The 118,078-nt window shown below is 53.0% G+C and overlaps 5 protein-coding genes and 1 non-coding gene across 18 annotated transcripts; 2 read left to right on the top strand and 4 right to left on the bottom strand.

Moving 5' to 3' along the window:
- Positions 1 to 7,429: 7,429 nt before the first annotated feature.
- DACT3 (dishevelled binding antagonist of beta catenin 3) lies at positions 7,430 to 16,996 on the bottom strand. The gene is made up of 4 exons (XM_060000636.1): positions 16,694 to 16,996; positions 11,215 to 11,311; positions 10,895 to 11,047; positions 7,430 to 9,906 (listed from the first exon to the last, which is right to left on the bottom strand). The coding sequence occupies exons 1-4, from the start codon at positions 16,940 to 16,942 to the stop codon at positions 8,519 to 8,521; spliced, it is 1,887 nt and encodes a 628-aa protein (XP_059856619.1). The 5' UTR covers positions 16,943 to 16,996; the 3' UTR covers positions 7,430 to 8,518.
- A 7,001-nt stretch (positions 16,997 to 23,997) lies between these two features.
- Positions 23,998 to 54,827, bottom strand: PRKD2 (protein kinase D2). Its single transcript, XM_060000375.1, has 18 exons — positions 53,760 to 54,827; positions 51,423 to 51,561; positions 47,965 to 48,096; positions 44,788 to 44,942; positions 44,451 to 44,673; positions 42,776 to 42,853; positions 42,547 to 42,700; positions 39,833 to 39,950; positions 39,473 to 39,550; positions 37,810 to 38,068; positions 36,286 to 36,338; positions 36,068 to 36,140; positions 35,486 to 35,592; positions 34,439 to 34,600; positions 30,288 to 30,386; positions 26,237 to 26,504; positions 24,740 to 24,825; positions 23,998 to 24,407 (listed from the first exon to the last, which is right to left on the bottom strand). Exons 1-18 carry the CDS (start codon positions 53,997 to 53,999, stop codon positions 24,195 to 24,197), a joined length of 2,637 nt encoding a protein of 878 aa, XP_059856358.1. The 5' UTR covers positions 54,000 to 54,827; the 3' UTR covers positions 23,998 to 24,194.
- A 2,434-nt stretch (positions 54,828 to 57,261) lies between these two features.
- On the bottom strand, positions 57,262 to 82,953 carry STRN4 (striatin 4). 2 transcript variants are annotated; one of them, XM_059999573.1, is made up of 18 exons: positions 82,639 to 82,953; positions 75,752 to 75,855; positions 75,182 to 75,255; positions 74,157 to 74,235; positions 72,135 to 72,332; positions 69,999 to 70,140; positions 66,300 to 66,459; positions 65,600 to 65,713; positions 65,144 to 65,259; positions 63,129 to 63,304; positions 62,976 to 63,023; positions 62,493 to 62,614; positions 61,134 to 61,304; positions 60,840 to 60,980; positions 60,288 to 60,386; positions 60,022 to 60,108; positions 58,480 to 58,715; positions 57,262 to 58,225 (listed from the first exon to the last, which is right to left on the bottom strand). In XM_059999573.1, the coding sequence occupies exons 1-17, from the start codon at positions 82,918 to 82,920 to the stop codon at positions 58,546 to 58,548; spliced, it is 2,283 nt and encodes a 760-aa protein (XP_059855556.1). In that variant the 5' UTR covers positions 82,921 to 82,953; the 3' UTR covers positions 57,262 to 58,225; positions 58,480 to 58,545. The 2 variants fall into 2 exon arrangements, with proteins under 2 accessions (XP_059855556.1, XP_059855557.1); XM_059999574.1 differs by having other exon boundaries at positions 65,144 to 65,238.
- On the top strand, positions 82,561 to 97,988 carry FKRP (fukutin related protein). 12 transcript variants are annotated; one of them, XM_059999578.1, is made up of 5 exons: positions 82,565 to 82,580; positions 83,292 to 83,350; positions 83,702 to 83,762; positions 84,164 to 84,225; positions 88,366 to 92,580. In XM_059999578.1, exon 5 carries the CDS (start codon positions 88,406 to 88,408, stop codon positions 89,891 to 89,893), a length of 1,488 nt encoding a protein of 495 aa, XP_059855561.1. In that variant the 5' UTR covers positions 82,565 to 82,580; positions 83,292 to 83,350; positions 83,702 to 83,762; positions 84,164 to 84,225; positions 88,366 to 88,405; the 3' UTR covers positions 89,894 to 92,580. The 12 variants fall into 12 exon arrangements, 6 of the variants coding, with proteins under 6 accessions (XP_059855563.1, XP_059855564.1, XP_059855561.1 ...); XM_059999580.1 differs by lacking the exon at positions 83,702 to 83,762 and having other exon boundaries at positions 82,561 to 82,580; positions 84,167 to 84,225; XR_009517515.1 differs by lacking the exons at positions 82,565 to 82,580; positions 88,366 to 92,580 and adding an exon at positions 97,877 to 97,988 and having other exon boundaries at positions 83,201 to 83,350.
- Positions 94,686 to 94,788, top strand: LOC132417398 (U6 spliceosomal RNA). Its single transcript, XR_009517834.1, has one exon. It is a non-coding gene; the product is annotated as a U6 spliceosomal RNA (small nuclear RNA).
- Positions 97,127 to 108,561, bottom strand: SLC1A5 (solute carrier family 1 member 5). Its single transcript, XM_059999575.1, has 8 exons — positions 107,382 to 108,561; positions 105,044 to 105,086; positions 104,571 to 104,618; positions 103,205 to 103,371; positions 101,115 to 101,348; positions 100,143 to 100,337; positions 99,862 to 99,996; positions 97,127 to 98,086 (listed from the first exon to the last, which is right to left on the bottom strand). Exons 1-8 carry the CDS (start codon positions 107,948 to 107,950, stop codon positions 97,852 to 97,854), a joined length of 1,626 nt encoding a protein of 541 aa, XP_059855558.1. The 5' UTR covers positions 107,951 to 108,561; the 3' UTR covers positions 97,127 to 97,851.
- Positions 108,562 to 118,078: the final 9,517 nt, after the last annotated feature.

Genomic DNA, 118,078 nt, shown 5'->3' with positions numbered 1-118,078 from the left:
ATTTCACACAGTCACACTCTGTTTCTGGTTGTCACAGAAAATCTCACAAGGTCACACAGCCACACACAACCTCTGGCGTCACGCGCGATCTCAAGTAGTACACACTCACACAGTGAGTCTCTTGGCGTCACACACTACCTCCCGGTGTCACCCACGGGCGGCCACAGTGTTCTGCACCAGGCACACCCATGCGGGCGCGCGCACTCTGCCTGCTGTCCTCTCCTTACAGCCCCCTGCGGGCCACACGGGGGCGCCCGCGGCCCGCCGAGCTGCCCACCCTGCCGGCGCCAAAGCCGTAGGCGGCTGTGGAAACCCTGAGGGCAAGGCGCCCCCGCTGTCCGGCTAGGCATGCAGACGTGGGAAAGAGACACAGAAAGGTGGAGGGAGCTAGAGGGAGATCATTGAAGATGGACTGGGACACAGAAATTCAGAGAGGGAGAGAGAGACGCAGGGAGAGACAGAGGCAGAGAGAGATAGGGACACAGAGACGGAAATTTGGAGAGATAGAGACCTAGGGACTAAGACAGAGACAGGCAGAGGGTTGCAGAGAGAGACAGACATAGAGACGTACAGGGTACAGGAGACACACACAGAAAAGTACAGAGACAGAAATAGTGACCGAGAAACACAGACACCCAGAGACACAAAACAGAGCGGGGTAGAGAGACAGAAAACTCAGACCGCGCCCTCCGCAGGGGACCTGAAGGCGGAGGCGCGTCCGAGGGACCTGACCTCGGGGCCTGACCTCCGGGCAGCCAAGGGGGCGTGGTGGTTCGGGGCGGGGTTTATAAGGGGAGTGTTCGGAGGGCGGGTCGGTAGGGGCGTGGCCTGGGTGCGGCGTGTCGGCCAAGTGGGCTGCGGGAGGGGCTGAGGCAGAGACCGGGGAAGAGGTGGAGGTGGGGGAGAGCCTCGTCTCTACTGCACTCACCCCATCCCAATTCGGTTTTTACCGCTTGAACAGGGAAACGAGACCTGCCGGGAGCGGATACGGGCCGGGGTCCCTGGTAGCGATTTGATAGGGGGGTATCGGACTCTAGCTCCCCTCCCTCCTACCCCGCGGGAGCAACGGGGCCAGATGGGGGAGGGAACCAGGCTCACATCTGGAAAGCATCAGGCGCGCCGGACGTGCCAGGGCCCCGGGCCCAGCTGCGGAAGAGCGGAGGGGAGTTAGGGCGCCCCCGTCCCCCTCCCTTAGCGGGGTCGGCCGGCGCCGGGGAGGGGCCTGGGCGTACGCCGAACCTCGGCGCCTTCCGCAGCTGGTTTCCATCAGCAGTTCTGGCCCGGGCAGCCCCCGAGGAGGAAACGCAGCTTAGAGCGGGGAAAGACAGGGTGACAACCCAGTCTCCCCTCCCTCCCTCCGACAGCAGCCAGAGGCTGGGGGCGGGGGAGACGGACAGGGGGACACTAACTGAACGGAGCGTAACCTCCATTTCTCTTCCCAGTTGCGGACCTTTCCACCCTACGCATAACCTTAGTTTCCAGATGTGCAATCCTGCCCTGTGTTGCCCAGGAATTTCCCAGCCTCATGACAATGGTATTACTGGCCCCATTTTCTGGAGGGAGAAACTGAGACCCTGGATTCGGATTCAGTTCTGACTTTAATTATTCAAGAAACATGCAATGGGACTTCCCTGGCCGTCCAGTGGTTAAGACCCAGCGCTTCCAGCGCAGGGGGCACGAGTTCGATCCCTGGTCGGGGAACTAGGATCCCCCACGCTGCCTGGCACTGCCAAAACAATATATTAAAAAAGAAGAAAAGAAAAGAAAGAAACGTGCAGTGAATGCCAACACTAATTCTAGTGTCAAATACCCAATCCCTATTGAACACTGTCACCCAGATGTCTAGAGTATCTCAAATTCAGTGGTCCAAAACTGAGCTCCTAATTCCACCCGCCAAACTCCTGCCACAGTCTTACCCATCTCAGTTGATAGTAAATCTTTGGGGTCAATCTGGACTCCCCTCCTCTTCTCACACCCCACAACTGATCTAGCAACAGATCCAATTAACTCCATCTTCAAAGTCTGTCCACAATCCAGTCACTTCTCACCTCCTCTGCTGCCCCCACTCTGGTCCAGGCATCATGCCCTCCAGCTTGGACTATTATAGTCGCTGCTCACTGGGTTTCCAGCTTCTAACTCTGTTTCCCTCAGCCTGTTCCTCACAGAGCAGGCAGAGGGACTCTAACAAAGTCCTCAGGTAATAATAGCAAGGGTTAGTGAGAATGGCGAAACTGGAACCCTCATACGTTGCTGGTGGGAATGTAAGATGAAGCTGCTATTTTAGAAAACAGTCTGGCAGTTCCTCAAAAGATTACAGAGTTACCAGATGACCCAGCAATTCCATTCTTAGGTATCTACCTAAGAGAAATGAAAGCATATGTTCACACACAAACTTGTACATGAATGTTCATAGCAGCATTATTCACAATAGCCCCAAAGTGGAAACAACCCAAATATGCATCAACTGATGAATGGATAAACTAAATGTGGTACATCCAAACAGTGGACTATCATTTGACAATAAAAAGAAATGAAGTACTGACACATGCTACAACATGCATGAACTTTGAAAACATTATGCTAAGTGAAAGACGCAGTTACAAAAGACTGCATATTGCAGGATTCCATTTCTATGTCCAGAACAGGCAACTCTACAGAGACAAAAGTAGATTAGTGGTTGCCAGGGGCTGGGGAGACTGGAGGTTGACAAGTAAGGGAGACAGAGTTTCTACTTGGGATGATGGAAATTTTCTGAAATTTACTGTGGTGATAGTATAGTCACAGCACAACTCTGTGACTAGAATAAAAGCCATTGATAAGACATTGATAAAAGACATTGAAGAAGACATAAATAAATGGAAAGACATCCCGTGTTCATGGATTGGAAAAATTAATATTGTTAAAATGTCCATACTACCCAAAGCAATCTACAGATTCGATGCAATCTCTATCAAATTTCCAATGGCATTTTTCACAGAAATAGAACAAACAATTCTAAAATGTGTATGAAATCACAAAAGACCCTGAATAGCCAAAGCAATCTTGAGAAAGAAATACAAAGCTGGAGGCATCATGTACCCTAGTTTCAAACTATATTACAAAGGTATAGTAATTAAAACAATATGGACCCAGCAAGCCCACTACTGGGCATATACCCAGAGAAAACCATAATTCAAAAAGACTCATGCGCCCCAATGTTCCTTGCAGCACTATTTACAATAGCCAGGACACGGAAACAACCTAAGTGTTCATCAACAGAGGCATGGATAAAGAAGACATGGTACATATATACAATGGAATATTACTCAGCCATAAAAAGGAACGAAATTGGGTCATTTGTAGAGACATGGATGGACCTAGAGACTGTCATATAGAGTGAAGTAAGTCAGAAAGAGAAAAACAAATACCGTATATTAACGCATATATGTGGAATCTGTAAAAATATTGGTATAGACGATCTTATTTACAAAGCAGAAACAGAGACACAGATGTAGAGAACAAATGTATGGATGCCAAGGGGGAAAAGGGGGGATGGGATGAATTGGGAGATTGGAATTGACATATATACACTATGGATACCATGTATAAAATAGATAATTAATGAGAACCTACTGTATAGCACAGGGAACTCTACTCGATACTCTGTGGTGACCTAAATGGGAAGGAAATCCAAAAAAGAGGGGATATATGTATATGTATAGCTGATTCACTTTGTTGTACAGTAGAAACTAACACAACATTGTAAAGCAACTATACGCCAATAAAATTTTTTTTTAAAAACCCCAATATGGTACTGGTATAAAAACAGAAACATAGATCAATAGACCAGAATAGAGAGCCCAGAAATAAACCCATGCATACATGGGCAATTAATTTACAACAAAGGAGCCAAGAATATACAATAGAGAAAAGATAGTCTCTTCAGTAAATGGTGTTCTGAAAACTGAACAGCGACATGCAGAAGAATCACAAAAAGTAACTCAAATGGATTAAATACTTGAAACTAAGACCTGAAACCACAAAAGTCCTAGAAGAAAACATAGGCGGTAAGCTCCTTGACATCAGTCTTGGAGAGGATTTTTTGGATTTGACACGAAAAGCAAAGGCAACAAAAGCAAAAATAAACAAGTGGGACTACATCAAATTAAAAGCTTCTGCACAGCAAAGGAAGTCATCAACAAAATGAAAGGGCAACCTACAGAAAGGGAGAAAATATTTGCAAACCATGCACAGGATAACGGATTAATATCCAAAATATATAAAGAACTCATACAACTCAATAGCAAAAAAAAAAAAAAAAATCTGATTTAAAAATGGGCAGAGGATCTGAATAGACATTTTTCCAAAGAAGACATACAGGTGGCCAACAGGTCCATGAAAAGGTGCTCAACATCTCTAATCACCAGGGAAATGCAAATCAAAGCCACAATGAGATATCACCTCACCCCTATCAGAATGCCATCATCAAAAAGACAAGCCATAACCAATGTTTTCGAGGATGCGGAGAAAAAGGAACCCTCGTGCATTATTGTTAGGAATGTAAATTGGTGCAGCCACTATGGAAATCAGTATGGAGTTTCCTCAAAAAATTAAAAATAGAACTACTGTATGATCCAGCAATTCCACTCTTGAGTATTTATCTGAAGAAAATGAAAACACTAATTTGAAAGGATATATGCACCCCTGTGTTCATTGCAGCGTTTCTTACAATAGCCAAGATTATAGAAGCGACCTAAGCGTTCATCGATAGGTGCCTGAATAGAGAAAATTTGAATATAATGCAATATTATTCAGCCATAAAAAAGAAGGAAATCATGCCACTTGCGACAACATGGATGGACAAGTGACATAAGTCAGACAGAGAAAGACAAATATCACATGGTCTCCTTATATATGGAATCTAAAAAAAACAGGCACAACATTGTAAATCAACTCTACTTCAATAAAAACTAAAATTAAAAATAATTAAATAAAATACAGTCCTTCAGCAAAATAAATAAATAAATAAAAACAAAACCAAGTTCATAGGTACAGAGAACAGACTGAGAGTTGTCAGAGGGGTGGGGGGGATGGGCAAAATGGGCGAAGGGGATCAAAAGCAAATTTCCAGTTATAAAATAAATGTCATGGGATGTAATGTACAACATGGTGACTATAGTTGATAATCCTGTACTGAACATTTGAAAGTTGCTAAGAGTCAATCTTAAAGGCTCTCATCACAAGGAAAGGAAAATAAAGAAACAAAAGCCATTGAGCTCTATATTTTATATGGGTGAATTTTATGGTAGTGAATTATGTTTCCATAGAACTGTTAACCCCTCTTCCCCTCTAAACACCTAAGTCCCTCTTCTGCTCTGAGTTCTCCCATGGCTCCCATCTCCGGAGGAGTAAAAACCAAGTTCCTCACCATGGCCCACGAGGCCCCACGGGATGCAGTGGTCCCAATCATTCTTTGCCCTCGCCTCCCCTTCTTCTCCCCCTCACTCACCGCTCCAGACACGCTGGATTCCTGGTTATTTTGCCAACATACTAGGCACTGTTTTGGCTTCAGCAGTGGCTGACCCCTCTGCCTGGGAGGCTCTTCCCCAAGAGATCCACAAGCCTAACCCCCCCACTTCCTTCAGGTCTCTGTTCAAATGCCACCCTCACAATTAGACACCTCTGATCACTCTACTTAAAATTACTAACTCCTCTCTTCCCCCATCCCTCCCAATTCCATCATATCTCTGCTCAGTTTCCCCCCACAGTCCTTAATACCTTTAAAAATTATAGAAGTTATATATTTATTATGTCAACATCCCCTCCTGCCCCCCCCAGCCCCTATCCCTGTGAGCAGTTCCTTGTGTATCCGTCTAGAGATGATCCATATAGAAATAGGCTTATAGGGCAATGGCTAACAGCATGGACTCTTAGGCAGTCTGAACTTAAATTCTGGCTTTGCTACTTATTGGTTTCGGGTAAGTTACTCAAGAGATCTGTGCCTCGGTTTCTCCATCTGTAAAACGGGCATAATAATCATATCTACCTCCATGAAATTGTGAGGATTAAATGAGTCAGAGAATGGAGTCTGGCATATAAAATAAGTGCTCATTGAGTGTCAGCTGTTACTTTTTATGATTAAGCACTAAAATTTTAAAAAGGAAGAAAGGTCAGCCATCTGTACTTCAACCATGTTGACCACTGTGTGGCCTGTGTATCCTTAGACAAGTCCCTTCCTCTTTTGGCTTTAGTTGCCCCTTTTATGAAACAGAGATGGGGCAAATACTCCCAAGGGCTTGAGAAGCAATGACTTTTCCCGCAAACTTTAAAAAATAGCTTTGGGAGTTCCTTGGCAGTCCAGTGGTTAGGACACAGCACTTTCACTGCAGTGGCCCCGGTTCAATCCCTGGTTGGGGAACTAAGATTCTGCAAACCGCGACTAAGAGGCCGTATGTTGCAACTAAGAAGCCCCCATGTCGCAGCTAAGAAGCCTGCATGCCTCAACTAAGAAGCCCGCGGGCCACAACTAAGTCCACATTCTACAACTGAGACACAGCACAGCCCAAATAAATGAATAAATAAATATAAAAAAAAGAAAGTAGGGAGACATGCTAATTAAAACAGAACACCATTCCGCTCCCCCCACCCCCAGATTGGCAAAATGAAAATGATTAATAGCATCTCTTGTTTGGTGAAGGAGTGGGAAAATGGGCATCTCAGGGGTTGCTGTTGGAAATGTCAACTGAGGGCAGTCTCAGTGGAAGGAAGTGTGACCAAGTCAATTAAAAATTTTTAAATGATGGTACTGTAATGACCAAGCCAGTCTATTTCTAGGAGTGGATCCTACAGAAATATATATATGTAAAAAAGAGGTATGTACAAGGACATAACTGCAGTAAGGTCCAAAATAGCAAAGGAACTGAGGAGCTGACAACAGGGTTAGATTAGGGGTACCCCCGACCCCATGGAATCGTATGCAGCTACTACAGTGATAGGAAAATACGTCATCTAAATTTAGATGAAATGAACAAATCCCTAGAATACAACTTAGTAAAACTGACATAAGAAGAAATAGAAAAGCATAAACAAATAAAATAAAATAGAAAAGCTAAATAGTACTAAACCCTCAGAGATTCAATTAATTAAAATCCTTCCCATATAGAAATCTCCAGGCACAGATAACAAAAAAAATTGATAAACAATGCATACATATGGCTCAATTTATGTAAGTATATAGTTTTGCCTATATAGAGTATAACTATATGTATATGCATATATATAGTTACATATATTTATATAGCTACAAGATTCATATATGTATGCAAACACATAAAGGAAAACATACAAGGATGCACATCAAACTGATTATGATGACTTCTGAGAGAAGGCGTTTGGGGCTGTCCCTTTACCTACATTATTTCCATTTAAAAAATTTTTGTTTTTTATTTCTTTATTATTTCCATTTTTATGAAACCATATTTATGACCAAACAAAACTCAACCAAAGGTCAGAGTCATTGAAGTAAAATATTCAATGGTAAGAAAATGCTATTGAGACCTACCCTGGGATCTGCCATCTGGTTCTGGACACTACATACCCAGAGCAAACCGTAGTTGCTCAATAAATATTAGTCCAAAGGAAATGCCCATTTAGCCACAGAAGGAGAGTCCACCACCACGTATGTAACACTGTGCATTTATTTACAAAGAGGTTAGAGAAACACACAGATTCTGGCCCCCCTGTGCACTGGGGAGTCACCATCGTCATAATAAATACAGTAAGTTTAAAAAAAGAAAAAAAATACTGGATCGGAACAACGGAGGGTCATCCTGGACTCCCCCCACTCCCTCTCACAGAGGGTGCCACGAGATAGAAGCCATCTTCCTTCCCCTCTTCTACCCTCCAATCCTCCATATCTGTCCGGGGAGGGAGGTGAAAGAGTCTTTCTTTCTAGGTGTTACCAACTCCTACTTGACCCTCAAAACCCCAAAGTCAGTGCTCCTTCCCTTCCCAGGGCACTCTGCAGGCACCGTCTGGGTCAGACACAGAGTCTCTGACCAGGGTGCTAAGGGGGTATCCTAAGGGTCCAGGGACATGGAGGGGGGCACTTTGTGAATGAGGGGGGCCATATCTGGGCATGGAAAGGAGGAATAAGAAGGCTCAGTGAGAGAAATGAAGGGGAACAAACGGACTAAGTGTCTAAACTAAAATGGGTAAATTCAAACTGAATTACCCCTGCTGCATACCATAGTACACCCATAGTACAGATGAAGAAAGTGAGGCCCACAGAAAGGGAACTTTCTTGCCCAAGGGCTGCAGAGCCAGCAGCTGAACTGGGTCAAACAGGGCTCCTCCCCCATTCCTCCCTGTGGTGGAGGGGGAGCCTTTTCAACCAAGACTGCAGTGGATGGGGCAGTGAGGAAGGGTCTTTGGAAGCAGAGAAAATGGTGGTCTTTGGAAGGGAGGTGTAGAAGGGTCAGTGATTGGGGGTGTGATGGTGCAGAGGCCATGAAGGGGGAGCCCAAGCAAACCTCTAAACTCACACTGTAGTCATGACCTTGAGAGAACCCGAACGGAAACGCAGTATCTTCTTCTTGAGCGCGTGGGAAGCCTTGATCTTCACAAAGACTTTGGCGGGGCCCGCGGGCGCCCCTACACCTGCACCAGCCCCTGGCCCGGAGGCCGCGGTGGCTGCCACCAACTGCTGCGGCCACACGAGGCCACCGCTGCCATCGGAGTCGCTGGATGCGGAGCTGAAGGCAGGCGACTCTCCCTCGCTGGCGCTAGATTCACTCTCCCCGTAGCCGACGCCGACGCCGCCTGTCGGGCCCCGGCGTCCGAGGGGCCCCAGGCGCCCGGCCGAGCACTCCGAGTCGCTGCCCGCGCAGCCATAGAGCAAACGGCGCTGAGGAGCTGACGGGGATGGGCCAGGACCCGGGCCTCGGGCGGCGGGACCGCGGGGCCGGCCTCGGCGCCCATCGGCAGCGTCGATCTCGGCCGTGGAGCGCCAGCGGCGGCAGGACCCCGCGGCCTGAGCCGCGAGAGTGGGCGCTGGACCACGGCGGGGCCGTGGCGGCCGAGGCTCTTCTCTTTCGGCTGTAGGGTACTTGGGGGGGCCCGGAGGAACCGCGGCGGCGCGGCCCAAAAGGCTGGTCTCGGACTGGGAGCGAGCGGCCTTGCGAGCCCTGGGCGAGCCCCGGCGGCCCGAAGCCTCGGTCATGCGTCCGCGGCGGCCCGCGGCCCGGGGACGCTCCCGGGGTGGGGACTGCTCCACGCTGCGGCCGCGGGTTAGTGGGGGCGCTTTGCGGCGCGCCGCGCGGCCGGGGAGGCCGCGGGTGGCGGCCTGCGCGCCTGGGATGTACTGTGCCTTCACCAGGCGGCCCTCGGCCGGGCTGTCGGGGGGCGAGGGGGCAGCGGGCGGTGCGGCGGGCTCGGGGGCCGCCTCCGACTCCCATGGCGAAGCCCAGCCGCGGCCCAAGGGGGCCGGGCTGGCGGGACGGCCCACCGCGCGCTCCACCGGGGGCTCCGGCGCGGACCGCGCGCCTCCGGGGGGCGGGGACGCGTCGGGCGGCCGCTGGCGCACGCTGTTCTGGCGCCGCGGGCCCCCGTCCGCGCCCCCGGGACTGGTCCGGGGCTGGCCCGCCCCCCGGCGGCGGCGCCTGCGCAAGAGCGCCGAGATGTAGCCGTCCAGGGGCCGCCCGGAGCCCGCGGCGTCTGGCGAGTCCGGGGGAGGACGGCTGCACGGCCGCGGGCTGCGCAGCGCCACGGCGTGCAGGGGGCTGGGCGTCAGGAAGGGCCCCGCGCGGGCTCGTCGCTCCGCGGAGGAGCAGGCCTCCGGGACCGCAGCCGTCGGGTAGGGCGCCGAGAAGGACCGGGGCACGGCTGCCCGGGCGCCCACCGCCTCGTGTGCACTGGGACTGGCGTCTCCTAGGGGAGGGAGGCAAAAAGGGAAGAGAGGCTCTCAAAGCCCTTTCCCAATGAGCCTAGGAGGGGCAAATTGCCCACCGCCTCTCCTACTCTCCCACTCCCATTAAAAACAAAACACACACACACACACACACACACACACAACCTGCTCTCACCCCTTCTCGCACACTAGGTTGATAACAAAATCTTCACAGTGGCCTATAAGACCTTGAATGGTCTGTCCTGCATCCGTGTCTCTGACCTCCAACTCCTCTACATTTATAGGTTTTCAGCTACACTGGCCTGGATGAAGGGGCCAGTCACGCTCCAGCCTCAGGGCCTTTGTACTTGCTGTTCCTGCTGCCTGAACTACTCCTCCCTCAGGGTATCTGCTTGGCCCACTCCCTCACTTACTTTAGGGCCCCACTCAAATGCCACAGTCTCAGTGACCTCCTCTCCGGCCATATTTTCTAAAATTGGAGTTCCCTCCCCAACTCCAAGCGACACGCTGTCGTCCCCTTCCCTAATTTTCTTTTCATGGTACATGTCAATATCTAATATCCCAGATATTTTACTTATTTAGCTTGTATATTACCTATTTCTCCCACTAGAATGTCAGCTTCATGAAGACAGTGATTTTACTGCTGTATCCCTCACCCCTAGGATATGTGCTAGGAATGCACATAGTAGGGACTCAGAAACTTACTTGAATAAATGAACAGCAATTTTTGTTTACCTAATGGCTACCATGTGCCAAGTTCAATGTCTTAGGGCAGAGGCTCACTGAATAGTCAAAACTTCCCTATGAAGTAGGTGCTGTCATTAATCCCATTTTAACAGATGGAGAAACAGAGGGCCAGAAAGAAGCAACATGCTCAAAATCACACAAAAAGGGACTGTCACGGCCAGAATTCGAATCCAGGTTGGTCTGACTCAGACGCTTGTGTTTAAAAGCATCCTCTTATTGTCCATTCCCTGGCTCTCGGGGGCCCAACCCCACCCACCTTACCTAGGGACTTGGGCCTCTCGCTGGCATAGATGCCCCGGGGTTCAGAGGGACCCAGGCGTCCATAGGAGCCAGATCCAGAGAAGCCACTGTCCCCACAAAAGGTCGAGGGTGGTGAGTCCGGACCTCCTGTGGAGCTGGGGTCTTCATAGAAGCCTGGATTCCAAAAAGAAGGGGAGAGACAATCAGGGGGGCCTGAAAGGGGAAACCAGGGGTGGGGAGGAAAGGAGGAGATCAAGAGGCATAGAGTGGGGAGCCTGAGAAACAGGAGACAGTGGGGTGGGGTGTCCCAGGCAGACCCCACTACCTCTAGCCATGCTTACCCGAGCTGCGCCCACTCTCCTGTTCCAGGCCCCCAGACTCCAGGCTCAGGTCTCCCAGCTGCTGGCCCAGGTCCCAGATGAGCCCGGGCAAGGCTTCCTGAGGAGGTGGGAAAAGCAAGATGGTCAGAAGTACCCCCGAGCCCTCTGCCAACTGGTCCCCTATTCTAGGAGCTCATGGGCAGGGTTTCACTTTGACAGGGAGGCTGTGATTTCAAAAAGGTAAAAGAGTACCCAAGTTCCAGGATCCCCCTCAAGATCTCTGTCCCTTCATCCCATTAGAAAGTCCTCTGGCTGTCTAACTCTAGTCCCTCATGCTGCAGCCACCTCGTTCCCTCTTAAGTGTGAGTGATAAGTCTTCAGAAGTCCCCATCCCTTGTCCCCTCCCTATCAGCTCTTCCCTCTATCTGGTGCTCATGGCCCCTTAACTTTATTAGAATGTCCCTCTTTGAGTGTAACTTCAGGTCTTCTTGCTGTAAGGGCGGTTCGCCGCTAAAAGTTGGTGTTGAGGACCTAGCAGATCTCTTAGCCATCCATTCGTCTGCCTTCTCCCAGACTTTGACTCTCCTTTCTCAGATGCTCCTATCTTCCCCCACTGCTTCTTATAACCAATGGAAGGTCCTTCTGCAAGTCTTCCTTAAGTCCTTCCTGCTGCAGATTTTTTTAAAAATAAATTTATTTATTTTTGGCTGAGTTGGGTCTTTGTTGCTGTGCGCGGGCTTTCTCTAGTTGTGGCGAGTGGGGTCTTCTCATTGCAGAGCATGGGGTCTAGGCGCACGGGCTTCAGCAGTTGTGGCACGTAAGCTCTAGAGCATAGGCTCAGTAGTTGTGGCTCAAGGGCTTAGTTGCTCCGCAGCTTGTGGGATCTTCCTGGACCAGGGCTCAAACACCGTGTCCCCTGCATTGGCAGGCGGATTCTTAACCACTGCACCACCAGGGAAGTCCCCTGCTGCAGACTGAGTCTTTCCCTCATTTGGATGACACAGGCTGACCATGACTCATAAATCTTTGCTTCTCCTCTCAGAAAGAATCCCCCCCATGCCTACTGGAAAGTCCTTCTGTGAATCTAGCCTTAGTGGTATTGTACTACAGCGGTGAACCCCAGCGGGTTCCTTTGTCCCCAGCAGGGACCACATCCTCCTCCTGCCCTTGCTCCATTCCCACCCAGAAGCCCCCATTGTCTGCTGCAGCTCCACATCCCCATGGGAAATTTCGATGGAGTCTACCCTGGATCCTTGCTGCAGGAAAAGACCATTTCCTATCAGATGTGGATAAATGAAGGTGAAAACCCTTTAAAAGGGGAGTGACTATGACGCGGTGGGGGTAGGGGCTGAAGCAACACAGATGGGGTCTCCAAGACACTAGGACTTAACCCTATTTTGGAAAACAGGGCCAGAGCCAGGAAGAGTCTCACGCGGATCTGGGTGAGGCCAGAGGTGGTGGCAGCCTCAGGCAGACGGTTGACCCTCAGACAAAAGCGGCTTGTCTGGACGGCAGGCGGCAGGAGGGAGGGAAGGAGGGAGGAGGGGCTGAGAGGGCAGACGCCCAGCCTTGCCTATTTAGGGCAGAAAGACTGGCCGGCTCCCCCGCAGACAACGCCCCCCCCCCACCCCCGCCCCGCAGCTTCCTACTCCTTCGGCTGCTCTCCTGGGCCCCAGTCCCCACCCCTCCCCCCTAGAACAGAAGCCCCCATCTGGGCTTGTTTATGGGAGGAAAGTCAACAAATCGTTCCACTTTGGGCTCCTGCCCTGCGTGTAAAGAGATGCTCGGGGTGGTGTCATCTTTGAGCAGAAGCCAGGAATGCAGCCGAATTGTGCAGCCTCAGGGGTGGCTAAAAAACATCAAGGACCTCCCCTATACCCCATAACCTGTCCCCCACTAACCATGCCCTTGCTCACGCTGCTGGGGCCACACTGGCCTCCTCGCTGTTCCCTGAACATATCACACATGCTCCTACCTCGGTGGGATGTGTTTCCCCAGCATACCCTCCTGGCTCTCTCCCTTGCTTCATTGAGATTGTTACATCTCCCTTCTCTGACCACTCTTTCCAAAATAGCTCCTGATCATTCTGCACCTGGGTTGCCCTGCCTTTTTTCCACCATAGCAGTAATGACCTCCTGACTTAAAGTGACATATCAGGCTATTTGTTTATTGTCCTTCTCCCTAGATTGTCAGCCCCAGCCCCAGGAGGGCAGAGATTTTTGTCTGTTTTGTATACTGCTGTGCCTTCCCCCACCTCCACACGCACCCCCCCAACCCGCCCCAGTGTCTAGAACAGCTCTTGGCACAAAGTAGGTGCTCAGGAAATATTTGGGGAAGGAATGAATGAATACCACAGAATACTATACAGCTGTTAAAATGGAATGAGGCAATTTCTATATAGAACCATCTCCAAGACCTATCATGGAGTGGAAAAAGAAAAATGCAGAATGTATAGTATAAGGGTGAGTCAGAACTACCGGGGGGTCGTGTTAAAACCTAAATTACTGGGTCTGACCTACAGAGCTTCTGATTCCAGGCAGAAGCCTGAGAATTTGCATTTTGAACAAGTTCCCCAGTGACGCTGCTAGTGGTCCAGCGGGTCACACTTTGAGAACCACTGTCCATAGTGTCTGACACCTCACCCAAGAAACTGGAATTTGAAAAAAAGCAAAGCGAACTCTACGTATCGTGGTATGTAAGCTGTTTCTGCGCATAGATGCAGAACTCACACCAGGGTGACACTGGTGGTGATCACAGGGGAGAGGGTGCATTTACGGGGTCAAGGGAGGGATGAGGGGACTGGATGGTAGGATGAAGTGTTTATGGAGGCATGGCTGGGAGCCAGATTGCCAGGGTTCAAATTCAGCTCTGCCACTTCCCAGCTGTGTGACCTTAAGCAGGTTACTTCACCTCTCTGGGCCTTAGTTTCCTCATCTGTAACATGGGCATCATTCGACTCCCTCTCCTATGAGGTTGTTGTGAGGATTAAATGAGTTTAAACAGCAGTTCCTTTTAGGCACTTAATAAATGCTGGATTTTATTATTACATGAAAGCTATGAATTTCTAACAAGGAAAATATAAAATCACGTTTTACTTGTGTAGTTAGAAATAAGAGAAAAAATATATATTTTTTTTCCGGTAAGTTCTGCAGGTCTAATTTCAGTTCTTCCACTGCAGGGAAGAGTAGGAGTTTGGAAGATAAACAGCAGAGGCCTCCTCTTCCCCTGTGCCTGGACCCCCCAGCACCCCCGTAGTCTACACACCCCACCCCATTTGTAAGTCTGACCTCATTTCTTCCAGCTGCAAAGGGACAAATCTTTAAAAGACCAGAAGGTCCTTGGCCTGAATCTGGCTCCCTGCCTACCCACAATGCCCCTCACCCTTTTTTTGCAAGCCCTTCAGCAAGTGGGCCTGAGGCTCTCCAGCTCAGGCAGGTTTAACATGAATGTGGTTCGGACCCCTGGAGACCCCTTTGCCCAAACTTTCCCAGACCTTGGCTGCCCCCACTCACATGCCCCCAATCTGTGTCCAATTCCCTTTATCTCTGTTAGGAAGTCCTTCTGCAAGTCTAACTTTAATCCTTCTTGCTGGAAGGGGACCATTTTCCTTGGTGGGAGAGAACAGAACTCCTGCCCCCATTCAGGATTCTTGCCTCTTTTCTCTGAGATACCCCTAATCTTTCCCTTCATCCCCATCATTCCTATTAGAAACGAACCAACTCTGGCTTCCATCTTTCTTGCTTCAAAGGGAGTGTATTCCTGGGAGGGGGGTGGAGGAGTGGGAGGGGTGAGCTTCATAAAACAGAGACTCAGGGACCAGAGGAGGCTCCCACCCCCTCTTTGGAAGGACCCAGGAACCCCCAACACCAGAGGAGTTTATATTTAGCGCTTCTCTGCTCCTCCCTCAGTGGCGCTGTCTCCTTCCCGTTGCCTGCCACCGCCTCCTCCCTGACGCTGGGACGGAGCTTTGCCTGGAGATTGTGGGGGGAAGAGGCCCCTCCACTACCACTTCGTGGGGGAGATACTGAGGGCTGGGGGGTAGACAGAGGGGCAGAGAAGGGGGAGACTGAGGCAGAGAGAGGCAGAGGATGAGGGACAGGGAGGCAGGACACAGCTGGCCCATCCGCATGCCTTCTCCCTTTCCTTGGAGGGGTGGGAGGTGCCTTCCCAAGCCCAGCCAGCTCAGGGTGGGGTGAGCTGCTGAAGGCCCCTACAACGCGTCTCTAACTTTGGGAGGGGGTGAGGCCTCCCACAGCTGTTTCTGTTTCCAGAGAAGAATGTGCAGGGTCCCTCTCCCCACCGGGGGTGGGGGGGGGCTGGGGAGGGAGGGACTGGGCTTGCAGCCCCAGAGTCTGGCTTCAGTATTCCTCCCCATTCTCCATCTGGGGAGGGGGCAGTCGAGGTCAGTAGCAGGGAGAGCCCCCTCCCCCCACTACCTCGGCTCAGGTTTCCCCAAACGGGAAGCTCTGACCACACACAGGCTTGGGGATGGGATCAGCAAGTGAAGCCCGGGTCTGGGGCCTGGCGGGCTGGGGGGAGGGGAAGAGAGAGAGGGACAAGGATGTGGGGCAGGAAGAGAGAGAGGTGCAGAAATGCGAGAAGGGAAGGCCAGGGAGACAGAGATAGAGAGACAGAGGATTGAGAAAGACGGAGAAAGAGACACAAAGTCACAGAGATGGGGCAGTTGGGAAAAGAGTGCAAGAAACACAGGAAGAGGTCAGGAGAATTAAGAAATGGCATAGAGACGGAAAGAGGGGTGATGCTCCTTAAGTAATTCTGGAGAACTCTGGCTCATCTTCCACTATCAGAGCACCCAGGGAATCTAGAAGTCAGACACCCATGCTGCCTCAATCTACCGCCTCTTGGCTTAACCAGGGCTGTGGCCAGGTAGGAAAGGAGGGAAAGTGTCACAGAGGGTCAAGATCACCGTGGGATCCTAAGGGACTGTGAACTTCCTCTCAGCAGCAATCCCTCCCTCAGGAGGCCCGAGGATCCCCTCCCCCCCTCCCCGCCCCCTCCGGAGATCTCCAAGCACACCAGGACTTAGGGAAGTCGGGGCCCGGTATGGAGGCCGGGAGAGAGGCATGTTTGGATCCTGCCGTGTGACCTTGGGTGAGTCGTTTGCCTTCTCTGAGACTCAGGGTTTTTTTCTCTGTGAAGTGGGAACTATCACCCCCTGCCCCCCAAGCTGCAAGAAGACAACGCTCGCCAAATACTCAGCCTGGGCTTGACACATACTTGGTGCCCAGATGGATTTTCTTTGGGGAAGGGGTGTAGGGAATGGGCCTGAGGGTCCGGCGGAGGCAATGCAGCCCCCTTCCCCAGTTTGGGGGCGGGGAGGCCTGATCCCGCCCGCCGCCCCGACCCCCCAGCCCCACCCCCCTCTCCTTTCCCCCTCCTCCCTCCCCCACCCGGACGGGTGTCTGAGCATCCAGCCGAGACAGGCGGACAGACAGACACAGACGGGGGCAGAGGGACGGACGGACAGGCGGCCCCTCACCAGCTGCTCTTCCAGGGCCGCTGCGGCCCGGCGCGCCGCCGCCGCATCTTCGTCCTCGTCGGCGTCCTCCTCGTCCTCGGCCTCGGCGCCCCCCATTCCGGGCTGGGCCAGCCGCAGCGCCTGCTGCACGCGGTACTCCTGCCTCTCCCGGAGCCAGTGTAACTCGCAGAGCCCGGCCAGGCTGCCCTCCAGCCAGCCCCGCAGCCGACCCCTCTCGGGGCTCACCGGGAAGGAGAAGGCCCGGATCATGGCTGCGGCCCCCCGCCCCAGCCCGGCCGGGCCCCGCGGCCACCCCTCTCCCGGTCCCACCTCCCCGCCCCAAGAGCCCGCCTGCCCGCCCGCCCGCTGGCCCGGCTGTCACCGTCTCATCTGCATAGGCGCCCGCCCATTGGGCCGCCCACCCGCGCCTTATCTGCATGGCCACGCCCCCGGCGACAGAGCAACCATCGCTTATTGGCTGGTACCCTTCCTTACGAAGATGCTCTGCTGTGCACCCGCGCCCCCCAACGCGACGCATGCTCGCAGCTGCCTACTCGCTCTGCTTACTGGCCTCTTCGCCACGCCCCCCTTCTCACCTCCCTTTGGGCCGTGGCCATGCCCCCACGCGTCACAATGAAACAAGTCTGCCCCTTGCCCCGATGTCATTGGTCCTTGTCTCCCCTGCAGCTGGTTCCGCCCCCTTGCAGGAGAGGTCTGGCTACCATTGGACTGTCCCGCGAGAGGGGCAGGGGTGATCTATAAATAGAGAATCTGTCCCCGTGACATTTTGGCAGCTGCTTCTCTCCCCCCACCCCTCGTAACCTTCAGCTTCTGAGGCTAAGCGGGGGGTCGGAAAGGGTTTGAGAGTCGAGTGCTGATTTTGCCTGCTCTTCCAGGAAGCCTTCCCAGACATTCAGCTGTAAAAGTAGAGGGCCAAACCACTAAAAATTGGTAATCCTCCCATAAAATTGTGCTTCTGAGCGAGACCGGCTTCACGAGCATACGACCGGCTTAGAAGGGCCCCGAGCTTGGTTTAATATTCTGCTGTTACTGTCTTGAAATTCTTATTTTTTTGAAAACGGGCCTCGCATTTTCCTTTTGCACTGAGCCTTTCAAATTCGGTAGCCAGTCTTACGTCTAAGAGTTTAAGATCGGTCATGTCCCAAATTCTGGAATTATAAGACCCTGGCTGTAAGATTCTATGATTCCACCCTAACAGAATCTAAGCGTCTTTTGTCTCCCAGATGCTGTGAGGCTTTGCGCTCACCATTCTACGATTCCAGGGGCCTTTGTTCTACGTTCTAAGAGGCTTTGTTCTCAGCCTTCTAAGATGCTCTGTTCTCAACGTTCTGTGGTTCATAAGTCTGAGCCTGACGTTCGTTTCCAAGGTTCCCTCCTCCCTCCCCTGGCTCCGCGAGCGGGGCTGGCGCCCCCTCAGGCGGCCAGCCAGTGTCACTACACCGAGTGTGCGTCCCTACAACCTTCAAGATTTAGCTTCAAAATTCATACCCATTTCTCAGACAGACCTTCACTCCCTAAAAGCCAGGGCCCAGAAGATCATGTAAGACCCTCCCTCTTTTATGATCCCAGGTTACCTTCCGGTCCTGAACTGGAGAGACAATGTTGGTGACTGAGAGCAAAGACTCCAGAACCAGACTGCCTAGGGTGAGCCCTAGCTCTGCCACTTTCTAGCTGTGTGACCTTGGGAAACATGCTTAACCTCTCTGTGCCTCAATTTCCTTAGCTGTATAATCGGAGTTGTAACACTGTCTACCTCACAGAGTTGTTATGAGGATTAAGGGAGATGTTTGTCAAGTGCTTGGAGTAGTGCCTTCCATGTATAAAGAGCCACAGAAGGGCCTGATAAATAAGTTAAAAATAATCTAGTGAGTCCCAAGGAGAAAAAATGAGTCTGGGTTTTAGTAGAGATAAACTTTATTTAATCCCCCTCTTGTTTTATTATTATTATTATTTACTTACTTATTTTGGCTGCGCTGGGTCTTAGTTGCCGCACGCGGGATCTTAGTCGTGGCATGCATGCGGGATCTAGTTCCTTGGCCAGGGATCGAACCCGGGCCCCCTGCATCGGGAGCATGGAGTCTTACCCACTGGACCACCAGGGAAGTCCCCCCTGCCTCTTGTTTAAGACAGATGTAGACTGTCCTTACATTACCTAAATTTACCAACAATGGGGAGATGATCAGGCTGATGAAAGGGGATATGGAAAACTCTCTCTCAAACAAGATTTTCTTAGTAGTAAGGATCTGGGGTGATGTCAGGATTGGTCTTCATCTCTGCTGTTTGTGCAAGACCAGTTGAACCATTTGCTGTGTAAAATGTTGGATCTGGAGCTGACTTAGGGGTTCTGGCCATTTGAAGATGGGTATTCCTAGGAAGACAAATAAAAAGAGAATTATTCATGGTTGAATAAGGGAGTAAAACCAAGATTTGAGACCAGAGGGCAGCCATTTAAGAGGGTTCCAAGAAGGAGGTGAAGAGAGATCCTTGGTTGGTGGAGTCAGAACAGCGGTAGCAATTTTGTGGATTTCCTTGTTGGCCTTTTCATGTTGATGACGATGATGTCTGCAGAGTTCCTGGGGATGAACCTGGAACTTCCTGGTTCCAGGAAGTTCCTGGGGTTACTTCCAACCGCAGCACACAAGTCCCTGCCCTGGAAACCCCTGAAGAGTTGTTCAAACATGGTCAGAGGCCAGATGAAATCCTTGGAGTTTACTCCCAAGCATTTGGTTTCTTATCCCAAGGTTTCTTTGGGTCCTGATGAAAAAGGAGATTACAGACATCCTGGATCTGCATGATTTCAGCCTCCACAGGATTTGGCGGATCTCTCACGTTTGTGAGGAGTTGGGTGTTTGACAGGAGAAAGAATGAATTCTGAGGTATTGACAGAATGAAGGGAAATTGAAACGCTGATAAGGGCTGCGAAGTCGCCACGAGTAAATTATGAATCACTGGGGGGCAATCCAAGACTCGTGGAAATAATTGCCTTATTTATTTGAGTGGTCAGAAAACAAATGTCGATTAAAGGTGGAAAACCAAGGAGAAGGTGCAGGGACAGGACTGGGACCATGAGATGAGTCACAAGAGGCGCGATGCCACTGACACCAAGAGACATTGTCAGTGACATCAGTTGACTCGGGATTAGTAATATTGTGATAGCTGGAAAACCCAGGTGAGTTCAATGAGGAGGTGGTTCCTGCCATTATGGTTTTATGGCATCATTTAAAGTTCAGTGATTACAGAAACTGAGTCCCGTGAAGGGGCCATTAGGGAAGTTGTATTGAATAAAAAGGAGGACATGAATCCTGATTCATAGATGGTGCAGGCAGGGAGAACTTCCTGTAACAATCGAGCACTGAGTTGGGAGGGGTCTTGGAAGGGAGTATGTGGGACAATGCTCAATCCATCTGTAACGATCCTATTTTCCAAATCAGGTCACATTCTCAGATACTGGGGGATAAGGCTTTCACATATATTTGGGGGGACACAATTCAACCCGTAACAGACCCAGAAACCACTGGAGTTGCATTTTCAGTCTTGGGTGAAGATGAAATTAATGATGGGATAAATGCGTTCTGTGGATAAGGTCTTACCTTCAGGTGCAAGGACATGTACTAAATAGTATACTTGTGGCTTACATAGTTGTAATTTGTCCCCAGATATCTTGCGTCCCTATGGGCAAGGGCACGGGGTAGATATTGAGTGGCAGTGAGTGAGCTGTTGAAATGAACAGAACAGACGAGAAGATGATCCACGTTTTGGATTAGAGAGGAACTGCAAGGGAAAACCAAATCCTTCAAATTTATACTCGGCGTCTGAGAAAAGTAAGTAGGAACTTCAGTGAGTCCTTGAGACCTACCTGTCCGTGTATATTGTTGATGTTCCCAGGTGAAAACAAAGAGAGACTGTGAATTGGGGGGTGTTGGAAGGAATAGAGGCTGGCCAGGAAGGTGTATGGATCGGGAGCTCTCGGGAACCAAGCTTTGACTATTTTATTTATAGCCTAGAGGTCTTGGACTAGCCAGTATCCCAGTGGAAACACTGGGGTTCTTCTTGGTTCCCTGACCAGGGATTGAAACCAGGCCCTCGGCAGTAAAAACGCAGAGTCCTAACCACTGGACCGCGAGGGAATTTCCAACATTGGGGTTCTTGACAGTCAAGATGGGAGTGTTGCAGGGGCTGGAGGTGGGTATGAGGAGGCCTTGAATGATGGATTGAGTGTGTCAGAGCATGTGAAGGTGGTTTCAGGAGGGACATGAAAAAGATCTATTTCCACTTTAACAGGCTCAGCCTCTGAGATGCATCCTATGTTTGCTGAGTTGGAGGCCCAAAGAGAATCACGGGTTGGGGTCAGCATATCTTGACTCTGTGGGCCTCAGGGAGAGGTTGATGGGTTTTTTTCTGGGGGGTGAGGGAGATTAGTGATCTAAGATGGACAGTGGCAGTCAGGGACTGGGAAAAATAGGCTCTCTTGTGAACATGAAATGTTAATGTTCCCAAATGATAAAATATCCCTTCCTGAAAGACTTATTGGAATAATCTGAGTAAGAAACTGTGCTGGGTAGTAAGGGGCCTAACAAGACGGACGGAGAGTGGCTTAGACACGGTGTGGCAAATTGTGGCATCTCATGGCAATCATTGCTGGGCAGGGGGCTTCTCTGGTGGGGCAGGGGGCTTCTCTGGTGGCGCAGTGGTTAAGCATCTGCCTGCCAATGCAGGGAACACGGGTTCGAGCCCTGGTCTGGGAAGATCCCACATGCCGCGAAGCAGTTAAGCCCATGCGCCACAACTACTGAAGCCCACGCACCTAGAGCCCGTGCTCCGCGACAAGAGAAGCCACTGCAGTGAGAAGCCCACGCACTGCAACGGAGAGTAGCCCGCAAGAAGCAAGCCACTAAGAAGCAAAGAAGACCCAACGCAGCCATGAATAAATAAATCAAATAAATCAATTTAAAAATCATTGCTGGGCACCAAGGGAGGGTAAGGGGTGGGGGGGACTATGAGATACTTAAGGGGGTGGGGTGGCCCCTGTATCCACAAAGCCGGGGCTAGCGCGTCCATTAATGAGAATGGTCATTGCCCTCTGTGGGTTGAAGGGTGTTTATGGACACAGAGGAAAAAATCTGCTGGGAGTCCCTGAGGAGACTGAATCCAATTCCGTTTTGTATTTTAAAGCTGGACAGTCTCAAATCCAACGTCCCTTTTCTTTACAGTACCTATAGCTGTCTCTGTCAAGATTTGCTTTAGTGTTTTGTGATGGCCTTGATAGGATGGACCTTTTTTTTCTTTTCCTCTCCCGTTGTTTAAGTAGCAGGGTCTTAAACTGGATTGTGTGACTTTTTTTTTTTCCTGCATTCTCATGTTGGGCTCTCTTGGAGTTCTGGAATCAAGGCATTTCTCCAGCTAACATGGTGTTTTTCATCATGTCTCTAATTTTTGGTCTCAGAATGTTGACAAAACCCGTGGCCACGATAGAAGCGGTGTGACTGTCAAGGACCAGGCCTTTCCATACATTTCCTGGACTGGCTGTATCATGGCAGATGGATTTGGGTCTCTGTTGTCTCCACTCCTGGATTTTAGACCAGTCAGTTTGAGGAGAAGCATTCAGGATGGAGTCTAAGAGACATTTATTCCCCCATAGTATTGGCTTGGATTCTGCCTCGGAGGTGTTCTGGCTCGTTTGGAGATCCTCATTGACTGAAGTTCATTTAGCTTTTTCAAACTAAAGAGGTGCAACTCCGGAACCGACCAGCAGATGGACTAATGGATATAAATTGGAAAGACTTGGAGCGTAAGCTCTGGGTACTAGCCTAAATTGGCTGCTAAATACCACCCTGTTTTTATGGGGCTCGGGAAAAGCTCTAACTATGGCGTGTAACTCCAAGCGTGACCAAGGTGTAAAGAGAACTTGTCTAAGCGCATGCTCTGATTGCTTGCCTTCAGCTGTAGGGCCAAAAATCTGAGTGAACAACGGGGAGCTAGGGAGCTGAAGGGCAGGGGTCAAAGGAAGAGAGAGGTTCCCTCTGTCTACAACCTCAGGGCCAAGGTGAACCTTAAGAAGTCAGCTCAGGGACTTCGCTGGTGGCCCAGTGGTTAAGACTCCACGCTCCCAATGCAGGGGGCACAGGTTCGATCCTTGGTCAGGGAACTAGATCCCGCATACCGCAATGAAGATCGCGCATAACGCAACTAACACCTGGTGCAGCCAAATATTAAAAAAAAAAAAAAAGTCAGCTCAGAAGAGCTGCCCCCAGACCCCCAGGCTCCCTCTAGGCTGCCCCGCCCTCTTGGGCTCTCCCATTCCAGCCCTCCCCACTCTGGGTCATCACTCACAGGGAACGGGTCTGTCTCCCCCACGGGATGGTGAACCCCCCTGAAGGCAGGACCTGGGCTCAGTTACCACCGTGTCCCCAGCATCATCCAGCACGGTGTGAGAAATGGAGGAACCGACGAGTGGGCACATTCAGTGTGTAGACAAGTCATCGCATCAATTTAAGAGAAAACACCAGCTGTTGTGCATCAGCTTTCTACCGTGGGCCAGACTTGTGCTAACTGCATTGTTATTAATAGTTGTGATTAGTAGCAATAAGACCAAATAAAAAATTAAACCGTTAAGCCATGAGATTACTTGCTTTTCTATAAATCCTTCCCCCCTCCGATCACATTCCTTCCATCTCTCCTCCATTACTCTTCCCTCTCCTATGCTCCTCCACACTGTTCCCCTCTAGTCCTCCCTCCTGGCAGTGCTCCCTCTGTATATATATATATATATTTTTAATTAATTAATTTATTTTTGCCTGCGTTGGGTCTTTGTTGCTGTGTGCGGGCTTTCTCTAGTTGCGGCGAGCCGGGACTACTCTTCGTTGAGGCACGCGGGCTTCTCATTGCTGTGGCTTCTCTTGTTGCAGATCATGGGCTCTAGGCGCGCGGGCTTCAGTAGTTGTAGCACGTGGGCTCAGTAGTTGTGGCTCGCGCGGGCTCTAGAGCGCAGGCTCAGTAGTTGTGGTGCACGGGCTTAGTTGCTCCGCAGCCTGTGGGATCTTCCCGGACCAGGGCTGGAACCCCTGACCCCTGCATTGGCAGGCGGAGTCTCAACCACTGCGCCACCAGGGAAGCCCCCTCTGTATATTTTTTACCCCAGTTAGTTCTCCTTCCAAAACTCCTCTCCCTTCAGTGCTCCTCCCCCATCCCTCCTCCATCCCATCTTCTTTCCAGGTGAACTCCATCTGGGTGAACAACAAACTAATGATAGGAGAGTGCGGTGTGGCCAAAAGATCAAGGCCATTGGGCCAGGGATGAGTCCGTTTTAATTGCTGGGGAATTAGCTTTGTAAATAACCCCGGCCCCTGCCCCCAGCCCCGCCTTGCCCCTCCCCCGGGGCGTGTCCAGTTTGGGCAGGAAGCTGCTTCCCCTAGAACAGTTCATCGCTGGGAGGGCGTGGAGGGCCCCTCTCCGAAGACAGGAGGAGCGCATCACGAGGCAGCCAGGGCGTGAGCACGAGGCCTCAGAGGACACTGATGCGCTCGGCCAGCCCCTGCATCTCGTGGTCCCGGGGTGGGAGGCTCCCGCCGAGCTCTCCGTCGGCTGGCAGCCCCGACCCGGGCAGCGGGTGCTCTGCCACGAACTGCTCCCAGCGCGCATCATCACTCTCGTGCGTAATGTACCGTTCGCCCATCTTCCCCTCCAGCTCTCGGAGGTCCAGCCACGTCTGGTACTCCTGGGCGGAGGAGAACAGGGGTTAGTTTGGGCGCTGCACCAAGGGCAGGCAATAGCGGCCTGAGCTTCGCCCCCATATGATCTGCCCTGCCAGTGAGAAGCCGGGTACGAGGGAAGGTGAAGGCACACCCTTCACAACCTGCCCAGCCAATTAGCTCCACCCCCTTCTACAGCCCAGCCAATGGGAGGCTCAGCCACGTTCCACGTCCATGAAAAATGTACCTACCTCCTTCACTACCTTAGCAGCCAGTAAGATATGGCTCCACCCCTTCCTCTAACCCGGCCAATGGGCCAGCCCCTCCCACTTCGCTCTCAGCCCCGCCCCTGCATCACCTGTAACCAGGGGTGGCTGAGAGACTTGTCCACGCTGTAGCGCTTGCGCATCTTCACCTGCAGTAGGTTGTTGATGAGGTCGATGGCTGCACCGGAAGGAGAGAGACGGCTCAAGCCCTGCGGGGTGTGGGGCCGTCCCTCCTCCAACAGGAATCCCAGCCTACTAGCCTGCCATCCAGGCCTTCCTTCTTCACTGGCATGAAAGCGTCACCTGCACTAATCACTCACCCACCCATTTCCTCATTAAATTACACATTTACCCCCACCCCTCACGAGGCACACACACTAGATCCTCCATCTCTTCTCCAAGTCTCTACCTCAGTTTCCCCATTCCTATGTCACCTTCATAAGTTTTGTCATACACAAGTACATACAGGATCTTGGCTTGCAGGATCTCAGTTCCCCGACCAGGGATAGAGCCTGGGCCACAGCAGTGAAAGCGTGGAGTCCTAACCTCTAGACCAGCAGGGAGCTCCCAAATGATTGTCTTAACTAACCTCCCTCCCACACTTCCTGTCCTCCTGAGCTTCTGGCTTCAGGACCTGCCCCTTGTTCTAACTTATCTAAGGCTTCTTGATGCACCCCAGTATCTTAGCCCTGCCCTTAGCTCACCCTCATACTTGGCTTTGCCCCAGAGCCACGGCCTCAGGACTTAATTTTCCCAGGCCCATCTTGAAGTCGCCAAGGCGCATCACACTACCAGGTCACAACGCCACAGCCCCTATATGCAGAGATCCCAAGATCTGCCTCCATCCTGGCCCCCAACCCCTGCCACCATATGCTTCTCTGACCTCCACCTGCTCCCAGGTTCCAGGTGTGACTTTGGTCTCAGGGCCGGTCAGTCCTTCTCCTGGACAGCTTCAGAAATCCTCCATGGCCCTGCCCCTCCTCTAGCCATGCCCCTAAACCAGCTCCCTCCATCACTGGATCCAACACCATGGCCCCAGGCCCATCTCCATCCCAGTCACAGACCCAATAGCCGGCAAATTAGCCAAGCCCGTGTTTCTTAACCTTGCCCCATGGTCCCACCGCTTCTGCAGGACTAACCCTTTTGGGGTCATAACCCCAAAGACTCCAGGCCCCAGCCAGTGCCTTGGGAGGATCTGTTCCCTCTCTTGGCCACCCCAGCCCATTGGCTTTCTCAGGTCTAGTCCCTCTCCTGGTCCCACCCTAGACAAGCCAAGTCTTAGCCCCCAAGGCAGCAAGGGTCTGTCTTAGCGCTGCTAGGACACTTCCTTTCCAGATCACATGACCTAGTCTAGGCCTGAGTCTAGGGACCCTGGTTCCATACACCCTCTTGAGTCCCTACCCCAACGTCCCAGGTCCTGGTGCCTCCCTGTTTAAAAGACGGCCCTCCCCATGCCCTTGCCCCATCACTAGGCTCCACCCTCATGACACCAGGCTGTTTTTTAGGGCCCAACCCTCCTGCGGCCCCGCCCATTCTTCCCACCATGCCCCCACCAGGGGGCCGAGGCGAGGGTCAGGTGAGTCCCACACCTCCCGCGGAGATGCAGCTCCAAGGGCAGGCTGGGTACATGAAGGCAGCGTTCTGAATCTGGTCTTTGATGTCCTCGTCCTCGTTGAAGGGAAACGTGCCACTGAGGCTGACGTACATGATCACGCCCACTGACCACATGTCCAGCGAGCGGTTGTAGCCCTGGTTGAGCAGCACCTCGGGCGCCAGGTAGGCCGGCGTGCCCACCACCGAGCGCCGGAACGACTTCTCGCCGATGATACGCGCGAAGCCGAAGTCACACAGCTTCACCTGCGGAGGCGAAGGGTAGAGGGTCTGAGGGTGTGTGGAGGTCGTGCTTCCCGCCCCTCCGCAAGTGTACCCCACCGCGGTATTCCAGACAAACTCGAACGCTGGTTCGAATCCAGCTTCCTCTGTTCGCTAGCTGGGTGACCCTGGGCAAGTGACTTCCTCTCTCTGTGCCTCAGTTTCCTCATCTGTACGAGGAGGAGGAGGACGAGGGGGAGCGTACCAACGCCTGTATCAGACGGCGGCCGTGAGGATTCCCTGAGTTGATCCATCTAAAACTCACAGGACAATAAATGCCCGGCGTGCAGTGAGGGGTCCGTAAGGGCTCCCTGCCACTTGGCCTCTGTCACATCGAGCAGGTCTCAACCTCCTCGTGCCTCTGCTTCCTCTTTTGCACAGTGGAGATGCTAACAGTTCCTACTTAAAGGGTAGCGTGTCTGAACTGAAATATATGGAAGATGTTAGGAGCAGCGGCAGGCATAGAGCGAGCCTCGGTGACCTCAGCGGAGGGACCTAACTTCTCCCAGCACGGGTTTTGTCTTCTGGGTTGGGAATGTTAACAGCAGCTGCCGCTCAGGCTTCCCTGGGGATTAAATGGGACCGAACATGTAAATCGCTGACGATGGTATCCAGACGGTAACAGGTGAGAACTTACCTTGCCCTTGTTGGGGGCAGTCTAGGGTCATGGACAGGCTTTAGAGCCAGCAATATCTGGGTTCAAGGTCCTGTCTGCTGCTTACCAGTCCACGGGCAGCTGCTACCTCTATTCACATACTGTCCCTCCCCTACACAAAACCCTTCTCTGGCTGACTATTGCCCTGAGCCTCTGTTGCCTTCAAAAACAGCCACACCCCAACCCCTGACCCAAATCTCAGTGTGACAACCAAACCACCCTTTCCTAAGATCCTTTGCCCTTTTGACAGGCCTTATAATCTTTTCCTTTTCTAAGATCCACGCTTTTCTACCTATCTTACAATGGAATATTATATGGCCATAAAAAGAAGTGAAGTGCTGACACATGCTACAACCTAAATGAACCCTGAAAACATTAACTAAGTGAAAGAAGCCAGTCACAAAGACCACATATTATATTATTGTATATTCCATATATTTAATTCCATTTATATGCAATGCTCAGAACAGACAAATCCATGGAAAGCAGATCGGTGGTTGTGGGTTGGGGGGATGATGGGACTGGAGGATGTTGGCTAAGAGGTATGAGGTTTCTTTTGTGGTGGTGAAAATATTCCAAAATTGATCGTGGTGATGGTTGCACAACTCTGAATACATTAAAAGCCACTGAATTGTATACTTTAAATCGGTGAATTGTATAGTATATGCATTATATCTCAATAAAGCTGTTAAAAAAACAAAAGTACAGATCTTTCCACCACAGGGCCTTTGCACAGGCTGTTCCAGCTGCCTAGAACACTTGTCCCCCCAGAAAACTACTCCTTCTTCAGATAGGTTTTCTCTGACTCTCCACTGGGCTATACAGTTACGTGAGCTCATAGAACTGTGTCACGGAACTCATCACAGATATAATTACATTTCTGGGACAAATTGATCAACATTTGCTCTTCCCTCTATGATCTTTGCTGTCCAGTATGGTGGCCACTGGCCACATGTGGCTGCTGAGCACATGAATGTGGCAAGTGCAACTGAGGAACTACTTTCTATTTAATTTTAATTAATTTATATTTAAAAAGGGATCCTAGGGACTTCCCTGGCAGTCCAGTGGTTAAGAATCCGCACTTCCACTGCAGGGGGCATGGGTCTGATCCCTGGCTGGGGAACTAGGATCCCACGTGCCGTGCGGTACGGTCAAAAATAAAAAATAAAATAAAAATAAAAAGGGATTCTAGATTTTGTTATTGGAAAACTTTTAAATACGCTTGGAACAACTTGAGTGTGTCAATCTACTTTCCCAACGGTTAATTTTATGAAATCTAAGTACAAAACCGAGTATTTCTGATAGAAATTTAATATCTGAATTGAGATGCGCTGTAAGTGTAAAATACACACCGGATTTGGAACACAGTATGAAAAGAGAGAATATTTCATTAATAATGTTTATGCTGGGACCTCCCTGGTGGTCCAGTGGCTAAGACTCCATGCACCCAGTGCAGGGGGCATAGGTTCGATCCCTGGTCAGGGAACTAGATCCCACATGCTGCAGCTGAGAGTTCACATGCCGCAACTAAAGATACTGCATGTTGCAACTAAGATCCGGCGCAGCCAAACAAACCAATAAATAAATATACTTTTTTTAATTAAAAAAAACTCAATAATGTTTATGCTGATTGCATGTTGAAATTGTCATATTTAGATATACTAAATAATTATTAAAGTTAATTTCACCAGTTTCTTTTCACTGTTTAAAATGTGCCTACTAGAAAATGTAAAATTACACATATGGTTCACATTATATTTCTAGTAGATATTACTGCTCGAAGTTAGAGTTTCTCATTCACTGCACTATTGACATTAGGGAAAGATAATCCTTTGTTATGGGGCTGTCCTGTGCACTGTAGGGTGTTTAGATGCCCGTAGCAACTGCCCCCCCCCAAACAGTTGTGACAACCAAAAATGTCTCCAACATTGTCAAATGTCCCCCGGGGGGCAAAATCACCCCCCCACACCCGCTGTAAACCAGTGGGCATAGAGATGGGGATGTCTCTACTTACCACAGTTCCTAATGCCCCAGCATGGAGCCTGGCACAAAGCAGGCACACAGTAATTTTTAGTTGGTGACCAAAATGAACTTTTAAAATGAAACGAAATAATCACAAAACATACATAATAAAGCAAAAAATTCACAGGGATGTGGAAGGGCTAAATGAGAACCTGTAACTAAAGGCCCGTGAACACAGTAGGCACACAATCAACTGTAGCTGTTATAATCATCACTCTTGCTTAATCTGGTTCTGCCCCAAGGGGGTTCTCATCGACTAGTCAGAGGCTCATCAGAACTGTTTTCCTAAGAGACCCACAGAAGAAATTACCAGTGGCCCCCCTCTGATATCTGTTCTCTGCTTCTCCCCTTCCTAAAAATCCTGAATTTTTAATGAGCCACATGGTCACCCAGAATGAAAACTACATTTCCCAGTTCCCTTTGCAGCCAGCCATGACCACGTGATAAAGTTCCAGTCAATGGGATGTGAGAAGTGCCCCATGCAACTTCAAAGTATTGCCTTAGGGAAGGTAAGGCATGTATCCATTTCTTCTACCCCGTTTCTTTCCTCCCTTCCTCCCACCCCCATTATCTTTTCACAATTGGGGGCGCGGCAGCAGCATATCATGGACCATGAAGACCAGGCAACACCATAGAGAGGCCAGCACAAGACAGCAGGAGCTGTGGTCCCAACACCATGGAGCTGCTTTTTCACCCTCAAAATGCTTATGCTCGGGCTTCCCTGGTGGCGCAGTGGTTGAGAGTCCGCCTGCCGATGCAGGGGACACGGGTTCGTGCCCCGGTCCGGGAAGATCCCGCATGCTGCAGAGCGGCTGGGCCCGTGAGCCATGGCCGCTGAGCCTGCGCGTCCGGAGCCTGTGCTCCACAACGGGAGAGGCCACAACAGTGAGAGGCCCGCGTACCGCAAAAAAAAAAAAAAAAAAAAAAAAAAATGCTTATGCTGGACCCTACACGAGTGAGAGACAAGCCTCTATCTCATTTAGGCCATTATCTTGGGTCTCTGTGTCTGATTAATTATCTTGATTAATACAATCCCCACCCACCACCAGTACTGGATGGACTTCCCCAAATCAGGAGGAGACATGTCTGACCTGAGGAAATGGGTCGGCTGACGCCAGCAACACATTTTCCGGTTTCAAGTCACAGTGGACGATATTCTTGAAGTGAAGGTGTCTCAAAGCCACCAGGATCTGAGGGGAGGCAATGGAGCCAGTAAGAAAGTTAGAAAGGTCCCTGCCCCAAGATTCTGCCCTCAGCAGCCAGCCCTCCACACCCCATCCATGCCCCACTCTGTACCCCTAAAGATGCCCCCCAGCACTAGGGGAGGCACTGGAGCACCAACGAAGAATTTCAAAACCCCAGAACCATTTCCATCAGAGATAGGAGTTGGACATACAATTCTAGGAAGGCTGAACTGGAGCAGAGATTTGGGAAGCTCCTGAGACACCTTGGCATGTGGATCATGATGAAAAAGTGCTATGAGTAAAGCAGTGGCTTTCAAGGAGGTACTATTGTGTGATTCCATTTTTTAAAAAATATTTTTCAGCCATTAAAAAAATGGAAACAATACCAACATGACATGTCATAAATTAAACGTAACACCTTTAAGAGATGGGGGGATTGTAGAGCCAGCCTACTAAGGTAGCAAACCTGGCTCCACACTTACTAGCCTGTTGCCTAGGGCAAGTCTCTTAACCTCTCCGGGTCTCAGTTTTCTCACCTGTAAAATGGGGGTAATAGCAGTACCCATCCTCATGGGTTGCTGTGAGCTTTAAGTGAGTTGACGCATATAGAGTGCTTAGGGCAGTGTCTGGCACAGAGCAAGCACTCCATGTGAGCTATTATTATTGTTGCTGTTTTTAGTTATTATTCTTGTGGTGGTCTGTTAGCAGACATATTCTTGTGAGTGTTTCAAATAAAACTTTTCCTGCTGTATCTATTAATTTAAGAGTATTCTATGATGGCAAGGTGAGCTGACTTAAAAAAAAACAAAAACAAAAAACTGTTACCATCTGTTACCACTAATCTACGGGAGCCATGATTTTCCTTGATTCTAGGTAACCCAAACAAAATACACAGGAAGTACAGAGTGATATAAGCATGAAGTTGTAATCTATATCTTAGAACTGAAGTATTTGTACTTTCTCATTGTTTTTGCTGGATGATTTTCGAGTACGGAAATGCTATTTGAAAGCTACTGCTGAGGTCCAAGCTCCTCATTCTACAGACAGGGAGACTGAGATCCAAAGACGTATATGGACATCCTCTTCTACAGATCTTCAGTTTTTTTATTTTTCCAACCCCTAGTAAATGTGGTGAACAGAAAGGGCAGATTGGAAGCTAGACAGACCCAGGTTCAAACCTTGGCCAGACAGCTACCTAGCGATGTGACCTTGTAGCTGTGTGACCCTGGGCAAGACCTAGGAACCTCCCTCCACCTCAGTTTCCTCATCTGTAAGATGTGGATTATAGTAATACCTACCTCAAAGGTGGTTGTGAAGCCTATAAGTTCATGAGGTATAGGGCTTAGCACAGGACTTGGGGTGGGGCAGGCAAGAGGCAAAAAGCAGAAATCTGCAAAGGGAAAGAGAAAGAGAGAGAAGAGCACAGGCAAAAAGAGAGGAAGAGATGAAAGACCAGAAAGAGAAACTGCCTCAGTTGCTGAAGGCAGGCAGTTTCCTCTCCCCACCTGAAGTCTGGATGAGCCTGCCTCAGTGGGTTTCTAACCGCACCCTGCAAGTCAGCCTGACAAAGGCACACAGCTTGGGAGAGCAAGGGTGCTGGGCCTGGAGAAAGGAAGCCAGCACAGGGGACTTTGCAACCAACAGAGAACATGTCCCAGAATCAGGTGTGGAACCAACCAGGTGGGAAGATCTTTCTAGGAAGGCTGTGAAACCCAGAAAATGAAAGTAAACCATGAACAAAATAAAGAGGAAAAGAAATACTGGGATTAGAGATGGGTACAACACAAGCAGCAAAGATCCAGGGTCCTTCATATACAAAGAGCTCTTACAATTCAATAAGAATAATCCAATTGAAAAATGGGCAAAGAGTGCATAAAGCACAGGCCAATAAACATGTGAAAATATGCTCAACTTCACCCATAATTTTTAAACCAGCAAATGAAGGCACATGTAGTATTATTTTCCCACCTTTAAAACTGGTGATTGGGCTTCCCTGGTGGCACAGTGGTTATGAGTCTGCCTGCCAATGCAGGGGACATGGGTTCGAGCCCTGATCCAGGAAGATCCCACATGCCGCAGAGCAACTAAGCCAGTGCACCACAACTACTGGGCCTGCACTCTAGAGCCCACGAGCCACAACTACTGAGCTCACGTGCCACAACAACTGACGCCTGCATACCTAGAGCCCGTGCTCAGCAACAAGAGAAGCTACTGCAATGATAAGCCCACGTACCACCAGGAAGAGTAGCCCCCACTCGCCACAACTAGAGAAAGCCCACCCGCGGCAATGAAGACCCAATGCAGCCAAAAATAAATAAATAACATTAAAAAAAAAAAAAGACTGGTGATTATATTGGGAATTCCCTGGCTGTCCAGTGGTTAGGACTAGGTGTTTTTACTGCTGTGGCCTGGGTTCAATTCCTGGTTGGGTAACTAAGATCCTGCAAGCCATGCAGCATGGCAAACAAACAAACAAACAAAAAGCCTGGTGATTATATTATCCAGAGTTAGTCAGGAGTGAGAAAATAGACACCCTCAAACTTTGTTGGTGAGAACAAAGATTGAAGGAGGTTTTAGAGGACTTCCCTGGTGGCATAGTTGTTAAGAATCTGCCTGCCAATGCCGGGGACGTGGGTTCGATCCCTGGTGCAGTAAGATCCTACATGCCACGGTGCAACTAAGCCCATTCGCCACAACTACTGAAGCCCATTCGCCACAACTACTGAAGCCCGTGCGCCTAGAGCCAGAGCTCCGCAGCAAGAGAAGCCACCGCAATAAGAAGCCTGCGGGCAGCAATGAAGACCCAACGCAGCCAAAAATAAATAAATTTATTAAAAAAAAAAAGAAAGAGGTTTTAGAGAATAACCGGGCAACATCTTTTTTAAAAATTTAAAGCACATTTCCCTGGGTTCAGGAGTCTACTCTTCGAAATGTATTCTATTGAATTCTGCCACCAGAACCTGTCGACGTTTGTAGACAAATGTTCACAGGATGTTGTTTGCAGTAGTGGAATAGTGAAACCAACTACATGCTCAGCAACTGGGGAATTTGGTGATACCCGTCATGGGGCGCAATTAAGAAAAAGAGACAGTCCTGCTAACTACACACTGAACTAGAACAGTCTTCCAGAAGCACTGTTAAAGTGGAAGTAAGAAGCAGAACAACATAGCGTTATATACGTGAAATCAATTAAAATGCATGCACTTGTGCACGTGCACACACACACAAATAGCACAAATTAGTTTGACTTTACTCAGTAAAAGCACAGCTCCCAGGTTTAAATCCCACCAGCTGTGTGACCCTGGGCAAGTTACTTATAAGGTCCCTGAGCCTCAGTAAAATGGGAGTAATAATAACCACTACCACATAGGTTGCTATGAAGATTAAATGAACTAAAACAGTGCCTGGCATAGAGTAAGTGCTCAATAAAGTTTAGTGACCACATTATTTATCATCCTCATTATCAGCATCCCCCGTCCCAGCCCGCCCACTCTGGGGGATCACTGTCCAGGGCTGGGGCTATTTTGGTCACCGCTGTGTCCTCACCCTGCCCAGTATGGCCAGGCACAGTGGTTCAGGCAGTGTTTGTTGAACCATTTAATAAATGAATGAATGAATGATCTCCTCAGAGAAAGGCCTCTCTCCCCTTCCTTGTTTCTTCATGAATAAAGTCAGGCCCAGTGAACCTGACTCATTATATAAAGTAATAAAAAATATAAAATGATAATCATTTATTATTTTTCTATAATAAGTTATTATTACTACTCTATTATTTTCTACTTATTATCCTATTGTGTTTCTATTGTTATTACTCTATTATTATTCTATTAACTGTTCTATTATAATCTATTATAATTTAAAAAGTATCACTCTATTACTTTTTCTATGATTGTTATTATTACTCTATTATTACGTTTTCTATTACTCGCTATTATGACTCCCACCCAAGGTCTGCCTGCCCTTCGGGGGCACACGGCACATGCGCGTCTTGCAGGGCAGGTGGGGAGCCTGGGCGGGGAGGCTGGCGTTGGGTGGGGCAGTGGGCGGGGCAGGCGCACCTGGGTGATGAGGAACTTGGTGAGGCGCTCAGGCAGCCGGCCCTTCTCGCTGGAGAGGATCATCTCCAGCATGTCCCCGTGCAGCTTCTCCATCACCACAAATACCTTCTCCGGGGTCTCGAACATACACTCCAGGTTGACAATCCCCGGGTGCCGCAGACTCTGGGGTGGGTGGGGTGGGTGGGGTGGGAGGGGGGGCGGGGGTCAGAACCCAGGTCACCCGCAAACTTGAGACCCTAGAGGGCAAGCCATAGGAGCAGGCAGACGACAAACAAGACAGATATCCCCGGAGGGTCGGCTGTTCCTTCCCTGGGGGTGCCATTGGGGGAGGGGAAAGGGCTTCCACAGCCCCAGACAGAACCACCCCTCCAGCGCCACCAAGTGTTCGGAAGGATCTTTACATCATGAAATTCTGGTGAAGGTCCAGGGTTGTGGGAACAAGAGAAGGGGAGCGTGGAGAAATGGGAAGGAGCTTTGTACATCTGTATCTTTTAAATCCCTGCCCTCCTTCCCTTCCCCAGCCCTTGCCTAGCTGAACCCCATCTCTCCCACCCAGGTCCCCACCCAGCCTCCTCCCTGGGGTACAGGTTCCAGCCCCACACCTTTTCCCCCTACCCTCCAATAGCAGCCTGAGGGATCTTTCGAAAGTTCACATCTGACCCTGTCCCTTCCTTGCTCAAAATCCTTCCATGGCTCCCCAGCACCCTCAGGAGAAAGCCCATAGGGTGTGACCCCCAGCCTCCCCCCTAGCCTCACCACCCACCACCTTTCTTCACATAAACCATCTAGTAACCTTGAACTCCTTCTAGTTCCTAGAAGACTTCGTGTTCCCTCTCACCTCTGGACCTTTGCACGGGTTGGTCCCTCTGCTCAGAATACCTTCTCTACCCCTTCAGTCTCAACATGCATGGTGCCTCCGCTAGGAAGCCTTCCCTGACTATCCCCAGACTGGAGGAAGTGGCAAGGGGGCAAAGGAGCAAGTGGGAAGGGAAGGCCCTTCCTGGGTGGGGAGGGGGGCAGAGTTGGACCACAGATCTCAGGGGTCACCTGCAGAATGGCTACTTCGTTCCGGAGTTGGCTCTCCTGCTTGGTGGGGAAACGCAGTTTGTCGATGACCTTTACTGCCACGTCCCGGCCTGTCTTCCGGTGCTTTCCTGGGCAGGGGGTAGGGGAGATGGGGGATGAGGGGAGCAGGACCTTCCAGTCCTGGCAAGAGGAAGGCCCCACCAGAGGGACACAGCCGGAATTGGGCAGAGGTGGATGAAAGGCCATCATGGGGGCTCTGAGGGGTCCGCAGGAGAGATGCGAGGGGTGGGGGGCCCTGGGAATAAAGGTGGAAAGTAAAGACAGAGCTCCGAGGAGGGGAATCTATAACATGGGAAACTAGATATATAACCAATCAGAATCTAGCATCTAGCTCTGTGGCCAATCAGCATAGAATTTACCTTCCCTATTAATAACGGGAGAAAAGTCATTGGCCTTTCCCGGTGAGAAAAGGCGAGCCTGCAACCATCTGCCCCCAGGATCTAGCTTTCTAATCAGCTAGAAAAAGTGGTGAGCATGCAGGCAATCACAGGGAAGGTCTGGGCTCAAGACCCCTTTCTGGGTCAGCTCTTGAAGCATCCTTACCGCCATAGACCACTCCAAACTGGCCCGAGCCCAGCACCTCATCTGGGAAGATCTGGTAGACAGTGGCAATGTCCTGCAGGGTGGGGACAGGGAGGGCCAGGGGTGCAAATGGAGATGGGGAGGTCAAGGAGACTAGGAGGGTGGGAGAGCTTGGAGGCTGTTTGGGAGCGGGAGGGGGAACACATCCTCGGGGCTGTGGGATGCGGGCAGGGTCTCACCACATTCTCTTGGATCTGGCTGTTAGACACAGAGATGCTCAGAGAAGCTTGTCCTGGGGAGAGGGGGAGGCGGAGGTGAGGGGACTCCAGGCTCAAGGTCACGTTCACCCATAACTCCACCCTCTGGAGCCAGTAGTCAGGCTACTGACTGACTTGTCCACTAAGAACCTCAGTTTCCTCCTCTGGAAGAATGGAAACCATAAAAAGACCTCTCTCCTAGGGCCAGTGAGAGGAGGAAGTGAGACAGGAGCTCCAAAAGTGAGGCCATGAATGAGTTCACAGAGCACTTCACTCTGTGATCTCAGCACCAAGTGAGGATCCCATTTTACAGAGGAGGAAACTGAGGCTCAGCGGGAAACTCCAAACTGACTCCAGCCTCTTCCCCTGCATTTGCCCCACTACTAATCCAACCAAGGTCCGACATTTCCAAAGTCTTGATCCTTCTGCCATTTGAACATCTGTCCCCTCCCTGAGGAACATCCGGCCCTCGCCCCTCAGCCTCCTCCCTGGTCTCCCTGCCCCGTTCCGCCCTCTCCTATTTGCCCTCCATAAGGAAGCCAGAGGGATCTTGCTGAAGCACAAACCTGACTCCATCCTTCCCCTGCTCAAAACCCTGCCATGGCCGCCCAGTGCCCTGAGGAGGAAGGCCGAGGCCCTTAAACAAGCAGAGTTTGTGTGTATTCCCGACATGCTGGCCTCCTTGCTGGGCCTCCGATACAGCAAGTTCTCTCCTACCTCTGGGCTTTTGCATTTGCAGTTTCCTCTGCCAGGAATGCTCTTTCCCTCATTGTGGACTTAGTTAAACCCTCCTCATCTCTCAGTCTCAGCTCAAATGTTACTCCTGGGGCCATGTCAGATTCCTTTAGCACATGTTCTACGTCCCACTTGTCTTTCATCCAGGATGACCTGATGAATGTCTGTTACTCACCCTCGACTATGAGCTCCATAAGGCGGGAACCTGGGACCCCCTGATCATCCTCTGCCTCTGCGTGAAAGGATTTCCCACTTCCTTTCCCTTCATTTCACCCCTCTTCAACTTCCAGGTCTTAGCTCAGATGTTGCCTCCTTCAGGAAGCCCTCCGGGACACCCAGGCTGGGTTAGTCACCCGCTCTGAGCTCCCACAGCCCTCTGGCTCCCCTATCCCAGCCCTGCCCACTCTGAGTCATCACTGTCTGGGAACAGGTCTGTCTTCCCTACTGGACCAGGAAGGCAGGTCCTGAGCTGTCTTGGTCATAGCGGTGGCCCCAGCATTACCCAGCACAGGTCAGGCACAAAGGAGCACGAATCAAAAAGTCTGAACTCACAGTTTGGCGGAGTTGGCACCCCTGGTAAAAGACTCAGAAAGGGAAAGTAACATGCCCAAGACTGTACGTTAGGTCTAGGGCTTAATGATTTAGACCCAGGCCTGCTGAGTCCAGAAGCCACATTCTCCACTCTGACATTCCCTGGCTCTTCCCTTCTCCAGGATCCCACCCAAGCCCTCCAAGACCCATCCTCCCAGGGACCCAGGGTGGGGGACTTACTGTGGGGCGCATGGCCTGGGGCACTGGGTGCATCCTGGAGGATGACAGGCATCAGGGCCTGGCGGATGGCTGTTTCCCAGCCCCGGGCAGTCTCGGCCCCCTGCCCGCTGGGCCCCCCTGGGGCCCCGCCAGGGGTTTCGCCCACAAAGTAGGTGGTGTTGGCAGTGACAATCTCGAAGCAGTGTGGGTTGGTGCCTGGTGGCACAAGGCTGAAGTTCTGGGCAGGCTCCACGGCGAGGATTTCAGACAGTGGAATTTCCTGGCAGGACACAGAGCCAGCACCCGTGAGGGCTCCAGGCTGACCCTGGGGCTCTCCACTTACTCAGATGAGCACACAGAACCCAGTGTCATTGCAGAAGGGGCTGGTTTGCATGGAGGGGTCAGGAAAGGCCTCCTGGTGGAAGTTACATTGAAGCAGAGATCGGAAAGGTAAGAAGAGGCCAGCTGGTGGAGGAGTGGGTGGAGCATGTGCAAAGGCCCTGAGGTAGAAAAGGCTTGTGTTCAAGGAACATGTCGTATCCCCATTACATGGATAGTGCCTGGCACACAGTAGGCATGCCATGTTTGATGAACTAATAAGGGATAAAAATAAAATAAATTAATTAATGAAATCAGGCTAGGCCCAGGCCTCATGGGCCTCATGGGCCACAGGGAGGAGCCTGAGCTTTGTCTCCAGGGCCTTGGGGAGCCACAGAAGGGTTTAGTGCAAGGTGGGGAGTAGTTCTCTCTGGCTGTGTGTGGAGGGTGGATGGGAGAGGATGGGACTGACATAGGAGACCAGGAAGGAGGCAGAGGGGACCCTGGGAGGAGAGAGGGTGCGGTGTCTATGGGGAGGAAAAAGAGTGTGCTTTGAAAAGTGTTGAAAGACAAAGGAAGGGAGGAAGAAAAGAAGGAAAGAGTGAGAAAGAGAGACAGACTTATGTAGCCAGTAAAACCAGGAGACAGAGACGTTGTGGTGGGGATGGTATTTTAGATAAAGTGGCTTGAGGAAGACGGGAAGGATAAGAAGGAAGCAGCCATGGGAAGGGTAAGGAAGATGCTCCAGTGCAGGTAAACAGCGAGGTGTCTGGGTTTGATTCCAAGGGCAGTGGGAGCCATTGGAAGCTTGTGATGGTTTTAATGGACTCCTCTGGCTGCTGCGTGGGAAAAGACTGAGGACAAGGGCAGAAGAAGGACCGTGGAGGAGACTGGCGGGAATGCAGCGCTGGCATGGGAGGCGGTGATGAATGAATACAAAGAAAGAATTCAATAAATTAATTATAAAGTTATAATGATAACACACTTATAGTCACTGGGAGTTTAACGGAGCTTAACATACGCCTGGCCCTAAACTAATTGCTCCACGTAGATTATCTCTTTGAATTCTGGCTTCAGCCCTGAGGCGAGGACTATTCTTTGAGGCCTTTTACAGGTGAGACACGTGGGGCGCAGAGAGGTGAGGTAACTTGCTTGGATCCCCCAGCTGGAAAGTGATGGAGCTGAGATCAAACAAGGGGGAAGGGCATCCAGGTGGGCGACACTTGCTGATGGGATGGAAGCGGGCAAGCAGGGGTGGGCAGAGAGTGTGATTCGCAGGTGTTTGCCTGAAGCAACTGGGAGAGGAGGGGAGAAGATAGTGGACAAAGAGGAGAGGTCTGGGGGATCTGGGAGCCAGAAGGCCCACCTTGTAGTATCTGTTGGTTGTGTTGTTCTGGAAGAGCGTGATGCACTTGCAATCCAGGCGCCAATAGTGCCGCTTCCTCTGTTGGGAGAGGTGCTTGAGAGACTGAGGTTGTCTGCCCCACATGCTGCTAGGGCTCTGACTCTAATCCCAGCCAACCCCCGCCCCGCCCCTGACCTTGCCTTAGTCCCGCCCCTCCCCTAAATCCTGTCCCTCCCCCTTCATCCCTACAGCCACCCCTCTAATTCTACCTCAGCCTTCAGCATGACCCCGCCCACTCCATACCCCAACCGGCTCCGCCCCCTCAAACCCCGCTCTCCCCAACTCTAGCCCCACCCACCTGACCGCGCCCCACCCACTCACCAGCGTGTCCTTGTTGCTGTAATGAACCACCCAACCCTCACGTAGCGTCGTGCTGGATTTCCGTGTTGTGTGTCGCACTGACTGCACCACCCTCATTAGGGGGATGTACCCCAGGGAGCTGAGGGTTGGGGAGAGGAAGGGGTGAGAGGTTACAAGCAGAAAATAGCAGTAGTGCCTGGGGCCGCGGCGGGTGGTGCTAGAGGCCTGTTCGGGGGGCCGGGGGTGGGGGGGTGGGGGGGTGCATCTCTGGGCAGCCAGGGGTTTTTTTGGCCACACTTTTTTCCTTTGTGGTTTCCAGATTTCCCATAATGAGGAAGGGGACTCTTGAGAGGCCCACATTAAGAGGCTGCGTTCCAAAGCCAGGCTGCCTGGCAAATTACCTAACCACTTCGTGCCTCAGTTTCTCCACCCAAAGGGGTTGCTGTGAGAAGTGAAGCCTTTCTTAGGAGTTTAGCTTAGTACTTGGCACACAGTGGGCCTCCAATAAGTGCTAATTAGTACTGAGCCCATTGATTGTGGAGCCAGCTGTGTGACGTTGGGCAAGGGACTCAACCTCTCTGTGCCTCATTTCTCTCATCTGTGCACGTGCTATTATGACAGTGAGGAAATGAAGGCTGAGAGAAATTAAGTGACTTGCCCAACTTCAGAACCAACATCCTCTTGATCCCTGCGCTAGACCTGGACTTGAGAGGCCTTGGCCACTTCTCTTTGCCTCTCTGAGACTCGGTTTCCTCATCTGTGAAACAGGCTGCCTCTCCCAACAGCCCTCCCCTCCCAAGTCCTTCAAGGTCCAACTCTGATAGCCTATGATTCTGTTACTAAACACTCCCAGGAAAGACCTGGGAGAAAGGGATTCTGAGGTTCCAGGTGGCTAGGGCCGGGTGGCACGAGTAAGAAACTCTCAGTGATCACTGTGACCTGAATACCCGTCCCCCCTCTGGCCTCACTTCCCCTCCTCTTCCCATCACTCTCCCTGCTTCAGCCGTCCCAGGTTCCTTGATACTCCTGCAACATTGTTGATTCTACCTCAGGGCCTTTGCACTTGCTATTCCCTCTGCTTGGTAGCCTCTTCCCCCAGATATCTTCCACACCACTCCTTCCCTCCCCTCCCTCAGATCTCTTTAAAGCTACAACATTTCCTCACAGAGGGCTCCTTTAACGACCCTAAGCAAGATAGCATGTCCCCATTTTCTATCCCCTCTCATTTCCTTTTTAATTTTATTTTTGATAGCAGTTACCAGTATCTTATAATAACCTATAACGGAAAAGAATCTGAAAAAGAATACATATATTATTCTCTCTCTCTCTCTCTCTCTCTCTCTCTATATATATATATATATATATATATACTGAATCACTTTGCTGTACACTTGAAACTAACACAACACTGTAAATCAACCATACTTCAATTAAAAATTTTTTTTCTAAAACATATGAAAAAAAGTGAAAAGGTTCAAAGGATGAGATTAAAAATAGAGAAATGGAAATGCAAATATTTTCTTCTCATACCTCCAAATGGATCATCTCTCACCCTTCCCACTTTAGAGATTCAAGATTCAAATACTAGGGAGAACTCCTTTTCCATTTTCTGAGCACTTATAACCTGGCAAGCACTTTCCCTGCATGATCAAATAGAATTTGCACAATCTGTAAGGCACGTCCCCAGTCCCCAGGAGGAAACTGAGGCAGGCAGAGAAAGGACCAGCAGTTTAAGTGATGGAGCTGGGATCCATCTCTCAGCCTCCAGTGCCCTGTGCTTTTAGCCCTGCTGCTTTCCTGCCACCTCGATAAACAGTCATCCATGGAGGAAGCCAGGCCTTGTCCTAGGCACTTGGGAGGCGGATAAATATCCTTGCCCTCGAGCACTTGAATTCACATTCTAGTGAAGCTGAAGATTAATTCCATTTCTAATTTAAAATGTGTAATTAAGTAAAAGTTATTATTTTTCAGAGCTTCCATGCCAGAAGAAAGCCACTGCCTGTCAGTTCGTTGGGGATATTTTCCTTTCCCCATTTTACAGATGGGAAGACTGAGGCACCAAAAGGAGAAGGGACTTGTTTAAGGCCATACAAATCAATCCAAGGCCAAAATGGTTGAAAGAAAATGGATATTTTCCCTTCCTTTTTAAGATTTAGGGCTCTGGGATAAGAGTTAAACTAACACTTACTGTATACCAGGTACTGTTTTACATACTTGATTCACATTAATTCATTTCATTCTCGCAACAACCCTATACGGTAGGTACTACTTTATCCCCATTTTACTGATGAGAAAACTGAGGCCCAGAGAGGTTAATCTCTTGCCTAAGGCCATACAGCAGTCTGGTTCCAGAGTCCATATTCTCACTCACTCTTTGTACTGTCACTTTGCCATATGGACTGTTTCTGGAAGGACCCACCAGAACCTAATCCCAGTGGCATCCTCTGGGCAGAGGGGCTGGGCAGCTGAGAGGCAGGGAAGTGGGAGGGGTTGACTATATATGTTTTGAGTGACTGTATTACCAGTTCCAATAAAAGAAAAACAATTTAAGTTAAAATAGGCTTCCATTAAAACTTGTTAAAAATGTAAATCAGGAAAAAAGGTTAGGTTAAAAAAATAAAGTTCGGATGCTTGAAAAAGTTTGCCTCAGGAACCTGAGAAATTTGTAAGAATGGGGTGATGTCAACCCATTGTAGGGACGGAGAACGGCCTTTGCTGGAGAGGGCCCTGGGTACCTCTGGGCCTTGCCTCCCTCGCCTTCCTCCTCCTCGCTGGCATGGAGAGCATTTTCTGAGTGGGAGCCCGGGACGAAACCCGAGTCATCTGACTCATCCATGAGGGAGCTCTTGTCAGCCTCGCTGAAATCGGTGGCCTCCTCCATCGGCACATCTGGGAGGACAGGGGCATCAGAGGGGCCTCCACACAGTCCTGCTGCCCTTTCCCACTCAGCCCCCAGCCTCTTACCTCCGTTGATGAGTGCCTCCCCCAAACAGTCATTAGGGACTCGGGTGGCGCAGCGTTTGTGACAGTTGAACTTGCAATCTGGTAGGAGGACAGGGAACATGGAGTCGGGTGGGAGGGGGAAGAGAGGTCACCTCTAAGGGTTGACCCTTGACCCCTAGCCCCCAGTTTCAAAAGAGTTTGCTATTGCTTTTTGGGGCAGGAAAGCTAAATGACCCTTCCCTGGTCATCCCTCCTTTAAGCCACAGTCCCCAGTTATAGAGAGGCTTGATTAAATAGAGGAGGGCCAGATGAAGTGTCCGTGGCTTGATAGCCCTAGCACTCTAAGGGTCTAAAGTTCTAACAGTGTAGATATCCGTCACCCTAGATTTCTACAATTATAGAGTGTAATCGCATGTAACATTCTATGATTCTAGACTTCAGGCTTTTGAGGGCGGGGTTTCTCAACCTTTGGCACTATGAACATTTTGGGCTGGAAAATTCCTTGTTGTGGCGGGTTGTTCTGAACATCATAGGATTTTTAGCAGCATCCCTGATGTCTACCCATCTGATGCCAGTAGCACCAGCCCCATATGACAAACAAAAATGTTTCCAGACATTGCCAAACATCCCCCCTTGGGCAAAACTGTCCTTGGTTGAGAACCATTGTTTGGTTGAGAAGTTTGAAGACTCCGAGGTTCTGGGCTGCTATACATCAAAGATCCTGGAATTCTATGAAAACTTATTTTGCTAAGGTCCTTATGATTCTAGATTTCTAAGACTGCAGAGTCTGATGTCCAAGTTTCTAGAATTCTACACATCTATGCTTCTACAGTTTTACAGTTCTAGGCTGCTAAGATTCTTTGATGTCTGAGGTTTTAAGGTTTTATGTATCTAAACTCTAGAATTCGGTGACCTACAGTTCTATGATTCTAGACTTCTAAGTCTGTAGAATCTGATAGTTCCAAAGTTCTTGGGTTCTGTACACCCAGGAATCTAGAACTTAATGTTTCTATGGTTCTTCAGCTGTAGACATCTAAGATTCTAGAATTTGATTGTTCTGATGAATTCTAGAATTGGATGGCTCTAACCTTTTTATGGATCTAGACTTCTGGTATTTCCGAATTTGATCGTTCAAAGTTCTGGGATCTTAGATTTCTAGGACTCCAGAATTTGATGGTTTCAAGGCTATATGATTCTAGACTTCTAAGACTCAAATGTTTTGCTTCTAGGTTTCTATTCTTCTCAATTCCTATGCTTTTAAAGTTCTAACATTCTGAGAATCTATAATTTGATGGTTCTAATATTTATGAGTCTAAAGTTCTATGATTCTTTTTGCTGAATCCTATGATCTAGAATTCTTGGAACTTATGTTTCTAAGGTTCTCTGATTCAAGAATTCTCAAGTTCTAAGGATTTAGAATTCCATGCTAAGTATCATATGCATCTAGATTTCTTAGGTGCTAGGATTCCAAGTTTCTAATGACTGAGGTTCTAGGATTCCAGAATTCCAAAGGTTCTAGAACTTCAGGATTCAGGGCACTCCCTTTCCAAGGCCCTGTGCTTCTAAGGATCAGAACAGAGATTTTTGTTTCCTGCCACAAGCCCAGCTGAGATCCTAAGCCTCAGTGTGTCTGTGTGATGGGGGGTGTTCTGACTCTGTCCCTCGCCACCCCCCAACGTGGGGGGCCCCCGCTGACCTTTGCACTGCAGGCCCTGGCGAAAGAGGCCCTTGAGCAGTTTCTTGCAAGCCTGGCAGACGGTGGGCCGCGTGTAGCTGTGGATGAGGAAGGTGTGTGGCACCTTGACCTTGGACAGCAGCATCTTGTCCAGCTCAATCGGGCGACCAGTGTAGGATGAGACAGAAGATGAGGAGGACGAGGATGTGGGGCGGCGAGGGATGAGCTCGGTGGTGCTACGGCTCTATCAGATGGCAAGGTGGAAAGGGACACCTCAGCACATCGTCCCTGCGCCTGGACCTCATCAACCCCCAACCACCACCCCTCCCCACCCCTCCCCACTCCCCCAGCTGCTCACCAGCTCATCAGTCATGCTGAGCAGGGACTCAGAGGTGCCGAGGCGCACCGAATGGCCACTGGCCAGAGACGTGGACGATAGGCGTCGCTTGCGGGCCCCACTGCAGTTGTTGGGGATGCTGAAGGCGCAGCGTTTGTGGTAGTTCAGTCCGCAGCCTGTGTGGGGCGCCCGACGGTCAGAGACATAGCCTCCACCTGACCTGGGCACTGAAGCTCAGCTCCCCCCACCACGCGCCTCTCCCCCCCTTCGCCACCTTCTCCTTTTCTGAGGATCTGGAACACAGCACGTCCCTCAGGATGCCTCTTCCTAGTGTAATTAACGTCAGCGGAAAACTACAAAACCCAATTCAGGCAGAACTGCTAATGGCTGAGAGCCTTCAGGAATAAAGGTTTGGGGAACTCCCTGACGGTCCAGTGGTTAGGACTCCGCGCTTTCGGTGAGGCCAAAAAAAAAAAAAAAAAAAACAGGAATAAAGTTTTGGGCCACCCCAACAGACAAAATACCATGAGCAGGTGAGGTGCTGGCTGAGGGCAAAGGGAATATGGACCAGGCAGTGGAGAAGGCAGAGAAGGAAGCCACAGCCACGTGCCCAGTTGCAGCCGTGAGGACAGTCATAGTATCTCTTCCTTACTTTGTTATGAATATGTGCATACACCAAATATTTTTGTTTTCTTCCCTCTTCTACCCCCTTATCATCTAACATAAGATATTAATAATAATTAACTTTATACCGTGATATTTGTTACGGGATATCAAAGGAGAAGACGGAATATCACACAAGGATATCGTCTTATGGGGAAAGAGAGCATTTTTCAGTTGTACTCGGGATGGTTGTATCATATCATGTGGAAGTGTGACTTTGTTCTTTCTTTTCTTTTCTATTTTTAATCCTTGACCACGAAAGAGTCAGGCTCAGCTTGTCATTTCCTACTGGACTTCCTGAATGCTTCTCCATACATCTCTGGTGATTCCAAATGATTCCAGGATCTCTTTCTGGAGTAAAGAATGTTCCTCCAGCCTTTGGAAGCTTCCTTCGGACATTTTATGAAGATTGTCTTCTGGCAGCCGGCCTCTTATAGACTTTCCTGTGCAGTAATTCCTCATCATAGGCACTGTCTCAAATGCACAATGTCATGCTGCAGAGGCAAGCTTGGGGATTGCTGTTGCTGCTACGAGGAGAGTTTCAGGATGGCAAATTGCACACAGGAACCATATCCCAGTTTTGGCCTTTAATCACTCACATGCCTCACAGAATTTCAGAATCTCATCTATGGTTCCTGTTATGAGTATCAAGGTAGAATCAAACTCCCGTAGGAAGGCGTCAATGGCATAAAGTACAGGCATAAAGTATTGGAACCCTATGAACTTGGACCATCATCTGTGATGCTGGGCCGATGAAGTCCATTCGGAGAATGGCCATTAGAACTTGGTGATACCAGGGTTGCTCCACGACAACAGTTACATAAACCAAGACTTCAAGAGTTGGATATGGCATGTGGACGATGGCAATATCGATAGCAGCTTTGAATGCAGTAAATTGGTGTTTTGCAGGCCTGACACAGCTATTATCCCTAGAATCCTTAAATAATGCCACAAGTATATTTAACTTTTGTTTTTTTCCGTGCCGTGCGGCATGTGGGGATCTTAGTTCCCTGACCAGGGATTGAACCCGCACCCCCTGCAGTGGAAGCACAAAGTCTTAACCACTGGACCACCAGGGAAGTCCTCCACAAGTATATTTAGGGCTGCATGATAACAATCCTAGTCGATGCTGTGGGTCATCTGGAACACAAGGTATCAGGGACTCTGGATTTCTACAGGAGCATGATAGCCACAAAGCTGGAGATCCTTAGGCAATGGAACATCTGAGAATACGCCTCTAATAGTGGAGCACACTGAACAACAATGGAGATGCAGGTCGTCATCATATAATGGATGGTCTTCATCTGCTGTGTGTAGAGCGGAGCCAAGCTGGGTGTGCGGCCTTCCTCTGCAGGGGAGGCGTGATCTCAGCATTCCCCCTCAGAAGCATCAAAGACGGGAACAGTGAACCTGCGGATCCTGACACTTGGGCTTAACCTTGAGACATCTTGTCTCAGAGGAACACACTGTGTTCCTTTATTTTTTTTAAGTATGATTTAGGGAGACGTGTATGGGTGCCTGTTATAGACTGAATGTTTGTGTTCTCCCCAAATTCATATGTTGAAGCCCTAATCTTCAATGTGACTGTATTTGGAGATGGGGCCTTTAAGGAGGTAATTAAGGTTAAATGAGGCCATAAGGATGGGGCCCTGATCAGTGGGATTGGGGTCCTTATAAACGGAAGAGACATGAAAAATCACTCTCTCTCCACGTGCTATGTGAGCACAGGAGGAGATGGTGGCCATCTGCAAGCTAGGAAGAGAGCCCTCACCAGGAACCATATCTTGTCAGAACCCAGATCTTGTTTACGCCACCCAGCCCGTGATCTTTTGTTAGGACAGCCCTAGCAGACGGAAGTGCCAAGTTGCCAACAGGTGGACTCTGATAGCTTTATGTGTCACATCCCCAGTTATTCAAACGATAATCTGCGTGTTGCTGCGAAGGTATCTGGAGATGTGATTCAAGTCCACAATCAGTTGACTTTAAGTGACGGAGATCATCCTAGTTAATCTGGGTGGGCCTGTTTCAGTCAGTTGAAAGGCTTAAAGAGCCGAGCTGAGATTTCCGAGCTGGAGAGCAGCTTCATCTCCTGCCTGTTCTCCCTGACGACCCGCCCTGCGGATTTCAGAGTGGCCAGCGCCCACAATCCTGTAAGCCAATTCCTTCCAAAAATCCCTTAACATATGCCTCCCTACAGGCTCCGTTTCTCCTGTTGATCCCTGACTGATATAGGCTCCGCCCTCTTCCCCATCACCCCTGTTCTCCCCCAAAGCTCTGCCCCTTACCACTCCCTCGGAGCTCCACCTCCCAGTCCCCACCCCCAAATGGAGCCCCACCCAGACCCCGCCCTCCACCCAAGCTCCGCCTCCTGTTCCCACCTCCAGTTCCTTCCCCAAGCCCTGCCTCTGGGCGCTCACCTCTCCCTCCGAACCCCACCTCTTAGGCCCCACCTCCTGGCCCTGAGCTCCATCCCGGCCCCGCCCTCACGCCCACACCCTACCTCCTGGCCCCGCCTCCAGCCCCTCCGCCTCTCACCTTCACACTTGAGGCCCTGGCGCACTAGGCCGAAGAGCATCTCTCCGCAGTGATCGCAGAAGGCAGGCGCTCGGTAGGAGTGCACCGTAAGGGCGTGCGGGCGGATCTGGAAGTCCTCGAAGGTGGCCGAAGCTGCAGGCAGCAGGGAGGGGCGGATGGTTGAGTCGGGACCAGCGGTGGCCATTTCACCCTCCGCATTCCCAGGTTTCACACAGCCCTCTCAACTGCAATGTTTGATCTTTCCTTCAATCATTTACTCGCATCCTACATTTCATTCGACCTGGGTTCAAATCCCAGCTCCACCATTGGCCAAAACACCTATGTGCCTATGCCAGGGACCGGGGAGGGGGAATGGGGAATTGTTTAATGGGCACAGATTTCCAGTTTTGCAAGATGAAAACAGTTCTGGAGGTTGGTTACACAACATTGTGAATGTAATTAACACTACTGAACACTAGACTTTGAATATGGTTAAGATGGTAATTTTATGTTGCATATATTTTATCACAATTAAAAAATTTTTAATTAAAAAACACAGATAGGGCTTCTCTGGTGGCACAGTGGTTAAGAATCCGCCTGCCAAAAAAAAAAAAAGACAAAACACCTGGAAAAGGTAAGGGTCTGGACCATGCAGGTGTCTAGGGAAGAACATGCCCAGTAACATAATAGTATCGCCTTATAGTTCTTTTTTTTAAATTTATTTTGATGAATGTTCCGCTTACACTTTTTTATTTCTATTTTTGAAAACTAATTAATTTATTATAATTTTTGGCTGAGTTGGGTCTTCATTGCTGCACGCGGGCTTTCTCTAGTTGCGGCGAGCGGGGGCTACTCTTCGTTGCAGTGCGCGGGCTTCTCATTGCAGTGACTTCTCTTTTTGCGGAGGACGGGCTTTAGGCCCGCGGGCTCAATAGTTGTGGCTCGAGGGCTCAGTTGCTCTGCAGCATGTGGGATCTTCCCGGACCGGGGCTCGAACCCGTGTCCCCTGCTTTGGCAGGCGGATTCTTAACCACTGCACCATCAGGGAAGTCCCTATGGTTCTTTTTTATGGGTTAAATGAATATACGGAAAGCTTTTTTTTTTTTTGGCCACGCGACGCGGCTTATGGGATTTTGATTCCCCGACCAGGGATCGAAACGGGGCCCTCGGCAGTGAGAGCACGGAGTCTTAACCACTGAACCGTCAGGGAATTCCCGGAAAGCTCTTAAAACAGTACCTGGCTCAGAGAAAATGCTCAATAAATGTTAGCTATTATTTTAAAGTTTCATTTTTGGGCTAAATCTTGTTCCTCTCCCCACCCCCATCCCCCCCAATTTCTGTCTAATATTAAGCTATTTTTCTTAGTATTATGCAATGGAGAGGGGACTCTGTTCTATGTGCCAAGCACAGTTTACACACGCAGGATAAAGCTCTGAACAAGAGAGTTTCTCCACTCTCAGAGATCTGACATTCTTTTGAGGAGAGGGAAAAGATACATCAAACAAACAAACAAACAAACAAGGATATTTCTGACAATGAGGAAATGGCATTTAAGCTGAGATCCAAATAACAAGCAGGTGCTAGCTATGAGAAGACAGGACAGGGTCGGGGGTGGGGGAGAAGGACAGCAAGTGCAAAGGCCCTGAGGTGGGAGGGAGCTTGATTTCTTCAAGGGACAGAGGGCAGACAAGATGATTGGAACAAAGAAAGTAAGAAGGACAGTGTTAAGAGATGAATTTGGGGAATTGGCAGGGCCCAGGTCATGGACAGCCTTGAGGCCACGTTGAGGAGTTTGCATTTTGTTCCGAGGGTAATGCAGAGTAAGGGGAGGATTCTGAGCAGTGGAGTGTCATGAGCTGATTTAGGTGCTACTGCAATAGTCTGGGCAGGAGGTGATGGCGGCTTGGATCAGTGGAGGGAGGAAAGAAATAGATTCAGGATGAGTGAGACCAGTAGGTTTGAGGATGGACCAAGTGAAGGGGTGAGAGAAAAAGAGGAGCCAGGGGTGGCCCAAAGTTTGGGGCATGAGCACCTGGGTGAATGGTGATACCCTTCACCAAGCTGGAGAATACTGTGGGAAGAGCAGGTTTAGAAGGGCGAAATCAAGATTTCTGTCTTGGACAGGCTGTATCTGAGAGGCCTGGAGCTGCCGAGTAAAAGCGTCAGGGAGACAGCTGCACGAACAAGACTTGGGTTTGGGGAGAGACCAGGATGAAGATAAAAATCCAAGGGTGGCAAGCCTATATGAGGGACGTAAATCCAAACTTCTTCTTTTTTTAATGATTTATGCTCTTTATTTATTGGCTGCATTGGGCCTTCGTTGCTGCGCGTGGGCTTCCTCTAGTTGAGGCGAGAGGGGGCTACTCTTTGTTGCGGTGCGCGGGCTTCTCATTGCGGTGGCTTCCTTGTTGTGGAGCACGGGCTCTAGGCTCCCAGGTTTCAGTAGTTGCGGCACGTGGGCTCAGCAGTTATGGCTCGCGGGCTCTAGAGCGCAGGCTCAGTAGTTGTGACGCACGGGCTTAGTTGCTCTGCAGCATGTGGGATCTTCCCGGACCAGGGATCGAACCGGTGTCCCCTGCATTGGCAGGAGGATTCTTAACCACTGCACCACCAGGGAAGTCCCGTTAATCCAAACTTCTAACTGTCATCCATCCATCCATCCAACAAATTTTACGGAGCATTGCAGTACTCCGGGTGGGGGTGGGGGGCAGGGGAGGACATACAGCCATGAGTAAGGTACCTCCTACCCCCCTACCCTACCCTCCTGAAGGAACCAAGGGCTAAAGAGTCCTCTAAGTGCTGAGAGCTTGCCCACCCATCAAATGGGAATGGCCAGTGGGTGGACTAGATTTTGGCTGAAAATACAGGTACCCGGGTTTCATCTCATGCTGCAGAGTCCGATTTAATTTAGCATTTCATTGGGAGGAGGCACAGGCAGCAAAACATTTTTAACTTTACATCAAAGTGTAACGTAGGTCTAGGAAAGGACATATCAGAAATGCACAGCTTAATGAATTGTCAAACTGTACACGCCCATGTCACCAGCATTCTGATGGATAAATGGAAGTTTAAACCATTGTGCCCCCCCACCCAACTCCAGCTGCCAAAAAGGTACCCACTCTCTTGGCTTCTAACAAAATAGCGTAATTGTCTTTGTGCTTCGTAAATGGAATGATACAATATGTAGTCTGATGTCTAGCTTCTGTCCCTCAGCATTAGGTGTGAGATTCATCCGCGTTGCCGTGGATGGTTTATGTTCAGTGCGGTGCGAATTCCACAATGTGCAGGCACCACACCTACCCATTCCGTAACGGTGGTTTGTAAAAAGCTCCCGCGGTGATTCTAATTTGCAGCCAAGGCTTAGAACCGCTGGTCCCTAACTTTAAGAACTAAGTTTCTGGGCCCACCTCCCCTCCCCCTCCTCCCGATGCCCCGCCCCCGCTCGAGGCTCCGCCCCTAGGCCCGCCTCGGCCTCTCACCCGACAGTACCACCTCCACCAGGTCGCCCTCCTGGATGTCTCCGGCAGAGCGCACCAACTGCAGGAGGTTGGCCGACGTGGGGTCATGTTTGAAGAGCAGGATCTTGTCGTAAAGGCCATAGAAGCCACACTCGGGAAACTGAGGAGCGGGAGAAGGAGGTGGTGACGGAAAAGCTCAAAGCAGCGGTCTGGAACCCTCCCAGGGCGGGGCCGGCTGTTTCCCCCGGAAACTCAGAGACCCCGCAGCCCCTCGCTTCCTGCCCGCTCCCTCCCAAGCCCAGCTCGAGCTGAGCCGGGCAGGGTGCCAGGGCCCCAGGTGTGCTGGGAGCGAGCGCTGGCCAGAGTTTGAGAGAGTGGCTCTGGGAGCGTGGGCACCTAGAATCTTCTGGAGATGGACGGGGGTAGGGCTGAGTGAGCATCCCTTCCCTTATCTCCCCACCACCTCCCGCTCCCCCTCACCCCCAGCTTCCTTCCTGGAACTGTTGTCCCTGTTACCTGGCTCCAGGCCCAGCACTGGGGCTGGGCGATCTGGAAGGAGGGGATTTAGGACTCCTAGTTTGTGGGGGAGGGGGGTGTGGAAAGGCTAGGGCTCAAGGGAGCTGGAAACTGGCACGGTGTCCCCCACCCAATGCCTCAAGGACCCAGGTGTCCCGGTCCCTAGCTTGGGGAGGCGGGGCAGGAAATGAAACCTGGTAGAACAGAAAGTGAAACCACCCAGGTGGAGCCACTGGAAGGAAGGAAAGGGGCCCTACCACACCTGGACAGGGTGGGGAGGGGGGCAGAAAATAAAACTGCGGTGAGGCCTGAGGCGGTAGGCTGAGGACTTGAGCATCGGATAAAGAACTTCACCCAGGGGACAATCATGCCCTCTCCCCAGCCTGTTTTCCCAAGGAGCAGGCTAAGTGTGCGAGCTGGGCCTGCTAGTTTTGGGGTTTGGGGTAGGTGGCAAAGGAAGCTCTATCTGTTCTTGTTGCTGGGAGAGGGTCCACAGGTGGCCAGGACTGCCAGGGTCCTGACTGCCTTGGAGGTCTTTCTCTAAGCTTCAGTTTCCTTGTCTGTAAAATGGGGGAGTTGGCCCAGTTCCTAATGTTTTGTCTGCAGCCCAAAGAATTCATTCCCAGGAATCTAAGAAGATCCTACAATTTGGGTATTTTGGGATTCCAGCATGCTCACATTATAGGATTATACATTCTAGATTCCAACAAATTATCATGATAAGTTTTAGGATTTTAATAACCTAGATTAGTAGTAGTCTAATATTTTAAAGTTCTAGGAATCTGCTAAACTAGGGTTCTAATATTTGAATATCTTAGCATGAAAGGATTTCAGCGACCCAGCATTCCAGAATTCTAACATTTTTACGCTCTAGGAGTCTAACAACGATGGAATCAAATATTCCAACATTTTAATGTTTTAGTATTTCAACAACCTTGGGTTCTAATGTTTGAACACTTTAATATCAGAGGAGTTCAGTTACCTAGCAGTTGCATATTCCAACAATTTAGAATTCTAACATTTTAACACTTTTACAGTCCAAAATTCCAACAGCAGAGTAGCCCACTATTCCAATTTTTTTTTTAATTCTAACTTTTAACATTCTAGAATCCAAGCATTGCGTCCCACCTGATTTCCCCTTGCCGTGCTCCCCCAGGCCCCAACCCCAGTGACCCTCGTGTCCAAAGCGAAGAGTGGGGTGGGACTGGGGAAGGTTCGTTTTCACAGACTAGCATTAGAGCCGGGGGGTGGGAGGACACTGATCAGGAGAGGGGACAGACACCTCAGAGCCTCTGGACTGTGAAGAGGCGCACCTGCCCCTCCACACACGCTCAAGCCTGGGGGAGGGCAGAGATTGGACTCTGAGACCTCACTTGCCCCTGGCAGCTACTGCAGGCACCCACACCCACACATGTCACTTGATCGCCACGGCCAGCCTGGCTTCAGTTTCTACTGTTTCCACCAAATGGGAGGCCGGGGATAGGCCTGGACAGGGAGGTCCCCCGACATCTGCTGCTCCCACCTGCCCCTTCCTCTCGGCTCCTACACCTCACCCGTCCCTCCCTTCCTCCATGCTGTCTGCAGCAAACAACAACATCCAGGGACATGCAATTTGGGGAGGGCTCTGGGGCACCCCACCCCTGACCAGGCCTCTCTCAAAGGAGTGGTGGGGTGAGGAGGCAACTGGGGGCCAATGCCCCACCCCCACCCCTCAGTCGCCCAAGGCTTATCCCCCTTCTCTCCCTCTTCCTTATATACTGGGCTGGAGATCGCCTCTGCCAGCACCTCCCCACTCTTCCAGACCTCTCCTCAAGCTAGGTGAGGGGAACCCTGTGCCCTCACCTTCTGGTCAACGATGGAGCAAGCCAGCTGCTTCACGTGGGCCAGCTCGGAGGCGGTGGGCAACAGCACGAACTCGCGGGTCAGCCCGATCTGGATGTGGAAGGACACCCCCGAGCCCGGCGCCGGGACATGGGACAGCAGCGGTGGCGGAGCCTGCAGTTCCAAGCTGCCAGAAGGCGGAGGAGACCCCGGCCCGGGAGAGCCCGGGAGGCCGGCGGGATGGGAGGGTGCGGCGGCCATAGGGCGAGGCCCGGGACCCGCCGCCCGGCGCCCACCCGGGATCAGGCTGCAGGAGCCTGAGCAGGGAGGCTCAGGTCCCTGGATCCGAGGTATCTTGTTAGCTGGTGGTAGGAGCGCGGGGATCCCGGGGATCCGAGAAGAGAATCCTGGCAGGTTGAGGGAACTCGAGGAGGTGGGACCCTGGGAAGTTAGAGAAAAGGAATCTCGTGGATCAGACGCCCGCCCGGAGATTAAGGGATCACAGACGATCAGAAAGGAGAAATCTAATGGTTTGGGCGGCCCAGCGATTGGGAGATTCCAAGAAATCAAAAAAGAAAATCTAGTAGGCCGGGGTCACAGGGATCAGAAGAGCCCAGGATCCAAAGGCTCGCTGGAGAAAGAAGGGATTGGAAAAGGAGCAGGTGGGGCCAAGAATCCAGTGGCTGTAAGAAGAGGATCCACATAAGACGGGAGCTCGAGGGATTCACCAGATCTTGGGGTGGAGAGCAGGAGTCTCTGAGTCGGGGATCGAATGGATCCCAGGGATCCGACGGCGGGCCTGGGAATGGGCAGAGGGATTCCGAGGGCTGGGGTGCTAAGGCGGGAATCTCACGGGTCTCGGCAGTTGGAGAAAAATTCGGTCGGGGGCCGCGGAGAAGGGGGTGTTACCGGCGGCAGTGGGGTGGCGGGGGGTGGGAGGGAAGGGAGGGTCGTCCGGCGCCGGGCGCCGGTGGCTCTTTTTCCCACTCCAAAGTTTAATTCGGCGGCTGCGGCCCAGGAGGAAGTGTCCGGAGTGACAGTTCAGTCGGCCAATCGGTGCCGGCCTCGGTGACGTCAAGAGGGCGGAGCCTGACGAGGGCCTGCGGGCGGAAGAGGAGGGCGGGCTTAGCGCCTCCGAGTTGGGGCGGCACCTCCCGCTCCCGGGTCTGGGGACCCGGGGGTGGGAGATGCGGGGAAGGGAGGCGAGACTGATTCCTTCCCACCTCACACCCAAGTCTGGAAAACTGACTTTTCCCTGAGCTGGAGAGGGAGGGGCAAGCCACCCTCACCCCCACCACAGGTCGCGAGGCCGGGGCTGAGGAGGCGTCTGGCCCTTTAAGGAAGGGGGCCGTCTCGCCTGGCCTGCATCCGGCGCCCACCGCTGGGGAAAGGGTGGGAGGCGGTGTCAGGTCTGGCCCGCTCTCCGGGCCGGGCCTGCCTCTTCCCAGGGCGTCAGCACGCCCGCCCCCTCCCCCCACTCCCGAGCCCATTACACAGGTGGGAAGACCGAGAGACCTCCAGATGGGCAGAGGTCCTTGCCTCAGGTCTGTCTCCAGCGACCTTGGCCAAAGTGCCAGGAGCAAACTGCAGAGGCCAGGGCTGGGTTACCCGCGCGCGGAGAGAGTCAGGCACAGGGCAGGTGGAGAAGGGGTGTAGTTTCCTTCCATCAGCTCCCCACTCCACCCCAGTGTTTAGGAGGGTGAAGAGCCAAAGAAAAGCCTCGGGGTGCCTGGAAGGACCATAGCGACCAGGGAGGACCACACATCCACACCACTTCATAGATGGAGAGCACATAGTTCTCCTGGGGAAGTGTGCACATGTCTGTCTCTGTGTGACTTTAGGTTGGTGACCTACCCCCTCTGAGCCTGTTTCTCTTTTAGATGGGACAATAATAGGACTGACCCCAGAGGGTCTTTGTGGGGATTAATGAGATGGTTTAAGGGTGCCTACAACACAGCAGAAGCTCAGTACTGGTGACTGGCTATAATGCGCTGAGATAAAGGGGTGGGCACCTCAGGCACTCAGGTGTTTGTGGGTGGGTTTGTTCATTTAGTCTTTCAGCAAGTATGGATTGAGGCCCTAATATGTGCTAGGCCTGTCATAAAACACCTCTTCCAGGACCAATTCCAACTTGGTTTCTCCTCCCTAGCTAATAATGAGTGGCTACCATTTAGCTTACATACAGGAAGCTGAACCCTCAGAGAGGCAAAATGACTTGTCCAAGATTGCCAAGCGAGTAGCTACCACCCACTGGCTTCACTGAGGGGCCAAGGCCTGGCTGAGCCCCAGAGGCATCCCAATAGAGATGGGCCACCGCCGCCTAGACTCCCGACCAGCAGGGCTGGGTAGTGGGGATGAGGAACTCACGATGAGCCCACATTCCTGGTAAAGGGCTGTTGGGGGTAGCTGAGGTCGGCACAGTAGCGAATCTGTCACCACATCCGGGGGCTGGCTGGGGCTGGGGAAGGAAGTCTGAGGCTGGAGCGAAACCCTAAACCACCACCTGGGGAAGCTGCACAGAGCCCAGAGGGATGAGGGGGCAGTGAGGCCACATGGTACCCATAGCTGGGCTCCTGTCAGCCTCACCTGATGGCCATCTGCCCACCTGTGCCCTTTGTCCAGACCAGCAGACGACCACCATGGTGAAAGCCTAACATGAGTGTGCACTTCTCAGGCCTTCCTCCTTCCTCAAGTGTTCATGGGGCCCTGACAGGAGCCAGGCCCTGTTCTGGGCACTGGGGTGCAGCCTTTGATAAGCCAGGAGGTGGGTATTACTGAAAGGCTCACTTTACAGGGGAGGCTGAGGCCCAAGGAGGTGCCAGGACTTGCCCAAGGACCTCTGGCTGGTAGGCAAAGAGGCCTCATAGCAAGCAGAGGGAGTCACAAGGGACTGGATACCAATTCTGATTTGTATCCTGCTGGGCCCTGAGCAAGCTCCTCGAGCCCCCGCCTCCATCTCTCGTCCTTTGTAACGTGTGCATAATGCTGCGCTCCCCTTCTTGAGGTTGTGGGGACCTAGTGAAATGGCACGTGAAGAGCTCTGAGGGCACAGCCGACTACTGTGATTCAGCCACCGCAGAGAAGGGAGAAGGGAATGGCATGTCCCAGGGTCTCCCTTCCTTCCCACTCCATGCAGGCCCAGGCGTGGGGCAGGGAGAGAAGGGGGGCGTTCAGTTTTCTGGATTAGCACTTTGGCCTCACTACCAACCATCACACAGGGGGCGGGGGGGATGAGGAGCTGAACCGTCACATTGTTTCATCTGCTAGTCAGGGCTCTGCTGTAGCCCCTGGGGAGGGAGCGCTTAGGGACAGAAAGGAGGGGCACAGGGAGATTCGGTCCTTGCCCCCACTTCCGTCCCGCCACCCACACCCCACCCAAAATCTGGGCCCCTCTCTGCACCCCCGCCCTACCACGAAACCCCAACCCATCACATCCCGTCGCCAAGCTCCACCCACCCCTGGCAGAGCCAGTCACTCCTCCCCGCGAGTCCCTGGTCCCCTCAGTAGTCAGCACCGCCGCCCATCTTACTCCAAAGGGTTTATTGAGACAAGGTTCACAGGCAAGACCAGGGCAGAGGGGATGGGGCTTATAAACAGGAACCTGGAAGGGGGCCTGAGGGCACAGGGTGGAACCCAAAAACCAGAGTGAAATAAATAGAGGAAGAGAGTGGAGGGTCAGGAGAGGAGACGGACAGACTATCACACAGTGATAACAACATGGGTGGGGGTGGGGCTCCATTAAAATCCCATTTATTTATACAGATATACAGGGAGTTACGGGGGACCCGAGGGACCCCACTCCACCCTCCATGCGCCACAGAGGGGCAAGAGAAGGCCACCTCTCCCCATGGGTGACCCCACGGGGGTTTGGGGGGCTGCCCTTGGAGGAGTGTTGGGGGGAGGTAGGGGCGGGCACCTCCCCCGAGGGCATCACCAGCTCCCCAGGCAGTTACTGGCCCTGGCGGCGTTGGGTAGTGTCTGGAAAGCTGTGCTGAGGAACTGGAGGGGAGGGGGTTTACTGGGCGCGCTCCGGGGCGGGCCAGGCCCGCACCTCCACAGAGGACAGCCCAGCCTGCAGCTGGCTCCAGGGCCCCGGCAGACCCAGAGCAGGGGCATTGGGGGCTCCTCCCGGCACAGCTCCCACCCGGATCCAGGGAGGTGGAAAGGAGGGGTCAGGGGTTCAAAGAGAGAACCTGGCACCTTCTGGCGTCTTGGAAAAGCTAATCCCTAAGGACACCCAGCCCTGGCTGTACAGCCCCTGAGAAGGCAGCTCAGAGACCTGGAGTGGGTGTCAGGGTGAAGAGAAAATTCCCAGAGACCATCCTGGAGGGCGATTCCTGAAGGAGGCCACGCCCCGGCGGGATGCCCGGGGGAAGGACGGGCCGAGGGGAGGGCCTCATGGGGAAAGGGCCAGTTAGCACCACCAGGCTCCAAGGCAGGCAGGAAGAAGCCAGGCCTTGGGGCCTACAGACCAAGGCTGGAGTCACCTATGGGGGGCAGAAGGGAGGGGAGACTGGACCACGACCTCCAGGGTGCAAGAGGCCAGGCAGCTCCAGCCCCTCCTCTGAATGCCCAGGGGCTACCTTGGCAATTCTCACAGGGCATCCTGACTAGGATTTCGGGTCTTGGCACCCTCTGGAAATGCCAGGCGAAGGGGTGTTTGTGAGGGCCCCATCGGGGGTGAGGATGCAGGGGGCTTCTGCCCTCCCAAGCCAAGCCTCCCTCCCATCTGGCCCCTCACCTCAGTCCCACCTGCCCAGCCCCGCTCCCCAGCCAGCGTGGCGGCCTGGGCGGGGCCAGGTGGGCATCATACGAAGACCTTGGCCAGGGCGTCGGCGCCCGCGCTGGCGATGAGGGCCTTGCTGGGGTGGCAGGCGACAGCATGGATGGCCTCCTCGTGCTTCTTGCGGTGGGCCGTGATCTCCTGAACGCATGTCTTATTGTCCAGGCTCCACAGACGCAGGGAGCAGTCGTGGCCTGTGCAGATGTGGGAGCAGTCGTGGCCATCACCCAGCAGCTCCGGGTCCCCCTGCCTCCTTGCCCAGACCTGCTCCCCGAACCTGGCCTCATCCGAAGCCCTGGGAGTTGGGTGGGGCTCGCTCCTCTGCCCAGTTGCCTCCAGATGCCCAGCGTGAAGGACTGCCCTTCTGACCAGCCTATCATCCAGCCATCTAGGCACCGAGTGTTCACTGAGCACCTACTGTGTCCTGCACTTGGGGGCGTGGTGAACAAAACAGGCAAATCTCCCTGCCCCTGTGGTGCTGCGTCCCAGTGTGTGAGACAGTAAACAAGAGAACAGGATAAACGAGGTCAGGTGGTCACAAGTGCTGTGAGCACAAGTCAGTCAGTGTGAGGACCGTGTGGCCCAGGGGGTAGGGCAGGGGGAAGAACCTTCCAGGCAGCGGGGACAGCCAGGGGCAGGTCCTGAAGACTGACAGCCTGAGCAGGCAGGCGGGGGGTGGGGGGAAGTAGACTGCGCCAGGCCTTGGGGCCATGAGCCACTGCGGGGAGACCGCTGGACTTAGGCGTTACCAGGATCTGGTGGGCTGCAGTGGGGGGACCTGGGCCCTGTACTGAATTTTTGCCTGGGCCTGATCTCACTGACTGTTCCCTCAACCGGCGTCCTCCCCGGAGACAGCTGTAGCACCGTCCTGGGCCACCCCCGCCCTCCACTGCCACTGCTCACGCCTGTGTGTGCACTCGCTTGCTGACACCCCGGGGCAGGCTCGGTCTGGTCAGGCCTCTGTAACCGCCAGCGCACACCCTTCACCCCCTGGGGAGCTTCAGCCCCTTCTCCATCCGCCCAAGTCCCAGCCCATCCCGTTGAGGTGCAGCTCCACACTCACTGGGGCTCAGTGCCTTTATCCACAGACAGCAGGTGCACCAAATGCTAAAATTTCTCGTGGGGACCGAGAGTCAGATAAACCTGAACTTCAATTCCTGCAACCCTGTGGGCTGTGACCAAGTGAAATGACTTCTCTAGCCCCAGTCACCACATCCGTGGAGTGGGAATAACAGTACCAACCTCATTCAAATCCAATGAGATGATGTGGGAGAGGGCCTACAGTGGGCTCCGGTGCACAGTGCTTTGCTGTCCCCATTCCAGCCACAGAGGGGCTCCAGGCCCCTGCTCGGACAGCACTCCCATCAGCTCCCCACCCTCAGGGAGCCCCCGGAGTACTCCCTCGGGACCAGAGCCTGGGTCTCTTCCTCTTCCTCTCCCCAGCCTGCCAGGAAAGGCACACGCCCTCACTCCTTAGGAGCCAGGAGGCTCCCGACTTACTTCCTGACATCAGGAATACGCCATTGGGGTCCACGGCTAGGCAGGTGACTGCATCCAGGTGGGCAACCATGGAGTGCACGGATCTCCCTGAAGGGAGAGAGGTGGGCAGCAGGTTACTTTCCACTCTGCGCCTTGCCTGGGAAGGTGAAGGGGCTAGAAGGGACACAGCCTTCAACGTGGACACCAGGAGGTCTGCCATCTGAGCCTGGTCGACCCCTGCTCCCCCTGAGCACACGTGAAGGGGGGCCAGGAAGGTTGGGCCTCACCTGTCCGGTTGTCCAGGAAGCGGATGCCTCTGTCGTCATGGGCGGTGATGGTGAGGGGCTGGCTTGGATGACTCACCACCTGGTTGATCTGGGTTGGGCCTGACAGGAAGAACGAGGGAGAGGGGAAGAGGTCAAGGGTGGGAGGCAATCAGGGAGACCGGGACAAAGATAAGAGGAGAACCACCATCCCATGCCCATCCTCTGCTTAGACAGCGAGCAGGGCCGGGCACTCCGGCCGCTCCCTCCTGGGCCCCGTGCTTCATCTGTGCAATGGACACTGCATGGCCTCGGGGCGAGCAGGAGGGATGACAAACACGAAGACGGTCCTTCTGCTCCACCAAGTGGCCCATGGGCGAGTCCCTCGTGATGTCTCTCCAGTCAGCCCTCCTGAGCACACTGTGCCGTCCATAATGGCAGTGACCGGGACCTGATCTCCGTCCCTCTCAGAACCCCCAAGGGGGCAGGGTAGCCACTTTCCGTTGACTGGGCAGCAGGTCACCAAAGCCACAGGAGAAACTGGGGCCCTGGAGGCATTCCTGGGGCCTCCCTTACCGCTGTTTCCCCGGGAGTCCAGTGTGAGGAGGGCACTGCCAGCCTCCAGGTCATACAGGACGGTGTCGCCAGAGCGGAAGGAGGCCACAATGTGGGCAGGCTCGGTGCTGGTGAAGGCCACTGAGGTGGGGGTCCCATGATCTGAAGGCGGAGGGGGAGAGAAGGCTGCCTAACGGCCCTGCTCTTCCCTGGGCACGGGGGGACAGGAGGCGACCCTCCTCTGGGGGCCTCCGTCTGTACGGCTCCTGTGCCACCTGTCAGGGTCCCGCATGCCCCCATGTCCCCCCCACTCACCGCTCGCTGTGGGGAAGGTACAGAGGCAGGTTGGGCTGCTGCTGCTGGGGTCCCAGATGCGGACGGTGCCGTCGGCAGAGCAGGAGGCCAGGCGCTGGGAGGTGGGACTGAAGGCCAGGCCCCACACTGCATCCCTGTGGCCCTCCAGGACGTGGCTCAACACGCTCGGGTCTGGACCCGCCAGAGGGAGAGAAGGGCTGCGTCAGGGCCGCCGGCCCCGGCCCCAGCCGCGACAGCCCTGGAGCACCAGTTCTGCCGAGACGCAGGCACTGAGCTCGAGCTGCCCTTTCGTCTGGCTTCGTCTCCAAATCCTCACGCCTGCTCTGACCGCTAGCTGTTCTGTGAAGCTTTCAGGGCCCTGAAGGCGCCGCAGAGTGGAAGCTCCAGAAGGTGGGGATTTCCTTGTTCCCTGCTGTCCCCGCAGGCCCGCGATAGTGCCTGGCACAAAGCCGCTGCTCGAGATACCTTTTAGGACTTAGTTAAGGGGATGAGGGACAAGGGTGGCTCTGTGGCCCTGGGACCCTTTGCAGCCTGGCCCCTGTGGGTCAGCCCCACCCTCGGTCCCTGCGGTGTTTTCTGCCCAAGAGCACGGCCTTGTCCGGTCTCTCCAAAACCCTCTGGTTGTTCCCACCATTGCCTCCCTGGTCACTCGAGTCCACACAGGGTGCTCTGGCTGGGTCCTGCTGACAGCCGACGTGTGACAACTTGCTTAGCCTAGAGCAGATACTGCCTGGGACTGACCCTTGACCTCTGAAAGGGTGAGACCATTCTTCAGAAAACAGTATACATTCTCTGAGAGGAGACACAGACCTCTAAACTCTGCCATGACAGCCTGTTGTACGGAGCCACGTGTGCGATCAAAAGGGTTATCAGAAGAGGCGTCAGAGGGCAGGGACACGGAACAGATGTTGACAGTCTGGTCACTTCTCCACTTAATCTTAAAGGTGGCCCAAGGATGCAGCCAAACTCCCTACAGCCTGGCCCAGCTAGAGTCTCCGTCTCACCTGCTCTACCTGCTCGTCGCTGGCTCCCTCCGCTTGACCACGCAGACGTGGGCAGAGCTGAGCACAGAGGGCTGCCAAGGCCCACCACGCCTTCGCCCAGGCTGGTCCCCGGCCCCAAAGCTCAACCCCAATCAGCTCCTCTGCAAAACGCTCCCCCACCGCCCCCACTGCTGCCTCTTCTTGTCCCACCCTCGGGCATGTGCTGAATCGCCCTGGCCCGTGCTTCACCAGACCGGGAGCCCTTGGCAATGCCGACCCCCAGTACCCAGTGTGAAGCCTGGGGGCTGCGGGAACCAAGAGGCCCCGGTGGCAGGGGGGTGGGGGAAAGGAAGGCAGGGGAGGGAGCTGTCCTCACCGTAACCGTCGTACGGGTCCATGTTGAGGTCTGGAATCTTCCAGCTATGGATGCGGGCATCTGCCCCACCGCTGTAACAGTATTCACTGTGGCTGCCCATGGCTACTGCCAACACGGGGCCCCTGGAGGATACCAAGTTGGGTGAAGCGGGGAGATGAAAAACTCCAGGCTCCCCCTCCCCCACGGGACCCTGAAGTGCTCCACTAGCATTTTTCAAGGCTGGCAAAAAGGAATCCAGCATCTGGACCTCTGGTGGTACCATCCAGGCAAGGTGCCTGTCCCAGTCCCCGTGTCTGTTTCCTCCTCCGAAGGCTGTGCTGAGAAGCAGCTACGGGGGCACTGAAAGTCTGCAGAGCGCCAGGAACAAGGTGGGGCGTGTGCAGAGGGTCACGGGACTCCGAGCCCTCCTGCCACCCTGCCTCAGCCCCCAGGACAGCAGTGGGCGGGCCAAGGGCCAGGCTGCCTTTGGGGGCACTTCCCTACCTGTGAGCCCGGAAAGCATGGATAGGTTCCACGTCTAGCGCAGCATTCCTGGGGGGAGACAGAGGAGCTGGATGTCGCTGGGAGCCCCTCATCACCCTGTCCCGGCGCCCAGGTGCCCTCCCCACCCCCCCACCCTGGGGCTGCTGCTCTCACTTCTTGGCCGTGACCGCCTTCTGCAGGTTCCAGAGCTTGAGCGTGCCGTCCTCGGAAGCAGTGAGCAAAGCCGACTGGCTGTGATGGAAAGCCAGGGAGCGGATGCCGTCGTAGTGGGAGCGGAGGGTGAATTTGGGGTTCCAGGTCTTCTTAAAGGCATCCTTGCTGTCAGACAGCTGGGGTGGGGGAGCTGCCTCAGTGTCTGCTCGTCCATCTCAGCTGTCCCGCAGACACCAACCCCCAGCCCCACACGGGGCACCTCACAGACTGGCCTCCAGCCCGGCCCTCTCCCACTTCCTCCTTGCCCGCAGTGTCCCCTCACTCACTCAGCAAGTGCCTGCAGTGTGCAGGGCCTGGGCTGGCTTCTGGGGAGGCAAAGGGGAGCCCAAACCCTGGGGATCTCACCATGCAGAGGGAGCCTGGGGGAGACAATCAGATCGTCTCCACAGCGCAGAGGATTATGAACTGCGAGCAGTGCCACGAATTACAAATGCACTGAGAGGAGGTATGGGGCAGCCTGTCCTCCTCTGTGGGGGGTCAGTAAGGCTTTCCTGAGGAACTGACAAGCCATCAGGATGTAGCCAGATAAGGGGAGGGGACAGAGGATGGAAACTGCATGTGCAAAGTCCCTGAGGCAGAGGCAGCAAGGGCGGATCCTGAGCCTGAGAGGAGGGCTGGGATGCAGAAAGCAAGGGAGAGAGCGGCAGGAGATGAGGCCAGGAGGGCTGGCCAGAGCCACAATAGTGGCCCACGCTCAGGAATGTGCAGCTCATCCCAAGCAACAGGGGAGCCACAGAAGGGTTTACAGCAAGGAAATGACACAGCTTCTTCCGGCCGCCCCGTGGGGGGGCTCGACTCGGGAAGACAAGAGTGCCTGTAGAGAGAGAGGTGAAGAGGTCCTGAGGGAAGTCTCCCAGGGAGACGTGAGGCAGACCAGACGCTGCGGAGTGGAGATGGGGACAAGCACACAGTGGGGAGAGACTGGGAAGCCGAATCAATAAGCCTCTGAGGGAGAGTCCCAGAGACACCCCACAGGTCCTGGCGGACGATGGTGTCACTCTCCAGGTGGGGTACCGGGGGAGGGCCACTCGGGAAAGGAGACGAGCAGATTGTCAGTCAAGCCTCAGTGCCCTGCCCCAAGATGAGGTGTACCCCTGATGAACCCCTTCATCTGGGCTCTGTCCCCCAAGGTCACCACTTCTGCCACAGAAGTTTAGGCCGGAGGGTCTACCCCCTCCCATGCACGCTGCCCCGTGGGGATGGGTCTCACCTCGGGGAGAGCAGAGGAGCCCTGCAGCGTGCTCCCTGCTCAAACCCTCCGCTCCAGTCTCGCTTCCCAACACCCCACAGCAGTGTCCTACCCTTGCTGGGATCACTTGAAATCTTGCTAGAAGCTGTGGTAAATGTCCTGCTACAGGAACTTGCTCACACACGCCCATTTCACAGATGCCCAGATAGCCAGAGGCCCGGCCACAGATCTCAGGACACTGGCCCTAAGGTCTCCCTTCATTCCAGCCCAACATACCAGATCGGCCTGATTTTTTGTTTTGTGGCTTAAAGTCACCTTCCCTTCCAAAGTCAGCTCAATTCTCACCTCCTGCGCAGACTTTCTTACCCGAATTGCCGCCAGCCCAAAGCCCCCTTCCTCTAATGCTGTATTTTGACTCAGCACCCCCTTCACCCTTGCCTCCTGTCTGCGGTGGGTCCTGGACTTGAGGTGCACGGAAGCCCAGGGTGCGAGGGAGCAGCGCCGGGAGAAGGAGCCTGGCAGCATGATTGAAACATAGGCGCCAGAGCCTTTTAGGCCAGAAACCTCGGTGACCCCAGTCAAGTCCCACCGCCTGTCTGTGTCGGCACCTCTGTGAAACAGGGAGCTGGCGAATGAGCTCACATCGTCCTCGTGTGTGAGGGGCTGGGCACAGGTCGGGCACACGGTCAGAGCTCAGCCAGTCCCGGCACTGCGTCGACCGACGCCCCGTGGGGGCCTGTGGGGGGTGGGCACCCTGAAAACTTACATCACAGCTGAGGTCGTTGTCGTTGGTGACGGTGAGATCTGCCAAGTCCCCCAGGCTCACCTCCCCGCCCCCGATAGTGTCCATGATGAAAACGTCTGAGGAGAAGCCAAAGGAACCTGGTAGGGGGAGGGGAGGGAGGGTGCAGAGAGGGGCAAGGAGAAAGAGAGAAAGACAGAGAGAGGCAGAGAGAGAGATAAGGAGTGAGAAAGAGAGACAGGGAGAGGACAAGATCAAGAATCACAGCTGGAAAGAAAGAGACAGGGAGAGACAGACAGACAGGGCAGGACAGACAAAAAGAGAGGGAGACAGAGACAGACAGACGAACTTTTGGGACAGGGAGGCTGCAGACTAGAGGCTGGGCCTCGACCCTGAGGACACAGAAGCCCTGGGCTTAGCTCTGCAGCCTCCCTCTGCCGTGGGCCCTCAGGACTAGGCCAGGGTGGAGGGGCCTCTTACCTTCGTGGGGCCGGGGCTGGGGTGTGCCGGGAGGTGGGCCGGTCACTTTGGGTGGCAGCCCATCCACATCCCGAAGGTCGGCCAAAATTCCCTGGAGTTTGACCCGCCGGGTTTCTGCAGGGACAAGGCACAGGGCAGGAGTTACTGACTGGTTCACTCAGCCACGTGCAGGCGATGCCTTCCCCACCACCGAGAGCTCTCCTGCAGCTGTGGGGAGGCCGGAAAGCCCTGGGCTCCGGGTGGGGATGGCGGACAGGCAGAGGAGACAGACTGAGATGGGACCCTCAATGGGCTGCCCTTGCTGGGGCCTCAGTCCCCAGCCATCCTACATGACCCCCGAGGGCCGCGCAGCCGGGAGTCACAGGACAGGAAGCAGCAGCTGCACTGCCCCGTCTGCCTTCTCCACTCCGGGTCTGCATCCTGTCCACCCCGCCCCCTCCGAGGTCCGCCAACAACTGGCTGCTCGAGTGGAGGACTGGAGGCCCTGCTGCAGGAAGAGCCGGGCCTGCCTGTGTCCCCACAGGGGTTTTCCAGGGAAGGAGTGAAGGCCTGGCCATCGTGGTGCAGGCCTCCCGCTCTCCTTGGCCACCCTCCTCTCAGGAAGTGTATCCGTCCGGTGGAGACCCTGGGGCAGGAAGCAGCTGCAGGCGGCTGTGTGTGCCCGCAGTGAGGAAGGTGGGCCAGAAAACCCCCAACTCACCCAGTTCATGGTGGGTCCCCTCTCCGGCGCATCGCCGGGGGTCTGGAGAGCCCTCTCCGTCCTCTCCTGAGCCCAGGAAATCAAATTCGTTGATGGCATCCTCTGAGTCATCTTCCTCGTCTTCATCCTCCATTTCAGGAACCAGGGCCTTGGATGGCAGCTGGGACATGGAGACAACCAGGGGTCAGGGGCTCCTGCATGGGCCCAAGCCCACCCAGTCTCCAGGAACAGAGAAACCAAGGCTCCTGGCCTCGGCCCGCAGGGTCCGCCCCAGCCCCACACTTTGATGCCGTGCTCCCCCTGCTGGGAGCATTCAGGGCTGCTCCTCACTGGAGGAGCTGCTCCCCCAGCCTGGCTCTGGAGACCCCTTCCGCTCCTGCTGCCTCCAGCAGTGATCCCCACACAGGGCCCCCCTCCTGGCCTTCACTCAGGCTGTTCCTGCTCCCCCATGCCCCGCCCCCCAGCACAGTACTTCTCATGAAAAAACGTCGGATAATATGACAGCCTGTTTCGGGGGCGAGGGAAGATATATGTGTTTCTATGGGTGTGAGTGGAAGGAGGCGCTCAATCAAAGTGAGAACAGATCCACGGGTACAATAGTAATAATAATGAACACTTACTGGGCCAGCCTCTCTGGGTTACTCAGTGCACTGAATAAGCTTCACATATATGATTTCACAGCCCCATGAATAATTACTATTGTAATTACTATCCCCATATCACAGATAAGGAAAACTGAGACCGAGCAGAGTGAAGCCCCTTGCCCAGGTCACCAGCTCAAGCCATTCCTTATACACTAAGACGGCTCTGGGGTGCGAGGTTACCTGAGGTTCTCCGAGTCTTCCTTATAATTTTCTACACGGGCTGAATTTTTGTTTTCTTACATAACAAGCAGGAGCTACTTTTAGAATGAGAGAAAACACCCCAATTCCTCCATTTTGAGAAAGAACGCTGGGCGAGTGAACACTAAGTTTGCTATTTCCCACAGTCGGTCTTAACCAGGAGCAAGAACCAAATCATCCTGTTCTCCTCAATTCACAAGCTTGGACCAAACCCCAGGCTTGTGAACTTAGGAGCAGCACCACACCTGTCTCCCCACACGGACACCTCCGAGATGCAGCCTCACGAAGTGGCATCTTGCGTATGATTCTTTACCCTCTTGTGGCGTAAGCATCACCGTGTTTCACATAAAGTGCCAGCCGGGAGCTGTGTACTTGGCACTTCAAAGGCTGCACTTAATTGGCTTAAGGGAGTTTCAGAATTTTCAAATACAGTTTTGAATCCGAGTTCTGCTTTAAGTGCTTCGGAGACCACTGGTTCCGAACACCACCTCTTCCAGGAAGGCTTCTCCCTCCTAAGTGTTCCCTGCCTGGGCCCAGCCTCAGTCAGACTGTGAATTCCTCGAGGGCAAGGCTGATGCCCCTCCTCCCAGAGGCTCAGCATCCTGAGCTGGGTCTGGAGGGTATGAATTTGGAGCAGCTATGCTCAGGCTCAGGCATCGTGGAGGGCCAGCCTCTGGCCTGTGTGGGAGGAGGGGGATGGGACGTGAGTGCCTTCCTCTTCCGTCCTGGGAGAAGACCCAGGGTCAAGGTTCAGACAGCCTGCCCAGAGAGATAATGGCAGGGGTCAGTCCACGAGAAGGGCCCTATGCAGTTACATCCTGCCATCACTGCCTGGGACTGTTAGTGCCAGGCCCCTGCCAAGCACTGCTAATACTGCTGCCGCCGAGCACCTGGCCTGGCAGCCACCGTGCAGCCAAGGGCTTTGTACGCATAAACTCATTTTAACTAATTCCACAAACCAGAGACAGGTACTAATTTTTTTTTTTTTTTTGCGGTACGCGGGCCTCTCACTGTTGTGGCCTCTCCCGTTGCGGAGCACAGGCTCTGGACGCGCAGGCTCAGCGGCCATGGCTCACGGGCCCAGCCGCTCCACGGTATGTGGGATCCTCCCAGACCGGGGCACGAACCCGTGTCCCCTGCATCGGCAGGCGGACTCTCAACCACTGCGCCACCAGGGAAGCCCGACAGGGACTATTAGTCCCTGAGACTGAAGCCAAGACAGAGAATCATGCGCCCGCAGTTACAGAGCCAGGCCACGGCCACTCTGGGAGTCACGGACAGGTCTTCTGAATCAGGGTCTGGTCACTGAAGGTCTGCTGTGTGGAGACAGAGGGCTTGGGGAAGCATGGGACCCCTACATAATGAGCCACCTGACAGGGCATGTGGGACAGATGCGGTGACTGACGCAAAGGCTGAAGGGAATACGCGATCATTTCTGATGGGAGGAGCGGAGAGGAGTGGGAAGGTTTCCCAGAGGAGGCTGAGGCGAGACCTGCAAAAGGAGTGAAAATCCCAACAGGGGGCAGGAGGGACTAGGCGTTCTGGACCAGGGGAGAAGCTTAGAGACCCCGGACTCAGTGACACCCTGCTTCTCCTGCAACCCCAGTACCAGTGTGCCGGCTCTGTGCATTCCATTCCCCTCAGTGCGTTCACTGAGTGCCTGACCTGCGCGGGACCCTGCGCTGAGCCACGCCGGGGACACTGGACATAGAGCTGAGGCCAGAACAGACCTGACACCAGACAGGGAGGACCCAGAATGGTCCCGGTCAGGACGGGGGAGCCCACAAGAGCCTCCTGACCCTGTGGGGGGAAGGGGAGCAAGGGCGAGTCAGACAAGGATTCCTGGAGGAGGGGGGTGTCTGAGGTGAGTCTGAGGAGGGAGGGCTAGAGCTCGGGTGGGAAGGCCGGGTCAAGGCAAGCCCCTGAGGCCGTCTCCCACAGGCTCCCCTTCCTGGGCACGTGTCCCTGCATCCACTGTGGCACGTCCCTCTGCCTGTGACTACCTAGAAGCCCGCACTGGCCCCAAGCTCCTCCACGCCGGGACCGGACCTCGGCGTCTCCATGTTCTCACGGCCAGCACAGAGCTTGGCCCGTGGAGGCCCACATGGATGTCTACTGGACAGATGAGAGCCGGCCCCGTGTAAGGACGGCACCGTCAGGATGGCGGGAGCATGGGGCTCTGGCAGTTAAGGAGTGGGGGGAAATGCGGTGGGAGCTGTATCTCCAGGCCAAGCTGAGATGTGGACTCTACCTTGCGGGCAGTGTCCCTGGGCCTCGGTCCTGCCACCAACAGCAGACTGGACACTCACATCCTACGAAGTCCCCCCTGGAGTCCCCCGACCTGGCTCCAGGCTGAGCCCTGGGCCTGGCCACATTCCCTCAGGGTGCTGGGGAGGGAACAGTAAAAGACTCGCACAGTCCCTGCCTTGTGGAGCGCACAATCTACTGCAGGAGACAGAGGCAGAGTCACACCAAAACATTTCTAAGTCCGACTGTGGCCAGGCTGGCCAGAAGGAGAGCACAGAAGAGAGGGCGTCTCAGAGCTGGCCTAACCTGGAGACTCAGGAAAGGCCTCTCGGGAACATCTGAGCCCAAGGAAGGAGGATGGAGAGAATGACGGAAGTGCAGGTGGAGAAGGGGCCGGCCCTGATAGAACAGACCTAGGCACCTCCCAAGGTACCTGAGGCAATGGCACGGCGGGACAGGAGATGGGGACCCAGGGAAGCGACATGATCAGGACACAGACCAGTCCTCAGAGGCAGCCCCAGAGCACTCACAGAGGCGCTCTGCTCTGCACACACAGCAAGGGCCCCCTTGCAGAAAGGGGGAGGGGCACCCCTTGAGCTCCCGTGCTCACCTTCACGCGCTGCTTCTTGTGCTGCACGCTGTCCAGCTCATCGTCCTCATCGCTGTCCTCATCCTCGCAGCTCTGCAGGAAGGGAATCTGCTCCAGCACTGAGCCACCCAAGCGCTCTTTGCCGTCTTTGCCGGCCGCATTCCTGCCCACGACAGGGGGGGCAGAGGGGGCATTAGTCTTGCCAGGCGACAAAGCTCAGATGGGAGAGCGCCGAGGCTCGGGGGCCAGAGCCTGGACCTGGCTCTCAGGAGTGCCAAGCCCACCCTGACCCCAGAGGAACCTTGACTCTGATCACACGCAGGGCTTCAAGCCCAGCCTCTGCCTGACACACCCCAGCTGGAACCCTCACTGGGACCACAGACCAGGCCCAACCCCGCACTGAGCTCTGACCCTCCCTGAGTCCCAGAGTAGCCCCCAACCGTGACGGCACGGCCCTGGCATATGCTGAGTCAGAAGGAGAGCTGGACAACCAAGCGCCACTGACTCAGCAGCTCCCGTTCCCACGGCCGCTCCAACGGCGAGCACAGAGCAGGTGAGTGGCGGGGACAGACCCAGCAAGAAAGAGGAACCGGCCACTCCACGGCCACTCGGGCCCCTCACAGCCTGCACTCTCCCCACTGACAGACGGCGCTCCTCTGTCCACCCCGGCCCGCTGTTTAACGGCTCCGTCGGGATGACAAGTTTTAGTGAAGGAGGTTATTTTCCAAACCTGACTCCAGGGCAGAAAGGAGGGTAGAATTTGAAGTTCAGATAAATGCCAACAGCCTCCTTTTCTGCCACTGGACTGATGCCCCAGAGAGTTCTTGTCAACTGCCCGGGTGGATGGCTGCCACTCCGCCGGGACGCTGCGCCCAGGCTCTCCTCCCGCTCACTAGCTGCCTCGGCCTGGCCTCCTCTGCTGGACCGCCCCCAGGGCTCGGTCCTCGGACCTCCTCTCGGCACCATCGACACCCTCTGCCTCAGTGACCGCCGAGTCCCGTGGCTTCCAAACCCACCCGTGTGCTGGTGAACTGGAGGTACGTTTAGGAGTCAAGCGCCCCCACCCCTCGTGCTGGGGGTCAAACAGGCACCTCAAACTCCACTCGTCCTGAACGGCCCCCTTGAAGCCCTCCCACCCTTTGTCTCCTCCATCTGGGTCAGCACTGCTCCCAGCTCTCAGACCACACCCTTCAGTCACCCCTAATTTCTTTTCCTCTCCCCCCACAGGCAGTCCTTTAAATAGTGTCGGCTCAGCCTAAAAACCCACCGAGAAGCGGACCCCTTCTCACCCCTCCACTACTGATGTCCATCATTTCTTACCTGGACATCTGCAGGAATCTCCTACCCGGCCTCCCGGCTCCCAGCCCGACCCTCCGTCAGCCTCTCCGTCTCCAAGCAGACCAAGTATATCAGATGATGTCACACCCCTGCTCGAAACCACTGGCTTCCCACAACCCCAGCCTCCAAGCTCCTTCTGATCTGACTCCTGAGATCTCAGCGCACCGCAGACCACAGCCCCCACGTGCTCACGCCACTGCAGCCACACCAGCCTCTGTGGCAAGCTCCCAGGCCCTTCCCATCCCGGAACCTTTACACTTGCTGTTCCCTCTGCCTAGAACATTCTCATTCCAGCTGCTTGGGTGGCTTAGCCTCCACTCCACGCAGTTCTCTTCCCAAATGTCACCCCATCCGAAGCAGTACTACTTCTCCCATCACTCTTTCTCACTGCCTTTTACATAGCACCTCACGTCACCACCCATTAAGTTATTTATTTTGACAAATTACAATTACTGATGAGAGAATGAACGAATGAGAGCTCCCTGGGGGCGGAGACCGCATGTTGTGCCCCCCTCACCCCCCGGTCCTGGCATGCGGCCCAGGGGCTGCCTTCAGCAGGGGCTCGGTGTTTCCTGGGGAGCACACAGGCCTGAGCCTCGGCGGGGCCGGGCCAGCGGGAGCTGTGATGCACAACAGCAGCAAGGCAACGCCAGGGGAGGGGAACCCAGGGGAACCCAAGACAGAGCCTGGACACCACACAAGGAAGGGACAGAGGAGCCCACGATACACTCCAGGAAGGAAGCGGCCCCCAGAGCATGGCGGACTTCCTCAGGATGCAGAAGGCACACAGGGATGCACCCGCCAGACCCAAGGGCTCACCTCTTGATCTGCTCCTCGATCTGTTTCACCAGCAGCGACTCACCGCCGCTGAGTCCCCCGGGGCCCGGCGTGGCCCTGGGGCCCCCTTCGCTGGGCTCCATGGCCCCGTTGAGCTCCAACGAGCGGCCCAGCAAAGAGCGCACGCGCTTGGACCGCATGTCCAGGATGGTGTCGGTGTAGCCCACCTCTTCCAGGTACCTGCGGGGAGGCAGAACCAGGGCGGGTCAGGAGCCTTGTGGCTTCTTCATACGCTGCGGGGGGCCGATGCAAATTAGGCCAGGCTTTTTGGAGGAGCAACTTCAGACTATACATCAAAATTTCAAAGAAGCATACCCCTGACCTTACCATTTCCCCTTTGAGACTATTTCCAGTGGAAGCCTTTGTACACGGGCACTGTGCTGTCACAGATGCTCGCGGAGACACTGCACATATGGGTGAACCAAAACGCAGGGGCCAAACTACACGTCCGCTGCTGAGGACTGTGGGAGCAAATGACTGCTGGGACACTATGCACAAGATAAACAGAGCAGAGTGCCAAGGAAAGAGGCCATGATGAACAGTGCAACAAAAACTGTAAGTTAGGTGTTCCTCACAATTCAAGTGTTTGTGGGAAAAAAAGAACGTGCATGTAAGTATAGACCACACACACACACACATTTCATCACGCCCCTCGCTAGGCCTAGAGAGAGACACACTAAACTGAAGAGCAGTGGCCTCTGGAGAGCGAGATTGGGGATATTAATAGGAACTTCTGGCATTTACTCTACTCACTTCTGTGAATGAGCATTTATCACTTCTGCAATTACGAGAACTGAAGCCAGCTGGGACTGGTCTAAAAGCTGAAAATATCTGTGGCTTCAAAAGACTGGAGACAAAGAGTCCCATGCTGGTCCTCAGGAGGCGCCTCCAGAGCCTCTTCTGTTGAGCCTGACCCTGTCCCTTTGGGAACATCAGACAGCGCCTGCCTCAGCCTGCTGTCTGGCCTGCTATCTCATCTCGGGTGCCTGTGTGTGTCCAACGCTTCCCCTCCCCACCAGTGGAGGGGCAGGAAAGTGTGGTGCGGAAGGAGTTGGGCTCTGGGGACAGGCTGCCCGAGATCACACCTCAGGCCCTCTGCTGATTAGCTGTGACCTTCCATAAACAGATACCGTCTCTGCCCCTTGGTTTTTTCATCTGTGAAAATGAGGGGAATGCTAGCAGTTACACTACACGGGGGTTTATGTGAGGAATCCTTGGGTGCAAAGCGTTTAGCGCGGTGTCAGGCTCATAACAGGTCCCTGGCAAGCGTCGCCTGTGATGATCTTTCTGTTGTCACTGTTTGCACACCCTTTAAGCTAGCAATTGCACTCCCAGATATTCAGCTTAAGGAAATCAAGGATATGGACAAATAACTTCCTGGTGTTTGTCACACTGTCTACTGAAAAAAACACCTTCAACGAAATACACAAGAAGAGACTGGCCATAGGAAGTCATGATTATCCACGTGACAGACTACTATATAGATCTTGAAATGATGCAACGTAAGTAATTTAGTGGGAAGATGTTCACAACGCTTAGCAAAAGCAATGCATTATGAAACACTGCGAAGGGGGAGCCCCGGCTTTTATAAAACACACACACACACACAGGCACAAATACATATCCACGGAAGAGAAAGCATATGTGCCAAAATGTTTACAGGGGCATGAAATTCCTTGGGTGGTGGAATTATGAGTGATTTTTATCCTTTTCTTTCTGTTTCCCTATGTTTCCCTAGTTTTCTAAAACACACACATCTCTTTAATAAAAAACAATTTAACATTACCCAAGGCACAGAGGCACTTGGGGTCGCTTTCCACACGTGCCTCCTGCAGGGAGTCTTCCCTTGCTCTCCCCGACGGGGTGACAGCTGTGGCCAGCAGGGATCCTGACAGCTCAGGGTCCCCAGGGGGACAGGAAGGACTGTGGAGTCTTCGGGCTTATCTCCCAAGCCAAACATGTGTTCTCGCCCCCCAGCCTCCACCCTGCCCTCCACACACTCACTGTCGGAGAAGCTGCCGCCCCTCTTTCCACACCAGCGGGCTGTTCTCCAGGGTGACCGACTCCACCGGGCCATTGGAGACTGGAGGGTGGAGAGAAGGGAGGTGGGCTGTCTTGGTCAGGGCACCACCACACACCCATCACCTCCTCCATCGTCCTTGGAGCCCCTTCCTGAGAGCGTCTGAAGCCTCCCTCTGCCCCTGTGCTCCTCCTCTCTAGTCTCTGGGTCACTTCCCCAACCATTCCCAGACTATCCTCAGACTCTACTTATGTTATTTTCCCACACGGGAAATGGGCTCAGTTCTGAGTGAACGGGCCGACTCGACCGCGTCCCAGCCTGGCTCTGCCGCTTCCCGGCTGTGTGGCCTTGAGCAGGTTAGTTTACCTGAGCCTCAGTTTCCTCTTCTGAGAAACGAAGTTAATAATCTCAGCACCTATCTCTTGGGATTGTTGAGGATTAAGTGAGACAATGTTTGTTTTATTCATCAAATATTTATCGGGCATCTACTATGTGCCCGGCTAGGTGCCTGGACTACATCAGTCGACAAAAACCCCTGCCCTGGTGGAACTCACACTCTGGTCGGAGGAGTCTGACATGAAGAACAATGATCACTGTCAGCCTGGCCTCGAAGGCCTCAACCCCGTGAACACACCACTCTTTCAGGTCTCCGTGCTCCAGTACACTCCTCCCTCTACCTGGAGTGCCCTCCCTACTTCCCTGACGATGAACTGATGCCTCCTTCCAGGAGCGCAGACGGTCGGGCCTTGTGTGTCTGTCTACCTCACACAGGGACAGCAGGCAGGACTCCCAGCCTTCTTCACCCCCTGTCCCCACTCCCCCGATCGCCCAGCACAGGACCTGGCAGAGCAGCCTACGGGGGAGGGACACTGAGACCCAACCCCTCCCCACCCCGGCCGAGCCTGCTTTCTGTGGAGCACAGTGAGAGAGACATGGCCCATCTCAGCTTTCCTCTGTCACATTCGGTTTTGTTGGGAGGGGGCAAGAGGGGAGGATCGGGGGTGGGTACCTTGTTCCGACAGTTCTGGTTTCTTCTCCCCCTGGTTCAGGTCTGTCCCGAATTTCAATTTATGATATTTGGCCCTAAAAGATCAAGCGAATAACCAGTGAGAGACGCGGAAGAGTAGACAGGGCCAGCCCCCACCTCAGGAATCCCAGATCCCAGATCCTCTCTAATCAGCTCTCCTCCCTCTGAAGCTGAGCTGCCCGATTATGAAGCAGCCCGGGCGGAGGAGGCATCACGGATGGCACTGTGAAGAGCCCACTCTTTGGAGTCAGGCAAACTGGGTTGCTATCCCAGCTCCAGAGTCCTTGAAGAAGTCCTCACCCTCCGGAAGCCTCACCTGTACCCATTAGGCCACTGGAAGGGATAAATGAGACAATGAATATATGGTGTTTGGCATGCAGCGGGCCACCACCATTATGAATACTGTTATCAGTTGTTTACCCCGAATCCCACCCACTATTTCCTGTTCTGTCGCCCTCTCCTGGAACCATGCAGGACTGGGTGATGGGGAAGAGAACGCTTGACCCCAAAGGCTTGATCCCTGAAGGCAGGACGGGGGACAGCTGGGCTCACCTTTCCTGCTTCAGTGCATATTCTAACATCTTGATCCGCCGCACCAGGTCTGTCTTGAGATTCTCTTGCCCCTTCCTTTCTCCCTGGAGGAAGGCCACCTGAGCCTGCGGTGGGGAGAGAGGGAGACAGGAAGGCAGCAGGGCTCAGGCTCACTGACATGTGTCACTCACTCAGGGACAATCAGCTCCAGCCCTGCCCCCACAGCAACACACAGCAGCCACTTCTTCAGGCGTGAAGACCCTGAGCCAGGGTTCCATGGAGCAGTGAAAGGGCGGCTGGATCTGTCTCCATGTCACCCGCAATGAAACAACTGAAGAGAAGCCCTTGACCCCTGAAATTAAATAGGGACAGCCTGGGCCTAACTTGGTCCCCACCTCTGGGGAGGAGGTGGGCCAGGGAGGTATTAACAGCCCTGGGCGCCTCCTCTCCCCACTCAGGCAGGTGCTGTCCCTAAGGTTGCTGGTGGAGGTGGTGTGCCACTACTCCTACCAGAGCATCTGTCTCTGGGAGGCGTGGGAAGCTACTTCTGGCGTTTAGGGACAAGAGTGGGCGGCTCGGCTCAGCTCCCGCTGCAGCGCGAAAGCTTCCCCACCTGACCCCCACGGTGGGGACCAACCTTTCCACTGGAGTCTGCCCAGGGTGAGGGAGACGTGCCACAGCCACGACCCAGGGCCCCTGCCAACCACTTCACACTGTCTGCTGGCATGGGCTGCCCCAGTCTGCTCTGGTCTGTCAACAGGTCTTTTGGAGACACCGGGTCAACGGCCTTCGAGGCGGGATCTTGGCCCCTGACCAGGTTCCGGAAGCCCAGTGCCAAAGCCCTGAGCGCAGGGCTCCTCCCTGGCTTCTCCCCAAGGCTCCTCTGTTCCAGGCTAGGACCGCCTGAGCTCCAGGCTTGGCTCGGCCACTTACTCGCTGCATGATCTTAGGCAGGTCACTGGCCCTCTCTGAGGCTCTGTTTCCCCTCACGTGTTAAGTTCTTCTCAGTCCAAAGCCTGGCACAGAAGAAAGGCTAACAAATGCCAGCCCCTACCTCTTATTATTTTTATTCTCCCTGTCTGTTCTTCTAGAGTCTTGAAATGGGCCCAGTTCTTTGAGAGAGCTAGGATCCCTCTGAGACCTAAGGCCCATCGGGCAGAGCTGGCTGTGGCTCACAGGCCTCCTGCCCCACAGGCAGCTGCATCTTCCTGAAGCCAATCCTCACGCATCAAATGCTTATTGAAGAACTTCAGCAGCTCCCCCAGAAGCCCCCAGTCGCCCCAGACACCTTTTCCAGGTGGTGAACGTTCCCAAAGCCTCGCGTTCAAGGACTGTCCATTGTTGGCGGCCTCTCAGATGCCCATGAACACGCCTCTTCCTCGCCTTGCGGCTCAAAGGACCCTGACCTATCTGCCCCCAGCACTTGGAGCACAGCACAGCCCTGTGCCCACAGGCCTCCTATCACCCGTCCTGCTCCAGGGACCAGGTCTCTCCCACAGGTTAGTAGAGAACCAAATGTGCGCCGGGGGCCAGGGAAACAGGCACACTCAGACACCACTGGTGGCGCCATGAACTGACAAACCCTTCCGGGCGGCAATCTGGCTATATCCACAAGCGTGTGACATGCACATGCCTTCCGTCCTAGCAGTTCCACTTCTAAGGAATTTACCCCACAGGCATAACTGCAATGGTAGACTGCCTTTTGAAGAAATAAAAAGGCATATATGTATACTAGTGTATGACAAAAGTATCATTCATTCATTTACTCACTCCACAAATATTTATTGAGTCCCAACTATGTATCAGATACAGTTGTGGACAGAGGACACAGCACTGAACAACACGAGGTTTATATTTTAGAGGAGGATGTGGGAAAAACAACGAACAAATAAATACACGTCACAGGTACGCTATGGAAAAGAAACCTCACCTGTCCATTGAGAGAAAGGGACTCCCCCCAATACTTTTTTTCTTTCTACACTTTAAATCAACATATACGTACATAAACACCTAAGGCCAGACAGGCGGACTCATACGTGATCAATGTCTTGGAAGTCTGAATTTCTGTCCTTTGTATACCTTCTCAGTCACCCTGAGGTCTACTCTGTCCATGAGTTGTTAGAAGGTGGGGGAGCGGTAGAGAAGAAAAGGTCGATCACCAAATACAAGTCCGGGGTCACGGCCTCCCTGTACCCTCACCCTTCTGGGCTTCCGTCCATGAGCTTGTTTCCCAGTGCCTGCGCGGCCTGCTGAGCCCACATGCATTCAGTATCTGACACTGGTGACCGCCTGTGACGGGCCAGGTTCTATGTGAGGTGCTGGAGAAGGAATGGAGAAGACGAGTGCCTCCTGTCCCCACAGAGCCCTCAGTCTGGCTCAGGCGACAGACAAGAGCAGCCACAACTAACACAGGATATGACTAGGACCCCAGGGAGGGAGCAGAGGCGGTTATGGGAGGGACACCCAACCCACTTCTGGAGTGAAGAAGTGACAGTTCAGCTAAGACCTGAAGGCTGATTAGCAGTCGGCCAGGGGCCAGAGATAAGGGTGGCAAGGTGGGCTTAAGGAACTCTACAAAGGCCACTATGCCTGCATCCGAATGTGTAAAAGGGTTAGTGAGGAAAATCAGAGAAGCCTGCAGGCCTGACAAAGGATCGCAGACCATGTGAGCAAGTCTGAAATTCATCCTAAGAGCACAGGGGAAGCTACGGAAGGGTTTTTTAAGCAGAGAAGAGATATAATCAGATTTACATCTTACAAAGGTAATTCCGCAAGCTAGAATGTGGAGAAATGATAGCTGCAGGGGGCGAGGGGAGGGCAAAGCTAAAGGCCGAGAGACCAGTCACAGAAGGAAGCAATCCCAGGAATCCCAGGGAGAAATGACAGCGGCCCAGATTAGGATCAGGCAGGGGGGCAACGAGTGGATTTAAGTTAATAAGGAGGTGGCCCTCACCTGCGGGGGAAGAAAGTGGAGTCGAGGGGCAGAAAGCAGGGTCAGACCTCACACCTGCTCAGCCTCCCGCACCCCCCTTGCCCCATAGCAAGCCCTGATTTCCCTTCTCCTAATGATGATGCAAGAATCTCACTCTGGGGGACTTCCCTGGCAGTCCAGTGATTAGGACTCTGCGCTTCCACTGCATGGGACACGTGTTTGATCCCTGATCGATCGGGGAACTAAGATCCTGCATGCCATATGCCGCGGTCAAAAATAATCTCACTTGGCTCTGTGGGCCTCTTCCCAGTTCCTCTGGCAAAGAAGGTAAAAAAGAGAACCAGAAACATGTGGCTGAAGTGTCCCGAGTTGGTGGAATACCACGGAGAGGGGAAGTGCTGGTGGCCAGTCCCTCCCACCCCGCAAACACCAGCAGCCGCGGCTGTCTGATCTGTTGGCAGGTAAGGCTGGGATCTGGAAGTTTTCTACCCACCACATCCACCCACTGCCACTCTGAGACAGGGCCGCCGCCTCTCCTCCGGCTGTTCCCTTTCCACCCAGGCGGCATGGAAAAAGCTTCCGGAGGGGCCTGAGCATCTCAGTCCTCCGAGGGGCCGCTGATGACTCTCTGTACCCCAACCCTTCTGTCCCAGCCCGCTCCCCGTCCCAGCTCAGTCCCATCTGGCCCTGCATCTCCTGCACTCCACTCGTCCTCCCCAGGGTCTGGGGGCCCCTGGCAGGGTTGAGTCCCCATGGATCCACCAGAGCCCCTTGTGAGGCTGGCAGTAGAGACGGGCCAGCTCCATACCTTCTCCACCAGCTGCTCCTATGTGAATGTCCAGTTCAGGCCCCGCCCCCAAGGTTCCTCTCTTCCTCAAAGAGCTTGCTCCCCTTTGCAGAAGTACCAGAGATCGTGGGCAGAGCCACGCAATCAAAGACTCAACTGCGTCAGTGTGTACAGTTCTTTGTAACCTCCTGCACAAACCAGCCTTCTCTATTAGCCTGGAAGTTTCTGAAGGGCAGAAACCACACCACCTCCTTCTGGGAATTCCCCTACCTGGCAAAGTCCTGCTTACTATCAGACCACGTCGATGCCACCTCCTTGCTCCCATCTTCGGGCGCCTCCTGGCAGGACCTCACGAGAGGCTGCCTTTTCTGCCGCTCCCCACATGCTGACTGCACGTGGGTGCTGTGCCAGGAGCAGCTGCACGCAGCTACTTGGAGAAAAGGTATTCAGAGTTTATCAGAAAAATCTGATGCAGTCCAGGCCTTAAAGGATCTCACAGGAGAAGTCACACCTCCCTAAGTGATAAGGGCTCGAGCAGAAGTGTATAAAAAGGGGTGCTGCTGCTGGGAGTGTAAACGTGGGGCGACTTGGCACAGCTAATCACCCCTTTATAAACACATCTATTCTACCATTCCACCCATCTATTCTGCTGTATACTCACAGGGGAACACAGGGACATTCACTGCAGCCATTTCCCACAGGCAGAAACGGGAAGCAACCTAAAAGTTCAGCAAAAGGGTTCAAACTAAATGAGCTACGGTACAGACACCGGTGGAATGGAGTTTTCAAAAATAATAAGACCTCTCTCTGCTGATATGAAAGGAACACAAAGACACATGAGTATGTGGGATAAAAAAGTCACCGAATGATACATGTAGTATGATCTCATATATTACACACAGAGGTGAATTACTTTCATAGCAATAACAGTTGGGGGGGACTTTCCCTTTTCACTTGCGCGCGCACGCGCGTATTCACATCTATACACTCTGACGCTTCTGAGATCTTTGAATTTTTACTAATGTAACAGAACAAAAGAAAATAAACGTACAAAGTAAGAAATGCTGGAGCCTAGACAAAGGAGAGCCTAACTGGGTGCTATCCACAACTTCCTCTCAAACGCCAAGAAGGACCACCAAATGCGGGAACAGACACATCTTTTCTTTTGTTTGTCTCAAAGATGAGGAAGCAGGGTGGTGAGTGCTGTAGGGTACACTGGTCTGTTATGAGTGCCGGATGATCCTGGGGAGGCCACTGGGTTTCCTTGGAACAGGCTTCTCATCTGTCCTGGGCATCAGAGAGGTATAATACATGGGCTTGAAAGCCCACAGACCACCCCTGCCACCCACAGGCTGTGACCCTAGATAAATCACTGACCTTCTCAATGCCTCCATTTCCTCTTCTGATTATTAAAAAAAAAAAGGGGGTGGTGGTGGAGGAGGAATAATATCACTTACCCTCCCAGAATGTTGCAAGGATTAAATGATACCATGTATCTGAAGTGCCTAATACAGTGCCTGGCACATAATATGTGCTCAACAAACAGCAGCTGCTATCATGATTGCTAAGTGAGGGCAATGCCACTGGCTCTGCCTCCATAACGGGATACTGAGAAGATCTAATAAGATGTACCCTGGGGAAGAGTTCTGTAAGTAGAGATGGGACACCATGGGACACCAAAGCAAGGGGTACTTACATAAGGATTTCTCTCCCACCCCAACCCCAAGCCTCTGCCACCACACAGCTAAGATCCCTATTGGGGTGGGAGAATTGCGGGATGCTCTCTTTATTCATCCTAAAGACAAAATTCTAAGCCGGTATTTACTTGGGTCCCCACCTCAACTAGATAGGAAATAGCAAATCGGAAGGGGAAAGACGAGCTGCTAGAAGCAGGTACTGACTTCTGCTAACAACGCCCCAGCCCAGGGACCCTTCAAATCCTCACAACTCTTGATACCCAGGCTCATGACACTCTGCCAATCGACCCACACTTCTCAAGGTCACAAAACCCAGTCCAGCCTCAGCCTCTTCCAATCATCATCCGAGGGCACATCCCTCCCCCAAGCTACTCGACAAACCATAGGGTCCTTTCCCAGAAACTTCCACAAACACCTCCCCCCAGGATCCTTCTGAGATGCTTCCTCTGGCTGCCTTCCTGCTCTACAAAATGCGCCCCCTGCCATCCCTCAGGTCCCCCGGATTCCTCCTCACATTCTCCATCCCGCCTCCCATCTCCACAGCTGGACATGTTTGACCCTCCCCCACTCCAGTTCGGGGTTCTCCATCCGACTTCCTACACACTTCCCATCTCAGGGCGGGGGTCCCCACTCCTCCACACCCCCAAAGAGTTTCGGCTCTCAGGCTCTTCCAACACAGGTTCTTGGGGCACGTCCTGGCCCCGTCCGTGCTTCCGACCCAGGGACCCCCTCCCGTGCCCTCCGAAGCCACACCTGCCAGGGCTCCCCAAAGTTTCCTCCTCAGAGGGGAGGGCACACATCTTCATCGGGGACCCCCCCCCCGACACCTTGCTCTCATCCCCCGAGTCCTCAACACAGCCGTCTTTCAGTCCCTCCTGTCCAAACGCTCCGAAACACACCCGTCCCGAGCTCCCTGACTTCCTCTTCCGACTCACCCGGGTTACCCGCCCCGACCCGCTCTCGCCCCCAACGGATCCCAAGTTCCCCCGACTCCCCCTCTCTCCCACCCGGGGCCCAGCGGGCTCCACCTCCAACGCGCACCTGGTCGGGGACGGAGTGGGAGTCCCTCGGCACCCTTAGAGCTTTTTGCTCACTCGCATACAAGACTCCTCCATCCTCTCTCATCACCCTTTGCTGAGTTCTCTTGGGGTCCCCTCGGGGCCCCGAGGCCACTCTCTCAGGAACCCTTCTGCCGGTCCGTTCACTCCCACTCCCACTTACAGCCGGTTCTGCTCCCCTGCGCCCCTTCTCTCGGCGGCCGCGGTCGGGCCCTCCCGGCCCTGGGCCCCCCTCCCGCCTCCACCTGCCCGGGTGCCCTTAGGATCCCCCTCGGACGGCCCCTCACTCCGTCTCGGGGCCGGTCGCGGTCCCCTACCCGCCCCCCCGGCCGTCCCGGCGGCCATTGCTCCAAGATGGCGGCGGCGGCGGCGGCGGGTGAGGCCGGGCCGGGCCGGGCCGGGCGGGGGGTCGGGGGTCCCGGGGCGGTACTCACCTGCAACTCGGCGCGCTCGGCCTCCCAACGGGCCTTCTCCGCTTCGAAGCGCGCCCACTCGTGCTGGATAAAGTGTAGGATCCCGGGCAGGCTCAGGGGCTCCGGTCCCGCCGTGGGGCCGGGGCTCCCTCCACCGCCGCCTCCCTTAGCAGCCGGGCCGGGACCGGGGGCGGGGGCAGAAACCGGGGCCGCCCCCGTCGGGCCGGGGCCCGCGCCGGAGCCGAGCGGGCGGCAGGAGGAGGCGGCGGCGGCGACCGCGGCGGCCGCTCGCTCCTCCATCATGGAGGCCCCGGGGCCGGCCCGCGCGCCCGCTGTGCCTCGCGCGCCTGCGCGGCCGCGCCAACAGTCTCGCGCGCGCGCTTGGTGGGGGCCGGGGGGGCCGGTGACGGGAACGAAGTCGGACGCGCGCCTCGCCCACCCGGGTCGACCCCGAAGGCGCGCGCGTGGGGGGGAAGGGGCGGGGCGGGGCGGGGCGCGCGCCCGAAGGAGGGCAAATGCGACCCAGGCCCGGCGCGAGGGTTGCCTTTGGGAAGCGCGGGACTTAAGGAGGGGCCGCTTTCTGCCCCCCTCCTCATGCTTCACCCCAAAGAAAGACTCTAGTCCTCTCCATACCCAAACACCATTCTCCTCGACAATCACTGTCACTCTTTCAGAGACAGAGCGACCACCAACGGTGGTTTCAGCAATGGCCCCATCCTGATTCCTGGCCCAGGTGGGTTGTCATGGTAACTCTTCCCAGTCGGGAACACCCTTAGCCTCCCCTCCCCTCCACCTTTGTGGTTATGGAGCTCCAAACCTGTCCTGGCCCTGCACCAGGAAGAGGTTGCTAAGGTAACCCAAGTCACTGGTGGTCCTTATACCCCTACCCTGATTGGTTACTATGGCAACCTCACCTAGCACTCAGGTAGAAAGGACCCCAGCCCCAAGGACACTGCTGAGGGAAACATCTCTCCCAATCCCTCCGCCCAGCCACCCAGTTGGCATTACCATGGTAACCATCCATCTCCCCCTTTCCCATCAGTGGGAGGTCTGTGGACCAAACCAACCAGGTGTTTTTATTTAGAGGAGATGCTCTGCTGAGGAGTAGTCGCTATGGTTACAAGGCCCGGACCATCCCCAGGGAGGTAAGAAAAAAGCAAAGCCAAGTCCTGGTTACTATGGTAATGGGGGCAGTCCCCCTTCCAGTGACCCTAGGAACCAGGCCCACCAAGGTACAGGACATTTTAGGATTGTCTCTCAGGATGGAGTGTGTCTAGGAAAGGGGTTGTCATGGTAACACCTTCTGTCACTTCTAGCCTTACCTTTCTGGACACATTTATGAAAGAAGGGATGGTTATAGGTTGCTATGACATCCTTCCCTTCACTCCTTCTCTTCACAGATGCTTCAGGTGGTCCCTGAGCTTATGAGATTTCAAGAGAAACGATTCCTTGACCTTCTCGTTGCCACTTTTTTAGGTAAAATGAAATTGTGCTCTATTGTGTGAAATTGGCTGATTTGGGGTTTTCTGGTTTCTCCTTCCCTCAGCAGTGCAGCTGAGCTGGGCTGGAACTGCCCGCCTGGAGCTCCCTCAGCCTGCAACCTAGGAGGTAAGAAGCCCCTCAGTGTCACCTGCACTCACGTGGGAACTGCCCTTGTCCCCAAAGGTTTTTCCACACATCACTCATTTTCTCGATCCATCACATTCCCATTCTACAGATGCAGCAACTGAGGCTCAGGCCAGGTGAAGTCTAGCCTGAAGTGAATGTGGATCCACTTACCTTGTTTTGTGGGCAATGGAGAGACAAAGTCTCAGCTTAACTGTCCTCTCCTCCCCTGACCACCTTTTCTCTCTCACACTCCCTGGTGGTTTCCTGCTCTATCTGTAAGTTGTTTGCAGGGATTTTGTCTGTCTTCCTACCTCTGGAGGGCCTGCCCAACCACTGCCTGGTTCACCCCGTGTCCCCAGAACACAGAGGGCACTCAATAAATATATGTTTGTTGAGTTAGTGAGTTGAATTAATTAATTAATGTTCATATTCAGCTTTGAAAGCACCTGTCAAGTGAGGGCAAGGGAAAGGGGTTATCTCACTGAAGATGGGTTGAAAGTTGGACTGTCTTTGTGGACCCAAAAGAGACAGCAGAGTTTATTGGCTAAAATCACAACACTGGAGCCAGCTTCCTGGTCAAATCCCAGGTCCACCACTTCCCAGCTGTGTGACCTTGGGCAAGTGACTGCACCTGTCTGTGCCTCAGTTTCCTCATCTTTAAATGTGATCATAATGTGAAGATTAAACAAGTTAAGATCGGTAAAAAGCTTAGAACAGGAACTGGCACATCAAGAGCAGCTAGAATTGTTGATATTATTATGATCCTTCAAAACCATCGTTTCATCCACTTTGCCCCAGTGAAGGAGTTTTGAGTCCTTATAGCTGGGGAAGCCAAGACTGACCTTGTCAGGGTACTAGGTGATTCCTCTCTCTCTCTCCTCTGGTTCCCTCACCTCCTCAGCTGGCTGTCATACCTGCTGGTCTCTGAGAAACTGGCTTCTGTCCTCTGTCCTTTTGGGCACCTCCTGGCCCAGAGCCAGCCAGATAGCGCGTGCTGAGAACCAGGTTCCGGGGGCGGAGACCTGGGTTCCGCTCCCTTGGCCTTCCTCTCTCTGCGCCGCAGGTTCCCCGTCTGAATAACAGGAGTCAGTCATTCATTCCGCACACATTTATTGAGCACCTGCTGTGTGCCAGGTGCCGAGCCATGTTCTGGGTGTACAGCAGGGAACAAAACAGACAAAACAAGAGACAAGATAAGTAAAATCTACGTGAGAACTACTAGGGGAGGCAAGTAGCCCAGGGATGGGACATAGGAAGTATGTGGGTGATAGGGAGAGGCATTTTTAAGTAGGGTGGCCAAAGGAAGGGATCAATGGATAGGTGATATTTGAGCAAAGACCTGAAAGCCAGGGGAAAAGGCATGCAGCTGCTACCTGGGGGAGAGCATCCAGGCAGAGGGGACAGCCAGTGCCACAGCTGGGGTCTCCTGGGTGTATTTGGAGAATGGTGTTTGGTGGCCCACGTGGCTGCAGCTGAGCGGACAAGTGGGAGAGGGTGGGGGGATCACGTGGAGCCTTGTGGGTCCCAGCGAAGACTTTGGCTTTTCCTTTGAGTGAGTCTCGAGCCACAGAAGGCTTGAGCAGACGCAGGACAGAATCTAACTGAAGATTGAACAGGATCCTTCTGGGCTCTGAGTGGGGCACAGACCATAGGAGACAAGGCCGAAGCAGGAGGAAGGTCTCTTCAGAATTGTTAGAAGACTCTGAAACCATCTAAAGGTCTCTTCTCTGTTTCTGTGTACCTGAGCGCTAAAATTCTAAGATTTTTAAGACCCCGAAGATTCTGTGGTCCCCATGGCTCCTCCCCCCCCCCCACAGGAATGTGAATTGCCTAAGCTCAGTGGTATTGTCTTTCTCTGTGTGTTGTGTGTCCACGGCTGTTTCCCCAGGGCCTAGGACAGTGCGTGGTATGTTGTAGGAGTTCCACAACCCGGAATGATGGAAGGAAGGAGGGATTGATCGCAGGTCCAGAAGGCAGTTCCAAGGTTCTGAAGAATAACAAGTCACTCCGAAAGTGCAACTCAGACTCTTAAGTGCCATCTGAGTTGGGTCAGAGAAGGGCAAGCAGGCCTGGGATGGGTGAAGAGGGATGAGAGGGCATTTCTGGAGGGAGAGAGAGAGAGAGAGGAGACAGGGAGACCAGGGCAGGGCCCCAGGTGCATGGCCACAGTGCAGAATTTGGCCCTGGGGACCTGAGTGGGCTTTACAGACACACAAAACCCCTGCCCCCAGTCATCATCTTTTCACCAAGTGTATTTTCAGTGCCCAGTCGTGTGGGAGGAACACAGTGGTGATTGAGACAGTCCTGGCTCTACCCTCCTGGGGCTCACAGTCTAGTGGGGCAGACAGAGCCATCCCCAGACAGTGCCAAACCAGAACAGGTAGCCCAGGGGTTCCGGGAGTCCAGAGGGGACTTCTGACTCAGACTGTGGTTCAGGGAGGGCTTCCTGGAGGAGGGGCCATCTGAGCTAAAGCCTGAGCATAAGTGAGTTCTCCAGGAGAAAAGAGGCACGGGGAGAAGGGGTGATCGAGAGGAGACTCTTCTAGGCAGGAAGAACAGGATACACAAAGGTTTAGAAATAAGATCTGTTTGAAGAAAAGTCCAAGATGGCTTAGGCACAGAGTTCGAGGATGCATGGCAGGAGATGGGGCTGGAATGGTGGCAGGCAAGGGCCAGGCCATACGAGGCCTGGTGGGACTTTGTAAGAAACTTAGACTTTCTCCCCAGGGCACTAGGGAGCCATGGCAGATTCTGAGCGAGAGAGGGAGAGGTCAGATTTGTGCTTTATGCAGACCCCTCTGGCTGCCACGAGGAGGGGACTTAGGAGACTGTGGGAGGCTGGGTGGGGATCTGGGTGAACCAGGGTTGAAGGGAGAGCTGTGGGAATGGGGAGGAGGGGGGTCAGAAGTATTTAGGAGGTAGGAAGATTAGCGGGGTCTCTGACGTCCCCCTCTCCGGGAGGGGCAGAACCTATGAAGATCCTTCATGGGGAAACTTTAGTATCTGCTCAGAAGAGAGAGTTAGTTATTCCTTCTGTGCTGGAGACCAGCCACATCTTCAAGTTGTGATGGGGACATGGAGACAGCGCCACCTGGGGGTTGCTTAGGAATGTGGCCCATGAATAGAGGTGGAGGTGCCCTATGGAGGGAGCACAGCCTCTTTGGATGCAGCCCACTGTACTTCAAAAAAAAAAAAAAAAAGATTTTTTTACTTGTGATAAAATACACATAACAAAATTTGTCATCTTAACAGTTTTCAAGTGTATAGTTCAGTAGTGTTAAGTATATTCATATTATTGTGCAAACAGTCTCCAGAACTTTTTCATCTTGCAAAACTGGAACTCTATACCCATTAAACAACAACTCCCCGTTTCTGCCTCCTCACAGCCCCTGGCAACCACCATCTACTTCCTGTTTGTCTGAGTTTGACCCATTCCATTAAAAAAAAATTAATTAGTGGCCAACATTACAAACTGGAATAATTTTATGATTTAAGAAAACATTTCTAGCTTTCCTTGCAAAACCAAAAACATCTGGCTGACCATCAGGAAAGAGATGGCCAGATGGCAGAGGATTTGAGGAAGTGAGAAGGAGGCAGCAGGGGAGGGGCTTGGTGGCCAAGGTTCTGACCCCGAGGCCGGGGTGGGGGGGGGGTGCGGGGAAGGGAAGAAGAGATCAGGGGTGAGAGCAGGGAATGAATGGGGTCTGGGCATTTATAACTGAACCCGAATCTGAATGAGAAGTTGACAATGAATAAAAGGGTGAGACTGAACAAGGAAGAAGGGAAGGTGATTCATTGGTTAAAAACTTCTTGAGCATCTAATGTGTACCTGGCTCTGTGCTGAGTAGCCTTGGGGACCCAACAGTGACCAAGACAGGCTCAGGACCTGCCCTCGCACAGACTGGGCCCTACTCACTAATGAATTCGAGTGGTAGGCTAGAGTCGGGGAACCCAGGGGTCTGAAGGAGCCCAGAGGGGTTTGCATGACCCAGCCTGGCATCAGGGAGGGCTTCCTGGAGGAGGAAATGTCGGAAGTGAAACCAAATAAGGAAAAGGCTGGGACAGGAAGACAAGGCTGAGGATGGGTGGGGGGGTTTCTGACAACCAGCTCCAGTCTCCCCTTTCATCCCCGCTCCCCAGGATACCCGGGAAGCCCAGCTAAGGGCCTGACTTCAGCCCCATGCGGCTCACCCGCTGCCAGGCTGCTCTGGCAGCCGCCATCACCCTCAACCTCTTGGTCCTGTTCTATGTCTCGTGGCTGCAGCACCAGCCCAGGTACTCCCCGGCCAGGGGCTCCCGCCGTGGATCTGCCTCCGGCCCCCGGGTCACCATCTTGGTGCGGGAGTTCGAGGCCTTTGACAACGCGGTGCCAGAGCTGGTGGACTCCTTCCTGCAGCAGGACCCAGCCCAGCCGGTGGTGGTGGCAGCCGATACGCTCCCCTACCCGCCTCTCGCCCTGCCCCGTATCCCCAGCGTTCGCCTGGCGCTGCTCCAGCCCGCCCTGGACCGGCCCGCTGCAGCCTCGCGCCCTGAGACCTACGTGGCCACCGAGTACGTGGCCCTGGTGCCTGACGGGGCGAGGGCCGAGGCACCGGGCCAGCTGAAGCGCATGGCTGAGGTGCTGCGAGCGGGAGGCGCACGCCTGGTGGCCGCTCCCGTTGCTTCGGCCAACCCTGCCCGGTGCCTGGCCCTGAACGTCAGCCTGCGGGAGTGGACGGCGCGCTACGGCCCGGCACCCTCCGCACCCCGCTGCGACGCCCTGGACGGGGACGCCGTGGTTCTCCTGCGCGCCCGCGACCTCTTCAACCTCTCGGCGCCCCTGGCCCGGCCCGTGGGCACCGGCCTCTTCCTGCAGACCGCCCTCCGCGGCTGGACGGTGCAGCTGCTGGACCTGCCCTTCGCCAGGGCGCGCCAGCCCCCTCTGACCACGGCCCACGCGCGCTGGAAGGCGGAGCGCGAGGGGCGGGCGCGGCGGGCGGCGCTGCTGCGGGCGCTGGGCATCCGCCTGGTGAGCTGGGAGGGCGGGCGGCTCGAGTGGTTCGGATGCAACAAGGAGACCCCGCGCTGCTTCGGGACAGTGGTGGGCGACACGCCGGCCTACCTGTACGAGGAGCGCTGGACACCCCCGTGCTGCCTGCGTGCGCTGCGCGAGACGGCCCGCTACGTGGTGGGCGTGCTGGAGGCGGCCGGCGTGCGCTACTGGCTGGAGGGTGGCTCGCTGCTGGGGGCGGCCCGCCACGGGGACATTATCCCGTGGGACTACGACGTGGACCTGGGCATCTACCTGGAGGACGTGGGCAACTGCGAGCAGCTGCGGGGTGCCGAGGCGGGCTCGGTGGTGGATGAGCGCGGCTTCGTGTGGGAGAAGGCTGTGGAGGGCGACTTCTTCCGCGTGCAGTACAGCGAGAGCAACCACCTGCACGTGGACCTGTGGCCCTTCTACCCTCGAAACGGGGTCATGACGAAGGACACGTGGCTGGACCACCGGCAGGATGTCGAGTTCCCCGAACACTTCCTGCAGCCTCTCGTGCCCCTGCCCTTTGCCGGCTTCGTGGCGCAGGCACCTAACAACTACCGCCGCTTCCTGGAGCTCAAGTTCGGCCCCGGGGTCATCGAGAACCCCGAATACCCCAACCCAGCACTCCTGAGTTTGGCGGGAAGCAGCTGAAGCTCCAGCGCCTGATCTTGGAGTCAGGAGCACATTCAGGCACAGGGCATTCATTGCCCTTTGTCTTGGTGCTGCTGGCGTTTGGTGGGCAAGCCAGGGATGCCAAGCCACCTTGCTGGGCCCAGCACAGCCCGGGACCTCAAAGGCGTGCCCTGCCCCAAATTTCCAGAACCGGGGCTCCAGGGCTGGGGCAGAGTTTTGGAAAGAGAGGGAGAAAGAGTGTAGGTTCTGGGGCCAGACTGCTGCGTCCCAATTTCTCTGCGCCTCGGTTTCCTCCAGGATTCAGTGTGTGCCTTCAGGGTCTAGCACACAAAGAGCCCCAGGACACTTGGCCGTTGGAGTTGCTTCTGCCACTAGAGGGCGCCCTTGTCCTACCTTGGGGGCCAAGGCGAATGTAAGCCCGGGACCTCTGTTCCACGGCTTTCACGTCTCTTGAGCCTTTGGTCTTCCCTCTAGCCTCCTGTGCCTGGCAGGACAGGATGACTAAATCCCCTTCTTTCTGAAAACGACCTCCTTCCCTCCCGGGAGAGCGCTGTGAGGTGCATGCTGCTCGTAACCCCATCTTGCAGAGAAGCAAACAGGCTCTGAGGTGTGGCTGTGGTTAAGAACCGGGTTCTGGATCCCGGCCCCCTCCATTTCACTGTTACCTCATTATTTTAGCTCTCTGCACCTGTTAGCCACTCGCAAGGTGGGGTAAACAATAATCATAGCTCACATTTCCTGAGCACTTAGTGTGTGTCAGGCATCGTTCTCAGTATTTCACACGGAGTAACTGGCTTATCCCTCACCTTGCCCCTCTGAGGTGAGAGCTGCTGTTATTTTGATTTCACAGATGAGGAAACAGGCCAGAATGGTAAAGCCACTTGTCCGAAGTCAGACAGCTTGGGAAGTGTCAGTGAGGGGCCTTGAACCCAGGCTATCCGGCTGTAGCCTGCATTGCCGTTGCCTGCTATGCCCCTCTCTGGTGATAGTACCCAAGGGGGGCTTTGGGAAGCCACACGGCTTAGCAGGTAAAGCGACAGCAGCCTTCCTCTTGTGATCGTGCACCTAAGAGGAAATACCGTTTGGGCATGTACCTCCAATAGGTAGATTTATTTATAACTTATATCCAGGTACTACTAGCATTCTGTATATTAGTAATAAGGCTTAAATTATTCCATTTTAAAATTAAAAATAAATAGAGAGGGTTTTGATTACCAGCCTCATCCCAGTGACTTGTCCCGCACACCCCTTGGGTGTATGCACCTGGCTTTGAGACCACAGGCTCTGAAGTGGGAGAGGCCTGGGTTCAAATCCAAGTGCTTCAAATCCAAATCCCACTGGAACTTGGGCCACCCGTGACTCTGACTCTCTTCACCTTGGCTTTGCACCTGGGAAACAGGGCTAATGGTGACCCTCGCCCCACAGGGGTGCTGTGAGGCACTTGGGTGGTAAAGGGGTCGGGAGTCAGGGCTGGGTGTGGCTCCTGGCTTGGCTACTTACTTTCTTTGTGACCTTAGGCAAGTCACTGCTCCATTGAATGGGTGGCGGGGATTGGTGATATTGCAGAAGCGTGAAGCCCTTGGAGGAGGGGGCTTCGCACACCAGCAAGAGAAGATAAATGCCGATTTGGCCCAGACCGCTGAGGCTCAGACATACGAAGCCTGACTTACAACGCAGCCTCTGTTTTTAACCACTGAACCTGCCAACGGCTCGCAGTCTGTTGGGTTCCCAGGGAGCATTCTGGAAACATATGGGGATGATTTGGGTTATTGCTGTGATCGGACCGTGCTCTTGGCTGTTGGAAGGCACGGCCCAGGGATGGAGATGTCTTATAATATATGCAGGGCACCTCCACACAATGAAGCAGGGTCCCTTGTCACATACTATTTTAAAATGTCCCATTGGGCATTCATGAAAGGCGGTGATGTTCAAAATATTTTGCAACTGGCATGGTAATATAAATACATAAATCAATATCTGCATCACGTCTTAAAATATTTTTTAATTCTCAAAATAATCAATATTAGCTATCTCTATATACATATTTCTTTAAGGTGTTGCCAAGAACGTAAGTTGAAGCTCAAATCACTCATAAATTATTGTAATGGTTTTGTTTCCTTTAGAACTTGTTGGTGTGATTTCTTGATTGGCACAGCTGTATATATGTATATACATAAAATAACATGTCATATATGTACATATGTATATTTAAAATAACCTTGTCTTAGCTGTGGTTTGATAAGGGAACCGCATCAAATGCTTTTAGCAACTTCCCATTAAATTGAGAATCCTTAGGACTTGAGATCTCAATAGATAAAGCATTTCTCTGAGCAGCAACTGCAGTGTTTTGGTGTTTTTCTCCTCTCTTTGCTGTTCCTGAACTAACAGCAATTACGTCTGAAACTTTTCTAGCCCTTAAAATATTGTCTAATAGTTTTGTCTATTCAATATGTTTATTACCAACTAAGTAATGGGATGACAGAAAACCCATCACAACAACTAACTTGAACTAATTTATCGCAATATGTATTATTGAATTTTATTCTCTCTCACTCACTCTTCTACTATTCACCAGCCAGAAGTATTTCAATACTTTAACAACCAGCCCATCCATACTAGTGCAAACTAACGAAATTTTAGCCTTACTTGGAAAAACCTGCTTAAGAACGATCTGAGCCTAGAACCTAACTCTCCTTAGGCAAACACAAAGTCTTTTTAGATGGTTTTCATAGGTTCTGACTTTTCCAGGAAGTGCAACTACCACGTAAGATGAGGGAAGCTTGTGTTTTGTTTGAAACCTGGCCAAGGATTGTCAACAATATCAGAAAACCATGTTCCACCTGGTTCTTGGTAATTCAACACCTAAACCGCATGTTTACAGCCGCGTTAGGAGCTGCCTGTGTTTCCGGTGTAAATGTTTGTCTCCCTCCTCGGTTTCTAGGCAGGTGGCCCCGCACATTTGCATATTGAAATGCATATTTTAAATTCCTATCCGTTTATTTCTCCTTTTTCTTACAGTTGGGGCAATGGGATCATTTTGTGTGTGTGTGTGAAGTATCTGCTTTTATTTTATTTTTATTTATTTTTATTTTTTATTGAAATATAGTGGATTTACAATGTTGTGTTAATTACTGCTGTACAGCAAAGTGATTCAGTTATATATATATATATATATATATATACATTCTTTTCTTTTATATTCTTTTCCATTACGGTTTATCATAGGATATTGAATCTAGTTCTCTGTGCTGTACAGTAGGACCTTGTTGTTTATTGGAATCATTTTTAATATCACGTGCCCGTGGGTTATATCATCTGTGAACTTAAACACAGAAGCATTAAATTGTGGGTTATGAATCCATTGGTAAATGGTCACGGCCAAGAGTCCCCTACTATTACCCTCCTGGCTCTCCCTGGGGACCCCCTGGGTCTCCTCCTGACCCAGCAGCCCAGGGGTTAACACTAGGCACAGTGGGAGGAAAGGGGGTCCCAGGGACTGTGGGATGAGCCAACGCATTTACCAAGTAACAAATCTTCCGGGTATCGCCCCTGGACATTACAAAATATTTGCTCTGAACAGTGAATGGCACTCAAAGACATGTTTACAAATGCGCCTTTATGCACGTTAACTCAAACTGGAAACTACTCAACGTCCGTGAACACGTGAGACAAACTGTACCTCCAGACAATGGAATACTCAGTGATTAAGACGGGTTGGGGGGGCCACGGGGGGGAGGAATGAACTACTGATACGTGTAAAAATATGACTAACCCTCAAAAGCATTATGCTGAGTCAAAGAAGCCAATGCAAAAAGTCATATACCATATGATTCCACCAATGTGAAATTCTAGAAGCGTCCAAACGAATCCTTAGGGACCAAAAGCAGATCAGCTGTGGCCCGGGCCTGGGAGGGGACGGAGGGAAAGACAACAAAGGAGCACGAGGAAGTTTGGGGGCAAGTAGGAATGCTGTGTGTTTTGATTGTAGTGGTGGATGTCCAAGCGTGTATGTATCTGTCAAAACCCATCCCGTTGTGTGCTTTGAGGGATGCAATTTATTGTGTGTAAATTATACCTCAATAAGGTTGACCCCCAAAAAGCAGATGGCGGAGAGGGGCCAAATGGCCTAGAAACACTGATCTGTCACTAGAAGACAGAGCTGAGTCATGACACTGCCTGCCCGCCAGACCGTCACTCTGAGCTTGAACCCGGGCCCAAGCCCAATCCAAGGCCAGCCCGAGCCCTTCCTCCCACACCAGGCTCCTTGGGAAAAAGCAAGAGGGGTGTCCCAATAATAGGAGTGGGTGGGGCAGGGGAGAAAGGGTGGGAGGAGATGGAGGCTAGGCTCCAGAGAGTGGCTCTCCAGGGCTTTTTCTTCTGCTCTTATGTAACCTTCATCAGCGGCCTTTGGGTGAGGCGTAACAGAGCCATTGTCACCAGATGGTGACACCTGGCAGTGCTTGCCCAAAGTCACATAGCTGGTAGGTAGCAGAAGCGGGGTCTGCACCAGGGCAACAGCCTCTTGTAGCGAGGAGGCTCTGTAGCTGGAGCCCAATTCATTCCTTCTGCAAATATTGAGTACCTACTATGTGCCAGGACCTCTGCTGTGCTCTGGACATGCAGCCGCGAGCAGGACAAAGGTGGCTTCCTCCTGGAGTGCACGTCCTAGTGGGGACAGGGTCTGGGAGTCACCTGAGACCCTATCAATACCGAGGAGGCATGACATGGCTCCAGTCTTTCTATATGACCTAGATCAGCATTTTAGGCAAACTAATGGCACGTGCTCAGCACTTTAAAAAAATGGAATAGAGTGCTTGCTTTGACAGCACATACACTAACATTGGAATGATACAGAGATTAGCTTGGCCCCTGCACGAGATGACACGCAAATTCGCGAAGCGTTCCATATCTTTCTAAAATATGACACAAATGAACCTATCTACGAAGCACACTCACAAACATAGAGAACAGACTTGTGGTTACCAAGGGGGCAGGGGGTGTGGGAGAGATGGGTGGGAGTTTGGGATTAGCAGATGCAAACTGGTATATACAGAATGGATAAACAAGGTCCTACTGTATAGCATGGGGAACTATGTTCAATATCCTGTGATAAACCATAATAGAAAAGAATATGAAAAAAAGTATATATATGTGTGTGTGTGTGTGTGTGTGTGTGTGTAACTGAATCACTCTGCTGTATATCAGAAATTAACACAACATCGTAAATCAACTATACTTCAATTTTTAAAAATGGAATAGAAAAAATTTGGTAAGTGGGAATTCCCTGGTGGTCCAGTGGTTGGGACTCTGCGCTTTCACTGCCATGGCCCGGGTTCAATCCCTGGTGGAGGAACTAAGATCCTGCAAGCCGCACAGTGTGGCCAAAATAAAAGAAAATTTTTTAATTAAAAAAATTTTTAAGGAAATTTAAAAATGGGTAAGTACCGTTTGGTGGAACATGGCCCAGTTTTATGTACATATATTTTCTACATAGATTGTACATGCAAAATATTACATGTGTAGGTGTGTATCTCTTTAAATAGGCATCCCTCATCATCTAAATTTCATCCATTCTCCCAAAAGCATGAAATAGAAAATTGGGCAGTAAACAGCTATTTCAAGTGAGGAAAATAATGCACTCCTAGCTCCATCCAAAAACCCCAACTGATTTCCCCAAAGATCATTTAACACTCTTATTAAACACTTCTGTAACAACCCACTAAGGTTTCTGGCATAATAGAAATCATTGAAAACAATTACTTAATTTATTCAACACTTAATGAACTCATCAGTGGCTATGTTTGTGTGCAATACACAATTTTGCACAGAATCAGATATGAATGATATTTCCCTGCCACACAGCAATGATCCGGAGAAGTAACTACATAAACCCAAAAAAGGTGCTAAAGCTGTAACATCTATAATTGGTGGTACCTCCAGGCACCTGGCAGAAGTCTACATAGGGACCTAGGAAGGGGGAGAGAATATCGGTCACGAGTAACCTGCTTCAACAATGCACAAGACAGGATCCTGTTAGAACAGGTGAGTCTTGACTGGTGTCGTCCAGGACTCAGATAGAACTGAAAACAGTTGCAGAACAGGTTTTTGATTCAAACAGCAAATTGGGGGTTTAAAAAAAAAAAAAAGCGCGAGTCATTATTGGGACTATTAGGATAGTGAGAGTTATCAAGGGGTAACTGCATTCCCATGGAGGTGGTTATAGTTGGAAATGAATTTACCGCAGGTGGGACAAAATTTTTAACTGGAAGCTAACGTACCTAGGGTACATACTGCACACATCTTAAGTGTACTGGTTAGTTTATTTTTCCAAACGTTTACACCTGTGTAAGCATCCGTCCTATCAAGATATAGGACATTTGCTGTGTCATAGAAAGTCCCCTTGTGCCCTCTCCTGATCTATATATAGATCCTCGTAGGTCACCACTGTTCCGATTTCTCTCACCATAGACCAGTTTAGCCTGTTCTAGACCTTCATTTATAAATGGAATTATAAGGCATGTACTATTTCTGGTTCCTTTCACTCAAAATGTTAATCTGTGAGATGCATCATGTTGAGTATATCAACACTTTTTTTGCCCAGCAGGCCTCCATCGAATGATGATTGTACCAGCTAATCCAATTGATGTGTTTCTAAATTTTGGCAATTACAGAGAGCAGCTATAACATTTGTGTACCAGCTTTTGTGTGAATAGCTTTCATTTCTCTTGGGTAAATCCCCAGGAGCAGGACTCATGAGCCCCATGGTAAGCAGATATTTTAAAATACACTTTGATATTAAAGTGCCCAGTTTTGGGGGGTTTTTTTTGCGGTATGCGGGCCTCTCACCGCTGTGGCCTCTCCCGCTGCGGAGTACAGGCTCTGGACGCGCAGGCTCAGCAGCCATGGCTCACGGGCCCAGCCGCTCCGCGGCATGTGGGATCTTCCCGGGCCGGGGCACGAACCCTTGTCCCCTGCATCGGCAGGCGGACTCTTAACCACTGTGCCACCAGGGAAGCCCTAAAGTGCCCAGGGATTTTCCAAAGTGACTGGACCATTTTGCATTCCCACCAGCAATGCATAGGCTCTGTCCAGTTCCACATTCTCATCAGCACTTGGTATTGCTTTTGTTTGTTGCCATGCCAATAAGTGTGTGTAGTGGTATCTCACTGTGGTTTCCAACAGTGCTGCGTGTGTATATATATTTTTTTATTTTTTGGCTGCGTGTTTTTCGATGAACGGATATTTTATTTCAATGAAGTCCAATTTATCATTTTGTTGTTGTTTTCTGTGTGGCTAGCACTTTTAGTCAAACTCTTGAAAACATCTGATTAGATACACTTGACAATTTTATTGCTGAAAAGCATCCTTTGGAGTAACAGCAGTGTGTGTCCTCAGTCTCCCCTCAGGGTTCCCGGGAGTGTTTCTGTTACTGTGAAGGGAACAGAGGGCCTGGGGACAGGGTGGGATTGTACCGTGGAGAGTCACAGAACACACACACACACACACACACACACACACACACACACACACACACACACACACACAGCTAGAGCTACAGCCACCAAAATAACCATCAAAGGAGCCAGCAACCTGTCAGAACATCCTTCTGCTCGAAGAGGGAAGAATTTCCCATGGTGCCCTGTGCCCTGAGACACGAGGCCATGCAGGCTCCCAGGATGGGGTGTGGAGGCCGCTATTTCTCCATCTTACTGTTTCCCAGCCTTGGGTGAGGACAGGAGTTGACGACTGGGGAGATTTGGGGACAGACAGTCACACCCACACAAGCAAACGCATATACCCCAGCAGTGAGGCCTCCCAGATCTCATGGCAGGGAGGGAAGCTGAGGCCTGTGGCTCCCCGAGTGTGTGGGTGGGACTCTCCAAGAGGCCCTGTTTGTCCGTTCATCCATGCCGCATGATTCCAATGTCCAAAGCACCCCACCCCCCGACTGGGGCAGGGAGGGTCCCTACTGGGATTTACATGACTGATTCCTTCTCACAGGTGTCAGCGTCCCCAGCAGGTCCGGGACAGCGTTTGAGGAGAGGGTTCCCTTCCTCGGTGTGGTCCGGCAGCGCAGCCAAGGGCGCCTCACTCTTCACATGGATCAGCTCGGGCACTGAACTGCGGGACTCTGTGCGATCCACGTAATTTTGGAGGAGTCCTGCCCCAAAGGCGTCACCTTCCACGTTGAGGACAGTACAGGACCGGTCGCTGAAGGGGGAACAGTGAGGGGGAAGTGAGTGGGAGGGGAAGGGTCAGGGCCCAACTCTCTCCCCTCTCCCTGCCTGTTACCTTCAAGTCCCCATCATGCCCTCCTTCACAGAACCCTGTTCTACTCCTCTTAGGAGCTCATCCCTCCATCCTCCCAGGATCCCAAATATCCCTTCCTCTAGAACCTTAAAGATCTTTTCCTCTAGAACCCCAGAAGCCTCCTACCCACCTTCCTTCCCCTACAATCCCAAGTGTCCCGTCAGGCTTTCTCTGCCTTAGGACCCCAAAGATCTCCTCCATCCTCCCTGAATCCCCAAAGATCCTTCTTCCAATCAAATACAAGATTTGTTCCTTCTGGAACCTCAAAAAAAATCATGCCTCCCTTTCCTTGGGGCCCCAGAGGACCCATCAATGCCTCTTTCTTCTTCTGAAATACTAAGTTCTCCCTCAGGTCCTTCTGCTCCCATTTAAAAAAACTGAGATACAATTCACATACCATAAAATTCACCCTTTAAAAGAATACAACCCAGTGGTTTTTAGTTTATTCAGGGTTGTGCACCAATCACCACTATTTAATTCCAGAATATTTTCATCACTCCAGAAAGAAACCCTCGTATCCATTAAGCAGTTATCCCCCATCTCCTCCCATCCCCCAGCTCTAGGCAACCACTAATCTACTTTCTGTCTATAGATTTGCCTATTCTGAACAGTTCATGTAAATGGAATCATATACAATGTGGTCCTTTTTGTCTGGCTTCTTTCACTGAGCATAATATTTTCAAGGGTCATATGTCGTAGCATGTACGATTGTATCACTGCTTCATTCCATTTTATTGCTGAATAATATTCCATTGTGTGGACATATGACACTTTGTTTATCCATTCATCAATTGATAGGTATTTGGGTTGTTTCTACCTGTTCACTATTATGAATAGTGCTGCTATGAGGACTTCCCTGGTGGTCCAGTGGTTAAGACTCTGCCTTCCAATGCAGGGGACGCAGGTTCGATGCCTGGTCGGGGAACTAAGATCCCACATGCCTCGGGGCAACTAAGCCCATGTGCCGCAACTACTGAGCCTGTGCTCTAGAACCCATGCACCGTTAGAGAGCCCGCCTGCCACAACGGAGACCTGACTCAGCCAAATAAGTAAATTAATTTTTTTAAAAAGGTGTTGAATTAAAAAAAAAAAAAGTGCTGCTGTGAACATTCACGTGCAAGTTTTCGTGCACGTGTTTTCAATTCTCTTGGGTTTAAACCTAGGAGTGGTATTGCTAAGACACATGGTAACTCTCTAACTTTTGAAGCCAGACTGTCTTCTAACCTTTTACACTCTTAACAGCTTAATCATGATAGTTAACAATTACGTCGCATTTTCTACTTACTGTTCTAAGTAGTTCTAAGAAAGCTGCGTGTATTAAGTCATCTAATCCTCCAGGAGGAACTATTCTCTCCATTTTACAGATGGAGAAACTGAGACACAGGGAGATTAAGCACTTGCCCAAGGTCATTAGAGCTAGCAACAGTGGCTCTGGGAGCCTGGTCTAAGAGTCTGCTCTATTAACCACTGGGACATGCTACCTTTCTGGGGTTCCTCTTGGAACCCCAAAGATCCCTTTCTTCCCTCTGATTGGAACACTCAAGGTAAGGTCCCCTCCCCTTTCTTCTAGAACCCCTTCCTTCCTCTCTTCTGCTCAGAGGCTCTCAATGACCCTCTTGCTCGTCCCCTTTCTCAGGAGTACCCCTGAGCCCCCCGAACCCTCGAACCACACTCACACTAGCCAGTCCACAGCCAAGATCAAGGAGATGTCGTGAACCGGCAGGCTGACCGCCTCGAGGATGATGGCCAAAGTGAGGACACCTCCGGCGGGGATGCCCGCGGCGCCCACACTGGATGCTGTGGCGGTGACCCTGGGGGAGGAGAGGAGAGGTCAGGGAGAGGCCGCTCGGTAATGGGAGAAGCTGTGGGGGTGGGGCTGCTCCTCCCAGCTCGTGTCCATTCTCAAGGGAGGGGTCAGGTGCCTTGGGGGTCCTAGCCGCAGCCCCCCCGCACTCACAGGATAGTGATAATCTTCATGAAGTCCAAGGATCGCTGATTGAGCTGTGCAATGAACACTGCCGCCACACACTGGAAGAGCGCGGCACCGTCCATGTTGACAGTGGCACCGATGGGCAGAATGAAGCGGCTGATGTGCTTGGCCACGCCGTTCTTCTCCTCCACGCACTTCATCATCAGCGGCAGCGTGGCGGAGCTGCGAGGGGACCGCAGATCTGAGTTGGCGCGAGCTCACCTGGCCAGCCCGACCGGGCCCCGCCCACCGCTCAAGCCACGCCCCACCTACCTCCCCTGACCATCCCCTGGACCAGGCCCCACCCACACAGCACCTCATCTCAGGCGCAAGCTCTGCCCACCAGCCTAGACCTCTGCTTCCCCGGGGTCTCCACCCACACCCCTTAGCCCTCCCCGGCTCGCCATGCCCTTCTCTTCTCAGAGCCAGAAGGCACTAGGGATCCCACAGAATGGAAGCATTCCAAAATATAGGGAATCTTGGACCCCTGGGAGATTACCAAGGGCTACTCCTTAAAATACACGTAAAAATTCATAACTAAATTCTAGAATGTCTGAGCGCTCACTGACTCACACCCCTTCCCCATCTCTACCAATAACAGACCTCGACTAAGAATTACTGTACTCTTGGGGATGCTGCTATAGGGAGGGTTGGATCCTGAGGGGACAGGGCCCGCAGAGATGGACAAACTACTCAGGAGAGGCGGAAGGAGCTTTTAGAGGTTGGATCCAGGGTAAAGACTAGAGTCCCCCAAGGCCAGGCCTTGGGATGCGGAGGGGTTCTCAGGAAGGAAGGAATAAATCTCCAAGGCAGTAGTTTCCTAATGGTGGGGGGGGGGGGGTTTCCCTCTACCCAGATCCCATGTCCCTAGACAAAATTTCAGGGGTCTTTAGACATCTGATGCCTGCTCCAGGCCCCTTAAGCTTAAAAACCCTGCCCTGGTCTGCCCCAAGGTCACACCTGGAGGAGGTCCCAAAGGCAGTGGCCAGCGGCGTCATGATGCCCCACAGGAACCGGTAGGGGTTCTTGCGGGTGAAGAAGAAGTAGATGAACGGCAGCACCAGAAGCCCGTGGATGGCGTGGCCAAGCAGGCAGCACAGGATGTATTTGCCGAGACTGGCGAAGAGCATCCCCACGTCCTCCATCTCCATGATCTTGCCGGCCACCAGGAACAAGATGCCCACAGGGGCATACCTAATTACCCAGGAGACAGGTCGCCACCTCTGACCATGTGCCCACCCAGGGCCAGGCATTGTGCTGGGCTCATGGCCTGACCACACTTCTCAGCCTCCCTCCAAGTCAGGAAGCGCCCATAGCAACGTGGGCTGATGTTCGGGCACCTCCCCTGCCATCCTCCATTCCCTCCCCTTGAACATAGCGCCACTGGGAGATAAAAGAAGTTTGGGTGCTTCCATCAACCATTCGGAGTGGAGTCACCCACCAGATTTGGACTTAACACACGACCAGGGAAGAAACACCCACCGTGCATATCATTTACATATTCTGGGTTTGTTTGTTACAGCAGCTAATATGACATAAACCAATACACTCTCTCACCATGAAAAATAAAACCGTGGCTCATGTCTTAATGACAACTCCCAGGTATGAAGCATTTATGATGTGCCGAGCCCTTGAACGGGATTGAGTCTTCACCACAACCCCACAAGGGAGCTCCTAGTTTGAATCTCTTGCCGCTATCATTGAATTAAAATCAAATAGGTCTATAAAACAGGGGCCGTAATGCTACCAACCTCATAGGAATCTTGGGAGGATGAAATGAGATGCCAGTGGAAATGAGCTGAAAGCTTTTTGTACACAATAAGTGAAGTCTATAGGCTTCCGCTGGAATTTATCATCACCCTCTCCTGGAGGGAAGATCCCAGGGGTTGCATGTGTCTCCCAGCCAGGAGGGCTCCCAACATCACTTCCCTGATTGCCTGATCGCTATGGCTACTTGTCTCCAAACCCCTTCTCCTCTTTAGTTACAGAAGAAAAGCACCATTTCCCAGCCACCTGTGCACCTAGGTTTGGCCAAATGCCCAGGTTCTAGCCAGTGAGATGTGCCCAGAAATTATACAAGTACTTGACAAATATTAACTAAGCTTGTTTACTGTAGGCACGCTATAGGTCAGGCACTGTCCCAAGAACTTTACACATATTAACTCACTCGTGCCTGGTACTATCAACGCCGTTTTCCAGATGGGGAAACTGAGGCACGGCGGGATAAGTAACTTGTCGTAGGGCGCACAGCTGGGAAGTAGCAGCGTCGGGATAGGAACTCAGGCTGCCCAGCTGCAGAGCCTGCCCTTACCCACACACCAAGTGTTTCTATTACTTCCACACAGCAGCTTCGTAGATGTCAGCTACCCTGGAATCAGGGTTGGGGCTGGGGGAGATTTGGTAAAAAGGCAGCAGCCCTAACCCACCTCCTGATTTCTGACCTTCTGATCCAGGATGGGTCCTGAGAATCAGTGTGACACCATGTGGAGATGAGACAGGGGAGGTGGCAAGGGTGAAGCTGAAGGCCTCTGCACGTGTTTTTTTCCCTCATTATCTGAGGCCATTTAACAAAAGCTCATACCTAATGGTGATGATCGTAGCTGACATTAACTGAATGCTCAGTAGGTGCTAGACATTTAAAACACTTTCTAAGTGCTTTACTTACACCTCAGTCACTCATGTCATCTTAATTATAAACCTATAAAGCAGGCACTATTTTCCATTATTGATCCAAAGGCAAAAACATTTGATGACAGTGAAATCTCAGAAACGGATGCATTAGCCAGGCTGCGGCCGCAGCTCGGCGGTCTTTTTGTCACCTTCCAATAGGATCAAGAAGGTTCCAGGATCAGTATCAGCTCTCACGGCATAGAGTACTGTCCTCACCTTATAGATGAGGAAACTGAGGCACAGAGAGAGTAAGTCACTTGCCTGAAGTCACAGAGCCAGGGAAGAGTCGATGCTGGATTTGAATCTAGGCCGTCTGGTTCGAAGGAGCAGATAGAGGATCGCCCCACCCCGCCTCACCAGCCCCCTCTCCCACCACTTACCACATGATCCAGGAGACCAGCACCATGGTGGCATCGTTGAAGGAGTTGAAGAAGCGGATGAGCAGCTCTCCCTCAGGCCCCAGCTTCCTCAGGGCCACGCCAAAGATGATGGCAAACACCACCAGGCCCAGGATGTTCATACCCTCTACCTCACCCCCCATGGGCACCTTTGGGCAAGAACACATGGGGATGGGCGGGGCCGTTCAGTCAACCTGCACAGTGACTGAGGGCCTGTCCTGCGCACTGCTGGGACCCAGCAGAGACAAGACCATTCCCCAGGCCCCATCCTCCCAAGGCTCACAGTCCAGGTCCAGGGACCACCCAGAGTGGACAGGGCTGGGACGGGGGAACCCAGGGGAGTATGGGAACCAAGGAAGGCTGTGCTGCCAAGCTTGGAGGAGGGGGATCAGGGAGGGCTTCCTGGAGGAAGGGGCTAAGACCCGGAGACCAGGGGTGAACAAGGTAAAGGGAGGGGAGGGGTATTGTTCCCTCTTCTAGAGAGAGTTAACAATATGCAACAACCTTGAAATGACTCTAACTTAGGCATTCAAAGAACATTAAGAAATTCACTGTGGCTGGAGCAGAATGGGCCAGGCAGAGTCACAAGATGAGGCTGGGTGGGTGGATGGGCAGGGGCAGGACCTCACAGGGGCCCCGGGGACTACGGCGAGGAGCCTAGGCTTTCTTCTGAGGGCACTAGGGAATATGACAGGGCTTTAGGCAAGAAAGAGACTGGGTCAGGTTTGTGCTTTGGAAAGAATTCTCCAGCTGCCAGGCTGAAGGTGGGCGGGAGGGGAAAAGAGGAGCCTGGACCTGAGTGTGGCTGTGGGGAGGGAGAAGAGAGGACAAAATGGAGATTCCAGAAAGGCAGAAAAGACAGAAATTGGGGAGGGGCTTCAGAGAGTTTAAAACAGATTGTGCCCAAATGTTAGAGGACCCAGGGGACTTCCCTGGTGGCACAGCGGTTCAGAATCGCCTGCCAATGCAGGGGACACAGGTTCGAGCCCTGGTCCGGGAAGATCCCACGTGCTGCAGAGCAACTAAGTCCGTGCGCCACAACTACTGAGGCTGTGCTCTAGAGCCCGCGAGCCACAACTACTGAGCCCGCGTGCCACAACTACCGAAGTCCACGCACCTAGAGCCCGTGCTCCGCAAGAAGAGAAGCCACCACAATGAGAAGCCCGCGCACCGCAACAAAGAGTAGCCCCCATTCGCCGCAACTAGAGAGCGCAGCAACGAAGACCCAACACAGCCAAAAATAAAAATAATAAATAAAAAAGAAGACCCAGAAGGCAGACGAGGCCAGGGTAAGAACAAAATGGAAAAACCAAGGTGCAGGGTCCCCCACCGCCTTCCCAGCTCTTACCTTCACCTGGGTTCCGTTGAACAATCTCTCCTTATAGGAGGTAGCGTACTGCAGGTGGGGTTGGGAAGAGTCAGCATCAATTGTCATCGAGGCTCCCCCACCCCATCCTGGCACTGACAATACTCAAAGCCCGCCCTAAGCTTCCCTTAAACGTGATCTCATTCCATCCCACCAGCAACCCTGCTGCAGTAGGACTATTCATACCCCCATTTTCCAGAGGCGGAAACTGAGGCTCAGAGAGGTAAAGGCACTTGCTTAGGGTCACACAGCTAGAATTAGAACCCAGAGGGGACTCAGAACCCATATTCTCATGAGGGGCGTGGATGGGTTTCATTCATAAATTGCCCAGGAGCCCTGCAATATGGCCTGTCAATATGTGGGCACGTGCGTTTTTCCAGGCACCAAGGGGCTGGAACTGGCTGTCTCCCTCCCTGCCCACCCCCCAACCCTGAGGGACACCCCAGAGGACTCACTGAGCGGAAGGCTGCGGACACCAGGTTGGAGGGGAAGATATTTCTGCAGAGATAAACATGGTGGGGGGGGGGGTATTAGATACCACAGGAGGAGGTCAGGGGAACTGGGTTGGCCTCTTGGGGTGAGGGGAACCTTGGAGGCCCCATCTGTACCCAAATGCGGTCCTCACCCATGCCTCAGCCAGGTTCAGACAGGTAGAGATGGACCTGGGCCTGCACATCTTTCCAGGGTGTGCAGAGTCTCAGCTGGAATCCTGGGGCCCCGGAGGCTGGTGTTCTAGCCCAGAGGGAATGTGGATTGAGGGTGAGGAATGCCCGCTTCCCAAGGCAGGCTGGGGCAGGGTTACGGGGCCTGGCTCCATCCCACACTCGGCACCCTCAATACTCTGGACACCTTGCATCAGCCACTTCCTCCTGGAGGCCTGAGGAAAGGGCTGGCCCTGGGGGCTGCTGGGGGGTTGCAGGCTGTGGGGAAGATCTGGGTGTGTTAGGGAAGAGGTGGTGAGAAAGCGACAAGGATTGACTGTGTTGTTGTGAATGCGCCTTTGTGTTTATGCAGCCACTCTCGTGTGAGGGTGTCTGGGTGTGATTAAGCGTGCAGCAGCGTGCATTAAACCCCACTGAGCATGTGAGGGAGTCGGACAGTGGCCCCGTGTACCTCAGGGCAAGACAAAACTAACAGCCAAGGTGACTACCGGCGCTGTACTAAGTGCTTTCTATAAATCAACTCATTTAATTCTCCTGACAGCCCTCAGGGCCCTGCACTATTATCCCCATTTCACAGAAAGGGAAGCCGAGGCACTGACAGGTGAAGAAACTTGCCGTTAGGAAGTGGCAAAACTGGGATTTGAAACCAGCCAGCTGGTGCCACAGTCCGAGCCACTCGGATCTTCCCTCTCACCAAAGACGTGGGTGCGCAGCTGCTGGTGGTGGTTGGTAGTTTATCAGGTGTTGGTATCCGGTTGGGGGGTGCAGGTTAGTGTTCAGATATGTGTGGCCCTGTAGGCACGTATGTGAGTGTGCATGTGCTCCTGAGCTGTGTTTAGGCAGTGTTCCACATGTTGGTGTGGTCAGTGGCATCGGTGAGCGTCTGCGTGCCCGTGGCCAGTTGTGTGTCAGTGGCTCATAACGTTGGGTGGCTCTGAGATGTTCCAGCTAAGTCGCCGAGTGGCTGGCCAAATGAGTTACGTGGATTTGGGCACAACGGGGAAGCTTGCACACATAAACAAACTTCAAGTGGGTGTGCCCGTCTGCAGGTCGGCCCGTACCCACCCAGGCCAGCCAGGGCTGGGTTCAGGACACAGCTAATCTCCCCCAGCCAGGAGGTGCCCACCCACTGTAATTTCTGGACACCAAGCCTCCCCCCAATATCAGCCTGCACTGATGCCCCAAGAGACTGAGGGGAACCCTGTTCCGTGACTCGTCATTTCCTTCCCCCACTTCCAGGAAGTCCCCAAACAACCTGGCGACACTGAATCATCAGGCCTCAAAGGCAAGGCCATGTGGATCCAGCAGTCTGCCCTCCTTAAAAGGGGGGAAAGAGCCATTCTGGAGGGGAGGGGAGCAGAGGCCCGAAAGGAAAGAATCTGCCCCCTTTCTGAGCAGCCTAGTGCGAGGGGAGGGCGGCCGGGTACCAGACAGAGCAGGAAATGGGATGGAAAGTTTGTGGAGGTGGCAGGACTTACCTACCAGGAACATAAAAAGGGGAAGCCAGGGTCCTGCCCAGCTGAACTGGGTGGAGAAAAGAGGCTGAAAAAAGGACCTGGCTTTGTCTGGGGGACACGTGGTGTGGGGAACCACGTGGGAAGAGGGCCTGGTTGGGGGTCATTCTGATCTCTTCAGGTCCTGCAGGAGTCCCTTACCCAGGGCTCCCAGAACTTCCAGACACTGGACTTAAACCTTTCTCCAGAAGCCCCATCCTGGGGCCCTTGGCCACCCAAAGATCCCCTTCCAAGTTCCCCTCAGGATCCTCCCCCCTCACAGCAGAGACCCTCTTATGTCCCCCTCAACCCCGCCAAGCATCACTTCTCCCTCTATAAGACTTCCACGCCCCTATCACCCTCCTGTGGGGTCCCGCTTATGTACGCAGGCCCCCATATTTAGAAATCTCCTCCAGGAGTCTGTTCTCACCCTCTGTACCCTGACCCTCAAGGGGCCAGAGCTCCCCCCAACTATCCCATCCTGTTTTCCTGAGGCCCTGGGGATATCCCGGACACGGAGGACCCAAAACCCCCCTTCCGTCCACGTGGCGACTCCAGCCAACACGCGTCCCCTCCCCACAAGGCTGAAGCACCCACCCCCTTCCCCTAACCCCTCCACCGGGCGGGCGGGGTCTGACCTCACAAGATCCAGGAACGAATCGAGCACCTCCTTGCTGGGGGCCTCTTCCACGGAGCCCGTGGCCTCGACGGAGCTGTTGATGGCGGCGAAGGCGGCGCCCGGCTGCAGTGCGAGCGCCAAGCCCACGCCGAGCGCCGACGCTAGCAGTGTAGTAACCAGGAAAAAGAGCAGCGCCCAGGCGCCCAGGCGGCCGAGCGCGCTCGGGTCCAGGCTGGCCGCGCCGCCGATCAGGCTGCACACCACCAGCGGCAAGATAATCATCTTCAGCAGGCGCAGCAGCAGCTCGCCCGGGAAGGCAAAGGCCTCCAGGCGCGCTGGTCCCAGCGCTAGCGCGCCGCCGGCCCCTGAGACCCCCAGCCCCAGAGCCACGCCCGCCACCACTGCCACCACTGTCAGCAGCACCAGCAGGTTGGCGCGAAGGCAGCGGCGCACCTGGTCCCCGGAGCCGCAACAGCCGCCTTTTGCCGAGCCGAGGTCCTCTAGGGGGACCAACGCCGAGACACCGTTGGCGGTGGGCTCCGCCGCCGCGTACTCCTTGGGGTCTCCCTTAGGCGGATCGGCCACCATGATGAACGCCCCGGGGTTCCTCAGAGCCTGGAAGCTGGGAGCGCTTGGGGCTCCTTCCCAGGACGCTCTCGTTCCTTGAAACTTTGTTAAGTTAACAGAGCCTGGAGGCTGGAACTTTGGAGGGTTCCCTGGAGTTGTGAGTTCACAGCGCTTAAGTTCCTTGTCTCTTGGAAGCTGGAGTGTTTGAGATTCCCTAGGCTGGGCTCTGGGGCTCCTCTGCTCTTCGTTTGCGCCCGGCGGTGAAAGCTGGGAGGTGGGAGCACCTGGGGTTCTTTACCCTGGGGGTTAGGAATACGGGCGTTTCTCAAGCTGGGACCTGGGGTCCTTGGCTCCGGAAGGCTGAAGGCGCCCAGGCGGCAGAGGTCTTCAAGAGGCTAGGTCCTGGTGGCGCAGATCCGGGAGGCGGGGACCTGGGGTGCCTGGGTCCTGGAAACGGAGAGCTGGGGAGCCTGAGTCTGGGGGCCGGATGACAGAGCTCCGGGAAGAGGGGGGCCAGGCTCTTGGGTCCAGGAGGGAAGATCCGGTCCCCTGAGTGCCGAAGGCGGCGGCCCGGGATCCCGGGAAGAATCAGCTGTTAGCCGAGACCGGACCTCCCGGGCTCGCCGCGTGGCTCTGAGACTATTTGGCGGAAGCTGCCCGGATTAAGCACCCGGGGCGAGGCTTGAGAGAACGTGGACAAACCCACCGGTGCCGATTGGCTCGGTCGGGTTCAGGGCCCTCCAGGGCGGGGCTTTGGCTGGAGTAGGGCCAAGTCACCCATACAGAAGGCAGAAAAACAATGGTTACATTCAGGGGCGGGATCCGGGTGGGGTGGGGGTGGAGGGTCCGAAGGGGGCGGGGCGTTGGGAGGAGGGTATTGGGTTGGGGGCCTTTAAGCCACAAAAGTGCCTGGCGCGAGGGTCTCTAGAAAGTGCCAGGTGATCCGCGGGTCTGCAAATCAATTTAGCCCGAAACTCCTCTTCCGCCCTAAATTCCGGTCTTTTGTCCCTTCTCGTCAATTCCTCGAATGTAAAATACAGATCCCTCACGTGATCGGTGTAAGAGTTAAATGAGATGGAGTGATTTATTTAATAATGTTAATAATTTTCAAAATAAAAGTTCTCAGTTCAGAGCCCCACACGTATCAATTAATGACAGTTATTATATTAGGACTGTAATCCACTTCCCCCAGGTACGCAATTTGCAATTCATCCATTAAAAATTATAATTCAGTTTAATGACTGTGCTAATGCTTCTGCTTTCACCAGATATTTTCCCCTTTTTTAATTATTAAAAATTAATTAAAATTTTCAAACCTACAAAAAAGTTTAAAGGATTTTAGAGTGAACACCCATATACCCACCACCTAGCGTCTACAATTATTTCACGGTACTTCTATATAAAATTTCTAACCATTCATCTACCTCTCTAGCCATCCACCCATTTACCTCCTTTTGATGCATGTCAAAGTTGCAGATACCAGTGCACTTTGCCTCTAAACACTTCAGTATGTATGCATTTATTAATCACAGTTCAATATTTCTACGTGGTCTTCTTAGTTCCCTGACCAGGGATTGAACCCGCGCCCTGGGCAGTGAAAGCACAGACTCCTAACCACTGGACCGCCAGGAAATTCCCTGTCTACAGTCCTCTTTTTCACAAAGTGCACAAACCATAAGTGGTATCTACTGATTTTTGACAAATGCATATGCCTGGAATCTTCATAACTGCTTGGTGAGGTTGGGCCCACTATTCTACCCATTCTCCAGATGGGCAAAACTGGGGCTTATGGCAAGAGGAAGTCACTCGCCTTGAGGCCACACCTGGGGAGGCTGGGAGTTGCAAGCCTGCCTCTCAAGGCCCTAACCTTAAAGGGAATCAGCTGTGATTGGCTACTCCTCCTGGCAATAATTGAAATCCTAATTCCTTCCCCACCTGGCCTGTTCTCTGATAACATATCAGGTGTTCACACTTGCTCAAAGAAGATCGGTAGTGATCATCAGAGGCTTCCTTCTGAAGCAGCTGTGGGGCCTTAGGCAAGTCACCGCCTCTATGAGCCTGTTTCCACATCTGTAAAATGGGAAGAATAATAGTAGCTCAGACCTCCTTGGGTGCCGAAGAGCAAATGAGATCCTATGTTCAAAGCATTTAGACAGGGTATAGGTTAGCCCTTAATAAAGTTAACTACTACTACTACTGTTGTTGTTATTGTCGTTATTATTGAAGAACATGGTTTGGGCCCCAACCAGCCCCAGACAGTGCTGGGCATTGGTCACTTGGTCACTGCCAGCCCTAGCCCTAGCCCTGCTTGGGAAGGAGCTTTGAGAGCTTGTGATAACATCCTGCAGGATCTGAGGGGCCAAGCCAAGCTGAGAATTTGCACAGGATCTGATGGACCTACCACCCAGGCACCAGTGGCCTTGCAGACCTCCTTCCTGTGTCTCCTGGACGCTCTCCCCTCCCAAATTCTCCTAGCTTCCACGCCACCTACTTCAGAAAGCCCCCATTCCCCATTCCACCCTCCAAGTCTGAAGTCATATTCATTCAACAAACTCACATTAAACTCCCACGTGCTCGGCTCTGTGCTAGACACCGGGAACATGGGCACTAAAGCCACACAGACATGGGTTCGAATCCTTGTGCCACCACTTACCAGCTAAGCATAAGGTTCTTCATTTGTCCTAGAGTCAGTGTGAGCGTAAATTTGACGGTGCACACGGTGACCCTCGATCAAAACACGAGGGGACAATTCCTGAGCACTCTATTCACTCCACAAATATTCCTCGGGCCCTTACTAAGGGCCAACTGCTGTTTAAGCTTCTAGGGATTCCACAGTGAGAAAAAAATTAAAAATAAAAACCCAGGAACTATAGTCATTATCTGTTAATTTTTGGCCATGCTGCCGTGGCTTGCAGGATCTTAGTTCCCCGACCAGGGATTGAACCCGGGCCCTGGCAGTGAAAGCGCCAAGTCCTAACCACTGGACCACCAGGGAATTCCCTCAATATCTTATAATAACCTATAATGGAAAAGAAATAAAAAAGAATGTGTGTATATATATATGTGTGTGTGTGTGTGTATATATATATATATATATATATCTGAATCACTTTGCTGTACACCGGAAACAAACACGACATTGTTAAGTCAACTATACTTCAATACAAAAATTTTTTTAATAAAACAAAAAAATGAAAGCTCAGACAAAACTCCTTGCCAGCATTCTAGTGAAGAGAGACAAGGAAATGAACTTGGGCTGTCAGGTGGAATAAGAGCTGGAGAAAAGGAAACCGTTGCACAGAAGAGACAGAGGGAGCAGTCAGGATAGACCACTCTGAGGAGGTGACATTTGCGATGAGACCAGAATGGCAAGAAGGAGCCCCCTGGGACAATCTGGGAAGAACTTTCTAGTTGAAGGGAAGATCAGGTGCAAAGCTCTAAGGCAGGAGAGGCTTCCGACCCCGTCTGAATTAATGTCAAAAGTTATCATATCTGGGCTTCCCTGGTGGCGCAGTGGTTGAGAGTCCGCCTGCCGATGCAGGGGACACAGGTTCGTGCCCCGGTCCGGGAAGATCCCACATGCCGCGGAGCGGCTGGGCCCGTGAGCCATGGCCGCTGAGTCTGCGCGTCCCGAGCCTGCGCTCTGCAACGGCAGAGGCCACAACAGTGAGAGGCCCGCTCGTAACGCAAAAAAAAAAAAAAAAGTTATCATATCTTCACTAATCTTTGCGATCAATCCTGTTTTAGTGACTTGGAAGCAGACGGGATAATGAGGTTTGTTGCGGCCTAACCCCAACCTGGGCAGGGATTTGACCTCAGGTGTCTCTGCGTCCTCAACTCTTATCTGACACGCCAGCTACCCTGCAATTGGCTCCTCCCCAAGCAGGGACATTTCCTTCAAGGGACCATCATTTATTCTGATCAGTGTTGGGCCCTATGTTGGGAGGTACCAGGGACCCAGCAACGATCAAGACAGTCCTGGCCCTATCCTCTAGGGAAGCACAGTCCAGAGTGGGTGACAGACCCATCCTCAGACAGTGACAACACAGAGTGAGCGGGGCTGGGATGAAGGAGCCCGGAAGGGATGCTTGACCAGGACTGGGAGGGCTTCCTGGAAGAGGAGGAATCCCAGTTGGGATAGGGAGGGTTTGGACCGAGCCCAGGGAAAGAGTATTATTCCAGGTAAAGGGACAAGTACATGCACAGCCTCAGAGTTGAGAAGGGCCTGGAATGTTTGAAAGCACAGGTCTAATCTAGTAACCCCAGTGACTTCCCCGGGGATAAAGTCCAAACTCTTTAGTCAGGCAACTGTCTATTCAGTACTACATTCCTTCGATCATTCAACAAACCACGTCTAGTGAACGGAATGCTGAGAGGCATCAAATAGAATGAGACAGATGGGGAAATGGGTGGAGGGCAGGTTTCAGTACCAAATCAGGTGGTCAAGAAATATTGCTAAGGGACTTCCCTGGTGGCGCAGTGGTTAAGAATCCACCTGCCAATGTAAGGGACATGGGTTTGAGCCCTGGTCTGGGAGGGTCCCACAAGCTGCGGAACAACTGAGCCCATGTGCCACAACTACTGACAACTACTGCGCCTGTGCTCTAGAGCCTAAGAGCCACAACTGCTGAAGCCCGCGCGCCTAGAGCCCGTGCTCTGCAATGGGAGAGGCTACTGCAATGGGAAGCCAGCGCACCGCAGTGAAGAGTGGCCCCAGCTCGCCGCAACTGGAGAAAGCCTGAGTGCAACAACGAAGACCCAATGCAGCCAAAAAGTAATTAATTAATTAAGAAATATTGCTAAGGAGGTAAAGGCAGGATACGGGGTTGGGGGGAATATAGGACAGGGCACCCTATCACCTGTGGGAAAACAAATAAACAATATTAAAAAAATATATATATATATATAACAACCTCTGTTTCAAATGCATTGATTATCTCTGCAAGAATTCACAGAAACTGCTCAGAATGGGAGCTTTCAGGAAGGAAATCTGTGGCTTTGCAGCTCAGCACCGGCACCCTGAAACTGTCTTCTTGTCTCGCGGCTTAGCAGCTGAATGACCTCAGGCAAGTCACTCAATCCTCCAGCCTCAGTTTGCTTGACTGTGAAATAGGGATAAAGGGTAGCATCTGCCTCTGGGGTCATGGAGGGTGAACAAAGTTCACGTGTATAAAACGCTTTGGTTGGTGTCTGGCAAATCACAGCCTCATGGTATTTTAAGCTGTGATGACCTTTTTGAGATCAACATTATACCTAAGGATGAAAGTAAAAAAGGCCTCTTCCTTGAGTTCCCACAGACTCACAGGCTGGTTCTCCTCCGCAGGAATGTTCAGGCCCCAGGGACCACTGAGCAAAGGAGCCTGAGAGGCCCCAGTTGGGACCCGGAAGCTGGTGGCCAGGCCGGGGGCCAGCAAGCTCCTGGCGCCCCTCCTGGTAATCAGGGCCCCCGGGGATGGAGAAGTGACCCATGTTCCTAGTTGAGCGACAGGGGTGTGGGCTGGGCTTAGTCTAGTCACTGCCCACCTACAGGGGTGCCAGACAGGGAGGAGAGGGAGGGAGAAGCCTCCAGGACTCAGGGGACCCTAGAATTCCAGAACCTTCAGGAAGTGCGGGGTGGGTCCGGACCAAGAGGGCAAGGTTTGAGGGTTTGGTTCAGGATTGACCATGCGTGTCCCACCCCCTGCCCTCCTCAGGCTTGGAGAGAGAAATAGACCAACTTGTCTCAGCCAGTTTTCTCCCCAATCAGCCAAACCTCCTACCCAGATTCAGATTTCATCATCAGAAAAAAAAAAAAAAAAGACTCCAGGAAGGAGGTAAGAGGGTCCAGGAGGAGGCTGGGCTGAACGGTGGGAATCTGAACCCCACAGATCAAGAAGGCCCTTCCTGGCCTCAGTTTGCCGCCTGTGGAAAGGGTATTGTTGTGAACGTTGTCCTCCCTGAGAGGACCAGTGTCTGACAGCAGGAGGGATTGAGTAAACTCCAGGGTTTCAGCCTTCTCCATCAGACCTGTAGACAAGCCTCTCCTCTCAAATTTGCATTCATGCATTCACCAAACCTTTTCTGAGTACCTACTGTGTGCCCAGCCCTGTGCTGAGTGGTACTGGGGACCCAGCAGTGGCTGAGACGAGCCTTGCTCCCACCTTCCCAGGTTCATAGGTCAGCAGGACAGACAGACAGTGATGATGCAGAGTAAGTAGGGCTAGAATGGAGGAGCTCCGAGGGGAAACGCCACTTGGGAAGTGGGGTCAGGGAAGGTTCCCTGGAGGAGGTGATAATCTGAGCTGCATTTGGAAGGATGTCAGAGCCAGCCAGTGAAGGGAGGAGGAAAAGGGAAGGTATGGGCAGAGGACACAGCAAGGGCAAAGACCTGCAGGTGAGAAATTTATGAAACGAAGAATAGTTCCATTTGGTCACCGTGGAAATTGGGGAAAACTGCTGTGAAATGAAGTTGGAACGGTGAGCTAGATCAGGTAGCCAGAAATAAAAAGACTGGAGTTAAAATCATTCATTTAGGGACTTCCCTGGAGGTCCAGTGGTTAAGACTCCACGCTCCCAAAGCAGGGGGCCCAGGTTTGATACCCAGTCGGGGAATTAAGATCCCACATACCCGCAACCAAGCCCGCGTGCCGCAACTAGAGAAGCCGCGCGCCGCAACGAAGACCCGGCACAGCCAAAATAAATATATAAATAATAAATAAAAATTTAAAAAATCATTCATTTAACACATCTTACCTAAGTGCCCGGCTCTGTGCTGCGTCCTGCCGGGGTCTCTGCGGTGGCCAAGGCGGGTTCTGCCCTGTCCTCATGGAGTTTATCACCTATGTCACTGTTTCTTAAATTTCCCAAGTCTCACAGCTCCCATTATCTGTTAAAATGCAGATTCCTGGGCCCCAAGGCTACCTTCCAAAGGGAGGCAAGTACAATCCCACCAGGTGCCCAGAAGGAGAGGAGGATGGGAGTATCAGTGAATAGCCCCAAAGACATCACACCTGCTGATTCTAGAATTCTGCTCCTTTGATTGGAGTCCAAGCAACCTTAGCACAGCCTGGACATCTATATTTTCCAACCTCAGGTGTCAACCGATTAGTAGGGCATGAAATAAAGTAGTGAGTCCCAAGCAGTTAATTTTTAAAAATGTCAAATAGAGCGTATTGTACAAGTAATTCTTATATCGCGACATTTTAATTTACATGTGTGCGTGCAGACCTGTTCGTACACATACTGTGTTGCAAAAGCAAAATATACATTCTATTGTGTATCAACCGTCTCGAATTCAAAACAGTTTGAAAAACAGTGGTCTGTGGACCCCTGTGTGATCTGCCCCCTCCTCAAATTTTTAGTCCTCTTTTTCTCATATGCATTTCTCCTCACTTAACCAAGATCTTCAGATTTCCACTCAGGAATCCCCTGAGTTTTCAAGACCCTGAGGCTGGCTCAGGCGTCCCTCAAGGCTCCTCCAGCCCCTTGGACGCCCCCATCCCAGCCCTGCCCACTCTGGGTGGTCACTATCTGGGGATGGGTCTGTGCCCTCCCTTGGGCCAGGGATGGGAACCGTCACAACCACTGCTGAGTCCCCCCAGCATTGCCCTGCATGGGGCTAGGCACACAGCAGGGACTCTGGGAATGTGGGTTGAGTCTTTTAGAAACAGGAAAGAAAGGAAGAAGCGGAACCCTTGGGTCCATCAGGGCCAAGAATCATGTGAACTTCATGCATTCTGGTCTGGCTGGGAAGCTGCAGCCTGGGGGACTGGAGACTGGCCCAGACCTTCCCTTCCTACATTTCTAATTATTTATTTAAAAGTTGGCTTGTCTGGGCTGCTCTGCCCCGCCTCCCCCAGCTGCAGGCTGTCCAGCCCCTGTGGCTTGTGGTACAACGTGTAACTCGGGTTTCTTGAGGCCCAGCGTGGGTGTGTCTGGCGCTCTCCTCCACACCTCCCCCCAGATCCAGCCAAGGCCATAAGAGCTGTTTTCCAAGGCAGTTGCCCCTGCCACCACTCCAGGCCCTGCCCTGGGACCCCAGAGGTGTCCAGGGGCTCGGGTGACCTGGAGAGAAAGACATCTGTTGCTTCCAGGGAGACAGGCTAGGATAATGGGCAAGGGCGTGGGGGAAGGGCCAGAGAGATGAGCCCTCCCACTTCTTAGCTGACCTTGGACAAAGGATTCCACCTCTGAGCCTCAGGTCCTGGTGTCTGAAAGAGGATGAAGGTAGTTTCTACCCCAGAGGTGGCAGGAGAATGAAACGAAACCACATGACAAAAGCCCTTAGCATGGGTCTGGACAATGTAATAAGAGCCGGTATATTGGGGAGGCTTTTATTCCTGTGATCATTAGCATTTCCCTTTAGAGAGCCCTGGTCAGGGGCGAGCCAGGCCCCGTACAAGGGGGAGGCCGAGGGGACGCAGGCCTGCCCTGGGGGTGTGAAGGACGAGGCCCTGGCAGGAGCCAGCTCTGAGGACAGATAGTCACACAGTGTGTTCCTGGGACTGCGTGGGCACCACCTCTGAGGGCGGCTGGCCTGAAGGACTAGGACATTGTGAGTCTGCAGACAATTCCTACCTCCGACTGCCTGGGGCTAGAGACCTGGAGGTCACTCGCCTCACTGTGTGCAGCCGGCTGGATCCCAGGAGAAAAGTCCAAAGAGCCCCTGCCTCACTTTCTGAGGGGAGTGAGGGGCCGGAGGCCTGGCTTTGAGAGGTGTTAAGAACCTGCAGCCCAAGATGAGGGTGGCGGTCTGAAGTCCGTTTAACAGTCCCTGGGCAAAGTCCTGCCAGAGCTGGGGGAGAGAGTTAGCACTTGGGGGTGGAAAAGGTAGGGCGAAGGGGGTTACCACCTTGGGCTCAAGTAAGGCCCATGAAATCGGAGGACATGTTAGAAACCTGTGGGTCCAGGGAATTCCCTGGCGGTCCAGTGGTTAGGACTCAGCGCTTCCACTGCCGTGGGCCAGGGTTCAATCCCTGATTGGGGAACTGAGATCCCCCGCAAGCTTGGCGGCGTGGCCAAAAGAAACAAACAAACGAAAACAGAGAAAAAAGCAAAGAAACCAGTGGGTCCAATGCCCTCTTGGTACAGACAAGGAAACTGAGTTCAAAGACCCGCAGGGGCTTCCCTGGTGGCGCAGTGGTTAAGAGTCCGCCTGCCGATGCAGGCGACACGGGTTCGTGCCCCGGTCTGGGAAGATCCCACACGCCACGGAGCGGCTGGGCCCATGAGCCTGGCTGCTGAGTCTGCGTGTCTGGAGCCTGTGCTCCGCAACGGGAGAGGCCACAACATTGATAGGCCCGCGTACCACAAAAAAAAAAAAAAAAGACCCACAGCAAATTATTGCAAGAGCCAAGGGAGGAGCCGTGAGCCATGCCAGCTAAGGGCCCTGGTGGGGGTTGGGTACCAGGCCTGGGAGAGAGAAGGGCCCGAACCATCCAGGATAACAAAGTTTCAAGGTCTCACAGCCTGAGAAGGACATCAGGCTACATTCCGTCCAATTTTCTTTTTTCAAAGTACCCATGAAGGGCTTCCCTGGTGGCGCAGTGGTTAAGAATCCGCCTGCCAATGCAGGGGACACGGGTTTGAGCCCTGGTCCAGGAAGATCCCACGTGCCACGGAGCAACTAAGCCTGTGTGCCACAGCCTGCGAGCCTGCCCTCTAGATCCTGCGAGCCACAACAACTGAGCGTGCATGCCACAACTACTGAAGCCCGTATGCCTAGAGCCCGTGCTCCGCAACAAGAGAAGCCACCGCAATGAGAAGCCCGCGCACCACAACGAAGCGTAGCCCCGCTCGCCGCAACTAGAGAAAGCTCGCGTGCAGCAACGAAGACCCAACACAGCCAAAAATTCATTGATTTATTTATTAATTTAAAAAACAAAGTACCAATGTAAAAGAATTTTTGCGTTGAAATTCACACAAAAATTAACAATATTAACGTGTTATGACTCAGTGGCATTTAGTACGTTCACAACATTGTGCAATGATCACCTCTGTGTGGTTCCAAATCATTCTCATCATTTTCCCACAGGAAACCCCACAGCCATTCAGCAGTCACTCCCCATCCCCTCCCCACAGATCCTGGCGACCATTCATCTGATTTCTGTCTCTACGGGTTTGCCTATTCTGGTCATTTATACAAATGGAATCATACAATATGGGATTTTG

The sequence above is a fragment of the Delphinus delphis genome, chromosome 20 (genome assembly GCF_949987515.2).
Source record: "Delphinus delphis chromosome 20, mDelDel1.2, whole genome shotgun sequence".
Lineage (NCBI taxonomy): Eukaryota > Metazoa > Chordata > Mammalia > Artiodactyla > Delphinidae > Delphinus > Delphinus delphis.
The sequence above is the reverse complement of the archived record's forward strand: the minus strand, read 5'-3'. Positions and strand labels throughout refer to the sequence as shown.

Excerpts from the sequence above, each read along its gene's own strand:
- DACT3 (XM_060000636.1), bottom strand. The coding sequence starts at position 16,942 with ATGATCCGGGCCTTCTCCTTCCCGGTGAGCCCCGAGAGGGGTCGGCTG. Across the intron at positions 11,312-16,693 it reads CGGCCCTGGAAGAGCAGCTG|GAAGCCTTGCCCGGGCTCAT; the intron begins GTGAGGGGCCGC and ends CCACCTCCTCAG. Across the intron at positions 11,048-11,214 it reads GGAGAGTGGGCGCAGCTCGG|GCTTCTATGAAGACCCCAGC; the intron begins GTAAGCATGGCT and ends TTTGGAATCCAG.
- PRKD2 (XM_060000375.1), bottom strand. The coding sequence starts at position 53,999 with ATGGCCGCCGCACCCTCCCATCCCGCCGGCCTCCCGGGCTCTCCCGGG. Across the intron at positions 51,562-53,759 it reads GCTCCATCGTTGACCAGAAG|TTTCCCGAGTGTGGCTTCTA; the intron begins GTGAGGGCACAG and ends CCCGCTCCTCAG. Across the intron at positions 44,943-47,964 it reads CCAGGGCCTCAAGTGTGAAG|GCTGCGGACTGAACTACCAC; the intron begins GTGAGAGGCGGA and ends CGCCCCACACAG.
- STRN4 (XM_059999573.1), bottom strand. The coding sequence starts at position 82,920 with ATGATGGAGGAGCGAGCGGCCGCCGCGGTCGCCGCCGCCGCCTCCTCC. Across the intron at positions 75,856-82,638 it reads CCGAGCGCGCCGAGTTGCAG|GCTCAGGTGGCCTTCCTCCA; the intron begins GTGAGTACCGCC and ends TCCCCACCGCAG. Across the intron at positions 63,024-63,128 it reads AAGGCGGTCACGGCCAAGAA|GAATGCTGCGCTAGACGTGG; the intron begins GTGAGAGCAGCA and ends GTCTCCCCCCAG.
- FKRP (XM_059999580.1), top strand. The coding sequence starts at position 88,406 with ATGCGGCTCACCCGCTGCCAGGCTGCTCTGGCAGCCGCCATCACCCTC.
- SLC1A5 (XM_059999575.1), bottom strand. The coding sequence starts at position 107,950 with ATGGTGGCCGATCCGCCTAAGGGAGACCCCAAGGAGTACGCGGCGGCG. Across the intron at positions 100,338-101,114 it reads GCCTTTGGGACCTCCTCCAG|CTCCGCCACGCTGCCGCTGA; the intron begins GTGTGACCTTGG and ends GTCCCCTCGCAG. Across the intron at positions 98,087-99,861 it reads TTGGCTGTGGACTGGCTAGT|CGACCGGTCCTGTACTGTCC; the intron begins GTGAGTGTGGTT and ends TTCCCCCTTCAG.